Source organism: Plutella xylostella, chromosome 22 (assembly GCF_932276165.1).
Source record: "Plutella xylostella chromosome 22, ilPluXylo3.1, whole genome shotgun sequence".
In the NCBI taxonomy this organism is placed as follows: domain Eukaryota; kingdom Metazoa; phylum Arthropoda; class Insecta; order Lepidoptera; family Plutellidae; genus Plutella; species Plutella xylostella.
In genome coordinates this window covers 697532-814134 of record NC_064002.1, presented here as the reverse complement: position 1 = coordinate 814134, position 116603 = coordinate 697532, and the positions used below count along the sequence as shown (strand labels likewise).

General features: G+C 37.0%; 2 protein-coding genes and 1 long non-coding RNA gene across 3 annotated transcripts; 2 read left to right on the top strand and 1 right to left on the bottom strand.

Moving 5' to 3' along the window:
• Positions 1-7919: 7919 nt before the first annotated feature.
• On the bottom strand, positions 7920-52202 carry LOC105382151 (glutamate receptor-interacting protein 2). The gene is made up of 15 exons (XM_048629178.1): positions 51485-52202; positions 27182-27391; positions 25480-25724; positions 24111-24403; positions 22444-22616; positions 14703-14807; positions 13623-13782; positions 12806-13032; positions 12274-12419; positions 11625-11988; positions 11376-11531; positions 10581-11294; positions 9950-10149; positions 9411-9518; positions 7920-8548 (listed from the first exon to the last, which is right to left on the bottom strand). Exons 1-15 carry the CDS (start codon positions 51609-51611, stop codon positions 8483-8485), a joined length of 3294 nt encoding a protein of 1097 aa, XP_048485135.1. The 5' UTR covers positions 51612-52202; the 3' UTR covers positions 7920-8482.
• A 32173-nt stretch (positions 52203-84375) lies between these two features.
• On the top strand, positions 84376-85175 carry LOC125490314. Its single transcript, XR_007267592.1, has 2 exons — positions 84376-84949; positions 85034-85175. It is a non-coding gene; the product is annotated as an uncharacterized LOC125490314 (long non-coding RNA).
• Positions 85176-104841: 19666 nt separating this feature from the next.
• LOC119693956 lies at positions 104842-109049 on the top strand. The gene is made up of 2 exons (XM_048629056.1): positions 104842-105652; positions 108436-109049. The coding sequence occupies exons 1-2, from the start codon at positions 104842-104844 to the stop codon at positions 108447-108449; spliced, it is 825 nt and encodes a 274-aa protein (XP_048485013.1). The 3' UTR covers positions 108450-109049.
• Positions 109050-116603: the final 7554 nt, after the last annotated feature.

Here is a 116603-nt window from a genome sequence, read left to right as displayed (position 1 = left end):
TCACCGCACTTTCGCGGGTTGTTGCTGAAACTTCCCACCTTAGGATTGAAATCTCAATATCGTACAAAAGTTTCTAGGTTTGTGCGACGTAGCAACATTCAAATCAGCTGAGGTGCGGGCACAGTGAACCACAGTGGAGCTGAATTAAAGCACATAACTACCACATGCAATCATTTTATTGTATGTAGTCCCTTATGAGGTAGGCTTAGGCCGTGTCCATCACGCCAGTGTGGCTGCACGCACTAGTACCTTAAGCATTGCTGTAGGTACCTTATTTTCATCGCTGACTATATTAGACTTTATGTAGAAGAATAGTGTTGAATAGGTAGGTACAACTCAAAACCCATGGCGCTTTACTCAGAAAAACTCCACCAAGAAAAGCGTTTTTTCGATATAGTGTAGCAAACTTGGTACTTCTGTATGTACAACGCTGTACCTATCTCAGTTTCAACTTGTAAAGTTTGCTTCTGTGGCGGTTTCGTCGTGACCCATATAAGCACAGACTCATAGGTTCCAGGCGTAATTACTGTTCGTATGATCACTGTACTTGAAAATTATGTCTCTTTCAAAGGAACCTGCTACGGTACCATCAAATTGTACCTCAGAAATCAACAATCTTTATGTTGTTACGGTAGCTGGGGCAGGTTCAAAGGTTGTAATTAGTGTTCTTAAATAAACATTTACCTATAATTCAGCAGATGAAAAAAATAGTATTTCGAATTAGTGTTAATTAATCTTTATATTTAGTGTTAGTATAATCTACTTAAAGGTAGGTAATAGGTATTTATATATATTATTATATCATATTTACCGCACTACAGTTATAAAAAGATTATTCTCCTAGCCTCATCTTCGTTTTCCCCAGTAAAATTAACCCAACAATAATTTACCCAGAACAGTTCCCACAAAACAAAACACTGCCCAATCCCTTGAGATAAAAAATGGACAGGAAACAACCTTGACCCCGTCGGTCGTAGATCAATCTCGTCAATCTGCTCACAGACATGTGTTGATTTGATTACAGCCTCCGGAAGACAGAGCGTCGTTCGTAGGTTATATCTATGGTAGTGACTTTCTCGGAATTCTGATATGCATCTGTGAATATAGGGCAGTGGATGTGGCAGTGGTTTGAATTAAATAATAATATTTATTCATAAAAGACGATTAGGTACTAACTTATTAAAATACTTTTGCTTGTATTATACATATGTACTGTGTCGTATTGTCGTCGTACATACATTAAATTTAATTGCTATAATATTATAATAGGGAGAGGTTTTAAATGCTATCCTTTGGGCCAGAGCCAAGAGCCAAAATCAGATTATACCTGTATTTATACTACTGCCACGGCCAGAAATTAAGCCAGGGACCTTCTCACAACAGTCACTGTTACTGTCTGAGGCAAATGCAATAAATTGTAGAGACGGATATATATGTTATATGAAATAAGTCATTCGCATAATTCTAAACTATTGAACCTTATCCATTTCCATTCCTAACTCTTGTGTCTGATTAGAGGGCGTCAGTGCCGGGTGATTGATGAGTGACTCGGCGACGCAAAACAAATGACGCGCGCGATCATCGATCCCGCAGCTGTGACCGCGCGCTTACACTGACTGTGGATGATAAGGGGCGAGAATGAACCCTGTGGCTATTGGGATAGAGACCTTGGTGGTTGGTGCAATGTTTGTTGTTATACACAAAATGTATAGGTAAGGTAGTATGATACCTTATTTACAGGTAAACCTTCATTTACGTTTATTTAATTTTATGGATCAATTACAGTTTTCTTCTAACAGGAATTACCTATGATAAAGTTTCACACTTACATTGATTATAGCAAGAGTGCCGAGTATAGGTGTTTTTCGACTTTGTTTTGACAAATAACCATTTAAAACTAAGATACGCTGAGTCGTAACTGTAATAAATACATAGTCATGAGTGGACCGTCCTCGGGCTACTTTAAGGGATGAAAAAGCAGGCTTTCTTAGATTTGGTGCGACCCAACATCGTGTCATCACATCACCACCTACCCTACGTATTTTCTGTGGGAATATTTTCAAATTAACAAAAACACAGGGTTGTATCCAACAGGTCTTGTAACATTACCTCGTATATGTTATATAGTTTAAAAAAAAATATTGTATTTATTCAGTTTATTGTATTCGTTATGAAAAACTAACTAAGTAAGGGTTGAAAGTTATTTTAGATTTTTTATCCAGTCATGGATAGTTTATATTTTCCATTCATTTTAGTTCTTATTTTAATGATTTGATCTAAAAATATATTTTATTTACACATGAAATAGCTCTTCGTTGTATACTGCCTTTTTAAGGCTTAGGACTCTCCAGATATACTAATATTGGTATTTAAATTAGGCGGTTGCTCGCTTTTAGCACTATCTTTAACTATCTTATCATAATTTGCTACGCATCGCTTGCTACGCCTCGCTTACTACGCCGCGCATGCTACGAGGTGTTGTAGCAGGGACGTAGCTCGTAGCATTGATTGGGCTGCATACTATTCAAATCTGTGACTTTAGAAAATGTCACTGTATATTTTGCCTGTTAATTTATACCTACCAACAATGAAGTGAAACATGGTAAAGGAAAATATGTGACCATATTTATCAGCCAATCTTTTTCGCAAATACAGACTTGTACGTAAATACGAACATAAAACTTATAAACAGTAGTTTTTTATTACATATCGTAGGTATATATGTTTTTTTCAGTAACCACAGAGTCCGTTCCCTGCCGATCCCCGGGAGTTTCCAACAAAAAGGTAAGTAATAAGATCTCTCCAGCGGATCTCCAAATGGGATTCCCTATCATACTTACAGATAAACACGGCACATCAGCATCGTCATTATCATGGAAAGAGCGGCCTTTGGGAGAAGTGAATTTACCCAATCTGAGGTCCCTCGGGTCATTCGGAATTCATTAGCCGCTAGCCCTTCCACGGCCGTCCGTTGGAATTTTTATTGGCCTTTGTGTCTAAGAAGTAAGGGTCAGTATTGCACGGTGAATGCTCAGGTAGAACATGTGTTGTGTATGCTAGTATTTTCTACAGATTCGTGAGATGCTTTTGTTTTTCAATATGTCAGTGAGGCAGTCAGTAGGAATCCACATGAACACACACAATGAGCAATGAAAAATACTGCAGTATACATCTACTAAAAACGTAAATACCATGATCTTATTCTAAATGTAATAAAAAATGGGGTAATATACTTGGTCTAGAGACATTTAGTATTTTTTTTGTAAAATTCTGTCGTAGAAATGAGAAGCTCACTTCAATTCTAGGAAGCTTTTACATGAACAGACAATAAAGCAATTAGGAAGTTTTGTCCCCTGTGGATATCCTAAAAACGACTATTGACGTCTGATCCTTTTTTACCGACAACGGTACTGAGGAGGTATATGCGCTTGCGGTGAGGAGGTATTTTTATGTTTGTGTAGCATTAATGAACAGATACGTAGGTACATGTAACTCTTCATCTACCACTATTTTACAAAATGCAGATGCAGTTTAAAACAAAATTATACAAGAGAATACAAAGCAATGCCTTTTTCCGAGGATTAGGAGCGGAAAGAGTTAATACTTAATAAAACTAGCATTTCCGCTCGAGCGTCGCGTCGCCTTGAAAAGATCGTAATATCAGTCACAGATAATTTTTAAAACTGTTTTTGTTCGCTATGAATATAGATACGTACTCCCAACTATTGTTTTTCCTCTCTAAGTATTAATATCTTAAGTATGAAATATATAAAATACACGTATTTGTGTACGAATAGCTCTCAGTATGTAGGTACAGACTTAACGACCGTGGAAGTAAAAGCGAAATGTGATATTCTACAATGTTGCCGGGAAAATATCAGGTTATTAACGAGAATTTAATGTTGAATGTAGATAAATACGACGGTGTATCGCCATTTCACCGTAAAAGATTACATATTTTGCAACATACTGTTCCGTAGTACAAGTACAAAGTAGCATCGCAGTCAAGTAATAATAAGCGAATAAATGTAGGTACTATGTATAATATAACATAATAGTTAATGGTAAATAGTTATAAATATGTGTATAAAATGAATTATTGATTTAAGTCTATTTTATGATAAAGTATTAATTCTAGATTCTAGATGTGTATCCAAAAACGGCGATATGATTCGCAACCTACCACGTGAGCACAAATGTGCTGCGAAAAGTGGGTGGCCATCTCTGACTACCCTTTCGGGGATTACAGTCGTGAGTGTATATACATACATACATATACAAGTATGAAGAATACATAAAACATTCCGAAACATCCAGAAAAACCCAGATTGGATATCAATGAACCTATACCCGCTCGGAAGAGAAGTTGTACCTACCTCGCCTCGCCACCAACTACGAAGGGCTTGTAGTATTGTGGGGACTAAAAAAACAGTCCTTGTCAGAAAAAGTGGGATAGATGGGTAACAATCGGTAAACACTCTCTAGAATTACCTACGGTTTTCAAAAATCGTTGCAAAGGTGTGACGTGACTATAACTTAAAAAAACACTCATCAGTATTTTTACGGTCAGTTTAGAAAAAAATCCATTAAAAATTGTCATAGTGACCTGATATTGAAGGTTTTCCTCGCAAGCCTGACCGTTCCAGCATCACCCTGTAGATCGTTTATCGCGGTGGCGGCGTAATTTGCAAACCCGAACTCTAATTAAGTAGCCATTGAAAAGCTTTACAATGTAGTTACTAACGAACACCCTTTGTGCGCTTAAACTAAGTTTTGTAGGATTTAACTGCACCAGCGAGGTATTTAAATAATAAATCACTTTTGCTATCTAGGAGCTTATTTGGTTTATAACCAGAGTATGTTTGAGTTTTTCATATATCTGCGAAACTTTATTATAATAAGTGAAAATTGGTTAATGGAACTCTCAAACAAATTCATAAAAATTGGCCTTGGTTGGTTCATCCTATGGTGCACAAATATACCTCGAACTTTGTGCTTATACCTACTTATTACTATTATTTTTCAGTCGTGAGTTGAAAATAAGAATAAATGGAACTGTATTAAAAAAGTTATGTCCAAAACACAAACTGGGCCCCAAGTCTGCTAAAGAATGGCGGCACAGTTGTGTGTCGGCAGCATGTGTTTCGCACTGTAGGTATTCATTATCTGCGTTTTAGGAAACATTTATTGCATCTTTTTTAAAGAACTAACGTTAATAAACAGTAATAAGTGTTCAGTGTTTCATATTGCACTACTGGGACTCACTAACCAAGAGAAAACAGATACCTAAAGTCGGAAAACCATTCAGACGACACAGCATTGAGCCGCCATTCATTAGCAGACTTGAGGCCCTGGTGTATCTTTCTCATTATTTTCAACCGTGGTCGTCGTTGTGTCATGTTATTTAATTAGTTAAAAAATGAACCTGTGAAATTCGCATTTTTTTATAGTTAGTTTCCTTTACTATCTTACCATTTTGTAGCGTTAGAAAACCGTAAAACCACCAAAATCGACCCCAAAAATATCATAAATTATACAGGTTGATTCAGAGGCGGGCACGTGCTGCGTAGTGGAGCAGCCTGTCGCTCATTCACACGTCACGGGCTGAAATGTGGACAGTTGATTTGGTGCACACCCTGTGAATAATGAGCAGGGTCCGTACTGAATGACTTTCGAGTGTGCATCCACGACATAAAGGAGTAGCTATGTTTGTGAAGTTATGAGGTTACTTATCTTATTATTAACACTAAAATGGGGCACTATGTTTTGTAAAAACAATCAATTTCACTAAATGCTAAACGTATTTAGTCGCTGTAAACGTGTGTCAGTTAGAACAAAATGTAATTAAAATTTCATTTCAATGCGTTTCGTTAAATTCTACCTTTTACTCTCTCTGTCAGTTTCACATTTACTTAATAGATATATAATTAATAACCAGTTTAATGATGGAAATAAAAGTCAAAACATTAACGCATACCATTTTAATCAATCAAAGTCTGGCTGCTAAATTCTTAGAGTATTCTTTCAATAAATTACATTGTTAATTGACTATAACATAAATTATATCTAATTTCGATTAACTTGTACAAAAATAAAAATTAAATATAAAATCGCTATCTACAATTACAATATTTTGGGACAAACGTTTACAAATGTTATTTATTTAGCATCATAACACGAGCGTGACTTATTTATTTTAATTCATTTACTTATCTAGCTACATTGTTTAAAACACACACACACGCACACAATTAAATTAATAGGAGATTGATTGAATTATAATCAAACATTTTGATTTCATTGAAAGTTATTGAATCGGGTATTTTGATAATTGATTGAAAAGGTTGGCCACCCCTTCAAATATTACACGTGTTAAAACGATACACAATTAAATATCAATTGTGTTAATCGCCAAAATATATGTCTATCTTTATATTAGTTTGGATTACTACATTGATACCATAACCTTTGAACTCACAATTAGATTTATGGAATCCTTCATATACCTAATAATGTTTTAGTCAAACTTCGTATTCGTTACGTTTCTATTATGTATTACCGCATTACAATAGAATGTCTGACAGTGTAAAAAAACATATCCACAAAATGCATCAGTAATAGTTAACTAATATGGAAACATTAAACAACTATAGGTTCCTATTACATATTTATTATACATCCTCTAAATTAATTCGTTCTGCTTTATTTTTATCTGTAACATTTTCTACATTCAGTCTGATTTCAACAATATTACTTTGTAATTTTATTTATTTACACCATATTCAACTAAGCTGGTTAAACCGACGCTAAAACTATATATTATGTATCTAACTATCTATACTTAAAATTAAGTAGAATGTTTTCTAAGGTCGACGAAACAAAATATATGAGTAAGTATAATTATACTTTTTTGTATTTATAAAAATTAAATGATGCTTAAAATATCATAAAGCAAACCGCAACCGTCTATAAAAACTATTTCGTAGCAATATACAGCTAAATTCCCTCCTCCAGTCAATTAGATAACTTCTCTTTTCATTTAAGACAACGACTAGAAGCTAAGGAATCGCGCAATCGTAAAATGTCTTCGCCAAACGTTTAAAGTTGAGAACTTTATTAAAGTTGGTCACAAAATTGAATAACAAACAAAATGGCCTGGCGCTCATCCAGCGGCCGCGACTCTGCAGATTCAATCTACAAAGTGCCCGGCGAATATATTAACCAACTAGCGAATTTGTTACTTATATTTTGCTCTTGTCGGTAATAAGTCCACTTCGCGTCCTGTATTTTTTAATTATGTACCATCGTAAGTAAATAGTTGTCACAATGTATTATGAAAAGTGAACGTTAATTTGACCATAGTTGTAAAATACGAGGCATAAGTTACAAATACAGGTTTTAAAATAAAGCACAGATACAACTTTAGAGAGCGTAAAATTTAAGTAGATATTTCAGTACAGTAAGATTCGTTATTTATGTTTAACGTCCAATTCCAAGTTTGCATAAATTATTTAACTAAATGCAAACATTACTTGTTTAAGCTGATACTTGTATGTATACTAGGTATAGTAGGCACTCGAAGGGATGCAAATGAACTGATATTTACGTAACATTATAAAATCTAAATATATAGGTATTTGCATAATTTTTATTTTTTCAAGAACTTCTATTAAATAATTAAAGTACCTAGTTACATATTTTTAGAACCCTGATGTTAAGCTTACAAACATTTTTTTAATTTAACAGTTTATTTACACACTCATTTAAAATATAAATTTTACACATGTTATAGTATTTATAAGTTAATTGCTTCAATGACAAATATTATCATTTATTGGCTACATAACCTTTAATTTCAATAAGTACCATTTTATTATTAAGTACATGTTTAATTAATCCAATTTAATATTTTAAAACAATCTGTCATGTATAACTACAGCGCAGTACAAAATAAAAACAAGGTTTTATGGGTTTTTAGTAAAGTATTCGTATTTTGTTAAATAACCATAATTGGTTTGTTAATTTTGTATTATAATCATAGTCAGCTGTGAAATTGCAACATTTAGCAATAATTTCAGAGAGAGGTATAATGTTCATGTACCTTTGATATTGTCCATAATTTTGAATATTTAAACAACATAAAGCACCTAATATATTTAACACCTTACCTAATTTTTAATCCATAGCATTTCGTTATCCCAACCAAATAAAATAAAATATTTCACGTACAACGTTAGGCCACAAGTACATTGGCTTTCTTCCAATCCGTGCACTTAGGTACACAACACAACACAATCACTTGTCTCTTTCGTTCGTTTATAAACGCGATAAGTTTGTCTCACTTCGCATAGCTAGCACCGGTTTTCTACATTTTGAGCTACAACTTTGTCTCTGGAATATAAAAAGCGTCTAAATTCACTTGTCACTTAACACTTAACTTCGGAAACTGTTTGGTGTCTCCGCACTACAGTCGGGTTATGCACTAAATGGTCTTCGTCACTAAATTCCCATCACTCGGACTTGCGTTGTCGTCTTGTCTCTTCATTTCCTGAAAAACAAATATAGTTTTTTTTTACTATGTCGTATATTCTTCTTTGATAAAGAAAATAAGATTATCAGTCGTTAAGTAGGTACGTAATGTAATCACAGAGATTTCAAAATTACTGTATTCAGTATTGAATTACACTGGATAATGCTTTCTTCAATTATTTCTGGATAATAAACAGAACAAAATTAAATTGGTTTGTTCATAATTAGTAAAGTCTTCAAATTTGAAAACTTTCCGAATCAAATAGTTACTAAATAACTTTAGGCTAGAATTGTCTTATATTCAGTGACTATATTGCTATGGAAAGAGTTAATTTGCTGGATTACTTTTTGGAGAATTTCAAGATGGTAGCCAGATTAAGCTTCAAATAAATATCTCCACCATTTCATTTTAACTGTTTTGTGTTATATACTGTTTATACCACTAAAGTCAGCAAGGAAATTTTCAACTACTGAACTTTAAAGTCAGTAGTGCGTCATCAAATGCGATAATAAAAGAGACCATTTTGAAATGCATTCTAATATCTATTAAAGTCCGACCACGTAACTTTGCAACTGAAACTTTGAATACTGTTTACCAATTCAATAACTAAGGCCAGCAGGGCAATTCTCCACCACCATAATTTAAACTCTCCTGTCACTAGTGACGTCAGTAGTAAAGAAACCCGTCCGATCACTTGACTTTTCAACTGAAACAAGTACCAACTTCACAAAATGTTTTAAATCAACAATTATTATTCGTTTTAGTCACCATTTAAATATACCATTTGAAGAAAAACAACTTTTTCCCGTTGTTAAGTTAGCATTGCCCCGCAGTAACTTTAAAGTTTACTATTAAAATTAGAAAACAATATAATAATTACCCTGGCAGCCGCGTATCTCTGCACCACAATCTCCAGCCGGTCCCCCGCCGAGGCGATGAGAGGCACCGTGAGGCAACAGTCATAGTCCACCGTCCTAGTACCGTTCACCTGGACAACAAAAATAAAATTAAAATAGTTGTTTCCATCGAACAAATCCAACCATTCGATGGCATTTTGCAAATAGAACCAACTAAAATTTCACCATTGAAATAAAAGTAAATTCTTCATGCAAAATATTTTCTATTGGTAAAATTTTAGTTTGACCAGCTTGTGATCAAAAGCGTTGCATGTTACAATTAAGGTGCTAATTGGTGGCGGATGACATCCTATCAAAGGTCACTGTATTATGAATTCCATATAAATATTAGCGATACGTCCTTTCTTCTTGTTCACTGCCGCTAGGAGTCTGGGGCTGACACCAGCCGCTTCCATCCTTCTCTGTCGTTGGCCAGCAAGTCACGTCCACGTGGCAGCCTAACGTTATCTGGCAAATAGCTGCTTTAAAACTCGTTATGACCAAAAAAACATAATTCGCAAACCTGTAAAATCCTATCATAAGGCTTCAACAGCCCCACAATATCAGCGGGTCCGCCCTTCCGTATCCGGTTGATGAAGACCCCACGCTCGTACAGTCCGTCCGACAGAGAGAACCCGTAGTCGTCGTAGATGGCGTCCTTGTAGAGAATGACGTGGTGGACGGACGCGCGCGCCGGGGATAGGGAGTCGGTGCTGTAGAGACCTGGTGAGGGAAATGGTAGGGGTTAGTGGGTTTTGATTAAGAGTTATGGTCTTCTTCTTAGCGTGCTAATGTTCTAGAGTGTCAAAATTTGGTGTGTTCACCACACTGTGAAGCACTCAGATTTGTAGTTGTTTCAAGAATGTTGCACCGGGTGAATACATCAATAGCTCAATTTGTAATGGTGATTGCAAAACGTTCTGATGAATCAAAATCCTGAAGTTTTTAAATATCTTAGCCTGCAGACTTTTAGTTTACTTAAGTAATCTTAGGGCCTGTTTCACAATTTCTGGATAATGCTTACCTGTGGGATAAAATTCATGCTGTCACTCTACGTAATTATGTTTAAGAAAATAACAGCATCTCTTTTATCCCACAGGCAGCCATTATCCAAAAAATGAGAAACATTCCCTTAGTCTTAGTGTAATACTTACTCGGCCCATCATTCTCGTAAATATTGCTGTTTCCAAACTGAAAACTGGTTCCGGGCATGTTAGGCTTCAGCGGCGACGACTGCGGCGTCGTCACCGTGTAGATGCCGTTGCCCATAAACTCTCCGTCCCAGTGCTGCCTTCCTTTCGAAATCATCCCGTATGGGGCCATTTGGACATAGTCACATTTACACGAAGACTTCTCCATGTTGTGAAGCTGGCAATCCTTCATCGTCGAAGTTAGAATCTCAATTTGCTGGACATCGTCTTCTCTCGTTAAGCTCTGTTTGTTCTTTAACGTATTGTCCGGTATGATGCACGTGTTTTCGTAGTGGAACGTTTTTAGAGAGTTGTTTAGGGAATAGTTGGGTAGGGGAAGGTCATTGATGCTGTATGGTGCAGCTGATGTGTAGTTCGACGCCATTAGCTTGTCTTCATCGGTTGGAGAGTACGGTTGCTTGTCGTGGATACGAGTTTTGTCTGGGACTGCATATTCTATGATTTCTGAATTGCCTGAAAAGTTTACTGCATTTGAGATGGAGTTAAAATCTTTATTGTCATTGTCGTTGAAAATAACTTTCTTACCACAGTTAGCACTTGTTCGAACTGGTGTGTTTTGATCCCAAGATTCTACGGCACTATCGTTTGAAAGGCCTGGACTTGACGTTGAATGGCTGGAATCTCTAGCACTTGCATTTTCTGCGTTATCTAATAAACCTGTTTAGAAATATCAATGATTAAATATTTCAATTATGAAAAACACATGTTTATATTTTTATAATAGAAATTAACAATTACCTGTAACTTTTCTACATAATTGTAGTTGCACTCTTTGGCCACTGTTTTGTAATAATTTGATAGCATCAGATAAGGGTTTTGTCAAAACGCTCTCTCCATTTATACTTAAGAGTTCATCGCCTATCGCTAATTTACCACTCTTCTCCGCAACGCCACCTAAAAGAAATGTCTCATTTTAATATTTCTCATAAAATTTAACGCAACCATTTTCAGTAAATTATTGAATTTCATCATTATTTTGATTATTACCTTCAATAAGTCCACTGACTAATATAGGTTGTGTAACATCCTCACTGCCCGCTATCGTCAAGCCCAGAGGTCCATTCTCTTGCTTCATAAGCTCTATAGTGAACACCATCGCTCCACTGTCATTACTACTACTACCATGACTCCTTTCACTTTCCTTAACACTATTGTTTGGACTCTCACTGTGATGACCTGAGTCTTTACCACTGTGCACCTGGACTTTTGTTTCGATATGACTGAAGCTTTGCAGCGTGAGCTTAGCGTTCTGTTTGTGGATGTTTGACCAGTCTTCTGTTAGGTCTCGTTTTCTAATTTTCAAGGTTATTATGTCATCGGGTGAGTTTTGGAGAATGTTGAACGCTGTGTCCTGAAAGCAAAATATGTGTACCTATCAACATTATTCCTTTTATCTTTAGTCTTCTTCATAGCATATCAGTGACTAACATTAGGGTTTACCAATATGGTGAGAGGATTAGCCAGTCAAATTAGTCTCATTAACTGACTGCCAACGGTGCGGCGTACTATAGGTACATATCATAAAGAACAGAAGACATGTTACTCCAGAACTCTCCTTTCTTGCACCCTTCGTGAATTTTAGACTAATTTAGTAGTAAGATTTATTCAGTTTCAAGCTAGTAATGTAGGTACTTACCAGAGACAGGTTATGTAGTGGTTGTCCGTTGATGGACAGCAGCTGGTCTCCCGCAGCCAGCGCGCCGCAGCGGTGCGCCACCGACCCCGGCTTGATGTCCGATATCACCATCGGCTCCTCGTTACTTAGTAACTTCTGTTTGCAACCTGAAAGATTCATGTGTAAATGTTGCATCTATTTTATCTAACAAACCTTCCTATATATAGGTACGTTATGGCCATACAGATAAATAAATAAATATTCTAGTGTTGCAAATGTGGTATATTAAACTGAGATGGAATTCCTAATCCTTCTAAATAACTTTTCTTCGACGACGAAATCATCTACAACTTGCCCACAAAAAATTTGGTCATGTCATTGTAACTGTTTGGTAGCGAAAATATTTATACGAAAATGCGTAATTCGTACAGCAAAAGTTATGTTCAAATAAATAATCACACATCAATATTCGTACTGTAAAAATAAGTACCTAAGGTACCAAATTTTAATTGATACAATTCACATTGCTCTCTCAGCCTTGGTTTTAACTCACCAGTGATAGTAACACCGAGGCCTCCCGAGGATTTAGCGAGTTTCACGTTAAACACCCCACTGGAGGCTTCAATTGTGTTCGGCATGTTGAATTCCACGTTTAAAGTCAAATATTTGGGATTGTGAGAGTCGTTTCGCCTCTGAAGAATCTCATTCGCGACGTCCAAAGTCAGGTTTTCATGTCCGTTAATGGACATCACTCGATCCCTTATCTGAAGGCAAGCGGACCTGAAAATAAAATCAAGAATTGTACGAACTTTCGCAAGAAAGGTATTTCTTATTCGCAAATATTTTTCAGAGTCTAGCGAATGTTTTTCGGTGTTTTATTCATTAAGGTAAATTTGAAATTTAAATAGCGTCTGTAGGCTAGATCTTTCGTGTCAGTAAATACGTTATTTGGTTGTTTAAAAATTGTTAATAGAGATAATTGGGAATAAAAATACAAGGAAAATAAACCATTCTAAAAAGTGTGGATGGATAGGTTCTGGGTATTCTTATTAAATTTATAAATCACAAATACGATTTTTACACGAAATTAAATTTATAATTAGGAACTAAATAAACCTATTTATGTTCGTTAAAAGTGACTCCATAGATGACAAATATATGTAAGAAGCACCTAAATATACGTCAAATAAATGTTTCTTTCTTTCTTTCTAAATTGACTAAAGTGCGGTATATATTTTCCATGTTAAAAAAACACGGAAATACATAGGTACACTCTATGGCCGTTTAGCCACTATTTGTCTATACCTCCTCCACCAAATTATCTCTCATCATTCGTTCACAAATGCATCATCACCTTCATCCCAACTCACCTGTACGCAGGCGACTGCGGCGCAATATGCGCAATGACCAGCGCGCCTCCCTCCTCGTGTATGGAGACGCCGCTGCTGTGCCCCGGCGGCACCTCGAGCTGCACGTTCAGCGCCTCGCTCCGGTAGATGGCGCCCGTCGACATGTACGTCGGTTGGCTGTCTGCGCGGGCGCAACAACAAAAAAAGAGCATTAAAATAAAAGGTAGTGTCTGTGGTTGACTTAAAAATAAGTGACGGTTGGTAAAATTTTAAAACTTCCTGTCCTAACATGGAATCAGAAACTACAATTATACAGGTTTTTTTTCGCATGTTTTGAGACTCGCTCCGGTAGATGGCGCCCGTCGACATGTAGGTCGGTTGGCTGTCTGCGTCGGCGCAACAAAAGAACAACGTCAATAAGAGTTTTCAAATAAAATGTACAGTCTGTGACTAACATAAAACAAGTGACGGTTGGTAAAATATTAAAAGGTACTTCTTATCCAAGCATAGATTTAGAAACTACTATTATTCAGGTTTCTTTCGCTCAGGTAGATGGCGCCGGTTGACATGTAGGTCGGTTGGCTGACTGCGCGGGCGCAACAAGAGAATAACGTCAAGAATAGGTTTGGAATAAAAGGTATCCTCTGTAGCTGGGGGGTCATAAAAACAAGTGAAGATTGCTACTTCCTATCCTAAAGAACTGCATATAAGTTTCTTTCCGCAAGTTTTGAGACTTGCTCCGGTAGATGGCGCCAGTTGACATGTAGGTCGGTTGGCTGTCTGCGCGGGCGCAACAAGAATGACAGTGTTAAAAAAATGGCTTTTCTTTCTAACAAAACAAAAGCATAAAGTGACAGTTGGTAAAGTGTCTTCGAGTAAAACGTATCGGTTGTGGTGTTAAAACAAGTGGCGATGAATAAGAAATCTTCACGTAAAATGTAGTATACTTGTTATCACATTACACTATCTTAAAATTTAACAAAAGGTCAGGTCACATACCTATATAACGGATTTATGTTACGTTGGTTCACGACTAAGTTCTTATTACTCCACGGTACAGCACTTTGATAACTAGAAGAAAGAAGCAAATTAATTACTTACCGTAATCCTCCTGTAGGCCGAGCTTAGGCACCGAACTCTGCCGATAATTCCTTTGTCGATTCTTCTTTGCCGTGTTCAGCGTCGATGTGCCCGATATTGAGTTTTCTGCAAAGGTGAAAGCACTTATTAATGTAAAATCGATGGTTAAAATAAAGTGTTTTATCGATTACAGAGTAATTAAAATTATTTATTCACAAATTTATTGTAAACGTCAATACACGAAAAGAATAAAGCACCTATTGGTCATGATTAAAAAGGTTTACTGCAGTATGCGCTACGAGTGCTACGACGTGCGTAGCGGGCTACGACGTAGGCGCTACGGCGTAGTAGCTACGAAAAAGACTTGTTTTGTTCCATACAAAAACTCAATTATATTGGACCATTTTGAGATTAAATTTTAATCTCTACATGTTTACAGGATTCTCAATAGATTGCCAAACCGTATGCCCAGACTTTTTTTTTCTCAAAAAGGATTAAAGCTTTATTTTTTTTGTCTACAAAGACCATAAAATTATAATGAATGAGGGAAACTCATCGCACAATGTTATAAAACCTTTTACGGAGAGAATTTACTAACGTAAAAGCCAACTCCTTTAATTGTCATAACGTTTCACTTTGTCATTTCGAAACAAAGTATTTTTAGTCGCGTCAGTACGGAAATTTCTAGAAAGGATTAATTTGAAGGAATTAAACACACCGCACGTCTCACACATTACAACTTCAAAGACAACTTTCCAAGAAAACTCTTATACATGCATTAGTTATTATTTATTACATGGAATACATTTGTATGAATATTCAAGCAACGTGTATTCCTTGACGGGTTAAGTACATAGAACGTAATAAAAAGAAGGTCTATTATTGACGTCATTGAGGTTTATATATTCAAAACAAAATCTAAACTCGAGCCACCATCAAAATAACCAGTTACTATTGACAACACCATATCAAAAGTACAATTATAATTAAAAGATTAATATGAACTTTAAACGTTGTAATGTATTTCGTGCCATGTTTCAGCACAGAACTTTTCATAAACGAGTTCTTTAACTAGCTCTACAGCCTTTCAACTTCGCTAATACATTAGCATGCGAGCAGACGTGCCGACTACGGCATCGTTCTAACTAATTAAAATTCTAACGGTTTAAATATAGGATCTTTGTTAGGGTTCATTCCCAGTTGTGATGGTTGTATAAACTTTATCTGTGGGATCAATAATTATGAAGCTGACAGTATGATTTTATCACAGATATAGCTTTTTAACAAATATCGTGAAACAGGCCCCAATTTTCAAACTAAACAATGTAAATACTCGTAATTAGCAAACACCATTATCAAACATCTGTGTTGAAAGTAGTTTTTATATTTGTTCCGGCTGGGCAGAGAACATGGGACTTTTAGCCTTTTAGCAATTGCTTCGGCTTAGGGCTTCGCTCAGTGTTATATTATTATTTTTTAATTATTTATACATCAACGTCGCTATACAGAAACGGATGTGGGATCATATTAGAAACCAGAACATTTTATAATAACCTCTATATTACGAGTTATCTCAATTTAAAAGTTGGTATTAAAATGTGGTGTGGATGAGTTTACTCGGCAGCTGAACTTTTAATCAATCGATGCTGAGTTGGATGTGTGGTTAGTGGATGAAGTTGTGATGTGAACTGTGCAGCTTACTGAGTTTTAGTTGAGTAATTACTTTACTGCCTCGTGGTAAAACACCTTTCAAATACATTACGTGTTTAAAATAATATCTGTAAGAAGATTAACGTTTTCAATTATAATATAGGTTGGTGTAAGTACTATCACTTTAATTCATTAGAACAGAAAATTACGAATTGAGTAACCTCATTTTTATTAGGGATACGTTTATAGCATCCTGGATATAAGGCAAACTAAGTCTATAGATCTTTTTAAATCTAAAGTTCGTCTCCACTACCTCCAAGAGCAGAACATTCAGCTTAACTGATCCCTATAGTAATTTTAAGTTTATGTATGTATATGTGTATGTATGTAATGTATGTATGTATGTATCATGTATATAATTATCTACTTATATTGTATAGGTATAGTTATATTAATATTTTGGTTAGGTACTCAATTTAGACCATCTTCTATCGTAAGCACTACCAATCACTTTTTCAACATCACCAAAGGTTAACTGGTAGAAAATGCTGCTAGCATTAAGTTCGCCTTTGTAACAATTTATTTTGTTCAATAAAGAGTTTAATAATAATAATAATAATATCATCTCATGCATTGGTATCTCTCAGGTAATCGATACTCGGTGTCTACTAAATAACAATTGTAATGATGGTTACTTATTTATAAAGGGTAGGATTCGTGAAGAAATACGAACAGCAACATGAAATTAGTTACTACCAGCCCATTTTATTTTGTTATGTTGATCATAAGTAATTTAAAAAATACTAAAGGAAAAATATGTATTTTGTACATCAGAATTCCAATTAAAAGAGATAATCAGATTAAAGGAGAGGGATTATAAAAATCATATTAATTTTATGCTTATCCAAATAAATTTATGAAATGAAATATTTGTAATATTGTATTAATAAGTAGTGTACTGGATGAGATAGGGTATTTCGAAATGGAATTTTGGTTAAAGGCACTTCAATTACACTGATGCAAAAGTCAGAATTTATATAAAAGTCTGTGTTTTAAAAATTCCGCATAAAAACAGCTTAAGTATATTTTATGATTATTCTAGAAACCGGTACTCAGTGCGGCCGTAATGTTTACGAGGTTGATAGGTACATAAAGTACCTACTTACCATAGATAATTTTGTGTAGAGAATTTCAAAACTTAATCATATTTTCTTTTCAAGGCAAACATTTTCAGTTAATTACCTCATAAACCGCGCCTTTCGTAATGGCTTGAGCTTACAGAGGAATCCCGAATATATTAAAAGTAGTAGACGCATTTGATGGTTCCATTACACCAGAAAAAAACTTAAGTGCCGAGAAAAATAAAACGAAAGCCCGCATTCTCGGAAAGCGGGAACAGAAAAATCATTGGCAGAGACAATGCCTCGAACCTTTTTAGTGAAGATAAGATACCAAAATGGTTTTCTATAAATGTGAAATAAAAACGAGATACAGACTGAGTGAATGAAAGCGACTCTGAGATCCAGCGGGGGCGTTTGTACTAAGTAGCTATTTAGGGGGTCGCAGTGAGTTATAGTAATAAAGGGAGGGACATGGAGCCCCCTGGGAGAGGCTGGGCTGGCTAGTAGCACAGATAAGAGGAAAGGATTACCCTTGTATAGTGAAGCGAAAACGTCTAGAGGAAATCAGGATAAATTACTTCGGCGAAGGAATGCTGGATTGGATTGTAAATAAAGAGTGTTTTGTTTTAAAAAAACTTGTTATTTTTGTGTTTGTAAGATACTTTTTTATACGTAAATTCTACATTGGACAGTCAAATTCCGCCATGGTTACTTTTTAATATGTATGTGTATAAATATTTCTGCCTATTACATTAAGGGTGGCTTTTATCAAAGTGATAAATGTATTTAACTTTTTATTTAAACACAATTTGAAATTAAATTTCGTAAAACATCTTTTACCACGACTTAAATATGATTAGTAATCTGTTAAACCTAAATGCGGTCAAATGGCTATTTAACTTTACTATAGTGCCACAATCTTATCTGTTCCGGTGGTCAAAATGTGCAACTAACGAGACGTCATTGTCAAACGTCATTTCATACTCTGTGCGTAATTTGAGTTGTCAATTTCTTTAAAGAGTTATTTAATTTGTTTTGTGATTTTCTGGGTGAAATAATGCCAAAAGCGCTGTAATGTGATGCAAGAAAAGTAGTACTATATATATTGGCTTTTATGCAGGAAGAATAACATATTCAGGCGCCTTTAATTCCGTTTGAAAAATTGGAAGAACGAGTTGCAGCGGCTACAGGTTAGTGTTGCCAAATATGACGAATAATTTTACCCATATACTCCATGTATGTAATTTTATTAAATATTCTCCCGAGAGGCCCGTAATTTTATTAAATATTTGCCCCAGCAGTGGGGACGGGATGGGTCGTGATACTCGTGATGAAAAGTATATACTTAATCTTTATTTTTCTTTGATTACAGGTGTGAGGACCTGCAGCGATTTTAGACAAAATAATGATGATTTATGACAAGTCATTGTTTTCCCAACCTATCAAGAGTTGGCTGAAAGAAATTGCTTTTTGGCAATTAGCCTTTGGGAAGGAGATCCGTGCCCCAGCAGTGGGGACGTGACGGGTCGTGATGATGATAATGATGAATTAGCCTTTGCACACTGCCTGAATTTCTTTTAATTGTATGCTCTTGTTTCTTTTGAAAATGTAAAATAAAGTGTTCAAAAATAATAAATAATAGTTTTTTTTTAAGTCGTATCTCGTTATTCCCACGACCCACATATATTACCTATACCATTATGGAGATGCTGGAGGTGGTAGAGCATCCCCATGCAAACGGAGGATCCTCCGACCAGGCCGGGTGGTGTTGCCTGGCGGGCAGCTGCCCAACGGTTAGCGTTGGGGATTTCTATACATATATTGCAGAGTAGGTGAGAAACTTCGAATGCGCGATGTAGGATTACATAGTAATTTGCGTAGTTCCCATACATCTTCTCTGTATTGCGTTCCGAGCGCCATCTGTTGATCTTCATCTGAACTAGTGGCTAGGAGTCCGCCACACTATTGTAATCTAGATTTGATCTCCTATATCAGAACATAATCAGAACAAAGTGGACAAATTTTCCATACAACAAATGTCGTTTGATATATTATATCCTCTTTCATTTATTATCGACCCTATATTTTGATTTATCTATACTTATGAATGTACCTAATTATAACAATAGGTAATAGCAGAAATGCATTGTCGTTTAAACCAGAAATAGGCAAAATTTCATCGAAAGCAACACTGGATTCGATCACGGTGACGTCGCCACCGGAACAGATAAGATTGTGGCACTATAAACACATTTATCTACTACGCATGTCATGGCGTCAGTCGCGGCGACCAGCTGACCGACCGGCTGTCAAGAGAACTTTTCCATTTCTAGCATTTTTCCTCAGTGATGTCTAGTTGTTGTCTGTGAGAGATTCAGAGGTCATTGTTCAGAGGTTATTTTGAGGTTATCTAATAAATAATGGATTTGTGGGATATTTTGTTTGATGACGATGATGAAGAATTACTTCTCTATATGAATAGACCTCGCTCATTACGCTATATTGCAGAAAGAACTAACTTATTTGAGACAGTACCGGATAAAAAATTTGTTATGAGATTTCGTTTGACAAAACAAACTGTATCGCTATTCTATTCTATTCTCTGTGGGGGTGTAAGTACCTGCACCTGGCTCTCTCGAGTGGAACCCTTGTGCATATCCCCAAGGTCTAAACTGCCTTCCTAAGCTTGGACCATTTCCCACCACCCTGGTCCACTGCGGGTTGGTGGGTTCACATATTATTATCTAGATGTGCTAGATCTAGATATGCAGGTTTCCTCACGATGTTTTCCTTCACCGTAAGAGCGATGATATACATTGTACTTAAGTTAAAAGAACTCATTGGTACCTACATGTCAGCGCCGGGATTCGAACCCGCATCTCTGGCGTGAGAAGCGGGTGCTTACCCGACTGAGCTACCACCGTTCGCTAAACTGTATCGCTTCTACTACAAGAAATTCAACATAATCTTGAATTTATTTCCACCAGGTAAGTAGCTAAGGTATTGAAATAATCTAAATATCTGACTACATAATTATCTTATAAGTACTTTTATTTCTAACTATAATTATTGTTACATAAATAATGCAGTTACTCCAATGAACCAGTTGTTATGCACACTCCGATATTATGCAACTGGCAGTCAGTTAATTACTTGTGGAGATGTGATAGGTGTGGAAGAACCAACAGCTTGCAGAATCATGTATAGAGTTACTCATGCAATAGCATTATTGTATAAAATATACATTAAATCTCCTGATACCATTCAGGAACAACGTTTTTTTGCTCTCTATAATGTGCAAGTATGGATCCAATACATTGCACAATAAATCTTGTTCTTCCCTTGTAAAATTAGGGGCACGAACACGAGAAGAAGCTGCTTGACTATTCATTTTACTTTGAAATCACAACAACAAATAAATACAAACACCACCACGCGGTGAAAGGCGAAATAAGTTTTGTTTTGAAATAAGTAGTGTTATTTTCTGTATGTTTGAAATTGATAGATTGACTCCGTTTTACGCTGAGTCGTTTCGAATGTTCAATAAAAAATATGAAGTCTCTCATTAAAAGATGTGGAACTGAACGTAAATAACAAATCGCAGGATGCTAAACGCATTTAACTAAATAGTACTCGAAAGACCATGGTGAATTATGAAGCTGAACATGTTTAGGATAAAATTGTTTAGTGCATTAAACGAAATTAGCTAAATGAATTTATGTAGTATTTAAATAGAAGTTCGTAACAGCCACCCTAAATATGATTACGAGTAATAGTGCTCTTCTCTTACGATTAAGGAAAATAGCGTCAAAAACATACCGAGACTCTACATAACATGTACGCTAAGTGCAGAACTCATTCCGGCGATACGGTTAGTGATCATCACTAAAGGAAGTTACGATCGGAAGTTTGTACTTAGGTTCCCAGATTTGGGCTCAGATTCTCCTACGTTACTTTTTATCCCGGAATTTCGACAGGAAATCTATAAAAGGCTAAAAATAAACTTATTTTTTTTTGACCACCGAATGGTGCAGTCGATAGTGGCCCAGACTGCTACGCCGAAAGTCCCGGGTTCGATTCCCAGCAGATATTTGTTTAAGTCAGCTGTCCGATACCCATATTACAGGCTCTGCCTAGTTTGATGTCGGATGGTCGTGTGTGTGGTGTCCTCACATAAGTATTAATATATTATTATTTTTTTGACCTCCTCCTGGTAGCACATAACCTCCTCCGCCGTATGCTGCTATAGATAGATAGATAGAATATTCTTTATTTGTACACCAGAATAGATAATACAAAGCTTAAATACGAACACAAATGTACAAAAAAGCTATATGTATTTGTTGTCTCGTGCTACATGTACAAGTTACCTCTGACGGCGCGCGGCGCGTGGCGCACATTCCGTGTAGTTGTTGTCTCGTGCTACATGTAGTTGTTGTCTCGTGCTACATGTAGTTGTTGTCTCGTGCTACATGTACAAGTTACCTCTGACGGCGCGCGGCGCGTGGCGCACATTCCGTGTAGTTGTTGTCTCGTGCTACATGTAGTTGTTGTCTCGTGCTACATGTAGTTGTTGTCTCGTGCTACATGTACAAGTTACCTCTGACGGCGCGCGGCGCGTGGCGCACATGCCGTGTAGTTGTTGTCTCGTGCTACATGTAGTTGTTGTCTCGTGCTACATGTACAAGTTACCTCTGACGGCGCGCGGCGCGTGGCGCACATGCCGTGTAGTTGTTGTCACGTGCTACATGCAGTTGTTGTCTCGTGCTACATGCAGTTGTTGTCTCGTGCTACATGTACAAGTTACCTCTGACGGCGCGCGGCGCGTGGCACACATGCCGTGTAGTTGTTGTCTCGTACTATATGTAGTTGTTGTCTCGTGCTACATGTACAAGTTACCTCTGACGGCGCGCGGCGCGTGGCGCACATGCCGTGTAGTTGTTGTCTCGTGCTACATGCAGTTGTTGTCTCGTGCTACATGTACAAGTTACCTCTGACGGCGCGCGGCGCGTGGCGCACATGCCGCGGGGCCACGTGCAGGCGCGTGTAGCCCGCCTCGCTCGCCTCGAGGTAGCACATCACCTCCTCGGCCGTGTAGTTGTTGCCGTCGATCACGTGGTCGTCGAAGGCCAGGAGTTGGTCGCCCGGGTGGAGGGCGCCGCAGCTGTGAAGGGGAAGGAGTTTTAGGATGGTCTGCTTGGCAGATGTGCGAAGGTTGCGTGACCACTCAGATGGCCTAGAGGTAGTTAAACACGTGGGAATATGGTGATGAGTCTTCCCGCCATACATATAAGTTCGTCTATCGACAAGTTTTAATGGGACTAAAGGTAGAAAATACTGTTAGCATTAAGCCCACCTAATTACATTATTATTACTTTTGCAAATTGCGACATAAAAGTATAAAGCCATAAATATATTTCTAATAAAGGCAGTTGATCTCCCAGTAACCATTTGTCTAACTGTAGGCCTACAGTACCAAGTTCCAAATAAAATAAAACGTATGAAGATAGATCTCCCTCATTTGTAAAACTGCCAAAAAATACGATTGTTTTATTTAAACAGTCCCTAAAAGGTCTTAAGAGGGTAAACATTGAGAGCGCATAGCTCTGCGGAAATAATTGAACAAGTGTAATTGGATTCCGGGCGTCTACTTCTTAATCTGTTCCAATCCATTTCGAGCCGATTCGATCGTAATTTCTCATGATTGTTGTAGTATCAAACATCGGAGGATCTTCGGATCTGTCTGCGGGCGGTTGTTGAGATAACAGTGTAGACATGTACCTACTATTTATTTGTTCACTCTATTTATTTTGAGACATCTGTACCTAATATAAGTTGGAAATTTATCAACCGAAATAACCTTAACCAGGTTGATGTAAAGTTAGTTGCGGAATGCTTAGTTTAGAATTGCAATCAAAATTGATAATTATAAGAAAAGCATTTACTTTTGGATAACAAGATAATGAAGAACATATAAACAAACAATATACTTAGCAAGCGTTAAAGGCATATCGGGACTTCTCCCAAATTGTGTGTCTTACGGCGGTGCTGTTGTTGATTCTTTTCTTATCCGTTTAGATAAATTAAAAGATCTCCTTTTTTGTCGTCACCAACAAAATAGCATGGTTTTTTTATTTTTTTTTCTTTGAGTACTATTTATTTTAATAGTTTAGCTCTAGTTATTAGTTTATCAAAAATGTGAAAGTGTGTCTGGTATTATGATTTTATATAAATTTACCTACAAAAATATTATTACGAGTTCTGAAAATTTAATAAAAACCCAACTATTTTACATATCTATGATACTTAACAGGTAAATGAAATATTAATGACTTCAGACTAGGCAACAGACATTTAGTTTAATTTGTAAATTTAGTCCTTTGAAGGAGAGCTTGAAAATAATATTCTCAGAATTTGGTTACCTAGGAGGCCAGCCACAATACATGCCAGCAGAAAGTTATAATTATAAAGTAAGTAAGTACTAGTAGGTATAGACAATTTTAAAACGTCTTATTATCCGTTATTCGACAAAAGAGTTCTAGCTTTTAGCCCAGCGATTGCGAGGGCTGAATAAAGAGAGGACTAATTAATTCTACAGGTGAACTATTCGAGTAGATAAACCAACAGTATAAACAATTAAAGTAAGTAAAGTACTCACCGATCACTTATGCTCGCCGGCAGTATGCTATCTATATAAATAGCATTACAATTCCCAACCATCTGATAGGTCTCTGACGCGGAACTGTAGACGTCATCAGAGTACCTCTGGTTTACCAAAAACACTCCCAGATCTTCATTACTTGGGCGTTCAATCTCTATGAGCAGTGGCCCGGTGGCCAGTTTTACTGACTCCATGATAGATACGTCATACTCTATGGTGAGGCTCGTCACTTGGGGACAGGTTTGTAGGATCTGGTGCACTTCTGATAGGGTCTTGTTTGTGAGGGATATCTGTGGAAGAAATAGAGTGTTAGGTAAGATAGAATATTATTTATTTGTACATAAACAGATAATAAATTACAAAACTTAGGAATATACTAACACATTGGTACAAAAAGGTAAGGTTAATAATATATGTGAAGATTTTCACCTCCAAGGGTTGAGAGTTATTGGAATAGCACAGAGATTTCTAATTATGCACGTGAATTATGATATTATATTACGCAGAGACATCTGAGAGTAATGATGTTTCATCATTATAGTTAAGTAAGTAGTTAAATTATTCTGGGTAAAGCTTCGCTTGAAGAAAATGTAGAGAAAACTCCACTTTATGATATTTCAACAAAAAGCTTCTTTGAATGAAGTCTCTGAGCCAACAATACCTCCGCTGCTCCACAAATTTGAGTAGAAACAAAAAGTTATTTTTTCTGGTAAATTATTACTGAGTACAAGCAGCTTTCAACTAACAAAAGAGTAACCAAAAAAGCTTTAAAGAGTTGTTATTTACAAGCTTGCCTCAACTTTTAATTAGCTCCGTAGCTTTTATGAAAACATGATGAATTATTGTTCCAGAACAAAACATAATAACATGAGTGCTCTTGTGTAAATAAAGCATCCACAATGGCAATTTAGTCGAATATCACTTAAAATTATAATTGAGTCAATTATAATTAACATAAATAACAACAAAATACATAAAATATCTTTATTCTTGCAAATAATACTATTTATTTTCTGACAAAACAGGTGCACATAATGGTTAAACAACATAAATTTACATGATTCTGCACTTCAACAGTTAATGGGTTTCACGGGAAAAATAAGAGGCTTTTTCACTTTTATAGCAGTAAGCTATTAAATAAACGTACCTACTGATTAAAATATTAATTCATTAATGTAGCGCTAAATTATCCAACGTAATTACAAAAACAGATAAAACGTTTGTTGCGTATCAGTAGAACTAATCATACATAAGTGTGTGTACTACACACTACACATTCTTGTACTAAGCTTCTCTGTATTGTAACTACGACTTTTAAATTCACACAATATTATTTATAATATAATCAATAGCTTATAAAACTTACATGATCAACCTTAAGCAATCGATCACCGGGTTTGATCCGACTGGTATTATACGCCGCGCCGCCCGGCCGCACGTGCGTCACGACCAGAGGCAGAGCATCCAGGGAGCGGCTGTTCAGCACCAGGTCCGCACTGGCACCACTGTTCTCTGGGAGGCCGCCCCGGATGGTTATGCCGAGGGAACCCCCGATCTTCTCGACCGGTACTTCGGCTAGCTTTGTGGTGATGTAGAGAGAGTTTTGGGACGCTGCGGATGGAGGTGTAGGGTTTAGTGAGATGTTTGGTTGACTAGGTTTCGGAGTATGGAATGCAAGACACGTGTGACAAGACATGAAAACAAAAATTACAACATCGCATTTAATCATATCCTGTGGTTTTGGAATGCGACTTTGTCATCCAGTGCTAGAAAACGTCTTTCAAAATATCAATATATGTAATATTGCAGGCAGTTCGCTACATCGTTTTAGTTTTCTTTATTGTGAGTTGAATTTTCATCATAATTTTCACTGGCAATATATTTTTATACGACAAACGGTGGCAACAAAAGCCCACGTTTTAATTTTGCATGTAAAAAATGAAATAAAAAGTCTCTCGGTTCAGCATGACTCTAATAAAATAGTTATTGCTATGTCATCAACATTTCTCTATTAAATGCAAAATGGGCAGCCGGTGAATTCAAATTTAAATTGAATATGTAGGTAGTTGTATTATACGCTAGATGCACAATACAATGTTAATAGCTTGGTGAATATTTACCTAGTAAAAAAATACGTTTCCATTTTACGCTACTACTGTGTATTTCTATGAACGAGCGTCATGCCGCCTGCCTCCAAATGAGTACTATTTATTCAATTAATATTACTGTCTGTGTGTTTGAGTTCTTCTTCTAATCGTACCGACGACAGACACTCTTGCCCTACACCAGAATTTGTCACCAAGTCGAAAGCATTGGCCAGTTAGATCAGCATCAGTCGCAAACTGCCCAGGGTGCCTTGAAAAGATAACCAAAGAAAGATACGTCACTCGAAGATGCTCCTTTCGGGCACCCCTTTGAATTTTAGTGCTTGTGTTCTATCGTACGTGAACACTTTCACAGCAGAAAGGCTAGCACGGGTCACGAATAAGACGTGACAAAAGTTTTGCATCACGCTTATTTGCGCCCCGTGTTAGACCTTCAGGTTTAGATATATAATAATAATAATAATAAATCCATTTATTGCAGGCATCAAGGGCCCATAGAATAAAATACACAAATACATTTTAAATAAATCAAACAAAATTAATATATACTTTTAACATAACTTGTAAACAAAAACTAACTAGCTCTATTATCAGGGGGTTTCATTGTCTGTTTCGCCTCCCTGTATCGGCGGAACACTATTCCCGCAGGCCAAAAGTCTCTATCCAGTAGAACCTTCTGCTGGTCGGCGGGAACCCGAAGACGGAAGGACTTGAAGTCCGTCTGCTTGGCGGACTGCAGCCTCTCGATTGCCAGTACTTGGACTGGCTGTTCGGTGCGGCCGAAACTCCTCTCCTTGATATAGCGCATGATGTTGTCATGCGCCATATTCGCGTGGATGCGGGAGACGTATATGTCGACCGTGGGCGTGGCGGCCTTCAGCGAGCAGGTGGCCGGGGCGGTGCCGCGCTTGTTGCAATATATGCCTACGCCCGCTTCCAATGTAACCAACCTCTCACACTCACCATAATTAGGCATATAGTACTCCAGCTCCAGCTCAGCCCGTTCCTCCACATTATCCAGCAATCGCAGCACGTCCTGGTTGCTGAGGCGCGCGGTGCTGATGCCGTTGACGCTGCAGATGCGGTCTCCGGGAGCGAGGAGGTCCGAGGTGAGGGCGGCAGAGTTGGGGGCGAAGCCTGCGATGGAGGGTACCGCGCCGGGCTCCGAGCGACCTGGGGGAGAAGGAGTGTTAGGTTTGGGTTTTCGTAGAACTGGAGAAAGAGCGGGTTAGGTATGCGTTTTTGTAGACCTGAGGGGAGGAAGGGTGTTAGGTGTGGGTTTTCTTTATATGGTGGCTTTAACTTACGAACTGGGGACGGCTTTAGATAGGTTTTTTAGGTAGTATTCGTGGCTTGTACGTACAAACATACGGGTATTACGTGTTCATGATAGATTGCAGTTGTTTAAAAAAGTATAGACATAATAAAAAAAAGACTTCATAATTAAAAAAGTTAAATAACTTTATACAATTAAAACAAGATTGATAACGAGATTCACGTACCTAGCAAATGATACAAGCGAATATCGAACACAGAATTAAACGTTTTGACATAGGTAGCTAAATAAAAATGTTGTGCCTTCAGAATTGCTACTAAAACTGAAACTAACTCAAAAAAGGAATATATATTTATAAACGCTTTATTGTACACAAACAAACAATATACAAAACAGATTACAAATTTAAAACATATAGGACGTATACAAAGGCGGGCTTATTGCCAAAAAGCAATTTCTTCCAGCCAACCTACGACTGGGTGAAAGAGAAATAGAAAATTAAATCTTTTAACTAATTAAATTTGAAGTAGGTACAATTAACAAAAATAATAAAACCTAACTATTATTAATGCAAACATGAGACAAAACTACAAATATAAATATAAATAATATCATAATAAATTATAAATATAAAATAGAACTGCATACATATATACTTTAAATTATAAATAATATATATTATAAAATATATACATATATTATTTTATCTGCCAACCTAACGATTCAAAATAGTGATTCTTCACATTTTTTTTAAAAGTTGCCAGCGATGGTGACTGTCGCACGCTCTCTGGCAAGGAGTTCCACAGGCACGCTGCCTTCATAGCGAATGAATCGCTATATGAGGCGGAATTATGAACAGGAATGCTCAACAATTTGTTTTCTACCGACCTCAATGCTCTACCCTGAGAATGAGAACACAAAAATGAGAACTTGCACTTCAGGTATTGGGGAGATGAGGGGTTATTTAAAACACTGTACAATATGTTGAGAATATGAGTATTCCGGCGAAGGCGAATTGGAAGCCACTGTAATTGAGCTCGATACTCAGAAATGTGATCATATTTGCGCAATCCGAAAATGAATCGAATGCACAAGTTCTGGAGACGTTCGAGTTTGATGAGTAGCTCTTCAGTGAGGTCAAGATAGCTTACATCGGCGTAATCAAGAATAGGAAGCAGTAAGGACTGTGCCAACGTAACTTTAGTGTTCAGTGGTAGAAAGTACTGCAAGCGCTTAAGAGAATGGAAGGACGCGAACATTTTCTTGCTGACAGCATCTATTTGGGGAATCCAAGAAAGAGTGCAATCCATGATCACGCCAAGATTTTTTACCGTAGCTACGTAGGGTATGTCAGTCTGATCGTACCTGACTCTCATGGCAGCTGAAAAGTCAATTTTACGAAGCATTCGTGAGCTTCCGAGAACAATTGCTTGAGACTTCGATGGATTGAGTAGTAGACCAAAAGACTTGACCCACTTAGAAATTATTTTCAAGTTTTCATTTATACAACTAACGGCTGTGTTCAAACTCTCTGGTGGTACACCGGCATAGAGCTGAAGATCGTCTGCATATAGGTGGTAGTTAGAAGTAAGTTTGCTAGCCAGAATGTTGATGAACAGGGAAAAAAGTAAAGGAGAAAGGACGCCGCCTTGAGGGACGCCAGCCAGAACTGAACACCAAGAAGAACTCTCGGCATCAGTACGTACACTATATAAGTAAGCATCAAGGTGTGAGGACAAAACTGGAGTTTAAATATTATATCTGAACACACAGAAGTTTTACAAAATGTCAGGATTCCGTGGTATCCCCGAGAGATAGACGGACTACGTCCTCCGGCGAAAATGCAGGAATGTACGAAATATGTAATATTTACATTCCGCAGTGTCAGCGTGTTTGACTTTATTTAAACTAAACACGGAAAATACACAGATTTCGGTCTGTAAATTCGATTACAGGAATTCAATGAATAAATTTAATTTTCTAATGCTTAATACTAATGCATAATATTTTGAATTTAAATAGTTTTTTCTTTCAGACTTATTTCCGCAATAGTGGAATGATGATTATATCTTTCATTTGCTTTAAGATAAAATATCACAAGATAATTATACACTGTATACTTGTAACGTAGTGTATCAATATGGCTAACTCTGTAGGGTAATCGCGAAGTCAAAACAAAATAACATTTACAAAGTAATAAGTGTCAAATTTAAACTCATTTTGAATCCGAAAATCTTTGTCAAAACAAGTTCGCGATAGGGGGGGCTGAACTTTCTACATTTGAAGTTTACTGCTGTCAGAGCTGGTATTGCCATTCTCAATTAAGGCCTCGTTACTTTGTTTCGTATTTCATTCCAATAAAAGCACGTTTCCCGTCGCCCGTATCGCTCGTAAGTACAAAGCTTGACATATTTCCACCGGAAGTGGAGTTTTAAAGTTTATTAGAAAGAATTCAGCGATATTTACCGCCAACCCACAATTATCCGGTTTATTGCGAGGCGGACGGCCACGCCATTTTCCTGAAACTGAAATATCGACGAGGAATAACTGCAGGGAATGTTATTTGCCGCTATAAAATCGAAGTGTAGTCAAGATGGAATGGGATTAAGGAGTAGCTATGAAGAGGGCGCCACTGCGCGTCCTTTTTATAATTATCTTCAAGTTCATTACGTCCACTGCTTCATCTGAGGAAAACCGTGACACTGTCTTGTAAAGGCCATTCATATCAAAATGTAAAATATATGAATATTAGAAGCCAACTTTCAATTTATTAAGTTTCCCTGCAATATTAATTGTTAATATCATACCGTTGGGTAAAAATTTTGCATATTTAAATTTTTCGGGAAAAACTTGAGTCTTTATAGTTGCTGGATACAGACTGAGTCAGTGGTACATTGTGTAGAAGTTTTATATTTTAAATCGTTTGTATACATTTTGCGGCCGGTCTGTATTGGAGACATCAAAAACGGTTTCACGTTTTATAGCTCTGTTTTTGTTCTCAAGTTTTTGCGGAAAGACAATCTTCTCTGCTCTAATCAAAAATAATCTAGGTATGTGCCAAAGAAAATACACTCACACCAAATGAACAATTTTTTTTAAACACATTTAATTTATATTTAAATACCTACTTACGTTTTGAGTTGGTAATATTCCGATGCACTGTTAAATTTACTTCATTAGGTATTGCAGACATTCGGTGCCATTATCTATCTTATCCGGAGATTTTTTTATCGCTCGTGAGTATATTTACAGAGGATGTCTAAAAAAATAAACTATAATTTTAGTCTTAAAATAAGGGTTTATAAGAAAAAGTTAGTTAATAATAATTACCTATCATAGATTATAAGTAAAATTTAATTGCAATTTCAGGGAAGTAAACTGTAATCGAAACATTCAAACTTAAGTGTTTAATTAAATGATGAAGACCGAATAAAAGCTGAGATGGTCATTGGGAAAATGATTTATAACCCACACCATGCAGGCTGACGATGATGATGACGCAATTTACGTATTGAGCCTTGCTCTAAACCAACATTGGTCTGTGATCGATGCAAGGGATACACATTCAATCCATCATTTAATCGACAGCACAAACGATTCGGACGAATAGAAGCGAATAGCAGAATCGATGAAACACGTAGGTACCGGTATCTGTATTCATTCGACCGTAGACCGGTTACACACTATTCAAAAACATATTTAGGGTTTATTTGTAAATACAATTTTATTTATATTTGTTACTTATACTGGGTTTAAAAATATTTGTTTATTTAAGGGGATGATTCGTGGAGTCATTGTAAATAACGTTTTTTTTTTTTTATCTAAGACTTAAAAGTTCACAAAAAGAAATGCGTTTCTATAGAAACGTTATAGTTTTTGGCTCATTGTGAATTTTTAGTGGCGCTGGAGAGCAGATTTTTTTTGGCGAATTTATAAAAGTCTTAGAACAAAAGTTTTTCACGGTACGGCTCGTTCCAAAAGTGGTATAGTCTTTCGACTAACTTATACCACTTTTCGAACAACCACCACTCGTACCAATAAGAACACAAACTTATAAGGTGACGTAGTGATATTTTAGTCATCGACCTAGTAACTGTCTATTTGGGGAAAAAAAGAAGTATTGTACGAACGTAGCGTACGTAGTGTGTGTAGTTTACGTGCCACCAACCGAATTGGCTGCTTTAGTCACACTAAGTATAATAATGTTGCTCACACGCAGTTTCGCATTTTATTTATGAGTCATTTGTATTTTCAGGGGCTCAAAGTACTAACTTTTATCGTTGCTCAAAAGTTTTGTTTTACTGTCTAGTACTGCAAATTATACAAAAAATGCATAATAATTATGAATTTATTTATGCTATTTGTCAAGTTAACCCGCTACCCAATCAAATAAGCAATAGTCATTTTATTGTGACTTAAAAAAAACACATAAAAAACTAAGATCTTATACATAACTATATTCCTTGAGTAAGTACACTGTACCCCTTTTAGTCCGTGCATCCAAAGGTTGTCTGGAAGAGATCGCTATAAGACCGCCTTTTGTACCCTAGTTAAGTGTCTATGTAAAATATTTAATTATTTCTTGGTGTACAAATAAAGAGTACTCTATCTATCTATCTATCTATCTATAATTGAAGTCAAATAGCATTTTAGGGTTCTTCACACACCGACAGTCGTAGCGGAGACTGGTGTACCCATAGTTTCATATTTACGAGTAGTTTGGTGTCGTTTATGGACTCAGTTCGCTGTCACTTGTTTATGACGCAGTTACCATTGACTCCATTATTACATTATTATAGTTATAGGCGAGACGGCACATTTATTATAAGAATTCATTAAAAGCTTCAACAAAATATTTACGTTTTAGTTGGCAATATTCTGATGCGCTGTTAAAAGTACTTTAATATTGTAGGCGGCGTCATTAAGCTATATTTTTCCGTTTAGAGTAATTTGGTGCTATTGTCACAGGAACTTTTTCGTTGCTCGTGACTATAGTTGTTTAAGCTTTTATGAGCTTTGCGAAGCGTCCGTAGCCGAGCGGGCTTCAGTGAAGGTAACTGATCACTGAGGTTAAGCAACAACTGGCACGGTCAGCCATTGGATGGGTGACCGATTTCAAGTGGTTCTTTTCTGGACGCAAACGTGCTTTGGACGGCACGTTAAGCCGTGGGTCCCGGTTGCTGTTTCGGCAGCAGTCGTTAAGCCAGAGGAGAGTTTAGTCAGAGGCCTTCGGGCGGCTTGAAATCATCCGACAGTCGGGTTGCCCACTTACCCGACGACTCTCTCAGCACAAGCTTGCCTTCACCAACCCGCACTAGGCCAGCGCGGTGGATTAGGCCTAAAAAACTCTTCCTTCAATGGAAGGAGACCCGTGCCCCAGCAGTGGGGACGTAATGGGTCGTGATGAGCTTTGCGACAGATCAAATATTAAATTCATCAGATGATGACGTAACAACGTAATGCGAAACTATTCTGTGAATGTTGCAGCGCCGATGATTTGATTACATGCCCTGTGGCGATTGAAATTGCTGACGGTACGACTCGTTTGAAGGTACGCAACGTAACTACTCAATTATCACCTCTACTTTATAGTGCGACAAACTTATCTGTTCCGGTGAGAGCGAACTAAATTGATCCATATCTCATTATTTACTAATGAATTTTATATTGATATAGATTAGATGGGTTTATTGAAACCACAAGAGCGAATTACCACTACTGGCAAACTTAAAATCTTATACAATGAAGAAATATTACACATTTTCGTGAGCTGTCACCGGAACAGATAAGTTTGTGGCACTGTACTAGAACATGACAAGACATTGCTATTTCGTCAGGTTTTCAGTTAACGATTACTTTGATTAAATGGTTCTATTGGCACACCTTGTGGTGGAACTTCGTTGGGTGATTTTTTTATTTTGTCTCGAAAAATAGTCTATTTCGTTTTATGTTGTCTGTAAAACACGGAATTTGGATAAAATTATATAGGTATACAAAGTTAAGCAATTTTAATGAAACATTACTGCACTCTTTTTCGTATAGTTGTAACCTATGGCTAAATTAACATCCCGTCGGCTGATTATCATAGAAATTATAATGCGTTTGCATTGATATGAGCTGATTGTCTACATTATAGATAATGTATTTATGTAAATAGCCGATTTTGAATAGAAATCATCTATTAGAAAATTTTGCATAGAGGTAAGTAAGTACCTATTTATTTAGTTATTACAAATTATTATTTGTCATTCATTGTATTCCATGAAGTCAATACGAGATAACATCTAATTAGTGTCCTATTAAATACATTTTGAATCTGAAAATCATTGTCAAAACAAGTTCGCAATAGGTCCACTCCTCTTTACATAATATTCAGCTTCCTCTGGGCAGTCAGCGACAAACCTAACCTGACTAGCCAATCACTTGTGAGTAATTGTCACCGACACGACATAAAAGTTATATTTATTAATTTTATATGCACTTACTTACATCACTTTTATAAACCGTGTCTATCAATGACATTTGTACACCCCAGTTTCCAATAAAACCCTTTATCTGGCAACCATGTTCCACCGATCATTGCTTCCTGGCACTTGTTTACAACGAGCGTCGAACGTTGGCTGCACCGCTGGAGATGCAGTTCAGAAACCGTGTAACGATGCTTTAGACAGTCATTTACCGTGCTAACTGCGTGTAGCGGCGGCATAAAGTGCCCGTGCGGGACGTAACAGACGATTCCATTACCATACGTACAACTTGGAAACCGTAAATTGCAGTATTATTGGGAGCGGCTGATGGTTGATTCGATTTTCGAAATTTCAATTTTAGAACGCGATGTTGTGGGTATTTGCCGACTCGGCGGCGGCGGCGGCGGCGGCGGCGGCGGCGGCGGCGCGCGGTACGAATGTAGGCGGTTGAATCGGATTTCGAGACCGCATTTTATTTATTTTATCAACTATTTACGGAAGACGTGGCGCAATAATATGATTTGTAACCAGTATTTTGAATTAAATATTTGAAAACGCGAATACGTAAATAAATAGGTAAGTGGATCCGTTATTAGATCAGTAAGTTCATTGCTATTTGCTGTTTGAAATAAGTTTGCGAAAATGACTAAAGGTATAAACTTTTAACCCTTTAGGTGAGTCACGCCCACACTATGTTTACTAATTTATCTAACAAAAAATCTAACTTAGTGTTGTGGGATTAAACGATTAAAGAGGGTTACTACACCAGGTGGGGTTTGAAATTGCTATGACTCAAGACAATCACGCGATGCCATTTGAATATATTGAGGTTAGATTTTATTATTGCTTGTGTCATGTCAAAAGCCTACCATGTACTAAGACCCGCAGACAATAAACCACAATTAATTAGAATTAAAAAGTCTATTCAATATAATAGTAAAGCATTAATGGAGTCAAGCCTTTATATATTATTAAATTGAATATTATTTTTAAACTTCATTCTTTTACTTTACTTTTCACAGGTCAAACACTGATAATATTCTACCTCGTAAGTATTGAAGTTGGAATGGTTGTGGCTCTTGAAGAAATTCAGTTGAGTACTTTACCGTGTTAGTATGACTCACCACACCATGCACAGTACCTATCTGAAACTTGTTTTCACAACGATTTGCGGATTCAAAATGTATTGAATTTGACACTAATTACTTCGTAAATGTTGACTTGGCAATAGGGGCCCTGGTAATGTGAAAAGTATAAAATTTGTATCAATGCCATAAAAATATGCAAAAATATGAAATTTAACAGAGTTTTGGACTAACAAACTTTAGGCGTTCTGGAACTATAGTCCCCTTGGGAGGTATAAACAGAATTCGAAGAAATTTTATTTATCACATGACATGATTTAGGAACAATTTTATTTTTAATATCCACTTTCTTATCTGCCATCCACATTTTATTCACACGTTATTTTGGGCTTAACATTATAGGTACGTATATCTTGCTCATGACGTTTATTCATGAAATTCAATGCTAATCAGTATTACCTACTCCTTATTTCTATACTTAGAATCAACATTTACCCCCATAATCGATGACTTGCTGATTGATCAATGCCTACACGCCATGTCTACGCAAACACTCATAAATTATGTACGTACATAGAGTAGGCGCTCATTACACAGACATGACGCGGGACAATCCATATCTCTGCACCGACACGCTTCACTGATCATCCGGCTATTGAGATAACGCACTCATGAGCGACCGATGTACACTCACGGGCAATTAAAACGTTCCAGTGACAATGGAACCAAATTAGTCGTAAATGGAAAAGACTAGCTTTATGAAGCCGTCTGCAATATTCGTACATTTAACAGAAAATCTGAATATTATTACCAACTAAAAACGTAAATAGGTATTTTACTCCCCCCCCATTAAAAATATGCAACTTACGGAAATATTTATTTAGTAAATAACATCAATTAAACAAAATATAAGTATATCGTCAGTGGCATTGTGGCTTGAAATTAAATAGACTTATTTATATACGATATGTTATTTTTCTGAAAACCAATTTATATTTCAAAATCTGTTCAAAACCTGTTATAATCAGTCGTCAATATTCCATTGCGCTACACAGGCCCGATCGCACTCTAGTAAGTTACGGATTTCCTTCTCAGACGCTTAACTTTTATATTAAGCTGAAAACAAAACCATATTCGCATTGTGCAGCCATCTAGTCTTCAGCCGGCTTAAGATAACAACACAATATAGCAGCTGGAGAATAGTTGGCGGCTATATATAGACTCATTCATCTATTTCCGTGGCATTGTTGTTCAGCGGTGAGGCCTTTTCAGCGGCTGAATGAAAACCGTCTTGTAGTGAGACGTGCCCGAATAATACGGGAAGGAAATTATTCCTGTAATGTCCATCTGTGCATGGTTTACGCAAAATTTTAAGAAATCCTAAGCAATGTTTGTTAAAAATGTTATTTGTGAGATAAAAATCGTCGATGGCTAAATTATGTTTTAGACAGTGATAATGTATTTATCTACAGGGTATTAAAATGGACGGACTTAGGGATCATACTGATCAACTCTTGTTCTTCGACCACGACTTTTGAAAATTGACGTAAAAAAGTGATTCTCCACAGAAAATTTATTAGTCACGTGACTTTTTAATATGGCTACCAGTATTTTTAGCAAATTTCTAAAAGTCGTAGGACAAAACAGTTGGTCAGGATGACCCATGTCATCCCATTTCAGTTTACTACGACCATAGAATTACAACTAAACTAAACTACTTGCAACAACATGTAGAGGTGTACATAATGACAACATGTACATAATACACTCTCTTGAAATCTGATAATATTCCTTTTTACTCTTCCACTGCTGCGAACACTCCGCCTAAAATCGGTCTTAATTAACGTATTTTTTCGACGAAAAGACTTGATTTCGAAACATCGCATAAAAGCGACCAATTAGCGTCTGCAGTGGCATGTGTCGACGGATATTTATACCTCTTCCGTGCGCGTCACCATCACTTTGTTATTGTAGAATGTTTGAGTTTCGCGTAAAGACCACCTTTGACCTTATTACATTTCTTGATTTCAATTCAAGTTCTGTTGCTTGCGCTTCTAGTGCCATCTGTTGGTTATTAACGATATATAGTACTTAGTGGCCAGAAGTCCGCCAAATACTTATTACTAAACTAACTCGACTACTTAAATTGCCATATTTTATTCTCTTGCGTGTGTCATCAATTTAAGACTTCATTCCTGAGGATATTATACTGCTTGAAAACTGCAAATCAATAAAGAAAATGTATCCTCTATAAGCACTTAATTTGGTAAAAACTTTCTCTCGACAAAAGGTTCAATAAAACTCCAGTGAACTGAAATACCTCGGTAAGTTTTAGGCCTAGCTAGGTATCTGCGGTTGACGTCCAATGAATTATTAATCAACTCTACAGCACAATCAATTTGAGTGACAGTCTATTCTTAGTTGGCTTAAAATATTAATCGTAAAATATTAAAAGGAATTTTAATCTGGAGAGTAACATTTTGAATTTGAAATCCTTTTGATCGCTTTTGTAATCCCGAAACTCAGAATGTAGTCATAAATTCGAGGGATAAGGAACTCTGTAACTTTTACATTGTTTTAATTCTATTCATGTCAGTGTGCCACTATTTTGAATCCTATAATTTTATTTAACAAGTGACAATTTAAATTTTATAACACATATGTAAGAAAATGCGTAGTGCGTCTTCTGAAAAATATAGGGAGTTAAAACATTGGATAGTTTCAACCCAAGCGCAGCTAGTAGACAGGTAGATAAATCTTATTTAAAGACCCATTCAAAAGCACAGGTTATGCCGGTGTAAAGCCAATAAAACAGAATGCACGAGCCATTCGGAAAATCAACATTTAACATCACCTTAGCGTCGGATTTCCGCCGTGAGACATAAGGCGGCGCGCACACAGTCAAATGAGTGAGAGTCGAGCTCAGCCGCTCTACTCTTGAAACGAAATGTTGCTTACTCGTCATAAGAAAATAGTTATTTTGTACGCAAATATGTCGCAAAAATATGATACTGTTATAATACTGTTTTTGGAACGTACCACCGTGAGTCTACTAACGCGAAAGTTATTGTTAAAAACGGCACTTATTTACCTACCTTCTGTAGGTAAATAAGTGCCGTTTTTGGCGGAAAAGCAATATAATTTTGATAATTTTTTTGTTTTTGGGAAAACGCTTTCATTATTACTTATATGACTACCTACATGAATGACGAGAAGGAAAGCTTGACGCAATACATTGCTTTTCAGGAGTTGGGCGGCGGCGGCGGCGGCGGTGCGGGGAAATATTGAAATATGGAGCGTCGACAGCTGACGTAAGTTAATCTGTGCGGCGCGGCACCGACTGAGGAGACAGCGATTTCATATACGTACCTACCTAATTATCATTTCTGAAACAATATCCTAACTAATATTGTAAATGCGAAAGCGACTGTGTCTGTCTGTCTGTTACTCTTTCACGCCAAAACTACTGAACGGATTTGAATGAAATTTGGTATACAGATGGTCTAGAACCTGGGAAAGGACATATGCTATTTTTTATCCCGGAATTCCCACGGGAAAACTTTGAAAGGCGAAGCGAAGCTCGCGGGAACAGCTAGAAAAGTATAAGCCCGTAAGGGCGCGGCCTCATTATTGTATAGTCAGTTGCGTCGTGCCTGAGTAGTTTTCCATATTTTTTTTACGGTCGTTATGTTACGACGACGCGACGCAATGCAGCGCAACGCACTTATAGGGCTTCACCGTAAGATGCTATTGTTTCAGGCGCTGATAGCTCTCGATGACGAGATTTATACACCTATGATATGATCGCTTGCATTATTAGAATATCTGAAACTATTTGATTTTATAACTTAAAGAGTTTTTCTACTAGAGACACATACTAAATCAAAATCACCGAGTGTTTTTCTCGGATTAAGACTTTCCCATAGTCATGATTTTTTAAAATATTTTTGCCTCATATAAAACACTTTTATCAATGAATTAAAATAGGTTTGGTTAGTGGCTGCTGACTTACGCAAAGCGGGTCAGATTTAGGCATTCTGCTTTGACAGCCCATAAATTCAGATTTCCTTATAGCAACATTGAGGACATAAGACAATATTGGAGCGATTATTACGATAACATCTCTACCTCAGTGGCAGTGTAAACTCTATGGACGACGGGTATCGATACAATCTTAGTACGGAATAATCGAGCGAGCTTTAACCACGTTATTTAGTTACTGGGTGGAAGGGCGGTATCGCTCACATAATATGAAACATGTAGTATGTGACAACGTATACACACGCATGCAACAGGAAAGCGAATAGTTCCTTGTAATTAGAAATAGTACTCGTAAAGGGTTACAAGCGGGAGTTTGGTCATCCTTGTCGTAAACTGTGTCATCAGAAAGGGACCCAAAAAATACATATTCTTTCGGTGGCCGGTACACAGGTACCATGCCACACTGATGACTAAATATTTAGTACAGTAGGAGAGATAGTGCTGTGGCGCTTTTTTGGAGAAGCTTATGACAAGCAGTAAACGAATGCACAATCTTCTTGATACGGTTTTCGTAAGCTACGCTACAGTAGAGAAACAAATTGACAACAAAACAACAAGACAGAGATAAGTATTAGGTCGTAAGTATTAATCGCTGAAAGTTTTTTTTTTAATTAAAAATTATAGAAGTTCTTTTAATCACATCTTGCGTTGCTTTCAAAGGATGGCGAAAGTGGATTTTTAACATTACATCTGACCTAAAGCTCGTTCATTAACTATTGCATCTCTGTCTATCCCACAGCTAAGACCCGGGTCTCCTATTACGCGCCGTAGATCGCGTCCAGCGTCACGCCGTAGGCCGCGTCACGATGCTCACTACGTCTACGCGCCAACGTCGGCGTGTGAGGGAGACCGCATCAGTACATTTCTATAGTGAGCATCGTGACGCGGCCTACGGCGTGACGCTGGACGCGACCTACGGCGTAAATAGGAGACCCGGGCCTAACACAATCGCGCATCCCTGTCGCTTGCGCCGCGCCCGCTGTGACTTTCACGCGAAGCTCCTGAATTAAAGATAGCACACGTATTTCCCGCGGATTGCACTGAAAAGATAGATCATTCCTATCCCGCTACCTTTATGTACGTATGTGTGTGTGTGTGTATATGCGGGTATGTATATGTGTGTGTGTGTGTGTGTGTGTGTGTGTGTGTGTGTGTGTGTGTGAATTAATGGGACGACTGTTTGCAGCTCTTTGACGCGGCGCGAGTGGATCACAATTCGACGTCGCCTGAAAGGTTTCGTAAGAAGAGCATTTGAATTTGAAGAATAGTTCCTAGAATATCTGAGTTGATTTCGTAAAGCGTTTAGGCGGATTTGATATGGATTTTGTATTGATTTTCGTGCTAACTATATGAAAACATTGAAAAAGAAAATACGTCCTTAGTAATCTTGGCAGTGCATTTGACGAGAATTATTTTGCAGGATCACCTATTACATACGTTGGTTAATATAAATCTACATTACAAACTATAATTTTCGATACATACTGCATCAGTAAAACATTGCAAACGACAGCTAAATGAGTTTAAATCTCTTAAGATTTGCATCCAGCGATTGCTTCTATAACAGTTTTTTCTCAAGACGCAACTTAAAGAGAGCTATCAGAGGAATCGCATGAAATGCTGAGACCCAGTTAAGATGAACATCTAAACGCGCCTTTTCACATAAATTCAGTAGTTTTAAAAGACTTGGAAAGACTCAGACGGCTGAAAGAAGTTGAGTTTCAGCATAAGTGGATATCTGCTGAATTAAAGATAGCTCACGTTCGCCTCGGAAGGGCTTGGGGCTTGCAAATGAGCGGGTCTGGGTTTGTAAAAGACGACCAATACGGTTAGATTTGGTTTTTTAAAATATTATTCTTTGCCTTCGTCGTCTAATTTTAAAAATAAAGGGTTTTCCAAATTCCTATTTTACTCTGTGAAACTTTACTTTAAGGTTAATATTTTTTTAAATTTTAATTAATTTCCATGTATAGATTTTAATTATCTGATCCTTGTCTGAAATAAACATTTATTTTAAAAGGCAAATTACCAATTGAGCTTAGTTTGTAAGTTATTGAAGTTATATATTTTTAAAACTTAATAAAACCATTTGCTTTGCATCGACCTTTATTTATCAAATATCTAGTGGGGGAAAAAAATCTACGACACAGGTGTCTTTTTATCACACAATTAATTAATCACAGTAGGTAATTAATAAGAAACTACAGTCTCGTGGCCTCACGCTGGAGTACGGTGTCTATTCTCAAATTCATTCGGCTCTATTCGAGCGTTGAAAGTGTCGGGGCCTGATTAGTACTCGGCACAAGAACTCTTAATTAATAAAACTTTCTCACTTATAAAATATGTTAGAGATTGCGGGATGTTAGGAAGATTTTAAAATGTTACCTAAAAAAATATAATAAAATGATAATTAAAATTAAGTTTAGTTGCTTCAACGGATGGTTATTAATAAATTGTAAGATATTTTGAAAGAAAATGTTCAAATAAAATTGACTAAGTATTACCCGTCCAACCTGTGCTATCGCAGCATGCAAGCTAATAAATTAAAAAATAACAAATGCATTTCCTCTTTGAATTGCATAATTTTTAAATTTAGAATATTCCATCTTATCTGATACCGTTTGATTTAGTGTTGGTACGTGTGTCGATATGCAATGCTATGGATTTATTATACTCCTGGGACGGGTTAAAATATACAATTTGAATTCAAAATTTATTGCTACATTTCATATATTTTTGAATTTACTAGTTTTTGATACGATTGGTTTTTATTGCGGTTGGCGCACTAAATACTAAAATTCCGACTGCATGCAACATTCACTACCGATACTACATGTTTCTCCATGTATAGGTAGTATATAATAATAACTATAAACTTTATAAAGTACGAGGACAATATTATTGTAATTCATTTGCAAATAAATGTAGGTAGGTACTGTGTCAATTTCCTTATAGAACACAATTTCTCAGAGTTTAGTAGATCGTAAATATTTTAAATATTCCGAAATTTCCAACAAAATTGCCGGCTTGAATTGACACGTAACATTTCTATTGGGAAATGGCCCGGCGCTGTTTCTGACGGATAATTTGGGGTATCTGGTTAAAATGCGACTTCAAACTCTCAAGTTATTTGACAGTAATTTTCTATTAAGTTCAAAACAAGAATGGCTTTGGCTGCGGAGGCGGCGGCGGCGGCGTCCCACGGGCGGGCGGGGGCGTCCCACAGGCGATGGCGCGGGCGTGTTCCACCGAGATAGCGGAATTTCCTCGCGACACTGAGATTTATTGGATAAAACGTGGCCATGTCAGTTCTGCTTGGGATTTTTATGAAGCTTTTAAAACCTTTTTTAATACGAAGGTCTTACGTGTGAAGTAATAAAATGGGACGCTTCATTCGGTCTCTTGCATATAGGTACATATTGGTGGAATGCCATTCAATACATTGTTCTTATTTTATATAGCATGAAAATGCATCAAAAACATTTAATTGTGATTATTTACAACTATTAGCCAAATTATTTTTACATTAAAATCCACTCTCTATAAGATAGTCTGGTGCGTGGTTACAATCAGACAGACAGAGACATTTCAAACTTATGGGTAATGAGGATTTCGAAAAGAGTAAATATGAAATTTTAAAAAAATACTTACTACACATTATAGCTGTCCTAAAGAATATACTATGGGGACAATAACTTACACACAGTAACTGTCAACCCTTTGCAAGTTTGAGGCAATAAATATTTCAATTTGAGGTTGTACATAGGACCGCTTTAGGGGTGTCGCTTGAAAGGGGTCAACTCGAGATACAGTAAACACCATGTTTTAAAGAGTGATTAATTTGAGCTTGTCCTCATTATCACTGTCTTTACCTATATATTAGTTCAGAGGTCACTTTCAATTTTATAACAGGAACTAAATGAAGCTTTTATGTAATACAACGTGAATGTATTATTTTAATGATATCGTTAACTTTGAAATGTTCTCTTAATTATGCGTATAGACAAATTGACATGTGTTCGAAATGGCTGTTTTAATATTATGATCGGTTATTAAATTATTCCCATTATCTCTCTTTGTCGGGATTAGCTAGTCAAAATAAAACGAGCTGCAAATCCAGCGGATAGCTGTTAGGAGTTCCAATTTCAAACTCAAGTTCCGAATTTGAATATTCAAATATCTGTTTTATTGTGTTCCATCTTCGCTTGGCAAATAGCTTTTCAAACAGACGATTTAAAGAGAGCATGATATTATTTCGAATATAATTTATGTAAGTACGAAAGTCTAAAAAGGGTAGTTCAAAATATGAACAATTGAAATAGCACATCTACACTTAATTAGTGAATTACTAATGGTAATATACCTATAACTAACTATAACCTCTCAAAGGCACATTTTGTTTGAGTAAAGAAAACTACATTTTAATGGCGGTTATTGCGCAATCAGTTTACGGAAATCCACTTCCAGGAAGTGCATATTTTATTTTTCTATCTTTTTAATTAATGGCTGCCACCTTTTTCAGAAGCAGTCAGTTTTATTTCGAAGAAGCTCGGCTCCGCAAATTTCATTTGTAGGAATCCAAAATTGAATTCGTCCACAGTCGCTCCAGTAATCAAATGAATAATCCATTTACAATCGGCCGATAGATGAAGAAAAACTCGGGGTTTTGTATCGGATCAGAAGTACGCGTGATCCGTTGGAAATATTGTGGCACCTGCGGGGAAATTCTCGTCCCGCACCCGTCTTTAAAGTCGCCTGTCAGCGGTGCGACGTAACGCCTTATAAAAAGTAACCAATTAATCCTATGTATGCAATAAAATTCTAACACTAGACAAGAAAGAGTGTTTAGGCATCGGCTACGTCTGCTATTTATTGGAACACAATACCTACATATTTTTATTGATATTTTTCGATTTCTATAACATCTCACTTGCGTACATATTGAATGTTGCTCAGTACGAGTAACCGGCCGACGGGATAAACACCGACCAAATTGTAACTAAATCACAAACTCTCTAAGTTTAAATATCGTATTAGAATTTTCCGTCACTGAGAGATTAATCAGTTAGGACCGAAACATTCGGATGAGTCTAACCACCGGATAAAATGGCGGCTGTTCGCGGACTCGATAAATTTATTTTCCTATTTTATTCTTTACCAAATTCAAAACGTATTTAGCTGGCCCATTACGTCGGCAGGTAGAAATGAAGTGTCAAATGGGTTTTTTAATATGGATAAGACGCAGCGAGGGTGCGTGCGTCCATTCGCAACAAAATTGGATTCGAGAAAATATTTTCCTCCGATTTTTAGAACGAATTAAATTATTTCTGTGTTTATCATTTTTGCTTCCTTGGATGATCTCGTTTTGTGGAATAAAGAAAGCGAGTTGTTTTTTGTTCGCGTTTTTCTTTGAAGTGCTTGTTCAATTGTGTTTTTGTGCGGAGGCTGCTGCTTAATGAATGGCGATCCTCGGTGTGACGGGGGGTGCAATACAATTTATTATTACATTTACTTATGTATCGTATTTCTATATTTGTCTTTCCGTGCAGCTGACAGTAACAAAGAAACTCTCTATAATGTCTATATTAGACTTATGTATACCGCGGGTGACCGTTACCTTAGCTTAATTTACATCAAGTGTTTTAATACTTTAAAAGCCCAAGTCTTAAGTTAGTATGGTATTATATTCAGTTTGCAGAAAGTGTGAACAAGAATACCTCCTGTCAATTCAAATATTAATATTGAAATATCTAGGCACATTACACGCCAGTCCACACACCGTCTTTTTAATTAACCTACTACACCAACATACTACATAATAATGGAATACCGCAAATAGCAATCAGGCACGGAAAATAGAATGAGTAGCCCGGCCGGGTGCCGCGTTGTGCCTCTATAATGCTGCCCTTGAGGCGTAGACTGCTAACGAATATAGTGGGTTTAAGGTAAAATATGTCAGAGCTGGAAGAGCTCATGACCGCTACCAGCGGTGCAGTATCAGTGGCCCAGTTCTGGGCATGTATTATTTAGCGACTTTGTTGGTTTGTCGTCGACACAATAAGAAGAAGAAGGTAAATGTCCACGTATAAGTATCGTACCTACGTGTCGAATCAAACAAATTTTCATAAATGTATGGAGAAAAGGCATCTGCAATGCCCATGAAGTGGATGCACTTGTGTGAATTTCTATCTATACAAAGAACACTGAATGCGAACTGAAACATAGCTTTTCGTGAGGTAGAGTGACCCCACTGTAGCCCCGACTCTGAACAGCTTACAGTTGACATCACGTGGTTATGGTTCATACCACAATTATCGGGGAATACCTAGGTACTTATTTATTTGTTAACTCGTGCGAAGGGGACCGTGAGATGAGAGTGAAAAGCGTAAAAAATGTAGTTGTACCTACTTTTTAGGGTTCCGTAGCCAAAATGGCAAAAACGGAACCCTTATAGTTTCGTCATGTCCGTCTGTCCGTCTGTCCGTCTGTCCGTCTGTCACAGCCGATTTACTCGGAAACTATAAGTACTACAGTGATGAAATTTGATGGGAATATGTGTTGTATGAACCGCTACAAAAATATGACACTAAATAGTAAAAAAAAGAATTGGGGGTGGGGCCCCCCATACATGTAACTGAGGGATGAAATTTTTTTTTTCGATGTACATACCCGTGTGGGGTATCAATGGAAAGGTCTTTTAAAATGATATAAAGTTTTCTAAAAAACATTTTTCTTAAAGTGAACGGTTTTTGAGATATCAGCTCTCAAAGTCGTAAAAAGTATGTCCCCCCCCCTCTATTTTTATAACTACGGGGTATAAAATTCTAAAAAAAATAGAGGTGATGCATGCTAATTAACTCTTTCAACGATTTTTGGTTTGATCAAAGTATCTCTTATAGTTTTTGAGATAGGTTGATTTAAGCTACGGAACCCTTTGTGCGCGAGCCCGACTCGCACTTGGCCGGTTTTTGGTAATATGTGTTTGTACCTATGCATGTGTGCAATAAAGCGTTTTAATAATTTAAAACTGTGATGTAAGTTCACGCATGTTTCAGTTTAGCGTAGAAAACTATAGTAGAGTCCTTTTGTAAAATTTTATCTTCAAATATGTAAAGTATGGTCAGAATCATTAATGTAAAGCTCATCACAAATTGTTGTTCTTATATTTTACACAGGCCATCAAGTCAATAAAAAGCCTTTCCTATGAAAAACCCAATTAAGGTTTCTACATCAGAAAAACAACATCCTGACTGTAATCCAGAGATTATCTGATGCTTTCTTGTTTTCAGCCTTCAGCCGTAACTTTTACTCAAAATGTCCCTTTTCGCAGTAAAAAAAAACACGTCGTGAAAATGAAACAAGGCGCAAAACTGCTGACAATAGAAAGTGACAAAGTACTTGTGTTATAAAATTGTCACGAACGAGCAGAAAAGTTTAATTCGCACGCAACATTGGACATGATACAATTTACTTCCAACTGCTACAGGATGTTGCAAAAGTCGAATATAGGAAGCCGAAAGGCGACTCAGGGGGATTGCTGAACAATTTTAGCTGTAGAACTTATGGAATCTGTTTTTTTAGCACACTGTAGATATAGCACAAGAAAGACTGTTGCCGAACAATTTCTTGGGATAAGAAAGTAATGAAATATTTTAAATTAATCTTTTGAGATAATTATAATTATGTACGTGCGTTCAGTTTAATTGGTCCTAATTAGTGCGGAAATTACAAAAGTTACTATGAATAATGTACCTATTCAATCATTTTTTATATTATTATAGAAAAACCTCTATCTATCCATTTAAATATATGACGTATATTGGGTCTACTAGCCTAGCCTCAAATCGGATGGAGACCGTCTTAAATTTATATGAACTGAATAATGTTATTGGAAGGTTCAGTAGTAAAATTAAAAGTAATATAAATTACAGCCTTTAAATGTTACTTGATTTAATATGAAAAAAACAAGACAGGAAGAATAAAAAATAATAATGCTTGCCAACACTTCTGACTAAGTTAAAAACGTTGTCAACCGTCGACATTGTATTTGGGCGGCGAAGGAGCTTGATTCCCCCCCCCCCTTCCCCTCTTAGCCCACTTTCCTTCCTCCCGAACAAATACGTCAAAAATTCTCGAAAAACCTTCGTCCCCATCGGGCGTGTCTCCACTGACTCATGTCAAAAATAAAATAAAATAATTTTCAACGATGAAAGTATACAAAATGAACTCGTTGTAAACAGTGCTGTGACATCTCTATTTGTAATACGAGTATATAAGTAGTAATAAAACGACCGGGATTTCAGGCAGTTAACCACAAAACTGTAAGAAGCCTGAACATTCGAGTACACACCATATCCTAAAGCGTCATACACAACGGATGCATCGCATTCAGTATTCTTTGTATAGAAATTCACACAAGTGCGTCCTCTTCATCGGCATTGCCGACGCCGTTTCTCAGTACCTACATTTATTATGAAAATCCGTTTGCTCCAGTACGTACGACACCGATACGTGGAAGTTTTCCTTAACACTTCATAATTTTGATGCCACTTTTGCAGTAGGTAATGTGAACCACGGTACATATTTATTATTATTTTCTTTCCCACCTCCCGCTGCGGTTGCTTGTCGGATGAACAGTGGAAACAAACCCATTTACGGATTCTCAGTAAGGTGTTGACGCGTAAAAACGGGGGGTGTAAAATCGACGGGCATTTACTCGGGCATAATTCGATGCCCGTCGTGGACACGTTTCGTCTATCTGGACGATATTAGCGAAGGGTCGCTGGGGATGGGATGCGAGCCAGGTAATAAGTTGTTAGACAGGCGATCGTGTTTTTTTTTGGTTTTACTTTAATTTTGAGCTAGTTTTTGAAGTTGGGAAGTGAGGAATGAGTAGGAAAATGTGTAGTAGACTATGGGATTATGAGATGGCATCTTTAATATAACATTAGGAGTTGCTGCTTCGGTAGCAGTCGTTAAGCCTAGTCAGAGGCCTTCGGGTGGCTTGAAAACATCTGACAGTCGGGTTGCCCACTTACCCGACAACTCGCTCAGCACAAGCTTGCTTGTGTTGGGGTCCACCAACCCGCACTAGGCCAGCGTGGTGGACTAGGCCTAAACCCTTCCTTCATTGGAAGGAGACCCGTGCCCTAGCAGTGGGGATGTAATGGATCGTGATGATGAGGAGTTGTATCAAATTACCTAATGTAAATAACTTAATTGAAATATGAGCAAGGCTTTCTTCAAAATATACGTATTCAATAATTATGCATACTCGTACGCACTTAAGTAACATAAACTCTTACAAAACACATCTCTATTTCATTTTTATTCCCCATATTGAGCTTTTGAGCAAAGAAACAATTTCAATACCGGTACGAACCGGTTTCAACGGCCCTCGTCACTAAAAGAGCTCCGAAGATCAAGTCAAGTGTTTCAGTGATATTATACAAGTGACATTCAGAGAATACCTGAGAGCAGCTGCTGTGAGGATTCAATTCATGCTCGGGAGCATTGAAAAGGCCCATCTCTCGACTGCCTTTGCAGATATGAACAGTGAATGGAAAAGGTGAGTATAGAAAGTGGAATAAAGTGGCTTTGGCAAACGCATTATTTGAGTATTTCTTACGTTTGATCGGACGCAGTCGCGTGGATAGCACGTTGTTTACAACAAACAAATAGGTGTTTTCTTCTTATGTATTTTGGACACTACTAATATGTGATTAAGTGCTGAATGGTATTGCAATTAATTAAAGCTTTAATTTTCAAATTTATTAGAAACTACATAAGTACGGTCCATTATTTTTAAAATAAGAGAAAGGTATTCCTCATCAACAAAGAATACATAATTCAAAGTTTCCTTAAACCCAACAAAATGTAACTCCAAAAAACCCTTTTAACCTAATAAAAGTGCAGGTATTTACGTAAAAGGGCCATTTCCTGGAGCTGTTTACGATCCTTGGCTGGTCCAGACTCCATCATTAGGGCCGGAGGGCGGCGTGTTCGCGCAACGACACTAAAAATAACCCACGTCGTCGCGTGTATGAGAGGAAAACTTTATGAGACAGACAGTCGAGAAAGATTTTTTCGTTGGTGACAAATAGGCCACTTGATCTGTTTCTTAGGGCATTTTATTTATTTTTTATGGATAAACAACAGTAATAGACTATCAGTAACTTAAATTTAACATAAAAACTATTTTAAGCCTATCACCTTAAAAGTTTATCACTAAAACATTTATTTATATTAAAAAGATGTGATACTTTATCTCGAGCTAAAAACAAAATGCTATACCAATCAAAACAATACTATTGACTACCAAAGAGACTACGTTTGGTAAGAAGAAGAGCAGATTACACTTACGAATCACGAGCAATGAAAAAGTTCCAGTGACATATGGAACGGCAATAGCATCTGGAACTTATTCATTGCTCCCGAGCGTATTATGCTGTTGGATAAATATATTTAATAAAATAAATATTATATAGGTTTTTGCTCACGTGATGGTTCAAGGTCCAAAGCTCAGCGTGGAGGGCCCTCCCGATGCTTGAGTAATCCGTTTTAATCTTGAGGTTCTCACACACAAAATCACATGTCCACTTATAATCGTATACACAAATATAATGCCTAATAGCAGCTGGTAATATTTAACCGAAAATACAAATATTGCGAATATCGAGACCGCGCCGAAATACAAGAGCAGATAACCCGACGAGAGGCTGCCAACGACTGAGTAGACTGTCAAAAATAAAAGAAACTACCCACATACAATTATTAAAGTGTTCGTCGGTACCGAACATATGCTCAGATTGCATTTATTGATTACGATTGTAAGAGTTGGGAAGGGAGAGGCCAACTACGACGAAAAACATCGTAACAACACGTAGAAAAATAAAAGTGAATAAGGAAAGAGATCATTTAAGCTTTCAGTCGTTAAAAATTCTGTTCAAGAATAAACTTAATTATCCAGCTTTTCATTCCAAGGTTGGAGGCGATAATTTAAAAATAACATTTAATTAACCATTTACGTTTTCGTTTTTGTACCTGCAATTTAAAAGAACATCCAACATAATTATTACAGCTGTTTACGCGGATCTGTTTATCGTGTAAGCGCATATATGCAGAAACATACCCTCGCCCCTTACGCGCCGAAAAACACGCTCATCCGAAACCGCTCTTAAACAGCAAGTTGCATGTTTACTTTTTACTCAGCAGCCCACAGCAGCGGTAATGAGTTGTGGTGTCGTCTCGACTTGTCCCGCGGTTTGCTCGTTCAACTGCCTAATGAGGAGGCGACGTGTGAGCGAGACAGATAGACAGAGGTCGAGCAATATTTTGGGGGAAAACGTTGGAAATTTTGTTTTTAGTGCCAAAAAATGGGTGTTATGACTATGTAGAGTGGTACTGGGAAATCATACCTACCTAACATCAATCAATTAATAAATTTTTCAGGTTACTAAATATTACAAAAAATAATCATTCAATAAATTCATGACAATCTTTGATTTATTTTTCATATTTTATCTCCGATAATTATTTCCTTATTATACTTATTACGTTATCTACGAGTTTTGACTGTGACAAATAAAGGATTCCTTTCTGATAAGTATTTTTTTTATATTTTATGAAACAAAAGTGACCATACTCAGCTTTTTTAATTCAAATCTCAAAGAGTGAGTCGTTTCCCCGAAATTGCTGGTAAATTCTAAGCGTGCATCTCTACTTTGTGTTTACTTTGCAAACTTAAGTTGGTCCCCGGATTTATGCCACCAGGAATTTCGCGTTAGTTATTTAATTTTCGTACAGAGTTTTATTTATATTTATTCTGCTGAAATTTGGCTTCAAATTTCATGTTTTACTTTACGATTTACATAACTTTGTTGCCAAAGGTAACTTTTGATGTTTAATTTTAGAAGTTACAAACTTTTTACATATCTACTACATAAATAAGCAGACGTTCTAATTGATTTTTAGAAGTCATGGCCCTCTTTTATTTAATTTCAAAATCCTATTCCCACCACCTACACGTTTCCCTACTTCCTAGAATGTGGCACTCATATGTATGTACTCGTATGTACACACACGCTACCTTTTCCAATTTCATGAATGGTTACAAAGTAGCATAGCCACTATGACGTCATACGTGTAAACCTTGTAGTGAGAATGTATTGCACATTACACTGTGTAGAGCTTTGTTTACACTAGACGTACCGAGTACCTACAGCCGGCATATTGAGATCAGAGCGACACGTACAAGCACTAATTACAGTTAATAACGCACCGTTGGGAAGAGGCAGATATTTTCTTTTGGCATCTCGCCTGGCACGTATTTACCTTGTATTTTTACAGCAACAAGTATGTATCCTACACCCTAATAACTGTGCAGGTGCCAACTTACGCCTCTGATGTTTCCTCGCCCGGGTTAGAGTCGGCGTTTTGGGAGGTTTGTGCTTGACGCTCCGGTAGCAGGTGGGCGTTGGGTCCTCCTTGGACTTCTGCCGCAGCAGTTTGAAATTCGTAAACATTTTGGCGCGTCACCTCATTGTAAGAACAACACTGGCCACTTAGAACTCACTGTAAATCACTAACACTGCGTGTGAAAGTTTTGAAAACGGAACACGCTGGCCGTATAGACACTGAAAAAAGTTGTTTATTCACAGATTCGAAATAAGAATGGGGATAGTAAGTTTTAACGATCGGGAATGTGTTTTCTGGGACGCGTGCGCTCCCCGCGTCAGAGTCAGTATTCTGAGCGTTGTTGTTTTGCGCGCGCGCAGCCGAATTTAAATTTAGAACGGGCGTGCGTCTGCGCGGCACGCTCTGCGCCTGTAATAATTCTGTATTTTAATAAATAAAACCCGATACAAATATTACCGGTAATAAAATAGTTATTAATACGGTGTAGTGGCGTGTCGGTCGGATATCTGCTTTTGATGGAGCGTTCTACTTTCTTTGGTATCCGGGCAGGTTGATTTATTTGGTCCGCTTTGTTATTTTGGAATGCATTAGCGATATTGGGTTGTGACTGTTAATTTGATGGACGCTAGCAAAGTGATCTTAATCGAATATGCTAATGGTCAATTTGGATATTTTCGGTCATTGTAGCTCTGTATTCAGGCCCATTATTTTACTGGTATTATTATGGAGGGCAAGAAATCTACATAGATAGATACTAAACAAACATAGATACTAAACAAACCTATACATTTTTTATAGTAAATATATAATTCTGCTGTCACAAAAATAACAAACATTTCAAGGGACATCCTTGCAAATAGTAAAAATCACTGGATTGCGTCCCTGGCAGAAAATGACAGAAAACAACCGTTAACCTGCAAAATCCGACCTCTCATTATTATACGCCGGTACAGTCCCGTACATAAATATTTAAGGTGAAAAGTAGAGAATATTCCGTGTCCTTTGGGCCGAGGCTTCTCCGGAATGTCATTCAATTCAGGTTCAGTTGGCGTTAGTGAAAGAAATTCCACGGTCGCGACCGGCGGGCCTTCTTAAATCCTGAGCGAAAAGTGGGACTAATTTTCAAGCCGACATTCGCTTTTCAGCAGAGTTTGTTTTTTATAAGAACCTATTTAACTATAATATTGTACATACTAGGCAACACGCTTTTAGATTTGAAGACATGTTTTAAATAATGTAAGTTATAGTTAATGATCTTCATATGTAATTATGGACATTCACTGAACTCAATGCATATAGGAACCTGTGAGTCTTAGTTGTAAGACCACCACTTTGTTGCCACAAGCCAAGTACCCAAAATGATTTAAATTCATTTCTAGAGTTCCGTTATTCCGTAGCCCAATGTCAAAAAAGGAACGTTTATACCTAGTTTCAGCATGTCTGTCTGTTGGGTCGTGAATTTTACCTGCTATTTTGTTGTATTTGCTGATTTTTCTTCGTGTTTTACCTGAAAACAATAAAAATAAAATTCTTAGTACTGTATTGTGTAGTTTAATAAAATAAAGTGTTAATAAATTTAGCACTTTTAGAAAAAAAACCTTATTTCAGAGAGTATGTGTATTGTATATTTTCAACCTACTGACGCCCAACGTGGTTGAAACGAATCGACCATTATAATGAGAAGTTGTATTACTCGTATGAGATACATTAAAAAATATATAACAGTGAGTTATTTTGCTTCGAAAACATCTTTAAAAACTATAAACATTCACTTACAAATGTAGGTTTTCAACTACATAACTATACAATTTCGCATCTATAACTGAACAGTTTAGACTAGCCGGCTATCTATTTTGAATTTCGAAGTGTCGAAAGATGGCGGTCAAAATGATCCCGCGTGAATCAGACCGGAAGTGGCGGCGGCGACGAAATAGAAAATATAAAACGACACTTGAGAAAATAATATGGATACCACATCAGCCGGACAGAGTGGCTATTATTAAAACGAAGGACTTGTTGTTTTGGAACGAATCGAATAAGCAGACGGATTATTGTTATATTTGTAAGATATATATATATTGCTAGATAAGAGCAGAGCGACAGCACTCTGTCCTCGGCCTTCTTCATCCAGCCTCTATTTATTTAGTTACTTATTTTAATTGTGACACAATCGTATAAATAGGTACACATACTCGTAAATTAGTACAAAACCAAAAAAATAAACATTCTGCATAGTAAAAAGTCATGAATGAATGAATGAATGAATATATTTTTTATTTCAAAATTTAACACAACTTACAATGCTATTGTACAATTGAGTGGATATCTATATGCATGGTTAAAACAAAGTAGGCTGTATTATGAATTTTGACATTCTGATTGAATTTGAACACGTAGGTTTCGGCTTAGTATATCTTTTTTTGCAACATTCTGTATGTAACACAATATCGGTATATATATCTTATGTATAAAAATATTACAGATTAATAAAAGCCGCTATTTTTTATTACATAGAAAATACTAACTTCTACATAATAAATAATAACTGATGTTAGTCCTAGAACAACAGGCTATTCTTGGAAACATTCATTTTAACAGGAAAATCTCACAGGAAGAAAAGGTCACATAAAAACATGACTAGGTAGGTATAACAGAATAGTTTTTATCGGTGTAGTCTTATTGTACAAGGAGCTTCATTGTAAGTTTTTTGCAATTTAGCTTGCATTTTATTCAGTAGTTTTATTTATGTATGAAAACTTTACAGAGTAAAAAATGCATTACATGTAAAAAAAAACAAAGCAAAAGTACACCTACGAGAAAAACATAGGTAGGTACTTGTCTGCGTAAAACTTGCAGCTATAGTACCTATTACACGCCAAGCGTACACCTACTTACTAATATTATTATTATTTAAAGGCGAAAGTTTGTGAGTGTGTAGGTGTGTCGGTGTGTAATTCTGTATGTTTGTTACTTTTTCAAGTCAAAACGGCTGAACCGATTCTAATGGAATTTGTTATGGAATTAGCTGACACCTTGGATCAACACATAGGCTACGTTTTGTTGCGGAATTCTCACGGAAAAACTTTTTAAGACAAAGCAAAGCTCGCGGCGGCTCCGCTAGTCCATTATAAACGGGGCAAGTAAGTGTAAAATCGAAGTTTTCGCATAACAGTAGGCTCCTCATACTCGGCTCGTGTAATAACAAGTTGGCTGGAAGTTAATTAAAGTTGCCTCCCGGGACTTCCCTCAGTGATTTACGCGAGCTGATGGAATACAGATGAGGAGGCACGGCCATTGTAAAACTCCTGGTGAAGACACCACTGTGGGGAAAAAGTAGTCAAGAGTCTTGACTCAAGACAAGATAATATGCTGTATTGATTGATGGATTTCTGACAAACCCTGGACGACAACTATGATTTTGCGTACTAAGCACATACATAATTGTAATGTTTTGTACCGATATGTTAGCACACATGCTAAAACATATTTAAAATATGCGTACTTCAAATTTAATATTAAATTATAAAGGATTATTATGTTAATATACCTGCTCAAAAACTATTCAACCGATCGACCGACTGATTTCAGTATTCTAAGTTCCACGCTTTTTTATCTAACATAGAATACAATTGACATGATAGACCATTCATTATAATTGCCACTTTATCCCTAAGTGCCAGTATAGGGTACTTTTACCTCTTTAAATTTAATGCAAGGATTACGCGGAAAGGCCAATAAATAATAAAATTCTAAACTGATTCAATGAAGCCACTTCAGAGTGGATTCTTCGAGATCATTCCACGTCGTTATTTTGTACCGGGAATATTTTAATGATCTGGTTAAAACGTCTTGTGTTCAAAGAATATTCGAAGGCTCTCAGAGCAGGCATAAGTACTTGTTTGATCTTCCTAATTAAGGTTAACAAACAAGCCAACAAAATCTAATAAAGTACCTGATTTGGCAAAAGTGAAGTTTGTCTCAATCAGCTGAAAGGCAACAGTAAAGATGTGTTACAATATTATAAAATATAATAGAACTCCTTTTTCATATTATTTTCAAAATTAGTATGTCACTACGTCCTACGTATACAATTTATAGGCGATTGATAGATTTAAATAGTTAATGTGTAAATAACTACTTGTATAAATTTATATACAAACCATATTTGAATATAAATTTATCTATAATTTACGTATGTACAATTATACATACACAGAAATATTATTTACTTAAATAGCTAATTTCTATGATTAGGTGGAATCAAATAATACATTGAATTAGCAGTAACAATTCCTTGCAAACTGCAACAGCTCTACAATAAAAGACAACCGGAAGTGACACAAGACCGGAAGTGGCTGGTACAGTAAACATGACCGCCGTAAGTCACTCGGGGCTTCCGGCGTTTGATTCACAACTGTGTCGCAATTCTGCTAGATAGAGGCAGCTGTGGTTGTGTCATCAGATCCGTCTTCACAGTTTAATAATTCACAAGTGGAATTTATATTTATTTATACAGTTATTGCTCGTAAACTTTGCGAGTAAGAAAACATAGAAAAATTACTGACAAATAAAATATATAGAGACTGTCTCACATACTTTATTTGGACATTATATCCCACAGATATGCTTCTCTTTCCGTTAATAACTATATAGCTCTACTATCCCAACATACGTTATACCAACATTCATCATAAACTTCCTAATGCTAGTGGCACATGTACAGAGTAAGCGACAGAGCCACTGTGTTGTGCAACACTTGCAGACCAGAGGGTAAGTTATGGCAGCTACAGCATAACTTGTATGTATGTGAGTGCAGGTTTAGGTGCAAAGTGACAGGGGTAGCACGTGGGTTATTTAGGTGGTTTAGTGCCAATTTCTTCAAAGTTGGTTAGAGCATAAACAGGTATTAATGGTTGGCTTTTGACACATCTGTCAAGAATTTTATATGGAGATGACGTATAATTGATGGACAGGTCCTGGTCGGTTAAATAACCGACAATGGAGAAATTGGCACTTATTTATTTAGAACAGAGATAATAAGACGAAATACATAGTAAGAATTGAAGTTGACTAGAAAGTCTCCAATAATTAATACCGTATATTAGGTACTTGTGAGAAAACAGTAAGTTATCAATCATATTTAATCCTACATAATAATCAAAGCTACAAGCTAAAAAATAAGAAAATTCCGCTTTGAAACCGCAATGAGATAAAGTATTTTCATGAATACTACTATTTTTCGCACTCGACGCTCTCTGGCCGGCGACTTGATTGGTAAATTTAATTATGCTTTGTGAAATATTTGCACTGTTTCTTTTCTTGATTTATTACTATTTCCACTGACTTAAGCCAGAGCTGCTTTGTGGATGATTGAGTGAGATTACTTTGCAACGACGTCTTTTTATCCCCTTCTTATTTTCTTCTTGAGTCAAGTTGTAATAGTCATGCTTCCGGTCTTGGTCTACCTCTAAATATTTATGGTTAACTTAACCGTAAATAAAGTACAGAGCATTTGACTTTATAAATTGGTTCCGGTTATATTCCTGCTTTGTGGTTGTTGTAATGCATATTGAGTCTTGGAAAATTGACAAAAGATTTATAAGATTGCAAACACGTAAATTAAATTGATAACGTACATATATAAGTGCATTTTTAAAATAGTTGCTAGTTTTCATAACAGAAATAAATAAATAGGTAGGTAGGTACGGTCAGCTGCATAAATAGCTATACTTTGTAGGTACTTTGTTAAACTCACAAACTGACAATTATTCATTCAAACATTGACGGTTTGTTAATAAGGTAGTTAGACATGGTACAAAAGCGTATAGCTACTAAAGCAGCTGAATGTACCTGTGGATAAAAATCAAAGATATTTTTTTTACTCTGTTTTAGATAAATACAATAATGAAATACCAATTGTATAGTTAGCAAAAACGAAGTTTATAAATTTAAAAGTATTTGAACAAGTTGCTCACTGCGCAGAGCTTACGGAAGCTTAATTTTTAACGTTTCCGCGAGAACACACAAAGGCAGAAATGATTATGAAAGCAATAAAGCAGTCGGGAAAATTGTTATGGTTTCAACTCTCCAAGCAAAGGTTTTGAAACTACAGCATAAACTACAAACGAGGTGGAAACTATTAAAACAATGCATTTACTGTTTTACTAGAAAAAAAACATATGATCAAAAGATGAAACGGTGTTGGTTGTTGTAGAGTGCATATTAGAGATCCGGGTACTTATAATTTCAATGAATCTTAATCCTCTTTTAACCCCTGACGTAAAATGGCAGTGTTGTAAGTTTAACGTATCTGCAACCCCTGCACCGATTAACATGCGATTAATTAAGTTACGCCATATTATGAATCACATTATAGCGCGCATTACGACCTTAGGAACACTGACTACCTCTCCTTGAACCTGGAACACTGAAAATGAAACAACCAGACAAAAGTTCAAAAAGTTAAAGGAAATCAAAGATGGCGGCCGTACTACCCCAAAACTCAGTAAGTAAGGGGAGCGTTTACATAAAACTGATTTATCGTTGCAATACGGAGCAGCCAAGTTCTTGCCTCAATATATGGCTCGGAACATTAAAATAATGTTTATTTTTTCATAAAGACTATTGTGAATGTTCATTGCATGTTCTCCTGATGTATGGGGTAACTCCTTACAATGTTTTGTGGAAGTGCTTCATGTCTTATTTATATATCATTATTAAATTATTTTGACCGATTTTTTTTTCTTTTGATCTGGAATCTTAGAGTATATATTTTTTTGGAATAGATTCCTACTACATGTTTATAAAATTCATAAAACTAAATAAGTTATTATTTACATGAAACCTACAAAGCGTGGGTAAAGGAAGATGATGTCAAAAGTTTGCTAATGTTCATTTCACCATGAACTCAATAAAAATTATGTCAGCTGTACACAGAGTTTCTTATGTCCCCTACAACCGTACTGCAATTATTGGGCCAAATGTGTCGCGTCTGCGCTTTCTTACAATTAATTGAGTAATAAAAAGAAGGTAAAATAAAAATAAAATCAGACCCGAAACTAAGGGTCGACCACTAAAGCTTATAAGAGCGTAACTGGTAGGAATTTATCCTAACTAGTTACTAAAGGCTCTGAAGAACTATTTTACTGATGGTATGGTATTTGGTAACTCATAAGACTTGTAGAAGTTTGACCTGAGCTACCTAGCTAGATGATAAAGGTAGTTTTACAAAATAGGTATATTTTTTTTTTGTCTTTGTTTATATTAACCAAAATTATTTTAACCTGCGTTAAAGATATCACCTACCAATATTTTAAGATAAACGTTTACTTTTTCACTTCATGTTTTGTTACTTAGGGCGCCAGTTAATTCAAATAAAACCCTAGCACTACCAAATGAACACTAGGTCTCGATCGCCAGTAAAAAACCTTCATAAAGTACGTAAACCTCCCTCAGCCTCGTAAATCTGTACGCAGTGGCCTTGTACGTGCGTATCGTTTTAATTACCTACGAAATTAGTGGCCTACCCTCGTTATGGAGGAATAGTGGACCGACTATAAACATTATGATAAACCATTAAGAAGCGAGCACGTTTTACTATATTGCCAGGCTATGCTATTCAACGCGAGATTCGGCTTCGAAATGTTCCCCTGGTGGTTTCTGGGATAATTTACAATTCAAATGGTGAGAAGAGTTATAGAAATCGATTTAGTAGTTTTTTAGTTTCTTTGATATAGAATATACAAACCCAAATACATACAAATCTTGAAATTAATACAGATCTTAGGACCCGTAAGATCTGTATTCTTTGTACCTACTGTAATGTTAACATTAGCAAAACAAAGAGTGCAGTAAAAACAAGTTTACTAAAAGTCCACAACAACGGTAAGGCTTCAACAAACAACGAATGCCGTCCATTCATCTCTGCCCTCTACAAGCTGAATTTACTTAAAATTCCATTAAAACTCGCAAGTTTTCCGAAGTTTCCGCTAAGTCTGAGGTTCCATATCAAACCGACATTGATTTACATTGTTTTTGAACGCGAACAGTTTCCGAACACTATCAAAGGTGGCTGTTATCGTTTACTCGACGTTCCCGAACGATTTAAAAACGGAACTCGATTTGAATTTACATAGAAAGGGCGAAATGTGCTCGAAATGTATTTTCGTATAAAAGTGTTTGCAGGTATTGAAATTGTGCGGAGTCGCTTTGGATAATTTGGGAACAGAATATTACTGAGGCTGAGTTGCATTGGATAGAAATTGCCTTCCATTTAGAAGCAGAGTTTCTAACTCAACATGTCCTAAATTTACACCTATGTAAATATATTGCATGGCTAAATAAAAATGTTTTGGTCGCTGAGCAAATGCCAAGTACATTTATTTCAAAAGTCCTCTTGCATAGATTTTATGTGTATAAGGGTGAATTCGTCCAAACATCACGTTACACGAGAATAACTATACCGGAATTAAAATTATACGCGAGTAAATATCTAGGATAAGTACATTTGCATTCTACCAAGTTATACCATGGTTAAATTGAATGAACGAGGAACGAAACTGTAATGCAACTAAAATAAAAATAGTTGCGTTTCAAAGCATGCAATAGAAATGACATGCCAACTTAGTTTGAATGGATTATAAAAGTATGAAATTGTTTATGTTTTAATATTTTATTCGCTGTTGTTATTCTGAGACTTTGCCTTTTAACGTACTTTTGTTTATGTTTTGACAGATGTGTTTATATGTCATTATGACGGTTTTCTAATCAGCTGACGACCGAATGGCGTAGTGGTTAGTGACCCTGACTACTGAGCCGATGGTCCCGGGTTCGATTCCCGGCTGGGGCAGATATTTGTTTAAAAACAGATATTTGTTCTCGGGTCTTGGATGTGCCCGTAAAATGGCAATAGGCCCGCCCCCTATTACATTGGGACTAACAAAAACACTCTGGCGAAAAGTGGGTGCAATGCACCTCTGCCTACCCCGCAAGGGAGTACATTAGTACAAGGCGTGAATGCGTGTTTTTTTTTTTTTTTTTTTTCTAATCAGCTGATGTGCTGCCGCCATTACAAAATTACTCTCGGATAAGCTCGTTACACGGTCAATTTTGGCGGTATAACATTTTATTCTTGGGATAAGCTAGTTATCTTGGTTTCAAGTTTGGTAGAATGCAAAATCTGCTTACTCGCGAGTAACTGGTACTTTACTCGTGAGTAAAAAGTTACTCGACGTTGGTCGAATCCGCCCTAAGTAGTAGATTTATAAGTGTTGATAAATACCTTACCTTGATAAAAGTGTGCTAGATTGCATTTAAGAATTTCGTTCATAACTATACTACATTTATGAGGTGTTGATAAATAATGGCACCGAACTCTGTTCTTGGCCAGTGTCAGATTTTGCACTTATAAGCACGAGATATAACGCAGACATCTCCGTTGTAAAGAGATTAGTAGAAAGAGAGAGGGAAACTGCTGCTTTGCTCACTCTAACGCGATTGCGGCTGGTTAAACTCAAACTGGGTGAGTGAAATAGATATTGTACGATGCACATCATTTATAATGTTATGTATGCTCAGCGGTTGGCACGAATGAGCCGAATGTCCCGACTTCGAGTCCGGGGACAATATTTGTTTATTTATAGAAAAATAATGATAATACAAGTTAGCACCTTTTCGTTTGAGGGTGGTTTACACCTGTACTGGTATAAGTAAAGACATCTAATTTTGCTGCATCACCACACAATTATTTTTTTTTGAGAATTTTTTGTATTTTTGTAGTATTTATGCACAATGATTTTAAATCCTCAACATTCAGACGTTTGTTTTATATGAATAGTGCTGACAGTTCTCTACTAAAACTCTACTAAAACAGGTTACGAAAAACTAACGTTTTATTTAAATAAATAAAAAATAGAAAACGCTGAAGCCGCTATATTTTACGTGTGGTATTACAGTTTAATACTGAAAGCGTGACTACACTAGTGAACTGAGCGCAGGGTTTTTTATTTTATTTAAATTATATTATTTGAACGACGACGGAAAAAGAGGGGTGTTGTAAGTTTTAAGTGTCTGTGTATCTGTCTGTGGCAGCGTAGCACCCAAATGGCTGAACCGATTTTTTGCACACCTATCGCATTTTAAATAAATTATTATTTAGAATCTTTTAGCTACATAAGTGAAATACACGTTAACTTAGAGAATGGGAACAGGCTTTGAACCCAAGACCTTCAAAACTAGAGAGCACATTCCTAACCTCTACGCCACGTCATTCGGTTGTTGTGAGTTGTGAGTGGGATACAAACACAAATGGACAGAAAGGGTTTTTTGCATGGCTGAGTTGTTCACATGGTATCTCGGAAACCTCCAGCAAATCTTCAGTGGCTCGGAAAACTCTCACAGTTTTACACACACACTTTTACAAATATCAGAAAATACACAAATGATTTATAACAAAACGAAGCGTGATAATTTTTACGCAAAATGATTGGTACAGTTTCAGCATAGTTCAAAGTTATCAACAAATTCCATTTAAATAAAGTGGTAGTAGTAATCCACTCAGCACCAAGCATTAAAATAAACGGGAGAAAAAAGCAAAGAAAACAAAGAAATGATACTGTTTCTCCTTTCAGATACAAAGCAAACATGTACATTGTAGGGGGGAAGTTTGTTTCCTTTAAACAAAGAAACTGTTAATTGAAAAACTTTTACATTACATTAACTGCTAGTGAGGCTGCCACAATACCGGCACTAAGAGCTTTATACTGTAGCCTAATTCTCATTACATTCATGATAAAGAGTATGTACCTATATTGTGTTAAATATATTTAAGTACCTGTACATTGTACGTTGTGCATAAATATATTAACTACTTATGTTATATACGTGGTACGTGCTTAGTTTGAAGTTCAGGTTTTTTAAATATTATGCTCGCAAAAGTATGATTATTTATCCTTCTTTTACACCAACGCTTCATGTAAATTAGGCAAATTATTTGTCCAGAACTAGTAGATGAAGTTTGATTATGTTGGTGAAAAGATTGGCTAGTCAGATGGTTAATTTTAACCTATAAACTTCCAACCATAGATTGAAACATGTATTATAGATTTGTAACAATGAAAGTAATAAGTACTAAGTACAACGCACGTACTTATTAGTACCATGCTTGTAATATATAGGACAGTGGCGTTTTTATTCTGGGATTAAAAAGAAAACATCATAGAGTACCTAACAACACAGACTAAGGTCAAGTGATTGTTTCATAAACAAAAAAGAATGAGGCAGACTAACACAATAGCTCAAGGATAATAATTCTTCCAGAAATTTCGTGAAATTCACTTGTTATGTTATCGCCCCGACTGGATCAGGAAGAAATAGCGTTCCGTGGGCGTGATTTTTTGTAATGTTAGAGTTTCAATTCAGTCCTGCCCGCTGAACTGACGACCTTAGGCGGGTAGCCGGTAGTGGTTGGATGAGGAAGGCCAAGGACCGAGTGTTGTGGCGCTCCTTAGGAGAGGCCTATGTCCAGCAGTGGATGATTATTGGCTGATGATGATGATGAGTTTTAATGTAGAATATGTAGATACTGATAATAATCGATAATCTGCATCTGTGGTCTAGTGGTAGAAACTCTGCTTCACAACCGATAGGTCTCGGGTTCAGGTTCTATGTAGATACAGTCCTACCATACCCATAACACATAAACCAATTTTTTATACATAGGTATCTTTTAAAATCTTGTGTCGATGTTGACACGTTGCCTTTTACTATATATTTGTGGCAATAAAACCCTTTCCAAAGAAATAGGGGTTAATGAGGCAATATGTATCCGGCGCGAATAAGGAATGAAAATAACCATTTCTGTGATCTCCGTTGCCGCTTTTCAAATAGAATCGGGAAATCACACATACCTAGGCACATTTTTTATTTCTACAGATACCTAGAGAAGCTATGAACCTTTCTTGAAAATTTTCATTGTAAAATATAAAAAAATATTTTTTATTTTTTTTTATTTTTTTTATAAGTTTTTATTTCCATAAGCTTAATCTATTACAGTCATGCAACAATCACAAAAACCCGCAGGGTTTATCTGAGATTGCGGAGTTCGGATCTTGAGACAATTACAAAACAATAACAATAACAGAATAGTAGGTTAGGTACCCGGCAAGATAAATTATATTTATAATTGAGCACTTATAACAACTGGTGTTCGCGGCCGGTCCGCACACACAGCACGCTCCCGCCTGCCCGTGTGTGCGGGCCGCCCGCGATTTACACACACAATAGACAGCAAATTAATGCCTACATATCTTATACAATAGGTTCAATCTACTTATCCGTGGGTACATATTATTAGAAGTTAAATTAAAATAAAATAAAAGCAATAACAAGATAGTAATACTTACATCTACAGCATGTACTCACAGTCACCACTACTAGCAAAGTGTTTTTTGATCGATAAGATGAAGTTTTTGTCGTTTAGGTAACTTTGTGTGGTAATTATTTAACGCTACGCTGAAAAGGTGTAAGCATTATAAGTTTTAATATTGTATCTGCATAATATGCAAAATGATATTATCATTTTGGGCTCACCCCATTGATCCCCAAAACAGTGAAGCGCCTGAAGTCACTACTGATTTTAAATGGTCCCCACTTTTCGGTAAGGGGATGTGTAATAGTCACGCACGTGTGGATAGGGGAATAATCGTTTACTGATATCGCTCACATCTTATTTCATTGTTATGATACAATTTCAAGCTATAGCTGTATGTATAAAAATAAGGTGTGGGGAGGATTTATTTATACAACAGAGCCTCTAGTTCGAGTTTTGCAATTTAATAAATCGAAAAAAGTTAACGTTTTCTCCTGTCATCTGCATACATTATCTGTCACTTTGTGTACCTATGATAAAACGATTTTTTTTAAAGTTTACGATAAACTATCAAACCTGTACTACACGCAGAGAGTGTTGCAAAGTGGAGTCGGGTATTCAATAGTTTGTGAATCACGTGACTTATTATATATTCTTCATGCACGAGCATAAAGTTGTTTAGAATGATGAGGTAACGAAATTTCAACCTACCACATTTTCCACCATCTATACATACTTTTTGATTACGATAATCTGAACTATCTGGCAAATGCACGGATGAAAATTTTGGCCGTCTCTGAAAGAATTTAATCTCATTAATTTTATTAAAATGAACACCTCCGATAAACCCGGGCGATAAAAGGATGAATTTGCAATCAGCCACCAAATTACAGCTAATCTTATTCGAAAGCTGCGATTATTATTACTGTAATTTTTAAATTCATACATAAAATAAAAGAGGTTTGTTTATCTACATAAAACACCTATTAATTAAAATCAAACTTGTAACTTGTATAATCTTTAACGATTTATGTTTAGCGATTATGTCGTGTACGTACATAAAGAATTTCTTACGTAAGGTATTTTTTTTTACAAATATATAATAATGTAAGTTGTAAGTTTATCTACTTAATAATTACTTAAGTACTCATAATTAGTTGTAATGTAGGTAGGTTAAGTATGTAAGGTCATTTTCATTTTGGCAATGAATCTTTACTTTAAAGCCATAGGTAACTTATAAGCGCTTAATTTTCCATACTTTGTCGAACCAGCGCTGATAAGCGCGGGCAAAATATTCATAGTAAATTAATGAAGCGTTCATAAGTTTAGAGCAAGGATTTTTATTCAGGTACACAATAGTTTAACACGTCGCGATTTCAATTACCAGCATTACTCGGCTTACACATGAAAATATTCCAAAAGGAGAAGATAGTAGAACTCATTTTATCTGATCTTGAGTTGAACAAAGACACGGCGACCTCAGAAACCAGGAAAATAATCCCCGGGCATAAATCAAGCGGCTATTTAGCTGTCGAGGAATAATGGAGGGAATTTTGAATACCGTGTCGCTCCTTGCTCCGGATGTATTTATGCCATTCGGGGGAAAATTATTAAGATAAGATTTTTTGCGAGCCACTATGACAAGGCACTTGTAGATAAACGATAGGTTGGTCTACAGGGGCAGCAACATTTTTCGGAGATCATAATAATGAATGAAAATGAATCTATGAAGTGAAAGAAGCACTATAATAATACCTATTATGTAGGGACATCTCACACACGGCCATCGAACCCCAAGCTAGGCAGAGCCTGTAATATGGTTATCGGAACGCTGATAGGTATATCTGTGCAGATACATAGATGGTTACATATTTAACACCCAAGACCCGAGTACAAATATCTGTCTTTAAACAAATGTCTGCCCCGACCGGGGACTGAACCCGAGACCTTCGGAAAAGCAGTCAGGATCATTAACCACTACACCATTCGGTCGACGACAATCAATATCACAATACCGATGCTATGTGTTGTCCAAGTAAACACGTGTTAAATTTCTCTGCACGAAGCGTTTAAATTCGAAAAACGAACAAAATTAAGCGGTCACGCACTCCATAACAATAATCTGGAGGTGATAATAAATGCGAGGAAATGCCCCTTAACACGTTGAGCGCCCAAAGTGTTAGACGAATAACTGAAATTTTATTCATAGCATTCCGACGAGTTTTTTTGGGAAGCAATTCTCGTTGTTACCATAAATTAGTAGTCCATTTGAGTCTCACCCGCTCTGTGACACGCTTCATCGGAATATTACGAGCAAAAATTGCCAAGAACGCTCCTCTGTTTTGGGGTTGAAAGGAAGACCTTTGTAAATTACTTCATAAACAAAGGCTGAAGATTTTGTATTGCTTTAAATATTGCACATAAGTAGGAGTAAAAGAGCACATTACAAATGAGGAGTAGTTATTTGACGTGCGTTCAGAAAGCAGAAGATTATTTAATCGGTGTTGTTTATTCTGTAGTATTATGGTGAAGGTAACACGGGTACTTTTTGTACCTAGTCGTGGCACAAAAAATGGTAGTCACAAACCGAATTAAATTGTCAAGTTTAATATCCGAAATAAAGAAAAAAGATTTATCAGCAGACTAAATTATATACATGTGCAAAACTCTCATGAATCACTAGTCACCTTCAGGCCCTGAATATGAAATATGAATAAAAGTATTGAATTTCACTATACAATACAGCCGTTGGCAAGGTTTCACCATTCTGTTTTAGTCCCTCGAATAGTCAGCCCTGTAGGCTTGCACGCTATGCTATGGATGAATTAAGATTTAAACAGCAATAGTACTCTAGCTTGACAGAAAAGGGTAAGTTATTACAACGAAGTGGAATCGTGTTTAGCTCGGTAGTGTAGAGAAATCTCCTAAATTCAAAGAACTCATTGGTACATGTCAGCGCCGGGATCCGAACCCGCATCTCTGGCGTGAGAAGCGGGCGCTTACCCGACCAGTTACCACCGCTCAAGGTAGGTAAGTAGTAAGGTTCATACATATTACTGGAACTTTTTCATTGACAGAGTATATCACGTCAATCAATACGGTATATCGACGACCGAATGGTGTAGTGGTTAGTGACCCTGACTGCTATGCCGAAGGTCCTGCGTTCGATTCCCGGCTGGGGCAGACATTTGTTTAAAGACAGATATTTGTACTTGGTTCTTGGATGTTGATATTTATATTTAGTATGTATCTATCTATGTATTTGTGTAAAAATCACCTGTCGAACACCCATAACACAGGTTCTGCCTAGCTTGGGGTCGGATGGCCGTGTGTGAGATGTCCCCTCATATTTATTATTTATGGTCTAATTGAAACAATATAAGAGTGTTTAGACTAGTTGTTTAGTAAAACTAAATACCTATATTTTTTTTTATTATTTTAGATCCAAGATAAAAATATATTATCTATTCATTATTCACTTAATTGCCTTTTGATAAAACCTATTGAAAAAAATCTAATTGACAAAGAATTACAAAGGCAAAGTTTTCTCCTTTCATAATATAAATTTTCCTCATAATGAAATTCTACATTTTTCTCTGTATCTTAAGAATTTCGATAAAAATGCTCACTCACTTCATTGTTCTCGCCTCGCTCACATGCGTGAGTTAGCTGTGCCTGAGAAGACAAACACTAGAAGAAAAAAATAGCTAGGAACAGACATATTTTTAACCTTTTATTGCAAAGCGTTTCGGCAGCAAAAGATGTGGCTAACTAAAGTCGCATGTGTTTTATTTTATTTCAAGCTATTTCGTAAAATGTCGGTTTCTTTACACTGCTTTCCATCACTCGCTTGTAAAATGTGATTGTTAAATATTTAGCCATAGCCTTCCCTATTGAATTGTCGCATACAATACATAATGACTGTGATGTACATTTTATGTAACGAAATTATATTTCTTAACTCAAAAAACAGAAAACGCGAATGGATAAAAACAAAGTGTCTCGTAATTTGACTGACTTATTGAAACGAGGAAAAAAATACGCCTGCCAAAACCGTCGGTGTAATAAAATGACTCGATATTTCACTCAATTTCCATCGGCCTATTGATCTTCAACTGTCAGAGAGTAGAATATTCCGCGCTAGTCCCCGTAGATTCACCCCATCCTCAGGCCAAGCCGAGCCTACCCTTCTGTCCCGTAGGACCCTTGCCCGTTTTAATGTCAAATGGGTCAATGTTAAAAAACTACTCCTACCAGTTTTCTGAGAAATTGGACGAAATGTGTACAAGAAAGAATCATTTATCATGTCTCGATGTTTGGTAAAGGATTTGAATAATTTATTTCATAAGATTGTTGACGGGAGAAAGAATTTCGGTACTTGTATTATTTATTCAACGTAAACAACAGACGTATTTGTTGGTTATTGCATAGACTACCCACGCGCGTTCTGGAATATACAGGGTGTTATTCAAACGGCTGTGTGGATACTCTAACCGATATGAAGATATAGAGTAAAGAATTTGACTGATGAAATAAACAGCCTATATTTTTACCGAAACAGCTGAGTAATCCGAATATTTCTTTACTCATGATTTCACGTTGTTAAAAATTCTGACATGGACGCTGCCTGTGATGAGCCTTGTTAGAGAAAAATGAGTCAGATCTTTTGACATGGCTCGTGTTTTACTAGACCCTTTGACTTTCAAACCAAATTAAATTCATTAAAGGTCACGATCAAAGATTTAGTGCCTGGTTTCAGCATGGCTTATGGTTTCGCTCGCTGAAATTATATTTTAGACACAAGCTTGATATCAAAACAGTTAACTGTGTGATAAAAATCATAGTCACTCCAAATACCAGAACTCTTTGATTTATTGCATGCGGTCTAAGTTGAAAAGACAAATATACATACACACACGCACACAACACACACTCAACTTTCATGTGTTATCTTAAATGTGCTTACGATTCCTTTCTTTATGTGTAAAGTATGAAATTTTATGGAGTTAGCAGTAGGTACCTATAGGTTAGAAATTACCATATCACGCAGGTGGAAGGCTAAACACGGATTCACGCTCCTAACCTTACCCTTATTTAGATGAAAGATCATGAATAATATTTCGTCACGTTGCAAAATTATGGGTTATAAACTGATTTACGACAGCGGGCTGAAATGCGTCTTACGTTGACGTTGTAATGGTTTTTTAGATATTTCTTAAGTGTGATAAACGGTTTATACTTGATGCTAGTACCGCTTATCACACTTCTAGGTTTAGGTTTTTTAGGTGAAGGGTGTAGGTAAGGGGTCTCATCGAGTAACGTATCAACGATACATAAAGATATATATGTCCGGCGCACCCTGCATAGTCAGCGACTGACAACTGGTTTGGGCTGTCTAATTTGTTTGCCACGGTGATTAACATTAGTGCAACTACATATAATATTTATCAGAGACACTCTAAAAAGAAGGAGATAGCACAGCAATAAAAATTAAGAGGGATGGGTTTTTAGAAAAAAAATAATCAACGAAACAAGATCTTGAAACCCAAATCTACCATGCCTTACATTTATTAGTTGTACTATATTATATTTCGTCGCTTCATTCTCGATATAATATTAATTAACCATGTAGTAACCTAAGCCTACAAGGCGACTTCGCACGATTTAAGAGATAGTCAATTGACTTTTTACCAACTGACAGATGTCAGGCAACTTCACTCCCATCCGTTTCCCTTCGGTCCCTTCCGCTTACGGACTTCATTCCTTTTCGTGCGAGGCGACGAAGCGCACGCGTCTCGATTGCTGCGCTCGGATTATTTCTACCAACGTATAAAATAAAAAATGCCTAAGCGCAGCGCAGATAAAAAGATCGAGAAATACAAAAATAAAATAAGAAAACTTGAACGTCGACGAATAAGAGTTTTAAGTGATTCGTCTTCTTCGGATAGCGAAGGTAAGCAATTTCTTAAATATTTAAGTGTGATTAAATTTAATTTTGGATTACATTGGGGTTGACTGCGAGTCATCAACAATGAAAACATACATCGGAGTGGACTGCGAGTCCTCAACGATTCATTAGCAGAAAATACGTGTAATCTTAATTAGATACACGTTGCCCTGCGAAAATTTACAAAGTACCCTCAAATTTTAATAATTTTTATTTTTCATTATTTTTAGTGGAAAACCATACGCCAGCCCAAAATGGTACTAATTTATCACCTGAGAGGACGATGGCCAATATCGAATTAGACGATGCTCCACAGTACGACTCGATAGAAAATACTACCGAGGTCGAGACGTTAGATGACACTCACAACGCTACTGATCCAACAAATGATCCCGAAGAGGTCGCTCCACCCGTAGAGCCGTTAGATCCACAACTTCTATCAGCATTGGGTGAAGCAACAGATGATACCCCAGCCTATGGAGAGAAAATACTCGATAATCTCGCAAATTTATGGCTTCCGTTGCTTAAAAAAGGTTTATCTAAGGAACCAAAAGAAAAACTATTAAAAGAGTATAATATACCCGATAATTGTCGGCTTCTGCAAGCACCGACACTTAATGCTGAAATATTTCATGCAATACAGGACATGCCAAGGAACCGCGATAAAAATTTGACGGTGGCCCAACAACAATTGGGTTCCGGCATAACAGCTATAAACAGAGCTATGGAAGTTCTATTAAAAGGACAGGACACATCTACTGCTATAAAGCATCTAAGCAATGCCTGTCGAATCCTCTCTGACCTGCATCATATGAACACGCAGTCACGAATAAAACTTATAACACCAGAACTTGACCGATCATTCCTACATGTCATTCAGGATGCTGTGCGTGATGAGACGATATTTGGCAACAAATTATCGGAAAAAATTAAGGCTGCTAAAGCAATAGAGAAACAGGGCATTCAAATAAAGAAAGTTACAGCGCCGAATCCAAAGCCTTCGTCTTCAACGCATTTGCAAACACCTGTTGTTCGACCAACGTACTCGGGAAACTGGACAGCTCCTCCTCGGTACTCGTCGAACAGGGGGGGGGCGAGAGGCGGCAAGAAGACGATGCAGAGCAGTCGCCGCAGTACAAAAGTTATGAAAGAAGTAGTATCGGATTTACGCAGACGGGGTCTCAAGTCGGTCATAAATATCTCGATGATATTTTGTGTGTCGGTGACACTTACAATGAATGTTCATATAACTTAAACGAAACTATAAAATTATTAAAAAACCTAGGTTTTGTTATTAACTTTGAAAAAAGCTCATTAAAACCAACTCAAGAACTTAAATTCCTCTGTTTTGTCTTTAACAGCAAAAATTTAACACTGTCATTGCCTATTGATAAACGCCACCGTATTGTCGAAATGGTTAAAAGGTTTTTAGATCTTCCACAGTGCTTAATTAGAGAATTTGCTCAACTTATAGGTATATTAGTAGCTTCCTGCCCCGCTGTTAAATATGGTTTATTATATACGAAAAAACTTGAAAGGCAAAAATATTTGGCATTAATAAACAATGACGACTATGACGCAAAATTTAAACCATCACTCATCATTCTGGATGACTTACGTTGGTGGTTGAAAACCATACCCAACGCACATTGTCCTATGAGACATCCAGGATACAAATATGAAATTTACACCGATGCTTCAGGCACTGGCTGGGGGGCTGTGTGTGGCGATAGACGTGTTCATGGCAGATGGAAGCCATCTGAAAAGTCCAACCACATAAATTACTTAGAGCTCCTTGCCGTATTCCTAGGTCTCAAAAGTTTTATAAATAATGAAACCAACTGCTCAATACTCCTGCGGGTAGATAATACTACCGCTATTAGCTACGTGAACCGTATGGGTGGTATACAGTTTCAGCACCTTAGCGATTTTTCTCGATCCATTTGGCAGTGGTGCGAGACACGAAATTTATGGTTATTTGCATCTTATGTCAATTCAAAAAATAACATCGCTGACTTTGACTCCCGAATTGTTAATCCAGATACGGAGTGGGAGTTATCAGATAAAGCATTCAAAACTGTAGTCCTTCACTTTGGTATGCCTCAAATTGATTTATTTGCGTCTCGCTGCAATGCCAAATGCGACAGATTCATCTCCTGGAAGCCAGATCCCGATGCGGTGGCGGTGGATGCTTTCACTGTAAACTGGGGCAATCAATATTTTTATCTATTTCCCCCATTTTCACTTATAATGAAATGCCTGAGAAAAATTATTGATGATAATGCAACAGGTATTATTATTTTCCCTAATTGGCCATCTCAGCCCTGGTTTCCGCTGCTACATGATTTGTTAATATCCAGAATAGTTTACTTTGAACCTAGTAAGGATCTAGTACAATCTAATTGGCCATGCTACCAATTTATGATATGTGTTTTTTATAATTTATATTGAAAATATAGACCATTTTAAGAAACTAATTTCGATATTTTTGATTTTTATTCATTACAACTATTTTTAATATAATTTTAAAATTTGGCCGGCTGAATGGATGTATGACGTCACAGAACGTACTAAAATATTGGTGCCTTTGCCTGCGCCACAAAAAAAGCAAGTGTCACTTAACGTCAGTGAGGTAGAATGTCATTGTCATCTGTCATCTAACTCTTAACCTACAAATAATACTCTGTGAAGCAATAATACTCACTGAAGAAATACTATCTCTGTTCTTGTTGTCATCGTAGTATCCACTGGTTATTATTTATTCGTAGTAGAGATTCAAAACAAGGTAGAAAATAAATAAATAAAATCAATAAAGAGAAATAAACACACGGGCACCTACTCTGTGCACACGGGTGACACGGGCTGTGAGGTTCACAGAGTACATGAGGTTTGCGTTTATTGACGTTTGACGTTTACTTTTGTTTTGTAGGCAAATGCATTCTGTGCATATATCCTAATCAGTATGTATATTATACTCTATGATCCTAATGTGACGTCATAGAAAGGACAAATTAAGGTTATTAGTTTTTATTGAATAATTAAAAAAATAGAGACCTAATTTAAAATCTGATGAGCAGAAATTGTACTGGAAGCATATTCCTCGAAACGGTTTTAAGCATTTCATTCTTGTTCAAAAAGTTGGCATGGCCAATTCCAGGGAACACCACCGTCTGCACGCGAAGCTTACCCTGGGTGCAGCGAAACTTTGCGGAAAGCCTACATCCAACGTGGCTGTCCACCAGAAACGATAAATTTGATGTTATCGTCACTATCCAGTAACACCCTAAAACAATATAATGTAACGTATAAGCTCTGGTGGCATTATTGTATGACTAATAATATCGACACTTTTAAAGCAACCAAAAGTGCTATGCTATCGTTTTTGACCCAACAATTTAACTCCGGATGTTCATATGGCTCGCTAAACAGTCATCGGTCCGCCCTCTCCCTGATTTTAGATGGTAAAATCGGATCGGACGAGGACGTGAAAAGATTGCTCAAAGGCGCGTACAGATTGAAACCAAGTCGACCTAAGTACACATATACCTGGGATCCACAGCAAGTTTTAAACTTGGTATCTAATTGGTATCCAAATGACGATCTCAGTTTAGAAAAAATAACCGAAAAGCTAGTCGTCTTGTTAGCAATCTGTACAGCCCACCGAGTTCAAACGCTCTCTCTCATTAGGCTCGAAAATATAGTTATAAACCAAAATGGGGTAAAGATCGGAATTACAGACATAATAAAGACATCAGCGGTGGGACGGGAGCAACCCGTCCTTTACCTACCTTTTTTCATGGACAATATTTCCATCTGCCCGGCCACTACTTTAAAAGATTATATTTCCGTTACTGAAACTCTTCGTACCGAAAACCTTGGTAGGCTGATTTTAACATACAAAAAACCACATAAACCTGCTACATCCCAGTCCATTAGTAGGTGGATTAAAAAGATATTGGCGGACAGCGGAGTTGACGTAACAAAATTCACGGCACACAGTACCAGGCACGCGTCGACTTCAGCGGCCCATGCCGCTGGTGTCAGTATTGATATAATAAGAAAGACTGCTGGGTGGGCAAATTCATCTAACACCTTTGCCCGCTTTTATAATAGAATCACATTAGATGAACGTAATTTTGCAGAATCAGTCTGTTTACCTAAATGATTTAAGTTTTAAATAGGCTCACCTAGTTGATTGTATGTGTAGAACATGATATGTTGAATCGATTGATTGTAAGCTATTAAGATGATTATGTATGATTATAAAATAAAACTATACAAATCATTCTGGTCTGATATTTTATTTTAAAATCTTCCTTAAGTAAGTACATCTACCCAACACAAAACTTTCTTCTCTGAAAGTCTACATGGTTAATTAATATTATATCGAGAATGAAGCGACGAAATATAATATAGGATCAAACGAACTTCTCAAGTGAAGTTCGATCATTATTATATGAGTCGCTTCATTCGAAGATATAATAACCCACCCTCCCATGTCCCCCATAGTGCAGAAAGTTTTGAATAAATCTCTAAAGAATGAAGTCCGTAAGCGGAAGGGACCGAAGGGAAACGGATGGGAGTGAAGTTGCCTGACATCTGTCAGTTGGTAAAAAGTCAATTGACTATCTCTTAAATCGTGCGAAGTCGCCTTGTAGGCTTAGGTTACTACATGGTTAATTAATATTATATCTTCGAATGAAGCGACTCATATAATAATGATCGAACTTCACTTGAGAAGTTCGTTTGATCCTATATTATAGGGCACATTTTTACGAGGTACCTCACTATATACCCGAGTACAGAATATCAAACAGCAGTACTGCATGTCCAAACTTCTGAAGCACTTCCACAGTAAGAACAGAGCGCCTAAGCCACATTTGAAATTCAGATGAGTGTTATACGATCCAAGTTCATGCTAGCCTTCACGAAAGTGTGAACTGTGTATCGCTTATAGCACTACTCACGCAATGATCATACCTACTAGTATTAATCATTAATCGGTTCAATACCGTGACACTAGCCCTGAATAAAAATAGGTTGTGAAGTATAGTGCCACAAACTTATCTGTTCCGGTGAGAGCTCACGTAAATGTCTAATATTTCTTCATTCTATAAGATTTTAAGTTTGCTAGTAGTGGTAATTCGCTCTTGTGGTTTTAATAAACCCATCTAATCTATATCACTATATAATTCATTAGTAAGTAATGAGATATGGATCAATTTAGTTCGCTCTCACCGGAACAGATAAGTGTGTGGCACTGTAGGTTGTATATGGAGTTTCATACTAACGTGTTCATACGAACTCTATGGAGTGTCAGTGCAAAAGAAACGTCTCAACAAATAATACCTACCCCACTTCTACCACTGAGCTCTCATTTTGAATAAGTTCGGTAGGAGATTTGTGTCTTTTGTTTTTGTTATCATAGCTTAAAACGGTTTGACAGTTAACAAAATGCGGTTAGTTTTTTGCTTTGTTTTTGTATGCGATACACCATCTTGTTTGCATATATAGTTAATATACTAGCTGTTCCCGCGGGCTTCGCTTCGCCTTAAAAAGTTTTCCCGCGGGAATACCGCGATAAAAAGTTATGCCTATGTTCTTTCTCAGGGTCTAGACTATCTGTATACCAAATTTCATTCAAATCCGTTCAGAACTTCAGGGCGTGAAATAGTAACAAACAGACACAGTTACTTTCGCATTTATAATATTAGTTAGGATTAGGATAAGACTACTAACAACCTAACAGTTGCTTATTGCTATACATGAGTTGTAATATGAGAAACACAGTATCCCGATCGGCCTTTCACTGGCATTCAGGTATTTTTCTGGTGTATTCACATTGACGCTGAAAAGGGTGTTTTTTTATATTTTTCCGCATTTTCCGGTCTAAATCTTGAGGAAAGGCCTAGATTGACGATCATGTAAGTGTGGATGTGATATTCTTTTTTCATGAGCCACATATTATGCAGTTACATTAAATTTGTAGATATGTACATTTAAGGTTTACCAATTTTTTTATTTCATTTAGGGTTTTATTATTATTCAAATGAACTATTATAAGATTATGTATTCATTATAATATAATTTATCATTGGAACTGGTATCTTAAAGTGGAAAACGCCCCGTTTCATGACTTATCAAAAAAAAATATTTAGCGAAAATATCAGCGATGAGTCCATCCACACAGTAAGGCAGATTATACAGAAGACCGAAGAGTATAATCAGCCTCTGTGTCTAGCCCTTGTGGACTATGAAAAAGCCATCGAGACCTGGGCAGTTTTGGAATCCTTGCAGAGATGCCAAATCGATTGGCACTATATCGAGGTGTTGAGATGTCTGTACAATGCCGCTACTATGACTGTCCAAGTACAGGACACAAGACAAGACCTATACAACTGCAACGTGGAGTGAGACAGAGGGATGTGATATCTCCGAAACTGTTCACCAATGCATTGGAAGATGTCTTTTAGACGTTGGACTGGAAAGGACATGGCATATGTATAAATGGCGAGTACATGTCACACCTCCGCTTCGCGGACGACATCGTTATTATAGCAGAATCTCTGCAGGAACTCAGCTGGATGCTAAGTGGCCTAAATGCTGCTTCCCGACGTGCAGGCCTCGGTATGAACTTGGACAAGACGAAAGTCATGTACAATGCTCACATCAAACCGGAGCCAGTCGCCGTTGGTGAGGCAACAATCGAAGTTGTGCAAGAATATGTCTACCTCGGGCATACTATTCGGCTAGGCAGAAGCAACTTCGACAAGGAGGCTGCAAGGCGCATCCAATTGGGTTGGGCTGCATTCGGGAAACTTCGTCACATATTCTCCTCGGCCATTCCTCAGAGCTTGAAGACAAAAGTCTTCAACCAGTGCGTCCTGCCAGTGATGACGTATGGTGCAAAGACGTGGACACTGACGGTAGGACTGGTCCACCGATTTAAAGTCGCTCAGCGTGCCATGAAGAGAGCTATGCTTGGGGTTTCTCTGATGGATCGTATCAGAAATGAGGTTATCCGTCAGAGGACTAAGGTTACCGACATAGCTGTCAAAATATGCAAGCTGAAGTGGCAGTGGGCTGGTCATATCTGCCGAAGAACCGATAACCGTTGGGGTAGACGAGTTCTTGAGTGGAGACCACGATCAGGCAAACGCAGCGTGGGACGCCCTCCTGCCCGCTGGACTGACGACCTTAGGCGGGTGGCGCGTAGTGGTTGGATGAGGAAGGCCCAGGACCGAGTGTTGTGGCGCTCCTTGGGAGAGGCCTATGTCCAGCAGTGGATGATTATTGGCTGATGATGATGATTAGCAATGTCCTTTCAGTGGTTCGCTCTAGGGAATAATAGTATGGACATTCTCATTGGTTCACGTGTCACATACATACTGTTACATTTTCCAGTAACTGTTATGTCTGTGTTTTTTCTTTGCCAAAGTTCGGCCCAAATCTGAAGTGGAAGTATTCAGGTGCCGTTTTTAGATTTCCGCGCAGCAAAAAGGGTCTAGGTGATTTCTGTCGCTGGATCTAGACTTTGGAATGGGCGGGTAGGCAGGAATTTCAGGATTTCTTTTTAATCAAACTCACTTTCTTTTAGATTGAATTATTTTCTAGACGTTTATGATTTGTCTATAGAACTTCGTGCTTTTTTAAACATTATGTATGCATGGTAATTTTATTTTATAACTTTACCAGTCACGTGACAAGTAGGCATAACATCGATGATATCCCAAAAAACCGTACGATCTTAAAAATATTTGTCTCTGGAAATAAGTGTCTGGACGTTCCAATTCCAAATTTGAAATTCAAATGTGGTTAGCGGGTTTGTTTTGCCGCTTGCGAGTGACGCCGCGGCGCCGCATAGCTGGGTTTTAGAGCACATGATATTTTGATTTGGGTTGAAATTACGCGCGGCTTGTGCCAACCGTTTTCTGTTCAGCTTGTCTTTGGTTCGGACAGAGTGAGATTTCAAAGCTGTCGAGCAGGTTCACCGAATTGGCGGGTGTCGTTTTCGATTCTGGCTTTGAGAGCGTTCTGAAACTGTGTGTGTACCGGAACATGAAACTGTTTGTTGGTTCAGGAATGAAATAACACGTTCCGTGTGTGGAAATGCCAATATGCTTTGAGTCGCGAGTAAATCAAAAGTTATGGCCTACGCGTACACCGAGCTATTACAAAATGTTGTAGATACATATGTTATGTAGATCCAATGAACACACAACAACGAAGTACTCAACACAAACAAGCACTAGTTAAACCAACTCAATTAAGTTTATTTTCGAATTAGCATCTCTGAACAACAAGCAAGCAACGTAACAAAGTGGGGAGTTTCTCACGAAATCTAACAACTGTTTTGAAGTGTTCGAGTTGGCAACTATCGCTGCTGGCGAATGGTACAATTGACACGACTTAAATAACAGTTTGTGTTTGTGTCGTATCGCACATCGATGCGGGAAGTTGAATTATGCGGCGCTTGTTACTGCGAGCGATGGCGTTGGACGTGGCGATGTGGGGCGTGTGTGGTACGTAGCGGGAATATTGTCGGTACATACTCGAAGGTCCTAAAGTTAAAAGGTACGTACGTAGTTTTCAAAGGGAATCTTCTAACAGATAATGAGCTAACTGCTTTTAAAGTCAAATAAGTTACTGTTTGCGTCATAGGTAACCAAGAATGCCAAGTTAAGTGTAAGGTATCGCCTCATCTCGATCATCGCGCGAGTAAGCTATGCGAACATCGCATATAAACATTTTAACCGCGCGGGTTTAAGTAGGTACTGTTTTGACAGTTTTTCAGGGCAAATGCTTGATTACTGTCGCAGGTTTTTGCGACGTCTCAACGCAGTTTTGTGTACAAGCCCTACCTTACTCCCCAAGGCCTAAAATAGCCACTACAGCTGGATTTAAATTCAAAAAAATTTAGCTAACATTAATTTCAATAACTATTTACATTTATTTTCTCCATCTAAAGTGTAAGACCTCTAACAAAATAGTAACAATTCAATTGTTCAAGAACAGGAGAGCGGAAAGCACTCTCCCAATACCCAGGTATAAAGTTGAGGTATAAAGTTAAATAGCGCTAGTATTGTATTGTAGCGTATCGATGTTTTGACGCTAAGGAGCGGCGGGTGGAGGGTACAGCCGAGTCCGCGTTGTTCCACGGCGGCCGCGGGCGACGCTCGCAACTGGCAGAGCCGAGGCTACTCTTGTCAAATGCAGTTGTAATACTGTGTGACCATATTTTTTCAATAAATGTACAGGGTGTTGCCGGTATACTAAGCCGAAGGGGGGTGACTCAGGGGGTCATTTACATCAACTAATTGTTCTAAGCGAAATTGGCGATTTAAAAAAACGTAGAAAATAGTCACCATAAACCACCCTCTTTCGGTTTAGCAACCCTTTTTGTAACACCATGTATATCAGAACAAAGCGCCCATAGAAGCGGAGCAGAAGAGCCCAGAGCACAAACAAGAAAACCGCATCTGAATTTCAAATGCGACACAATTCTCGGGAGGAGTTTGATGCGGGAGGCGATTCCACTAAACAAGTTTATTTGTACTACGTAACCCCCTAATTGGGGTACCCCCACTTTGCATGGGAATGCTGGTAGGTGCCATCGGTGTCTAGTCTAGTTATACATTCTACAATTCGTATAAGGTATAGAACTATAGAGTAATGAGCACGGAGTGGTTTATGATTAATAATTTTGTTACTACACAAATTTGATGTGTTTTTCAAAAAATATAGTAGTGTAGTTTAAGCTTTACTATGCATGCTGTAAGATTGATTCTTAGATCTATAAGATATTTCATACGGCAGCTTTATCGCTAAATGCGATGTATTTTAGGCTACCTTAGGTTGAAGTAGAGACTTTATAATGTGAATGTGGATGTTGTCCAAATATTATGAATTCAGTATTTGATGACAAAATCAATATTTACTGTAATAGGTAGAGATAGTTTCATTTAAATATTAAAAAAACTTACATTATGTATTGTATAACTACGTATTTTACAGAAGATCAAACCTACGAAATTAGATTTTATTATTATTTTACCCATGTCTAGTGGGGCGTAATCACATCAAGGTAGAAAACATCATGAAAAGATGGATCATGAAAATATCAGAGAGAATATTGGGTTTGGAAAGGGCTACGGGCGTTTTACCAATTTGCCCATCTCATAAATAGTTTACGAACGGTGGAAAAATCATTTTTCATCCGAAAAATTATACCGAAATACTGACGATATATAGCTATAGGTACCTACACACCTTTAAATAAGTGGAAAGCGTAGTAAAGGAGTAAAATATTGTTAATAATCTATGGATATAAGACAGCTTTTTTGGTCATAGGCACGTGTAAAAACTTAGGATTTTAGGTATTTTGATACTCTCAGAAACTATATTTTTTACTGTGGCATTATCATTGCTTTGTGGGCATTATATACTGCGGTATACAGAATATCTAGATATAGTTAAACAGACACAACTTACTCATTGTAGTCCATGATTGACAAATTATTATACTGTCATAATGCAATAGTAAAATAACCGTTAACTTGTTTTAATTGTGATTGTAAAATAAATCAGTCGCTGTGATATACTTTCAGATATTCATGCAGGGGGTTACTTTAGCTTACGAGAAACAAAATTTGAACCACTGCAACGCTGCGCTTATCCCGACACTTTCTTGTTGCATTTAATATACCTACATATAATAATAATAATATGTGGGGACATATCACACACGACCATGAGACCCCAAACTAGACAGAGCCGATGTAATATGGGTATCGGACAGATGATATGTATATCTACACAGATACATAGATAATATTGGTGTCTTGGGTGTTCATATGTGTATATAGGATATATGTATATTATACATATAAACACCCAAGACCCGAGCACAAACATCTGTTTTTAAACAACTATCTGCCCAGCCGGGGATCGAACCCGGGACTTTTGGCTTTGCAGTCAGGGTCACTAACCAGTATATCTACATCATTTGGTCGTCTGATTGCAAGGCAGAGTCTTGCTCGTTTGTTTTTATAAAGATAGAGTAGCCCTCCTAGGTCGACGGTGCGTCCTTTTATTAATTAATTAAAATTGGTAACATATTGCACTCGTACGCAACACCTGGGGCGCGATTCACATCTCAACCGAAATATTTGTAAAGCGATACGAACGAGTTACGAGATGAAATCCGCAATGTTTAAAAACGCGATTCATAGCACACATACTTTGATCTCGTTTTCATATCGCTAGTTCGTATTTGGATGGCTTGAGTGAAATGAATGAAACTATATTTTTTTTAATTGCCATGCAAAAATTATAAATACTACCACTAATTGTTTTAAATAATTTTGTTCCTACAATATATTTTGTTGGAATTAGTGTCGATAGCAAGTATCAAGAAACAGCTTTTTAATTCAACGTTGAAGAAATTCATAACCTGTGGCACTTTTGACAGCCGCCATGTTTTCTCCATAAAAACATTGATTTTCTTTGCTCATTTTCGTGTCAACGTAGTTTTTTTGGAAAATAAGAAGAAAGGAAGTTTAACTTACTTAGAGAAATACGACTGAGACATGTAAGTATCAATGTATTAACCTATTTTTTTGAAATATAAATGTTACCGGTTGTAGTCAAGAAGGTATTGTAATTTACGATGTATCCAATTTCTGTTTTGAATTGTTTTAGAAACACAAGCAGCAGCCGATGTGCTTTCTTGAGTAGCAGAAGGAGCAACTGCGTTGTGAGAGGGCCACGGCTTCAGCCCTCACAATGATAGCTGATTAGCTGAAGTAATGAACAGACAGGCTGCAGTCAATGAGAGGCTTCTTGATTAGGGGTTCCTCATATGGAAAAAGGTAGGTTATTCCTAAATGTTTGGCTAAATAATAGAATAGAATTTAACTTCATTGTTACCCCAATAATGTCTTAGGAAAACTGGTGTTGAATATTTATGTTACAGCGTAGTTTTGTTTAGTATCTGTCTGTAATTTTTTAGAACAATATCATACTGAACTTTTCATTTTGTCTTTTCTAGGCTAATGAAAGGAACAATCAAGACCAGACTTAAAGTAAAATAATACGTATACATAATTTATATCGGAATAAGTACAAAATATTTTTGTAGGTATATGTTTTAACTATAAATTGAAAATCTACAGATTTTAGCGGCGACGCAGTTGCGCGACCAGTGAAGCTCTGGCTCTGCGACCGGCGTGGAGCGCGCGGTCCGCGCGGCGCTGCTGCGGCTGCTGCGCGGGAGGATCCCGTCCCTGCGCATGCGCCTGGCCTTCAATGACCTCTCGCCTCTCTTCTTCCTCTTCTTCATGCGTCAATTCAAACAGAGGAGCACCTGTGCCTGTGATTACTGATTACCTAAGTTCCTATATACAATAATAGTTTAATAATTGTTAACAAAATATTGTATATATAAGTATTAATAATTACTTATACAAAAGGCTAAAAGCATTTTGTACCAGCCAACCTATAGGAGAGAATATGAGAAAAATAATAAGACTTTAATCTTTGATTGCTATTATCTGTAGCTTTATTAAGTGGTAAAGGGACCTAATTACTACCTATATTTTTTTAGTATTTGTGATAATTCATAGAATTTATTAGTTCTATCAATAAATAAAATAGGGTGTCATTTAAACGATCGCCAATTAAATCCGTTTTGAATTTGCTAAATAATAGGTTTGAAGGCAAAATAGTAGATTTGCCAGCAAATTTTTGCCCCCAAACAATTTTAAATCAATTCAACAATTAATCACTTAAAATTGCCGGGATTTATGATCAAGTGGCAAGTTAACATTTATGTATATATTTTAATAGGTATGTCCACATAACTCGATGTTATGTTTAATATTTAAATGAAACAAAAAATTAAGTTTAAATCATCAATATTCTTAATTAAAAACAACATAAACAACCTTCTTCTAATTATAACTTAAACCTTAATCTTCTTCTAATCAAAAGCAATCTTATTGTAATTAAAACTTAAACTTCCTCTTTTCATCATCATCATCATCAGCCAATAATCATCCACTGGTGGAGATAGATCCGCTCCCAAGGAGTGCCACAACATTCGGTCCTCTGCCTTCCTCATCCAACCACTATCGGCTATCCGCCTAAGATCGTCAGTCCAGCGGGCAGGAGGGCGTCCCACGCTCCGTTTGCCTGTTCGTGGTCTCGACTCGAGAACTCGTCTACCCCAACGGTTATCGGTTCTTCGGCAGATATGACCAGCCCACTGCCTCTTCAGCTTGCATATTTTGACAGCTAAGTATGTCGGTAACCTTGGTCCTCTGACGGATAATCTCATTTCTGATACGATCCATCAGAGAAACTCCAAGCATAGCTCTCTCCATAGCACCGTCTCCGCTAATTTGTAAACTCATGTATTAAATTGCTAACGAATTATAATGTTTTAATAACTGGACCAATCATAATGTAACTAATGCAATGCTGATAAAATATGAATTAAAAAGAAATCGCAACATGCGACCTAGAGTCAATATATTTGCTGGCAAATCTACTATTCTGCGGGCGCAGTTATTATTTGAGGAGCAAAAATAATATTCTGCATACAAAGTTTTTATTTATGTAATGAACTCAAATTTTTTGGCAATCCATCTATTATTTTAGATTTTTGTATTGATATTATTTGCTGATTCATACCAGAGGACACTTTTTATTTATTTGAGGACAAAAATATATTGTTGCGGTTGATCTATTAATTTGCTGATACAAGTTGATGACAAAAATAAACTTTGCTGGCAAGAAATATAGTTCCCAATAAAATATACATGCATTACAATGTGTTTAATTCATTAACTTACAATTTGCAGACTGAGGGAATGTGTATGCTTTCGGTTAAAATATTCTTCCTCATTTTGCGAGGGCCTCAGGCCAAAACCCACACCAATCAAATAAATATCACTAATACAAGCTTACAAAGGAAAATTACGAATTCGGTAAAGATGGAAACGTATCTCGTAGGGACGGCTGTCCGGCTGAAAAATGGCTTGAAGATCTTGGAGAGATGCGTACAAGGTCAATTTCACTTTTAGCAGTATTTTCTGAAAACGATCTAACAATTTCACCCTTTTCTTCGAAAGTTTAAAATCGCTAAAACGTCAAAATATGACAGATAAGCGATATCAAAAAGTTCAACAAAAATGACATGAATCGCGTCATTCTCCATTCCGTTCATTCATTTTGCGATCTCGAAACGATCTTACTATGTAGCTTGTTTTTAGTGCCATGTGAATCGCAATTTCATAGCTCGTTCGTAAAAATCTGAAAACGAGATGAAAACGAAGTTGTTTTTTGTGACACGAATCACCCTCCTGGCACACAACAAATATTTCTCTACGGAACGTTACAGGTATTATTGAAATTAATATATAGTATACAAGAAATCGTTGCAAACCTAATTCAATAAGTAGGTACCTAATCTATCTTTGATAAAGTAGTACTGTGTAATATTGTAGGTTTAGACTGTCGTAAACCAAATTGTATGTATTTCGCCGGGCTCAAATAATAATAATAATAATAATAAAAACGTTTATTCCGTGCCATCGCACACACACAGAAAAAAAAAAGAAAACATAATGAAAAACAGTAATAAATGAACACAAAGACCTTATGACTAAACAAAATAAATAAATGAGAGGATATGTGTGCGTTGTCTGGCACCGAAACGGACGGCGGCTCAGCTAAGGCGGTAGAAGATAATATATTACCTACTACCGCGCTGATTTTCAGCCGCTTCCCTTTATGATGCCACTGACTATAAATAAAAACTAAAAACTAAAACTATGGCAAGTGCACGGCCGGCAGCTGTGAACCAAGGTCACCCGGGGTACTTCACACGCATAAGCGGTTCGTGTTTTCAGCGGCCCCGAGTGCCTCACGCGGCTGTAAAAGGCTTTCAGTGCCTACGCTGCCGCCGTGCTGCGCCCACACTGTGCCATAAACTGTAAATAAATATATGATTGTGATTTAAAACGTAATTAGAAATATCATGTAGTGAATCTGTAGGCGAGTGGTATATTTTTGTGTAATGAATAATTCAATTTTACGATGGATATTGGGAATGAAGTCATAGACTAAAGGTATGTAATTACTAAATAAATTCGTTACTTACATACATGGCATTGTGGTTTTACTTTGTTACCTTGATTTTATGTTTCTTTCAGAAGGTATTCATATTGAAGGTAGCTGTGAACATTAGCTGTGTTGCAAAAAATGGGATGATTTTGGAGATAAGAAAATATGTACAATAATGGAAGATTATATTATGCCGCGGGAGTCCATTTGTGTGTTGCGAAGAAAACTAGTGTAAGTACCTATTATTTATTTATTTATTTATTTAAAAAAGTAGTTTTCATCATTTCACCAAGTATTTGTCCATTTCCCAGAAGTCATTAGTTTTCATAATTTTCAGCAAGTACCTACTACTTCTCATTGAATGCAACTCGATATTTCCGCGAATATACATTTCACTTCGCTTCAAATAAAACTCCTGAAAGTTAAAAAAGCTTAGCATATTTTTATGTATTTATTGAACCGGACATTGCTACAAAAACTTAATCTGGCACATAAATAAATGTACCTACAAATGGCGGTCTAATCACTAAATAATAATACTAGCTGTTCCAGCTTCGCCTTAAAAAGTTTTCCCGTGGAAATTCCGGGATAAAAAGCAGAATATGTTCTTTCTCAGGGTCTAGAAGTCTAGACCATATGTTATACCAAATTTCATTCAAATCCGTTCAGTAGTTTTGGCATGAAAGAGTGACAGGCAGTTACATTTTACACAGTTACTTTTTTAATTAGTTAGGATTAGGATCTAGACCACTTTTGGGTTATTTTAGTTAACAACTTGTGATTATGTACAATACAACTGAGTATATCGCAATACAAAGAGAGCGATCACAATAAATGGAATATCGATATTGCTGGAGTTTGAAGTCATTGAATATTTAACTGCCGAGACTGAGATAAGTACTTGAAAGAAGTAAATCAGTGGAGAGAGTACTTTGCACTTTACCCTTTTCTTAAATCGCAACTTTTCATAATAAGTACTTAGGTAAACTCCCTTTTGCCTAAAGCTGACCAAAACTGTTGGGTAACGTCAAAAGACTTTTGACAAAAGTTGAAACTGACTTTTATTTTAAAGACGGTGAAATAATTATACCAATGTTAGACTATTAATTTAATAACAATGGATTTGAATTTTACCAATCACAAGAGAGTTAGACAGTAAACAAGGTTTTAGAAAGTAATCTAAGCTCGTGATACAAAGGGCCAAATTGAACTAAGTTTTCGACATTGACGACGTTTTTGGTCAAGCTGACTTCTAAACTTGTCCAATTACACTCGTAACTCCGCTTGGTATTATATTGTTTGATACTTCTACGTAATGCTGATTCAATTATGCTCATTGATTCATGTCACGAGTACCAACGATTCTGAAGGCAGCATTCTAAAAATAGCGCTGTCACTTATAATTAAAGATTTAAGCACACATTAAAAAAATAAGAAATGCCCCCTTTAGTATCGATCTTAATGACTACCAATTTTATCAGTGAGAAACATGAGGGCTGGCGTAGGGTTGTCAGTCTGACTTCCCAAGGTCACTAGTCAGAGAGAGCACCTTACATTACTAATAAGGACTTTAGAGGACACTTCGGTATCAAAATCAAATTATCATCAACAACTCAATAAACAAACCGAGTACGCTCGGCTCCCTAATACCACAGCCAAGTCACAAGGATCGCTTCGTGAACTTATCAACCAACAATTGGCTCAACTCCTCAACTGGAGTTAGTCTCATGAATGACGTAATGTCAGTTCAGAGAACACTTTGAGACTTCGCATTATTATTACCTACCTCTGGAGCTGCCGAATCTAAGTTCTTGAGGCCCTGTACAGTCGAAGCCGCTTTTCATAATTGACTGAATAAAAAAATATACCTACTTGGTTGTACTTCGATTTTCCAGGCGTGTTTTGCATCGGTTTTTAATAACTGCCTGTCTCATGCAAAACAGCTTATAATAATTATGTAAAGGCACTTGTAAATAATGTAGCATTGCGATGGTGTTTGTTTTTGTTATCGATTAGTTAAGTATGTTTTTCAGACAAATAACATTTAGTCTATAGTAAAATTGGATTCAATTCCTGTCAGGAGCAGACACATAAACATTATATTCTTCTTGAGCACCCTCGAAGAGTCCACCTTCCATTTTGTACGATTCTTCACTTCTATTCTTGGGCTCATAAAAAAACGCCGTCTCAGATTTAATGCAAGAAAAAAACATGTCTTCGTTTACATTTTCCACGTAGATTTATGGAACCGACTGTACCTACATGGTGAGTTGAGAACACATACATAAGTTGGATTTGAGTTAGTGTGGGAGGATATTGCTCCGGCGACGGTCGCGTCAATTGTTGAAGTTACACGACGCTCCCGCCACCGGGAGTTACTTCATTAGCTTATTTATCAAACTTCAACGAAGATACTCTAAGATCTGATGAAGATAATCATTGTATCTCTAAAGTTATTAATTGGCTAGGTAAAGAAATACACTGTATACATAAACGACGACGCGGACTCGGGTGGCTACGAGACATTACATGACATGACTACCATTAGTGACAGCTTTTCTGAAATGGTGGTAGAGTATCTAATATTACTTATATCGACAAATACTTGTAGACGTCGAATAAACAACGATTTATTTAAAATCTATCGATCTATTTAAAAACTTCAATAAATTGCGCAGCACTTACATAAATAAAAGGAAAAAAAATCATAACCATCCTCTTTGCTTCGCCGTAGTCGGGTAATAACAATGCATTGGGCCTTCCTTTTTTCACTTTTCATCTAGGCATTTCCTTGCATACAGGACTAAAATACCGTCTTTAAAATTGTGTAAACATTTTCGAAATAGCGCAGTCAATAGCAGCACATTACCCGCAGTTAACGCCGCGTAGTGAGCGGGCCGCTCGCACAACAATTCTAAACGCTAGTTAACATAACTCGTACGTAACTGTGTCCTCTCTATTGGTAGCCTCGGCCAAATGAAAATGTGTCATTTTCCGCTCCGAATTATCTTTATATGGTTTACTGAAAATGACTTCTGAATGTTGAGGTAGCGAAAGGAGTAGTAGGTCAGGATCGTGGCACGTGGAGATACATAGTCTCTGCCTACCCCACTGGGAGACAGGCGAGAGTATTTATATGTATGAAAATGTCATTTTACAATTTTTTTTTTATATTTTCTATCTGCCTAACTTGCATTTCCTGTTCAAGTGACAGGCGTGTTATCGCTTGATAAATAACCTCCTACAACTACATCCATAACTAAATTAAATACGGGTGGATTTTGGTCATGAAAGTTTAAATACTTACTGAAATTCTTAGATTTATTTTACATCTAACTTATCCGCCACCAATACCAAACCACATAGGTGGTTCTGTGTCCCACAGTACATGTAACCGAATTAGGGTTCCTCCGGCATTAGCCTGGGTCCGTGTAATCAGTTTAGTCGGACGCCAGGTAATGGACAACATTTCATTTTCTTTACCCTATATTTTTATTAGTTATTCGGAATGTTTATAGAAAATTAGTGGACCCGTATTTTTTTATTTTGTATATACATAAATTTTTGCATGTTATTTTTAACTTTAAAGTTAATTATTTTAAAACCGGAAGAGACGTCACATATAAGGCTCAATTTTTTTTTTGTCTATTGCCTGAGTCTCGAAAAAAAACATAAATGACACTGACAAGTGACATTTAAACTTTGTTTACATGCCAACCAACAAATGGGTTATTTTCAAATGACCTTGATATTTCTGATGATGAAAAGTAGGTACTTATCATGTAAAAAAATAAGCAGAAGCATTTTTTCAGCTGTGTAGGCGGTGGCATGCTCTGGGACATATTATATAGAGGTCATCTCTTAATAATAAATAAAAAAAATAGTCAGAAAGTGTTAGAACAGAATTAATGAAAATGACCCAAATAAACAACAACGTCACGATAAAACGTCAACGTCAATCAAAAATGAAAGTGACAGTTACTTTGTTTTCAAATCTATAGGCTTTGATCATCAAAATGCATCGCACCTGATGCATGACGTCATCAGCACTTTTTTACTATTTCATGATTTTCTCGAAAATGATACATCCAAAAAATACAAAAACATTGTTTTTGTGGCCTTTAGAGCTAAATCTCGAAATGGTTTTCGATTTATAGCAGCTTTAGTTTTTTGAAATGTTGTCCATTGCGGGGTCCGGCCGTGGGGGGGCGCCAGGTTCTAGCGGGGTGTCTGTTGAGCGTTCCATTCTTAAATATTCTTAAATTGTCTCTCTTAGCTCTTAGGGTTGCCTGGAAGAGATCGCTTTTAGCGATAAGGCCGCCCTTATTGTATTATATATTTTAAGTATTAAATGTTATTTAAGTGTTTTATGTACAATAAAGTTATACTACTACTACTACTATTCTTATTTTTTTTCCGAGGTTTTATCTTCGCCCTAAAATGGTTATCCATGGGAATTCCGGGATGAAGAGCAACTCAAGGAATTTCATAAAAATTGGTCCAGATTTTTTCCCGTGAAGGAGAAACAAACATCTAAACACCCGTAAGAAAGTACTTAAAACGTTCTTATTTATAGTATTAGTAAGTTTTTCTAGCGGGATGTCTGATTAGCGTACTATTATTAAATATTTTTGTGAAATACTAGCTTCTCCCGCGATTTTTCCTTTGATTTTAAAGGGTTTTCCATGGGAATTCCGGGATAAGGAGCAGCTCGAGGAATTTCATAAAAATTGGTCCCGTGAAGGAGAAATCAAAACATCTATCCACCCATAGGCAATACAGCTAGCAGCACAAAATGAGTATTTATTTAAACAATCGCGGAATTAGTAAATAATTAATTTCACATTCTGATATTTCACAGAAGTCACACAACCAACTAATATAATCGCATGTCGACAAAACACGCAAAATGCATCCGCAAAACAACTGCTAGCATTTGTTTTGCGAAATTTGACAAATTATACGATAAATAGAATGGAACTTGTTAAATTTGAATAATATTTAACATGGAGCTACATTTTGTTTTGTGTGACTCCCGTTCACACAATAGGTTTGATCCTATTGAATACGGAATTACGAATATTTGGCAAACAATTTTATAGCAGCAGGTCACAATTTACGATAGAATATCAATGTATTCTATAAATTGTAAGCGACTTAATTATTGTTCTGAAAATATTATTTATTTACCTAATAACCATTTGTTCAGTTTTAATTAGAAATTCATTCAAAAAATATAATCATTAATATACTGGCAGGCAAAAACGAGTTAGTAGAGTATATAACAAGTCAAAATAATAAAATGTGTAATTCAGTGTCTGTACTTTAGATAGATAGAATATTCTTTATTTGTACAAAATAAGAAAAAAGTCACATACATTATATGTTAACTTAGGCACGAAAATTGCGGTCTTATCGCTTAAAGTGTTTTTTTCAAGACAACCTTTAGGTGGAAGGTTATTATTTAATGATCAAATACCTACTTTACTTAATTATCAGCATAAAGGACACTACAACTCAAAAAAAGGTCATCCTAACTAATATTATAAATGTGAAAGTAACTGTGTCTGTCTGTCTGTCTGTTACTCCTTCATGCCAAAACTACTGAACGGATTGTGTGATGCCAATAAATAAATAAATAAAAAAAATTGGTATACATATGGTCTAGACCCTGAGAAGGCCATATATATAACTTTTTATCCCGGAATATCCACGGGAAAACTTTTTAAGGCGAAGCGAAGCTCGCGGGAACAGCTAGTACATTATAATAATTTTGTTAGACATCCGGGTCAGTCTCTGGGTCAAGTGGAGGTAAGTCCCGCAACTCTGCCGCCCCGCGTTAACTCGCCGACGAAAATTACATCCCCTTTACATTATCGTCAACTGACCCTGTCCCTTTAGTGTTTGGAATGAGGCTCTATATGTTGAGTCCGGAGAGGCTAACTTTGCAACAGACACACCAGAAAAACTTTATAGGGGCTACAATATTTTTTTGTAAAATCTGACATGGTAATCTTTGTTATTTGTTTAGTGTTGCAAAAGCGGACTTTTGAAAATTCTTTAAATTATATTAGCTTTTCCATAGTCGGCACATAGTTTCAGTATACCAGTAAAAAATCTCCCATTTTATACCCGTTGCAAAGCTATCGTTGTTAGACACAAATAAATTGCCGAAATCCAAGTTCCAACTAAAATAGTTAGATATTTCAGTCCACAGCTCAGGGCAGACAAGATGAGTCTATAATAACATGATCCAACTTTACTGAATAAAATAACTGCATAATATTAAGATTAATATTATCTACTAGAGCGAGGTCTACTCCAGAATATACGTTAAATTTTACATCATATTCTCTTATGCTCTTACCATCGTACAATATTATCCAGAGATACACACTTAAATGGGTATTACGAATATTCAGATTCATATTCTGTAGAGTACTATAGTGTATTTCTACTTGTTTATACGTACGAGTTTAATTGTAATGGCAAGGGCCGACCTATATATAAAAATGCGATGTATTGAAAAAAAATATTTAGTACCTACCCACTTACTAGATACTTACCCCCTTATTCATAAAAAAAGTTTAGTGGACGCTTTAGCTATTGAACTGTTTTGTCCCTCTCTGTCAAAGAATAAATTGTTCTCTGTCAGAGAGTGAACTGAACAGTTCAATAACTAAAGCGTCCACTATTTTTTTTATGAATAAGTGGGTTAATATTTAGTACAACACAACTGTAGTAAGCATTATGAGTATTATGACAAGAGGAAAGCGAAACCAAAATTTATCTCGAATAGCGCAGCGAGGCGACGGGGGTATCTCAGTTCTGCACAAAGCACCGGCTTTACACTCACGCCATAACTACATGCAACTAAGTTAGCTCTGTAACTGTAGGCTACAGACGTTGTGAAGAAGAGATGGAGGGAGTACTTACGTAGACTTAGATTATGGTAAAAATAAATAGCTAGGTGAAAAGTAAGGTGAAGTGTAAGGCCAACTAGCGCCATCAATTAAAAAAGAAACATTATTTCCATTTTAAAGTACCAGGTACCTATTGAGAATTATGTAGGTTCATAAAATGGGATTAGCATTTATAGAGGGCATGAATCGTAGCAGTTTCGGGCAAAACGTTTTCAAATGGATGTTATGTTATTTTTTTAAATTGGCGGCGCTAGTTGATCTTACACTTCACCTTATGTTTACTTTCTTTTTTTGAAATCACAGGACATAACATAATTACCGTTAATAATCTTCTATTGAATTCTAAGAAAACGAAATGTATTAAATTTACACTGCCGAATGTTAGACAATGCGATACTAACATTATTCTAGATGGGAATAAATTGGACCTAGTTAATGATACTGTCTTTCTTGGGATGACTATAGATTCAAAGTTACAGTGGGGACCTCACATTGAAAAATTGGCTGGAAGGTTGAGCTCCGCAGCTTTTGCTGTACGGAAAATTAGACAACTGACCGACGTTGAAACCGCCAGATTAGTTTACTTTAGTTATTTCCACAGCTTATTGTCGTATGGCATTTTGCTTTGGGGTAGAGCCGCTGATATTGAAACTATATTTGTATTACAGAAAAGAGCCATCCGCTCTATATACAAACTAGGTTCCAGGGATTCATTGAGAGAACTATTTAAAGAAATTAACATCCTTACAGTTCCATGTCAGTTCATTTTTTCCAATTTAATGTATGTACGAAAGAATATTTCAACTTTTGATACAATTGGCAGTAATCATGACATTAATACTAGGAACAAGCATAAGCTGGCTTTTCCAGCGATGCGTCTGGCGAAAGTTAATAAATCGTTTTTAGGGTACTGTATTAGATTTTATAATAAGCTTCCAACAGAAGTTGCTCAAATGCCAGAGAATAAGTTTAAGTGTTACATTAAAGAGAAACTCTGTAAAAAAGCTTATTATAAAATTGATGATTACTTAGAGGACGTTAATGCATGGCTGTGATAAGTAGTTAGCTCTGCTCATATTATTATAATAATCATTATTAAGCTTATAAGTACCTATTGTATACCAACTAGTTTTAAGTCTTTTTTTTGAAAAGATGGCTCAGGAGTTTCTTGCCTCCGTTCTTCTCCTTAGATAGAAAGAGCCCCCCCTTATCCGAACGGAGAGTAATTTGTAAAAATTGACGTTCATCAGAAAATTTTATATTTGTACGATGAATAAAAAATTTTGACTTTGACTTTGACTTTGACTTAAGTGTGAATCCGTGGGCTGTCGACCTAAGAGAAGACGGTAGATATTGGATGAAGAAAAGCCGAGGACAGTTTTGTGGCGCTCCTTGGGAGAGGTCTATGTATATCATTGAACAATTACGGATTGGTGATGATGATTATAAAGTGCGAGAATGCCTGAAACTACCTTGCGATGAATTCAAGTAAATAAGATTAGATTTACTATCGTTAACGACAGTACGCGTATGTTATTTCCACACTCGCCCACACACAGAGCCAACTACCCGCTACTACGCCGGAGCCTCATACGCTTAATGTACACAGCATCTTATTATACCCAGCGGTCCTTTTGAAAGCTTATACAGGGGGAGGTTCTATAAAATTAGAAAGGAATATTATGTGCCGTTTCAGCTGGAGTTTCCTACGAAGGCTGCTTAGGTTTATAATGGAAAACGATAATTGAAGGCGGAAAATATTTAGCATATACAATTTGGCTAGTGGGATCATGGTGATAAACCTACGACTACAAAAGGGTGAGTTGTTTAGTATACAACATATACGGCCAAATTTTAATGTTTCACTGGAATTGTTGGATTGGAGCCGTTGATATTATACATACCTGTGTTGATTTTAGAATGGGAGGAGTTTTCAACTTTAGATGTTAACCCAACGACCCGCAGTGGATCAGCGAGGTGGTAAATGGCCCAAGACTAGGGATTTCAGAATTTCAGAGTATGTAAAACGGTTCTATTGAGGAGAATTGTAGGTGCCAATACTGATAGCCACAGATAATATAATAGGCATTTCTGGACTCTTCCTATCTTAGTGAAGACCCCTATATCCAGAAGGCTGTTGATAGTGAATGCAAGAACAAGCGCGGCAGTAGCCGGGTCATTAATGCCGTGTCTGGGCGTGGCGGCGCGGGAACTAGTAACTCAAAAGCACGAATTTGCTTAACGATCTGGAAACACACTATTTAGGATTGCTTGCATGCGCCGAGTGAGTTCCTTTTCCATGCTCAATGTGTATTTGATACTTTGTCTTTAATTTAGCATAGAAACGTCTTAATTTTTTAAAGTCATAATATTCCCGGTTTTTTTCAATTTCAATAAATAAATTGAACACAATATTTACGTGATTGGTTGATATATATGTATTAATATTCTAATGCACTGATATAGCAGTACATATACATATAGTACATACTTTACTATTGCAGACAGCGTCATTAATCTAGCCTCTTCCATTTAGGAGTAATTTGGTGCTAAGTCACTAAAACTTTTTCATTGCTTGCGACTGTAGTATATTTAAAGTTGTGAGATAGTTTGACTTTTGTTGAAAATTTGTTTCTCTCTCTTTTCAGGGTTCAGTAAGAAAATGCAGCAAGGCAAAAAGGGCATAACATTATTAGAAAGTAAACACTTATGTGGAGTGCATGCAGAGTCTCGTTGGCCGCTCTCCAACGGAATATTACGAAAATGAAATTCGGGATTAAGGCCTAATATCTTACATTGAGTACGTCTTTGAATTTAATTTAAAGTAATTCCCTTCTCTGTCTCTCCGTGGGTATAAACTTGGGAAGGCTGGCGAGAATTTTTCTTTACTGCCAATTATTTTGGTTCCGGGTTTCTTGAGGCTATTAAGGCTTATTAAATTGTTTCGGGTTAAGGTATGTGCTGAGCATGTTGTGTATGAAGCATCCAGCAATTTATGGTAGGACGGAACAAATGCCTTTGGAAAAGAATGACTGCAAATGGATTGTTATTTTGTACACAAAAAATTAATTGAAATGTTTATGTACATAAAGAGTAATAACACGGATTGAACTAAAACTCACATGGGAAATTAAGTCTATTATAGAATTTGAGAGTTAATTCTAAATTCATAACCTACGTCAATGCATATTCGGGTTTAGCTGTATTTAAATTAAACGGAATCCGACTTAAAACAAAAACCATTATTATTATTATTAAATTCTTTATTGCACATAAATTTATTTGTACATAGGCGAACTTAATGCTAAAAGCATTCTCTTCCAGTTAACCTTGGGCGTTGTGGAGAAAATGATAGGTAGTGCGAAAGACAATGAGAACAGTTTAATTCTGTTTAATATCTATTGTTTAACACTAGAATATATACTTACTTATACATAATAGCATAAAATAAACGTAAAAAATATACTTATAAATACATAATATATATACATACATAATTTAAATATATAGTTACTATAACAAAAAATAATAATATCAACCATTCTGGAGAAACTGCCTGAATGTGATTACAAATTCATTTTTTTTAATCATATTAAACAGCATAAATCTAAGTTATTGACGTGAAACTCTGAACACCTGTTTATATTTTCTTCCTAGCGTAATGGTGTCCCTATAGCCTGACAAGGACTTGTCACCAGATGGTTGGGATAATACGATATAGATAAGGACTTGATAAGGACACATTCATTTGACAGACTGACAACAACAACAAAAAATACAGAAAACAATAAAGTAAAAAAACAATAATACCATACAAACAATAAACAACAGGTTGCTGCCTAGAGCGTCAAAAAGGCACCAACTCAGCATGTGTTGCAGATAATAAGGCCACAGCGCTGGTTCTCAGCAAAAAGCAAAAAGAACGACACCCGCGGGTCTTTCCTAATCACAATGCACCGCGAATGCAATGGAAATGGGATCCCACACATTATGCAGTGCTGCGCGCAACTTGCTCGTAATCGTTCATAAATTTTAATAACCTCAGACGTATGGTACCGCCGCGGCGCGACTTGGCGAAATGAGATAATGTTTCGGAATTTCAGATTATACCTACTACATGCGCGAGCAGTGAAATAGTCCCACTGAAGAAAACGCCGCGCCGCCGCCCCGTCTGCAATATTACCTACGTAGTAGATTGAACAGGGTAAATAATTATGTAAGTAGGTATAAAGATAAAATTTAATACTCTTTATTGCACAGAAACAGTACATTTACAGTACAGTGTATTATATTTTTATAAAATTTTAGTAAATAATTTTAATAAAAACTTGAAAAGTATAAAGTTTATAGCATAGGAGACGTTACTAAAACTGCTTCTTCGCGATACCAAACTAACACTAATGTTATGTTACCTGTCTACCATAGAAAAGCGAATATGAGGTGAATGAGTCACTAAACCAGGAAGATGTATGTGGCAAAGAAGATGGATGGCGTTCTACATATCTCAGGGGAAACATTACTAGTGTGTAGGCAATTTTCAGAGCAGAAAGCAAATACGTATAAAAGGCATAGCATGAAAAAATAATATAATCATTGTCAACTATAATATATTCTCCACTATCCACTGGTTTTTTACAAGACCGATTAATGTTGAAGTCGAACATAAATCTCCCTTTCATTCGACTTCTGAATTTATTTAACACAACTAATTCATACTACCAACGTTTTTCATGACTGTCAAATTATTGTCTCTCATTAAATTATTATGTCTTTTATCGAAAAAAGTTGAATAAATAAGTTGTAATAGAAATCTCACCGGTCTTGTCGTCCATCCCACTGGGTAGTTAGGGTGATGAAAGTCGATAAAGACCACCAGAGGGCTTTTATGTATTTCAGAGACATTGGCTGCTAGTTCGATATGATATTCATTGACCTCATTGGTCGAAATTAACGTAAAAGGCTACTGCCATACCGATTTATGTTGCAGGTTTCAGGTAAAACAATACCTCTACAAGCCAAATTAGAAACTATTGACAGGCGCCTATCAAAGTGAGCTCTATAAACCTTTTAATTATAACTTATTCGAGGCAGCGTCGCGTCGGTCTTCGGTAACTCGAAATGAGTAAACTGAAAACCAATTTTCGTACAAAGCCCCCAATTTTGAAGGTTTTTGTTACAACATTTCGTGTTAATAATTTTATTGGAACACAAGTTGTGGTTTGTAATTGAATCCGTTACAAGTGCCGCTAGGCAGTCAAGCCTACACTCAGATTATTCAAACAGTCTAGTAGCTTTTCTTATATTTGTACTTGAGTTGAAAATTCCAAATAAATATACATACCCTATAAAAATACCCTGTGAGCAGGTGGTGACGTAAACGGCATAAGATTAAATAAATAATTTAAATTTGCTCATCCCTGTTCCGTCACTCATAAACTGAAAAGTTACTTATAAATAAATTAACCTTATGCAAATGTATCAGTATAAATTTCCCCCTGAACACACACATGAAAACCTGAAACCAGGAAACCTGAAGTGAACTCGAACAGAAATAGCCCGTAACTAAGAAGCGGAGGTGACCAGAGGTTATTTCGGACATAAATTAAACTACGCTTAAGCACCTCATCAAATTGCCTGCCACTGCAATGTGTGCTGTAGTCCCCTGCAATACGATCGCCCATCAATAGGGCTCACGGTTATTAAGCAGGTGTTGGAGTAGCACCGATGATAAACGGGTTTCTTTGATGGTGTAGATATTAGTTGCAGTTATAAATGGGTGTTGCTGGATTTTCTGTGACGAATCTGTGAGCTTCCGTCCTCTAATGAACTACCGATAGTGGTGAGGATAGTGAGAGTATATCTTTATAACAAAAAAATTGGAGACGGGAAAAACTTTTCTACTCTCTACTTATCAAATTTTCTAGGAAAATGCAATCAAACATTGTACGTAAAAATTTAAATACTTATTCATATTTAATTTATAAATGTATGAAGATTTAAAGTTATTATAAAACTAAATATTGTATTTTAGAATTGTAATATTATGTCATTATATTATGTATAATGCATTTAGAGATCCTCGATCGAAAATGGCGCTGGATAGGTCATTCGTTGCGGCAGGAGGACTCTCGCCTCACAAAGCAGGCCCTAGTGTTTGCCCCGCAAGGAAAAAGAAGGATAGGGCGCCCAAGAATAACTTGGATAAGGACATTAGCCCAGGAGATCAAGTCGATCAACATGAGCTGGCCAGAAGTTGTGGCTGCTGCCTCTGATCGTCAGAAGTGGAAAGCTGTAGTTGCGGCCCTATGCTCCACTAGGAGTTAAAGGATTTAAGAAGAAGAAGAAGATATTATGTCTGTTTTTGGGCTATCTAAACGATACTAATGATAAGAGAAAAGCTTTTATCAACTTCAGAATCAAGATATTTAGGCCAATCCACAAACATAATATTTCTAACACAAAATGCGTTCGAATATCCGAACAACAAACCATCAGATAGCAAATCCACCTGAAATCAAATTAGCGGAAAACAAAAACGACGTGAAAAACCCTCTAATTGAAAAATGTTTCAGTGAGTACTTGCGATGCCCGACGGAGTGTCAAGTGGGGTGACAGTGAATCTGGCGGGAATCGAACTGCGTTCTTCACTGGGGCGGTTAATTTCACGTTGAACAAGATAAGTGGCCCGCATACTGTTGCCAGACCGCTGCTTTTTCAATTTTCCCGAATTGCACCAGCGGCGGCGCGGGGCAGCGGCGCCGGCGGATTATGGCCACCGCACATATAAACGTAAAGTAAACGGATCGCCTATTTTTCTGAGAACAAAGAGAGGTGATCCCTTTAAGTTACGGTTATAATATACTCGTATGTATACGTATATGCCCCCACATATATACGTGCGGTGACCTTTAGTCGACCTCTATCGGCGACACTAGAGTAGTAACTAATACCTTCTGAAAGTCAATTTATTTTTACGTATGTATTTATTTGTGTAATAATACTATATTTTTTTTTATAAGTTTTTATTTCCATAAGCTTAATCTATTACAGTCATGCAACAATCACAAAAACCCGCAGGGTTTATCTGAGATTGCGGAGTTCGGATCTTGAGACAATTACAAAACAATAACAATAACAGAATAGTAGGTTAGGTACCCGGCAAGATAAATTATATTTATAATTGAGCACTTATAACAACTGGTGTTCGCGCCCGGTCCGCACGCACAGCACGCTCCCGCCTGCCCGTGTGTGCGGGCCGCCCGCGATTTACACACACAATAGACAGCAAATTAATGCCTACATATCTTATACAATAGGTTCAATCTACTTATCCGTGGGTACATATTATTAGAAGTTAAAATAAAAGCAATAACAAGATAGTAATACTTACATCTACAGCATGTACTCACAGTCACCACTACTAGCAAAGTGTTTTTTGATCGATAAGATGAAGTTTTTGTCGTTTAGGTAACTTTGTGTGGTATCATCATTCAGATCATTTAATAAGTATGGGAGAAGATACTCGCAGGTTCTTCTACCGTATACGTTGTTAAACTTAGGTAGATTATATTTTTTAGTGTAACTTAGTGTCCTCAGGGATTTATAGCGAGTCTTAGGTTTTAATATGCTAATACAGTTATTATACTCTTCCTTAAGAATAGCAATCTTAATTTTTTGGTTAATAGGTAGAATGTTACAGTGCTGAAATAAGCCTATTTCATTATTTTCATACAACATTTTAGTTCTTTTGTTAACAATAGTTTTTAACAATTTTAGTTGAAGCTTGTATATATTTATAAGATAGGTTTTATAGGTTCTTCCATAACTACTTAATCCGTAACTAATAATACTATCAGCAAGAGCAAGGTATAGTGTTCTTAGTAACCTATATGGTAGTTTATACTTCAGTATAGCTAATCTGCTTGCAATTGAGCGAAGTTTATCACAAATGTAATTAATATGAGGCCCCCAATTGAGCCTGTGGTCAATTATAAGACCAATATACATATGTTGGTGTACAAAATCAATATTTTTACATTGGCATCGTATGTTATTTAGGTGTAGACATGAATGTTCGTGAGCGACGATGGTAGGTACATATGGGGTTTTATTGTGAGATGAGTGAATGTGCATTACTTTTGTTTTATCCGCGTTAATGATTAGACCCACATCGTGCGCCCACTTACAAAGCAAGTTAAAATTATTCTGCATTATGTATTCAGCCGTAGATAAGTTCTTATGTGATACAACAATACAAGTGTCATCGGCAAATTGATAAATAGACCCCTCTTTGATAACATTGGTCATGTCATTTACATATAATAAATATTCGGTTGGCCCTAATATCGACCCTTGTGCAGTGCCCATATCAGTAGGTATTTTGTTACTATAGCTATCAGCTATCTTAACCATCGTATTTCTATTCATGTGATAATCCATAAACCACTGGAGTAGAGGGCCTTGAATACCATTCTGCTGAAGCTTTGTAAATAGCATTTTATACCGTAGGGTATCGAACGCCTTACTGAAATCTATAAAAATAACTATAGTATGATTCTTTTTATTTAAATGCATATTTATTTCGTTGGTAAATTGACACAACAGTTGAGAGGTGCTCCGGTTCCTTTGAAAGCCAAATTGGTATTTGTTTATAACTTGGTTTTTCTCCAGATAACGTGATATTTCGTTTCCGAAGTACCTCTCAACGATCTTATCAATGCAAGATAAAATTGTAATAGGTCTATAATTATTATACACACAATGCGACCCTTTTTTATAGATTGGCCGAATGATTCCGATTTTTAATTTATTAGGATAAATTGACTCAGCTATACACCTGTTAATAAGATGGGTTATAACGGGAGTTATGTCATTAGAAATGTATTTGACATCGCTTGCCCGAATACCATCAATGCCAGGACTTTTTTTGTGGTTTAACTGTTGAATAATTTTTTGAATTACTTCGTTAGTAGCAAGTTTTAATCGCATTGCAATATCAGGATTCCTTTCATAGCTTTTTGGATTTAATATAGGGGTGTCACATGTAGTTGCAATGTTTTTAACATTAAATAAAAATTCGTTGGCAAAATTATTAGCCAGGCTTTGTTTGGGCAATTTGAATGCTTTCAAAATAGTTTCATCGATTGATTTAGTTATTTTCCCACACAATCTATTAATTATTTTCCATATTTTTTTTGAATCTTTGAAATTTTCCGTGACTTCTTTTTTTATGTAATTATTTTTTAGCAAATTTAAATATTTATTTGTTTTGTTTCTGTACATATTATAGTGAAGACGCTTTTGCATGTTTTTTTCATCCTTTTTCCATAGTTTTAACAATTCATCTCTTTTATTACACATATTTATAGCTTTATTATTTATCCATTTACACATTGTTCTTTTACTTGAACTTTTTATAATAATTTTACGTTTACATTTATTGTATATATTATCAAATTTATCAGTAACAAAGTTTAAGATTTCGTTTGGATCAGAGTATTTAAGAGCTGGGTTCCAATCAATTAACTGTAGCTCTTTATGAAGTAGGTCATTGTCCAGTTTGTAGATAACGCGAGGTGGAGATCGTGACAATGATTCTCCCGACACAAAGGCGCATGCTGTTATGTAATGATCGGCTAATGATTGGCATATAACACCTGTGTGTACTGACCGTCCTTTTAGGCTACGTGTAAATACATGATCTATACAGGACTTTGTTATTAGGTCGCCTTTTTTTTCAACTCTGGTGTACTGGCTTATGCCACATTCCAATCCCGCTACGCACATTTCATTAATATAATTTGTTTTTATTTGTGAGTCTAACTTAAGGTCGATATTTATGTCACCTATTAACAAAAAGTCCTGGCGTGTATAATTCTTCTTAAGGTAAGTACTTATATCTCTAATAAACCTGTTTTGGTCTTTTTCGGGCGGTCTGTATATGGCACAAATACCTATTTTGTAGTTATCGCTGTTTACAATTTCACCCATTATGGATTCAAAATACAAAGAATTCAGTTCTGTTTGAATGAAGTTAAGGCTATTATGAACGTACAGTATAACACCACCACCTTTTTGATATAATCTTAAGTTTGAAAACATTGTGTAGTTATCCAGTTGAAACAAGGATGTACAATTTTCCTTTATGTTAGCTTCAGTTAAAATTATGAGATCAATTTTGATTTGACTTTCTGATACAATATATTCTAATTGCGAGAAGTTTTTAATTAACGATCGTATGTTGACATGTAAGGATGTAATGCTATGAGAATTACATGGAATAGACTCTGCAAATGCATTCCAGTTCCTAAAAGTTCCTTCACCTGTAATTTTGTCTGTATCAAGCTCTTTTAATTATTAATTTAACATTAAGATGGTACAATGAGGCGGAGTTTACTCACGGTCACGCGACCATTTTTCCACATCTTGTAAACACTTCACAACGATAGCTTTTTCACTGTCATCTTTTTTTATAAGCACTACACCACGCTTGCACCACACGTATTTAAACTTGTTGGTCATCTTAAGGTCGGTTTTGGCCTTCCACAGTAGATGCGCGGTAGCAGGAGTGAGGGCCTCACGGAGATAGACCCTGGACTCGCCCTCGAGCCCCAGGTCCGCCGCGGTGACGACGATGCTCCTCGCAGCCTCCAGCCAGCTCCCCCGCATTCCATCTCGAAGAGTGACCACCAGCGGCGGATGAGTTTTTTGCGTGGATGTGATGCGGCTGCTTTTCCTGTACACGTTGATGATGTCGTTAGGTTGTTGGTGTATTTTTAATGCAATCTTTTTTACCACTTCATGCAAATTCTCGTTGTCCTTTTTTGGGATGTCACATATCTCCAGGTTATTCACAATGAGATTTTGCTCCAGAAGATTGATTCTTTGATCGGTTGCCTCGTATTTAAGGTTTATGTTTTTATATTTGTTGTTGATATCGTTGCACTGGTGAGTTAAAGAAATAATTTTGTCCTCGTATTCATCGATTTTTTCTTGGAAGTCGTCTATCTTGTCCGAGTAGAACTTTAGCGTTCGCTGCAGTTCGTCACGGATTATTTCCCTTATTTCACGCCTAATATCGGCTAGAATTTGGTTCCGTAACTCGTTGGGAAGTGCCAGGGGTTCCGTGTCCGTTAAAACGTCCTCTTCATCGGCTTCGGGTAAGATGGCGGACAGCCGTTTTGGCCGGCCGGCGCCGACGCAGCCACGACATTTCCAGTCGATTGAGTCGGTGCCAACAAGTGCACTTAGTTGCTCTGAAGAGATTGAGGCACAGGTGGCATGTAGCCACTTACTACACTTGCTACACTGCAATCCTGGGTTCTTCTTCGTCACTAGCTTATTGCATTTTGCGCACTTCGCCATATTGTTATTTACGCCGTTAGGGCCGTGAGTAGGTCGCGGAGCGTATACGTATGCGACGACCTGACGCGTCGGGTGACGTTCCGAAACTGAATCAAATATAAAAGACACAGGCAACAACAACCGTTGTACGAAGGTACTTTTAACCAAGTTACAGCCATTGCTACTGTGTCTTTCAGTCTGGAAGACATGGAAATAGTATATATAGTACCTATCATAGTTTAAAGATCCTTTGTACAACTTGGCTCGAATGTCTGCAGTAACATACAATGCAGTCAAGAATAAATCAATTAACATTCACGAGGTAATTTTAAAAAAATGTGCTCAAAATACTCACAGTAAAGATGACATCAAAACTTTAGCTTACCTGTAATTAAAGAATAAACACAAATTATTATTAAATATTATGTAGGTAGACAGGACAGACTATAAAATAAAAATATTTATTTTTATTATAACTTGGGCCGCGCGCGGCGCAGCGGGCACACAGGAAAATATCGCAATTTTATTCACTGCGCCTGAAAACGTTTCGGCCGCTCGAACCACTTTAGGGGCAAAACTTGAAATCTGCCGGTTTTTACCAGTTTTCGCCGGTTTTTACCGCTTCATACCGGCTCGCAGTTTGTCTGCTTCTACGAGGATAGTTTATGGACTCCAGTTGAAAAGGTACTTTTATGAAAGGGGCGGGATGGAAATGTATTCTCTACACTGCTCCGTGCTTGCTCTACAATTTTCTTTGGACGAAACTTTGTTGCTTATAAATATGAGGTATCTACAGAGTTTTCTACCTTGTTTTTTAAAGTATATAAATAAAAGTTCCACTTACAAAATGCTACCAAAATAATCTAAATTTTTCAAAATATTTACTTATTTCTGCAACTACTGTTTTTCCGTTTAGGAGTAATTTGGTGCTATTGTCACTGGAACTTTTTCATTAGAATATTATTCATTTCTACTCCTTGTGTCTGAAATCCGTTACCAGAGTAGCATAGTTCAAGGCACATCCGAAGCCATGATAAAAACCGAAGTACCGCTTATACTAAAGAGAAGGGGCTATTCATGATAAATTTGCACATTTCTGTTTTTGCGGCCATTCTGCAACTAGCAGTGAGGCAGTGAGGGCTATTCGCCGTTCGCTTGAGATGGTCTTGGCAACGTGCCAATATACATTTATCAATATGCATAAACAGGGTGTTTGGATATACAGAACAAAGTACAGTTTTTCTGGTATTTGTTAACTTTGCATGGAAGATGTGCACTGAAATATCCACCTTTTATATTTACCAGCATATTCAAGGAAGAAACAAGGAAGTTTACAAGATTTGAAACCGTGTATTTTGTGTTGTGTAATAATTATATACTTTCCTACTAATGATGAACTGTGATATCTATCATATAAAATCTATATTATTGTAGTGTAGGTAGGTGAAGTATAAATACATGTGGGTAGGTTGTTGACGCCCGGACATTAAACGTGTACAACATACTCAGTGGTTTTAATTACTAAAAGTGCAAATAACACAATAATTGGCGACGAATCTGAACTCACGTGAACTGTTTACTATTTTCTGCATAAATTGGTGTGTGAAAAGTAAATATAATAAAAAACCATAATGTATTCGAGTAGTGCAAATGGAATGTTCGGGGGTAACCTCACTTTTGACCATCGGATACAAGAATGGGGCATCTTTAAAAGTAGATTTAACCAGTTTTGCTTGGCTAATGATATTAATGAAGATACTGATAAGGCTGGTTTAAAACGAAGAGCCCTATTGCTAACGTCCATGGCAGAAGAAACATACCGCGTCGTAAGAGACTTGGCCTCTCCTACAAGCTTGGAAGATCAAGAGTATACCGCATTGTTGACGCTATTGGAAAAACATTTTGTTCCGAAGAAAAGCAGTTTTGCCGAAAGGTACAACTTTTACAAAGCAGAACAACGGGCGGGCGAGGAGTTGGCTGAGTGGGCGGCGCGAGTGCGCAGTCTGGCACAGCACTGCGGCTTCGGGGCGGAGCTGCAGACGGCGCTGCGGGACCGCTTCGTGCTGGGTCTCGAAAACGTGAAGGAGAAAGAGAAGCTGTTCTCCGAGAGCATCAGCAGCCTGACGTTCGACCGCGCGCTGGAGCTGGCGGCGAGCGTGCGGTGCGCGCGCCTGGCGCTGGGCGGCGCCCGGCAGGAGCCCGCGCCGCAGCTGTACGCGCTGCGCCCGGGTGCACCGCGCGCCGCCGCCGCCGCCGGGGCATCTCAGAGTGATAGTGCTCGTTGTGAAGTGTGTGGCTATAAGAGCCATTCTAAAGATCAGTGCCGGTTTGTGAATTTAACGTGCAAAAACTGTCATAAAAGGGGACACCTAAAACGTATGTGCAAACTTCGAGTTAAAAGTAACAACTTCATGGAAACTGTAGACGGCGACATTGTTGAAGGTAACGTAGAATACGATTTATTTCATATTAAATGTAATAATGGCGAGCCTATGCGACAAGTCGTAACGATTGTCGATCAAAATATTATGTGTGAGATTGATAGCGGGAGTGCAGTTTCCGTTTTACCTGAATCGATTTATCAATCACATTTTAAAAATAATCACAAGTTAAAAAGTTGTCAGGTAGTGTTAAATTGCTATAATGGATCTAAGATAACACCAGTAGGTTGTTTACAGTTACCAGTAACCTATGACAATCGCACTAAGCCAATTACGGTATTTGTTATTTCAACTCGAACAAAACAACCGGTTTTATTAGGACGGGACTTTATTAGTGTGTTCGATTTACAGTTATGTAATGTAGATTGCAACAATATACAACAAGAAGATGACTACGCTACGTTCTTAAAGACGAAATACTCAAAATTGTTTTCCGATGAATTGGGGATGTTTAACAAGCATACTATTCAAATAAAAGTAAAACCCGACGCCCAGTTCAAATTTTTCAAACCACGACCCGTACCTTTAGCTCTTAAGGCGAAAGTGGAAGATGAGTTGAAGCGTTTAGTCGACCTAGGCATATTAGAAAAAGTCGAACATTCGGAAGTAGCCACGCCTATAGTTCCGGTATTACGTCCCGACGGTAACGTACGCATTTGTGGGGATTTCTCGGTGACATTAAACAAAATGTTATATATGGATGATTACCCTTTACCGCGAATCGACGACTTATTTTCAAAATTGCATGGAGGGGAGCAATTTTCAAAATTAGATTTATCCAGGGCATATAACCAATTAGTTTTAGACGAATCTAAACATTTGACATGTATAAACACACACAAGGGTTTATATCGCTATAATAGATTGGTATTTGGTTTACGAAATGCCCCCTTCATTTTTCAGAAAACAATGGAAAATTTATTAGGTGACATAGATGGCATTGGTATATTTTTAGACGATATACTGTGCACTGGAGAAAATCGTAAAATACATTCGGAGAGGTTGGAAATGGTTTTGAAAAGACTAGAAGATGCAGGGTTGCGTTTAAAACCAGATAAGTGCGAGTTATTTAAAGATTCGGTTGAGTACTTAGGGTTTGTCATCGATAAACACGGGTTGCATAAGTCCGATAAGAAAGTAGAAGCAATTATTCAGTGTAAATGCCCGAGCAATGTAAGTGAGCTAAAATCGTTCCTCGGTATGGTGAATTATTACAGGTGCTTTGTGCCGAACACATCGAGTGTATTAAGTCCCCTTCATTTATTGTTACAAAAAAGTGTAAAATGGGAATGGGGGGAGGAGCAGAATAAAGCGTTCTGTAAAATAAAAAGTGAATTGGCTTCAGAGCGGGTATTAGCCCATTACAACCCGGCGTACGAGACGATAGTGACGTCAGACGCGGGCCCGGCGGGGCTGGGTGCCGTGCTGGCGCAGCGGCAGCCCGACGGCTCCGAGCGAGTCATCGCGTACGCATCGCGCTCGTTAGGCAAAGCGGAGTGTAATTACGCACAAATTCAAAAGGAGGCCACTTCTATTGTGTTCGCTATAAAGAAGTTTCATCATTACCTTTACGGCCGGTCAACACCATTTACTTTAAGAACGGACCATAAGCCTCTTTTGACAATATTTGGCAGCAAAAAGGGTGTGCCAGAGTTGGCAGCGAACCGGCTTCAAAGATATGCCTTATTTTTAACAGCATACAATTTTAAAATAGAATATGTGAAAAGTGAAAACAATGTTGCCGACTTCTTATCACGAGCAATTAGCAATCACTCGGAATCAAGCACGAACACAAAGGATAGCACTTTATATATAAATTTTATAACAGATGCTATGTTAAAACCGGTTACAATGCGAGACATTCAATTAGAAACCGCGAAAGACACAGAACTCACAAAGGTTATCGGATTCATAAAAAATGGTTGGCCGAAAAAGAGTAATGATGAAACGATGAAACCTTATTTTTTGTGTAGATTGCAGTTGTCCTTAGAAAACGGATGCATATTACGGGGTCATAAACTGGTGATCCCTGTAAAGTTTCGAGAACAATTGTTAGATGAGCTACACAGCTCACACTTTGGAGTTGTAAAAACTAAATCGGAAGCTAGGTCCCGGATGTGGTGGCCCGACATCGACCGCCACATCGAGGAGAAGGTTGGCTCGTGCGGTGCGTGCGCAGCGCTGAGGCCCGCGCCGCCGCGCGCGCCGCTCGCGCCCTGGCCCTACCCCGCCAAACCGTGGCAGCGAATGCATCTAGATATGTTTACATTGTACAACAAACAATTTTTGGTTGCAATAGATGCACATACGAAGTGGGTCGAGTGTTATTTAATGGAAAAAACGGATAGTAAAAGCGTTTTAGATAAATTATCTGAAATATTTTGTAGGTATGGCTTGGTGCGAACTTTGGTTACAGACAACGGTTCAAATTTTGTTTCGATAGAATTTGAAGATTTTTGTAATAAAAATGGCATTCAGCATTTAACAAGTGCCCCTTACCACCCGGCTTCAAATGGTCAAGCGGAAAACACTGTTAAGTCTGTTAAGAAAGCATTAAAAATTATTTTAAAACCAACGGACAACCAAAACATGACGCAAAAGATTATAAACAAGTACTTGTTCGATTACAGAAACTCGGTACACTGTACTACGGGATTTTCACCGGCTCAGCTCATGATTGGTCGTCCGCTGCGATGTCGTTTCGACTTGTTGCGTGACAATACTGGCGAGCCTTCCACAATGTCGCTGTCCACACAGGCTAAACAAAATGTTTCTTGTCAACAGATCTTACAAACTAAACAATATGGTGGACGACGTCTAATCCAATTCAGTGTAGGGGACGCTGTACTGGTAAAACATGTTTATAATAATGGAAACAAAAGTGTGTGGAAAAACGGTACAATTACAAGTAAAATAGGTACCACAGTTTATATGGTATTTATTCATGATTTAGGTGTAACGGTAAAAAAACATGTTGATCAGCTGTTAATGTATAGAGGTTGTAAACAAACAGATGATTGTAGTTATGACTCATTAACTTTTTATGATAGTAATGTACCGAGTGCCGAGTCACCACGCGACGAATTAACATCATCATCATCATCAGGTGCTGACAGTATCTCTGTAGCAGAGGGGGAGGAGAGTGTTGCAATTCCAACTGACCAGGCTACTCCTGATGACGAGCCATTTGAGGACTGCTCCTCCGATAATGATGGTGCTGTTACTGAGGGCGAACAGGCACAAGGCAATGTAGGAAATAGTTATCCAGTCCGTGCCACAAGAAATGTTAATCCTAGATATAAGTTTTGATTATGTTTCATAATTTAATTAGTTTTATACTATTGGTGGAGGGATTGTAGTGTAGGTAGGTGAAGTATAAATACATGTGGGTAGGTTGTTGACGCCCGGACATTAAACGTGTACAACATACTCAGTGGTTTTAATTACTAAAAGTGCAAATAACACAATAATTATATGTATTATTTTTGTACTCATCCACTTTACAATATAAAAAAACGTGTTATGTATTGCTATGTACGCAGATGGAGACGAGGTTGTCATCCGCCCAAGCCCGTGTTTTGAGAATTCCGTATTCCCGCCCTAAATGTTTTGACGCGAAGAGTGCTCAAATGTTATCTTAATTTGATCGCGCGAAAATGGAAGTGTCTCACAATTTAGGACAATATTTAGCTAAGTGCTTATGTAGCGTTGAAACTTTGTATTTATACTAAAAAAAATGCTTAGAATTTGCGAAAAAGTAATTAGTCAGGCCTAAATTTTATGTCTAATCTCGATTTTAGAAACGCCAATCCATACAAATTTGTTCAACACTAACCCCCTTATTCATAGAAAAGGTACATAATCTATTGTAGGGTAACGTAACGTACCTAGGGACATTTTCGACTACCCCAACTTTGAATGAAGCTATCGCAGCGTACAACTAAGATATAAATGTGAAATTTTCTTTATTCGGTAGGATATATAATCTATTATCACTAGTATTTGTGCTAAAGCTTTAGTGTGGCCAGATTTTATTAAATTAAGATAAAAGTAAAAAGGCTTGTTTTGACCCAAGGTACGTTACACGTTTGTACCTTGGGACACTGTTTCCTATAGCTTTGTACTATGGAAAATGCAAACTTCTAAATAACGCCTTATATCTCTGTTCTTATTGATTTACTGCATCTCTCTTCTGTCTAGTTTCACTCTAGCACTAATAAGAACAGAGATATAAGGCGTTATTTAGAAGTTTGCATTTTCCATAGTACAAAGCCATAGGAAACAGTGTCCCAAGGTACAAATTTCATCGTGTCCCAAGGTACAAAAAAGCAATATTTATCCAAAATTTAAATATCTTTATTTTTAATTAATAGGAATCTTTCAGATAATTGCCATGTCATAAAATTAAATAACTGAAAAGTTATACGTGACATCCATGTCTTTATTTTGAGCATGCCTCAATGAGATAAAGCAACACAAAAAACTATACAAAAGCTACTTTTGACTCCAAAAAACTTCATATTGTCTTCAACACACACTCGATGCTGGTATGATCACGAGACTCACTAGTTTTGCCAAGCGAGTAAAATACTATACCTAGGGTAGAATTTTAATGTGTTTATTTAGCCGGTTTTTAAAATACAATCAATGTCCCAAGGTACAAGCGTCCCAAGGTACGTTACGTTACCCTACTGTTTTGTCCCGCTCTGTGTAAGAACAAATTGTTATTTGACAGAGAGGGACAAAACAGTTCAAACAGCTAAAACGTTCTGTAACTTTTCTATGAATAAGGGGGTTAATCTTCATGTAAGATTTTAGTGAAAGTCGCCCCTATAGTAAACTAAAGTAAGTAAAACACCTATTGTTATTGTCCAATTTAACACCGTATGCTCATAACAATAAGTAAGTGTGTGCATTAACGCGTTATGGAGTACGTTATTATCCTCTCAGGAGTCTTACACATTAACGCGCTGGACTACTCTTAATTACATTATACTGGGTTATAAAATTTAATTTCCGTTGTAAGCAAATAGAAAGAGCTCTTTACAAAGCTTTGCGAGTTTGCCGAAGCCAGCGTATAATTATGAACACCTAAGTATATGCTATGGGGTGCACGAATGGAGCTTGTCCACTCAAATATCACCTGTTCCTGAAGAACTAGCATGGGGCGCAAGACGCGCACACCAGCACCAGTGTCAAAAATTCCGTCGCACACGCTCTTGAAGCCCGCGATGTGAGAGAGCGCGACGGAAAACTTGTAGGGCGCGTCTTGGGAGCCGTGCTTGCCATACTCCGATAGGTTATTCCGTGATTCCGATAATGGTTACCTTGCCATACTCCATGATTCCGATAATATCAATAACCATTTCTTGGACTGACGCAAGTCTGATTCGCCTATCCCATCACCACACGGTGACATAGACTAGTCTAGCTCTTGTGTTTTTCATCAACACGATAAAGAGAAGACACGATGTAGTTAGTTATAGAAAACTCTTAACCTGTAACGTAAAATAGTACCTGTGTGTGTGTTCATAACATATTATAGGAATTACACTAGTAGTTTTGAACTCATGAGAGGACCTGACATGAACGAGACCAAATCTGTTTATCCGCAGTTTTTCAGTTTTTATTACGTTGTATACTTTTTATTACGTTGTAATAAACTCATTTATAAATACCTACCTTCTGACCCACCTAAAGTTAATAGGTATCTTTAATCTGTTGCGGATAAACCAGCAAGTCTTTTACTGAATTATTTCCTTTGTATGTTCGAACAGCACCAATATCCTCGTTACCTAAACATATGTTAGGAGGCAAAGTGGGAATTCACAAACGAGCACGTGGGTTCCGCACAAATTCGGGCCTCGCGTGCGACGGAACCCGGCCCGTAATGAGCTCCCCGAGGAACCCCGAGCCTAAAGTGCAATGGGTAAAGTACCCATTCTACCGACCCAGACATCATGTGTGTGGAGGGTGGAAATTTATCTGTGATCGACAGTTCATAACAGTAGTTTTTGGAAAATAGACATTAAATAGATACGTAGATAGTATGGATTCGGTTTGAAATAAATAGCAACTAATAAATAATTGCTGGATAAAGAAAATAAATGTCTTATATACACGACTATCAAAGGAACCAAATATTGACTATCGATAATCGAAATATATCGAGTGAATTTATCAAAGGAGACTACTCTTTACTATAGTATATTAAAGTTATTCATAATACTGTATTAGGAATAGTATATCTACTTATAAAATACCTATTTTACTATCGAAGATTATTGATGAAAATTAAAAATGAAATCCCATTCAAATATATTATACAAAGACTACTTATATTTAACAAACTCCCTACAGTACCTACCTTTGCCGTAGAACCTTACAAAAAACCTATATAAATTAACATAGAATGTTTAATTACATCTCGTCCTGCAGATGATCAAAAGTAACTGTAAATGGCCCGCGAAAAGGCCGCAAAGAGCGCCGCCAACAAAAATAAAGTAAAAAATATAATTTTCATTTGTAATACGATTCACGCTAACCCATTCACACAGACATTAAAAATAATGTTACACGAACGAAAACAAAATGCTCCCGTATCTACGTGGTGCTGTCTTCATCGGACCTCAGCAATGGGCGCTTTTCTAGGGCGGTTTCAGACTTGCGAATTTGTACGTATACGCGCTTCAAAAAACTGGCCGCGTAACAGCATATATTTTTGCTCAAAGGGTGTATGTCAGTTTCAACAGCGCATGTAAGTATGTTAGCTGATTAATTACGCAAAAATATGTCCTAAGAAGCGCCTATACTCTCCTACATGGTTCCGTTTTTACCTTTTGAAGTACCGAACCCTTAAAAAATAAATGGTTAACTAGCTATAGGTTATATACCTATATCAGCTGCTTTTCACTTCTCCACATTTATTTTTAAAATGTGAATAATAAAAAATATTCAATATACAGCAACAAAACGGCAGGGTTCACTGCTTGTGTACAACGGGAACAGTCTTCTACCACAAATAAAAAACCGCTCCGTATAATCCCGCTTAGCCCCTTAGAGGGTAAGCAGAGTTATATATGGTCATTAAATACGCATCTGTGTAGCTGGATTTGATAAAAGCGTTTTATTTTTAAATTACACGCGGAAATAAGTTGTGTGAATAATTTTCCTTTGCAGATACACCCGCGTTTCATTCTGCAGGGAAATTGTGCAACTGTTATACATTTCTATTAGCATTTTAGCATGATACAGACGGACCCCACATTCATAGAATTTATAAATTAAGTAAGGCGTTAGAAAACGAGAAAAACACGGGTGTCGTCTCTCATACAATAAGTCGAAATTAGGGCGTCTAGTACCAGTATCATAGTTTGTCGAAAACTAAAAAAGTTTACGTTCTCTCGCATACAAAGTGGCCCCTCTAGTGGAAACTGTCATGAAACTTTTGACAGATAATGTAAGTATGCAGATGACAGAAGAAAACCTAAACTTTTTTCGCAAAGCTTGCACTAGAGTAAGAAAGAAAGAAAGAAAGAAACATTTATTTGACACACTGAACAATTAAAACAGAAACAAAAAAGAAAAAGAATACTACAAAAAATATAGCTTAGACTTAGACTTAGATCTTAGATTATTATTTTTTATTGTAGCTAGTTTTAAGACAATATGGGTACTGCATTACCTGAAATAAATGACTATTCATTTATTTATTTATTTATATATATGAAAAAACAGAAAATAATACAATACAATACAAACAAACAAGGTTGCTGTCCAGAGCGTCAAAAAGGCACCAGCTCAGCGTGTGCTGTGGCCAGAGAAGCCACAGCGCTGGTTTTCAGCTGGCCCTTAGTATTGTGACCTCAGTCACGAGTAGAGGCCCAGAGTATCATTGACGCTTTACAAACTTTACAAAGACTTTTATTAATACGAGCATGAATCTGTAACTGAATGAATACTATTTCATTGGTAATCATACTTAATTTTCATGAAGTTATATAAACTCCATGACCACAAAACACATTCACATTAACAATGTGGTGAAATCAAATTTAATAATTGTTATGTTGCGCAGAAGGTAGAACATACAATAGTTCATTTTGCTATACACCGCTGGCTTTCAATACCGTATCATTGACCCTTGTTATGCAAAACAAGCAATAGGCCGATTATTGCCGAGTGTAAATTATGCAGCAGATTGTAGTGGGCAGAGGGAAAGCACATACGGTAAAATTATTGTGTTAATACAGTAGATATAGAGTGCGTTTCATCAAATATAGCATCAGATACAAACAAAAACTAACCTCATTGCAATGTAATAAGGGATTCGGCAAATTTATTATTTGGTAAAATAATAAATATTTGGAGTCGGCCTGTACACAGCTGGGAGAGCTACGAGAAAAACATAACCAGAGAGCGTAATACAGTTAGAACCTATAGAACCCTCCCACAGAACCCCTTTTATCCTACGGTCATAAAAAATACCTAAGATACAAAAAAACCCTGTAAGTATTCGTTAATTTTGTGCGCCTATTTTCCTAAAACCCCATAAGTATGTATACTTGTGCGCCGCTATAATCGTAACTCTTGGCCCGGCCATTAATTTCGGCAAAGGTGTCGACATCCATCTCCGGGTTACCCTGAATGTAATAAACGCCTTTTGGGAAATTAAAAACTGTTTAAATAAGCACCTCCTTTATTTTGCCGTATAATTTGATAGTAACACTTTGTCTTTGGTAATGATATTCATGACTTCACCATGAATTTGTGAGAGTTTCCGGGAAAGGTCTAGAGAACATTCATTTACTTTTTCCGGCAAGATATTTTATTACTAGATTCAACGTTAGGCGGTTTATTATACTGAAATTAATAAATTAAAATTTACTGTTTGTAAATTCAGTGTACTTAACGGTTTCTCAAGATAGTTTAGAATTTGAATTTAGGTTTACCATTATCCTTTTCAGTAACTGCTTGTTTGTTGGTAAATCAGATAAGTATAGTATTCAAAATGATATTTCTTGGAAAGATATGCGCTTAAGCAGATAACAACAGGTCAGTATCTTTAAACTTCATAATTGAATATCTCAATCTGCAGCATGCATAAAACACTTGCTGTCCATACGTATAAGGGGCCTTTTCGAATGATTTATCATCAGAATCTGTGCCTCATTATACATGATCAAACGAACTTCTCAAGCGAAGTTCGATCAGTATTATATGAATAAGGCTAAACGGCTAAACGCATTGTTACATTATATCTGCGAATGAAGCGATGAAATATAATTATAATAATATACGTCCGACAGTTAGTGACTGGCAACTTATCCGACGGGCTATCCTTTCACCACAATAACGAACCCTAGACTACCTCTAGATGTCACCGACACGCTTACAAAAAGACAATAAAATACAAAAAAAAAATAAGCAAACGCAACGGGTGTGATCTAATGTGCAACCGTGTGTTTTGGCTCGAATCACTGGAGTGCCTGAGGCGCAGGAGGGTCACTCTATATGAAGAAAAACCGCAAGTCATGACTCTATCTCGTTGTATTAGACGTGCCGATTGCACGACAGCTCTCGGTCTTTCGTTTTTCGTCAGTATAGAGTAACCCTTCAGAGACCAGTTTTTAAAGTACGTTATTGACATAAAAATGTGTATTTCCTTTGATGCTGGCAAGGGTCATCTCCATTGGAGTATAGCCCGAAGGTTTCTGTTTGTATCGTCAATTCGTTAAAATACATTGTGAGAGTGCTCGAGTGGGCGGAAAATTATGTACAAAAAAGTGAAGGAGTATTTTCTACATTTGAAACGTACCTAGTTACCTACATTAAATTTATTTTATCTATTTTAGAAAAAAACATCGCCGTGAAATTGTTATCCTAAGCAAACTCGTCAAGTAGTTACGTAAGAAAACTTAAGCTGTCTGTGTCCTCAAATTTGTAAAGTCAGAAACCAATATTGGTGAAGGGTCCTTAGTCGTGTTACGCTGCAAGTTCGGCGCGTAACACGCCGCGCGCCGCTCCGTGTAACACGCCGTGTAACCGTTGTGTGTACAACGACACTTAAGTTGCCGAGTAGTGCTTGGTTTATCAAGTGTTTGCTTTAAGTATTGGAATAATGTTACTAGTCTCTTGATGCGATTAAGTAGTTAAATTGAACGCGGACGAGGTATGAAGCAACGAAGAATGCAGACTTACATAATAATATTGTATTTGTATAAAAAATGGGTTTTAATAAATAAATGAATTTGTTGATCTACTCTTGTTATTTTTTATTCTAACACAAGAAAAAACAGCTCACATCTTTAACAAATTTTACCATATTATTATTATTAATAATATGGTAAAATTTTACCATATGCAGTCCAAAATTTCCTTGGCCCAACCCTTGAAGAAAAAGTTAAAAAGAATCTCCGGCCACCAATGAGCGACACGACTCAACGGCCATCGACAAGCTAGAGGGCTGTCAAGAACCGCTGACGCGCGAGTTTTGGCGCCAACAAACGAAGCTATATTTAAGAAGTGGAAAGGTATGACGTCATCACGTCAGGCTAAGGCACTCTTGACGGTATTAGCCGCGGCCGCGCGTGTCTCATCGACTTCTTCGAGACAGCCTCGAGAGGTATTGATTAATGATAGGACGCCATCATGAGTTGTGCCGAATAGGAAAGTATTTTTAGGGCCCCGAAAGGATCCTTTGTAAATATAAGGATCACAAACGCGTTTTCACTTATACCTATGTATAGTATTGAGTTTTTCACGATTAAGGGTCGGCAATAGGCAATCGAGGGTTGGCATTGTCATAGAATTATGTAGTAAATGATGCTCTACAGCCTTGAAAAAAATCACACAGGTAGCCGAAGAGTCTAGCTAGGTGCTGAATCATTCGAATTTAAGTAAATGCTTATGGATAACTGTAAATTAATTACGAAAAACCAGTAAATCACACT

Coding starts and splice junctions, on each gene's coding strand:
- LOC105382151 (XM_048629178.1), bottom strand. CDS start 51,611: ATGTTTACGAATTTCAAACTGCTGCGGCAGAAGTCCAAGGAGGACCCA. Junction 25,725..27,181: donor GTACTATATGCCTAATTATG/GTGAGTGTGAGA, acceptor CTCCATCCGCAG/CGTCCCAAAACTCTCTCTAC. Junction 11,532..11,624: donor AGTCAGTGGACTTATTGAAG/GTAATAATCAAA, acceptor CATTTCTTTTAG/GTGGCGTTGCGGAGAAGAGT.
- LOC119693956 (XM_048629056.1), top strand. CDS start 104,842: ATGTATTCGAGTAGTGCAAATGGAATGTTCGGGGGTAACCTCACTTTT.